At 38.6% G+C, this 144179-nt stretch overlaps 4 protein-coding genes across 9 annotated transcripts; 3 read left to right on the forward strand and 1 right to left on the reverse strand.

Moving 5' to 3' along the window:
* The first annotated feature begins 66649 nt into the window (after positions 1-66649).
* On the forward strand, positions 66650-98559 carry LOC107787716 (protein ENHANCED DISEASE RESISTANCE 2). Of its 6 annotated transcripts, none has more exons than XR_012699354.1 (22): positions 66650-67289; positions 68313-68387; positions 72677-72730; positions 73639-73704; positions 73822-73925; positions 74734-74801; positions 74884-75000; positions 75181-75221; positions 75327-75427; positions 82836-82931; positions 86341-86405; positions 86497-86568; positions 86712-86867; positions 88043-88272; positions 88344-88383; positions 88484-88638; positions 88732-88833; positions 95653-95697; positions 95784-95924; positions 96739-96909; positions 97062-97185; positions 98041-98423. XR_012699354.1 is itself a non-coding variant. In XM_075230995.1 (22 exons), exons 1-22 carry the CDS (start codon positions 67152-67154, stop codon positions 98149-98151), a joined length of 2175 nt encoding a protein of 724 aa, XP_075087096.1. In that variant the 5' UTR covers positions 66650-67151; the 3' UTR covers positions 98152-98559. The 6 variants fall into 6 exon arrangements, 2 of the variants coding, with proteins under 2 accessions (XP_075087096.1, XP_075087097.1); XR_012699355.1 differs by having other exon boundaries at positions 97062-97181; positions 98041-98241; XR_012699352.1 differs by having other exon boundaries at positions 96739-96834; positions 96960-97185; positions 98041-98241.
* A 1501-nt stretch (positions 98560-100060) lies between these two features.
* Positions 100061-105674, forward strand: LOC107787715 (PHD finger protein ALFIN-LIKE 4-like). The gene is made up of 5 exons (XM_075230997.1): positions 100061-100278; positions 100441-100473; positions 102069-102297; positions 104130-104262; positions 105095-105674. The coding sequence occupies exons 1-5, from the start codon at positions 100182-100184 to the stop codon at positions 105362-105364; spliced, it is 762 nt and encodes a 253-aa protein (XP_075087098.1). The 5' UTR covers positions 100061-100181; the 3' UTR covers positions 105365-105674.
* A 3403-nt stretch (positions 105675-109077) lies between these two features.
* Positions 109078-110849, reverse strand: LOC107787714 (uncharacterized). Its single transcript, XM_016609318.2, has one exon. It carries the CDS (start codon positions 110292-110294, stop codon positions 109254-109256), a length of 1041 nt encoding a protein of 346 aa, XP_016464804.1. The 5' UTR covers positions 110295-110849; the 3' UTR covers positions 109078-109253.
* A 16233-nt stretch (positions 110850-127082) lies between these two features.
* On the forward strand, positions 127083-128188 carry LOC107782222 (17.3 kDa class II heat shock protein). Its single transcript, XM_016603085.2, has 2 exons — positions 127083-127299; positions 127568-128188. The coding sequence occupies exons 1-2, from the start codon at positions 127231-127233 to the stop codon at positions 127964-127966; spliced, it is 468 nt and encodes a 155-aa protein (XP_016458571.1). The 5' UTR covers positions 127083-127230; the 3' UTR covers positions 127967-128188.
* Positions 128189-144179: the final 15991 nt, after the last annotated feature.

Genomic DNA, 144179 nt, shown 5'->3' on the forward strand with positions numbered 1-144179 from the left:
TATCGTATGGCTCCTGAGGAACTGAGAGAGTTAAAGGAGCAGCTTCAGGAGTTACTTGAGAAGGGGTTCATTTGACCTAGTGTGTTGCCTTGGGGCGCACCAGTGTTGTTTGTGAAGAAGAAGGATGGGAGTATGTGGATGTGCATTGATTACCGCCAGTTGAACAACGTCACCATCAAGAACAAGTACATGTTACCGTGTATTGATGATTTGCATGACCAGTTGAAGGGTGCCAAGGTGTTCTCTAAGATCGACTTGAGATCTGGGTATCATCAGCTGAAGATTCGTGCTTCGGATATTCTGAAGACGGCCTTCCACACTAGATATGGTCAATATGAATTTTTGGTGATGTCCTTCGGATTGACTAATGCCCCGGTGGCCTTTATGGATCTAATGAGCCGAGTGTTCAGGTCATATCTTGATTCATTTGTCATTGTCTTTATTGATGACATATTGATCTACTCGTGTAGTATGGAGGAACACGAGCAACATTTGAGATTAGTGCTTCAGACCTTGCGGGAACAAAAGTTTTATGCTAGGTTCTCCAAGTGTGAGTTCTGGTTGGATTCCGTGGCTTTCTTGGGGCATGTTGTATCATGTGATGGCATTTAAGTGGATCCCAGGAATATTGTGACAGTCTAGGGTTGGCCTCGTCCTACTACGGAGACCGAGATCAGGAGTTTCTTGGGGTTAGCTAGGTATTATCGTCGGCTCGTGGAGGATTTCTCATCTATTATAGCGCCCTTAACTAGATTGACCCAGAAGGGTGCTCTATTCAGATGGTTCAATGATTGCGAGGCGAGCTTTCAGAAGCTCAAGGCGGCTTTGACTACAACACCAATTTTAGTGTCGCCTTCCGGTTCAGGGATATATACTTTATGCAACACTTCACGCATTGGCCTGGGTTGTGTATTGATGCAGGAGGGGCGAGTTATTGCATATGCTTCACGTCAGCTGAATCCCCACGAGAAGAATTACCCCGTGCATGATTTGAAGTTGGTCGCGATAGTACATGCTCTCAAAATCTGGAGGCATTATCTTTATGGGGTGTCCTGTAAGGTTTACACCAATCATCGCAGCTTGCAGCATTTGTTCAAACAAAGGGATCTCAATTTTAGGCAGCGCAATTGGCTTGAGTTACTAAAGAACTATGATATTACCATCCTCTATCATCCGGGCAAGGCGAATATGGTTGCAGATGCCTTAAGCAGAAAGGCTGAGAGTATGGGTAGTTTGGCATTTATTTCAACAGATGAGAGGCCATTGGCTTTGAATATTCAATCTTTATCTAACAAACTTGTGAGATTGGATATTTGTGAGTCCAGTAGAGTTCTTGCGTGTGCAGTGTCTTAGTCTTCATTACTTGATCGGATCAAGGCACGTCAATACGATGATCCATACTTGTTGGTTCTCAAATAGACGGTACTACAAGGTGGTGCCAAGGAGGTTACTATCGGATATGATGGTGTTCTGCGGCTCCAGGTCGCCTATGTGTTCTTAATGGTTATGGCTTGAGGGAGAAGATTCTAGAGGAGGCGCACAGTTCTCGGTATTCTATTCATCTAGGGGCTACGAAGATGTATCATGACCTGAGGCAACATTACTGGTGGTGGCGGATGAAGAAGGACATAGTTGGGTATGTGGCAAGATGTCTAAACTGCCAGCAAGTCAAATATAAGCACCAGAGGCCAGATGGCCTCCTTCAGCAGATGGTTATACCAGAATGGAAGTGGGAGCGCATCACTATGGACTTCGTTGTTAGGTTGCCGTGGATGTTGAGGAAGTTTGATGTCGTTTGGGTCGTTGTTGACAGGTTGACCAAGTCGACATATTTTATTCCGGTGGTGACTACTTACTCTTCAGAGAGGTTGGCCCAGATTTACATTCAGGAGATTGTCTGGTTTCATGGTGTGCATGTTTCCATCATATCAGATAGAGGCCCTCAGTTTACTTCACATTTATGGAGGGCAGTGCAGAGTGAGTTGGGTACCCGAGTAGAGCTTAACACAACTTTTTATCCGCAGACCGACGGGTAGTCAGAGCGGACAGTTCATATTCTAGAGGATATGCTCAGAGCATGTGCCATTGACTTCGGAGGTCAGTGGGATAAATTCTTGCCCTTGGCCGAGTTTGCTTACAACAACAGCTATCAGTCCAACATCGAGATTGTAAAGACCCGACCGGTCATTTTGAGATATAGCATGTCGTTCAGCGGTGAGGCCTTGAGTATCTTCACTTCAGGTATTATGACCTGTACCTGTGGTCGGGATTGAATTTTTGGAAGTTCGGAGTTGACTTGAAAAGAAATTTTTTATTTCGGAAGCTTTAATTTGGAAGAATTGACTAAAGTTGTAATTTTGAGCAAACTACCTCGGAATCAGGGTTTGACGGTTCCAATAGGTTTGTATGATGATTTCGGACTTGGGAGTATGTTCGGGTTGAGTATTAGATCACTCGGGAGCAATTCAACGCTTATTATGAAACGTTGGCATTTTTTAAAAAATTTTAGAATTTTATAAGTTTGGTTTGAAGTGGACTTTTATGTTACCGATGTCCACTTGGAGTTTCGAGCCTTGGAATAGGTTCGTATTGTGATTTATGACTTGTGCGCAAAGTTTGGCGTCATTCCAGAATATTTTGATATGATTCAGACGCGTTCGTCGAAGTTTGGAAGTTTGAAAGTTTAAAGAAGCATTTTTATCGTCGATTCGTAGTTTAGATGTTGTTTGGTGTTCTTTGAGGCCTCGAGCAAGTTTGCATCATGTTTTGGGAATGGTTGGTATGATTGGACGGGGTCCCGGGGGGTCTCAGGTGAGTTTAGATTGATTTGAGCCTTGATGGAGTTACTGGAAATTTCTGATGTTCGTGCAACCACTTCTGCGGAAGTTTGGTTGCAGAAGTGACCTCGCAGAAGTGAGGTGAGGCTCACAGAAGCAGCTTGGGCAGCCTGGGCAGCCTGGGCGTGAAGTTGCAGAAGCGGAGGCGAGCAGCGCACCTGCATGTGTGCAGAAATGAGGCCAGTGCCACAGATGCAGGAAATTTGCACAGATGCGCGAGGCTGTGTCGCACCTGCAGTTGCGTAGGAGCGGGAGAATTTTCGCAGGTGCGATGTGCTGATGATAGTGGGCTTCCGCAGGAGCGAGATTTGTTCCTGCAGAAGCGGGCTCGCAGGTGCGTAAGGAGTTCCGCAGGTGCGGAAAATCGACTGGGCAGAATATATATGCTAGCCAATACGGGATTTGCTCATTTCATCTCATTTTTCTCTCTTGGAGCTGACTTTGGGGCGATTTTGGAGAGTTATTTCATCCACCTTTTGGGGTAAGTGTTTCAAACCCACTTTTGATTATATTTCATGATCATATATGGAATTGTAACATGAAAATTAGTAGAAATTGGGGGATTTTGAAAGAAACCTAGAATTTGGTTTTTTGGACTTTTGACCACGAAATTGGACATGGACTTGGGAATAAATTATATATTTGAGTTACGTGTTGCATTGGCTCTTCTGAAATGAGATGAGTGAAAGATTTCTAGCCAATGACGTGTTTATTTTACTGGTAGTTCAGGGGTTATGATGAATTCGTGTATTCTCGCATAATGGCATGATAAGTGCAGTGAGCGGCATGTGAATTTATGGTACTATCGTTAATGTGAGAGTTTATGCCTGAAAGACGCCCTAGTCCTTTGGTTTTGAATTGTGGGAGTTTGTTCCGTATTGAGACGACTTGATTATTCGCACATGTGTTGTTGTCCCGTGTAGTTTGTGGTATTAAATGAGCAGGATGGCTCTTGAGATGCATGTCATTTATTGCACCTTAGTCGTGCTTGGGTTTTGTAGCGTATGATGCTATCCGTCTCCTCAGGGTGGTATTTTTGCACTTGGCATGCTTGTGGTCGATATTCGTTATTTCATAGATATAAGCATTATGACTTGATGGGCATTTCCTTATTTATTGTTACGTATGGATCAGATTGCACGCCGTAACGGTATCATATTTGGATCGGGTTGCACGCCGCAGCGGTATCATGTTTGGATCGGGTTGCACGCCGCAACAGTATCATGTGTGGATCGGGTTGCACGCCGCAACAGTGAGATATTGAGTACGACTCCCTATATCTATTCTTGTGTATTTTGTTTCTCATTCTCTGAGAAGGCATCATAACGTCTGTTCTGTTCGACCGTCTTATTCGTTACGCGGGCCAAGTAGTTCTTTTCCAGAGTTCGTTTTTCCTTAGGTATCACATTCGAGTTTGTAGCTTGTTGGTGCATTGATGGCGTCATATGAGATTTTTGGCGGTGTTTAAGTTGGCTTATTTCCTTAGCATCTTGTACTGGGTGAGATGAGATTATTGGACCTGAAATCAGCGCAATCAGATTTATATAAGGTATATTTAAGAGCAGATATCGTTATTCAGTTTAGAATGCGATAATGGTCCTTGTCAGGAGGAGAGACTCCATGATTTGTTAATTCGGCGGGTGGTTATTAGTTTCTACGCATCTCTTCAGTCGTGATAGTATTGCGAGGGTTGGAACATGACCTGTATGCGTCATGAGGTGTGTTGTGGGAATCATATTCGTCGGAGCTGCAACTATTGTTGTCAGAGGTTGTTATTATGGTCAAGCGACTTATGTGGTGCATGGTGTGATTTCAGCGGAGGAGCATGATCATGTTGGGTGTAGTGTGTAAGGGTTTATACGGTGTCCGTATGTTAGAATCAGGTCTTGTAGAGCAATTCGGAGGTTGGAATTTGGTTATAAGGCTTATTTACTAATAAAGACGGAGAATCTTCAGTCTGATTCGAGCTAATGGGTTCAACTAGATTGTGGTGGTACAGGTAGGTGCACGAGGTGTTAAAAGGGGATTTTGGACAACTCCGCAGCAGTTCTTAGCACGTTTGAGGACGAACATATGTTTAAGTGGGGGAGAATGTAACGACCCGACCGGTCATTTTGAGCTATAACGCGTCGTTCAGCATTTTGAGGCCTTGAGTAGCTTCACTTAAGGTATTATGACTTATACGTGTGGTCGGGATTGAATTTCGGGAAGTTCGGAGTTGACTTGGAAAGAAAATTTCTTATTTCGGAAGCTTTAAGTTGGAAGAATTGACTAAAGTTGGACTTTTGAGTAAAATACCTCAGAATCGGGGTTTGAAGTTTCCAATAGGTTCATATGATGATTTCAGACTTGGGCGTATGTTCGAGTTGAGTATCGGATCACCCGGGAGCAATTCGACGCTTATTATGGAAAATTGGTATTTTTTTGAAAGTTTTAGAATTTCATAAGTTTGGTTTGAAGTGGATTTTTATGTTACCGATGTCTGTTTGGAGTTCCGAGCCTTGGAATAGGTTCGTATTTTGATTTATGACTTGTGCGTAGAGTTTTGCGTCATTCCAGAATATTTTGATATGATTCGGACGCGTTCGTAAGTTTGGAAGTTTAAAGAAAGATTTTTATCGTCGATTCGTAGTTTGGATGTTGTTTGGTGTGATTTGAAGACTTGAGAAAGTTTGCATCATGTTTTAGGAATGGTTGGTATGATTGGTCGGCGTCCCGGGGGGCCTCGGGTGAGTTTCGGATCGATTTGAGCCTTGATGGAGTTGCTGGAAATTTTTGATGCTGGCGCAACCGCTTTTGCAGAAGTTTGGTCGCATAAGCAACCTCGCAGATGCGGCTTGGGCAGCCTGGGCGTGAAGTTGCAGAAGCGGAGGCGAGCAGCGCACCTGCGTGTGCGCAGAAGTGAGGCCAGTGCCGCAGGTGCGTGAAATTTGCGTAGATGCGCGAGACTGTGTCGCACATGCGGTTGCGCAGGAGCGGAAGAATTTTCGTAGGTGCAATGGGATGCTAACAGTGGGCTTCCACAGGAGCGAGATTTGTTCCCGCAGAAGCGGGCTCGCAGGTGCGCAAGGAGTTCCGTAGGTGCGGAAAATTGACTAGGCAAAATATATATGCTAGGCAATACGGGATTTGCTCATTTCATCTCATTTTCTCTCTTGGAGCCGACTTTGGGGCGATTTTGGAGAGCTATTTCATCCACCTCTTGGGGGTAAGTGTTTCAAACCCACTTTTGATTATATTTCATGGTCATATATGGAATTGTAACATGGAAATTAGTAGAAATTGGGGGATTTTGAAAGAAACCTAGAATTTGGTATTTTGGACTTTTGATCACGAAACTGGACATGGACTTGGGAATAAATTATATATTTGAGTTTGTAATTTTATGGGTAATGATTATCTTCAAAGAATTTTGGATTCCGGGCACGTGTGCCCGAGGGTTGATTTTATTGACTTTTCGAACGAAGTTGGAAATTGCTATAAATTGATTAATTATGAGTAATGGAGTATATATTCATGGATTTACACATTATTTGACTAGTTTTGGATCGACATGCATCGGTTTGAGGTGCTATGGAGGTAACCGGTTATTAAATTTCGGGGCAGGATAAGTCTCATGTCTAACTCTGTGAGGGGGAAACTACCCCTAGGTGATGTATTTGTTATGTGCTACTTGTTGCGGGGGCTACGTATGCACGAGGAGACGAGAGTCCGTACGTAGCTAGATTCATGTTATGTCCGAGTAGACTTAAGTTCCCGCCATGCTATAACTGTACTATTTGAGTTGTCATTAAATTTCCTTTATTTTACGTTGCGACTTGAGATTAGAATTGTATAGAGTGACAAACTTGCTATTGTTGAGATTCGACGGGCTTCATGATTAGCCGCGAAATAATTGTACTCCTCTTACAAATTTTTCCCGCTTTATGCGTTCTCATCGAAAGGTTCACCTTAAAATTTATAACTCATACGTCTATTCGTGAGTGGGGTCAAGGACCCGTCAACGATTCTTATTTTAATGGGATCGGGCCGTTCGCCTTGACAGTATAATAGATACATCTATTGTTCGTGTCGTTCGACCCTCGGCAGTGCGCACATTATGATAGGATCGGGCCATTCGTGTCACGACCCAAAATCCAACTAGTTGTGATGGCACCTAACCTAACCCGCTAGGTAATCCAATTGACAACTATCCGATTCCAATGAAATTTAATAAGACAATTAAGTGAAAGAAAATATCTGAATCTTATACATTCCTCAAGGACTGGTAGTACAAATCATGAGCTTCTAAGATTAGAATTTACAAAGCTGGCATGAAATAAATATATCATCTATTCGAAATGTACATAAATAGTTTTTTATAAATCTAAGGCTACCTTGAACAAGAGGCAGCTATAACCGGAACGCAGTTACGTCTTCAAATCCTTCTCCCATCAATCACAACAACATCAACATCCAATACTCCACGCAAGGTGCAGAAGTGTAGTATGAGTACAACCGATCCCATGTACCCAATAAGTAACAAACCTAACCTTAGGTTGAAAGTAGTGACGAGCTGGAACAAGAATCGGGGTCCAACACCAATAGCCAACAACAGTTCATAACAACATAATGGAAGTAATAAAAGAAGTAGCTCAGAGATAAAATGCTCAGTTCGTTCATAATTGTATAAAAATAGGCTTGCTTTTCAAGTATATTAGTGAAAACCCAAATCCTTTACCGAAATCACCAAATTTGTGAGTAAGTTTGAAAATTTTGATTTTTCCCCGAAACCTTTTCAACGATAGGTAAGATGTTACATTATCAAATGGCAGGAGGAAATTACATCTCTATGCCTATATGTCAATATGTAGGTGGAATCATACATGGCACCAAAAATCGGAGTGGCAGAAAGAAATACATATCTATGCATGTATCACAAGTATGCATGCCAAATGCAATGTATCTCAGTGATGAGCTCATGTACTCACCCTCTCAGAGTACTCAATCTCACTGTCTCACACTTTTCACTAATCATGCTCAATCACTCGACACGCTCAGTCACTCAGTACTGTATATGGCCAATTCAGCCCAGGGAAGATCCATCCCAAATACATATATATCACCTGACAGCAGTCACTCAGTACTGTATAGGGACAATCTAGCCCGGAGAAGATCCATCCCCAAATATAAATGCTTCGGGCAAGATCCATGCCCAGGGAAGATCCATCCCTCAATATAATCAACTGCGCTCACTGGGGGTGTGTGTACAGACTCTTGAGGGGCTCCTTCAGCCCAAGTGCCGTAATAAGCTAGATACAGGCATAAATTAATATAACATGCTGCGACGTGCAACCCGATCCCATAATATCACTCACAATCAGGCCCTCGACCTCACTCAGTCATCAATCTCTCCAGTCTCTCGGGATCACAATGCCATGAAACTAGCCCAAAAATGATGATATGATGTGTCAATATATAGCAATAGAGACTGAGATATGATATAAAATGAATGAACATGACTGAGTATGAAATTGCAATGTAAGCAAATAACTCAACAGCAGGAATAACCTCAGTGGGTCTCAACAGAATAAACATGTAGCCTAAACATGGTTTCTAACATGGATCATAACTCAACAACTCTAGTACATAGAGATTTCATGGTTACAGATAAGATCAGGTAACTACACAGTACCACAGAAATAACGGAGTCACAATTCGCATGGTGCACGCCCACACACTCGTTACCTAGCATGTGCATCACCCCAACACCAAATACATAACACGTAATTTGAGTTTTCATACCCTCAGCACCAAGTTTAGAAGTGTTACTTACCTCGAACAAGCCAATTCCAATACCGAGCAAGCGAAGCGATGCTCCAAGAATTCCATCACGCGCGTACCGAACTCTGAACGACTCGAAACTAGCCAAAAGCAACTCAAATACATCAATTAATTCCAAAGTAGACAAACCCAAAGATTGTATCTTTCATCAAAAGCCCAAAATCAACCAAAACGTCCAACCCAGGCCCGCACCTCGGAACTCGACGAAACTTACAAAATCCGATAACCCATTCAATTACGAGCCCAACCATACTAGTTTCACTTAAAATCCAACTCCGAATCGATATTCTAAACTCAAAAACTCACTATATGAAGCTTTAGGCTAAAATCCCCAATTTTCTCTTTAAAATGCATAATCTAATTTCCAAAACTGAAGATAAAGTTGCGAAATATAATCAAAATCAAGTGTAGAACACTTATCCCAATCCTTGTGATGCAATTTGCCTCCAAAATCGCCTCAATCCGAGTCCCACATCTCGAAATATGAACAAAACGACCAAACTCTCGATTTAAAGGCTTCTGCCCAGCCATTTTTGCTTTTGCGTACACATGAGCCACTTCTGCGACACAAGCTCCGTTCATGCGGACTCCACTAGCTAGCTGACCCCTCGCACCTGTAGATTTGTCACAACCCAAAATCCTAACTTGTCGTGATGACGCCTATCGTGGTACTAGGCAAGCTGACATTTATGAAATAACTCCAACACTTAACAGAAAACAGATTTAAAATAGTTTAAATGATAACAACTTCTCATAAACAGGATAGAAAATCCAAAATACAACGCGAAAATTCCCAACATCGGGGTGTCACTGAGTACATGAGCATCTATACATCACAAGTATGGAAAACATTGTCTAATAAAGTCTGAAACTAAATACAATAAGCAGAAAGGTAGGGAAGGAGAGACAAGGTCTGCGAAACGCCTACAACTACCTCGAAATCTCCAGATGATCAACTGTGCATAGAAATCAACACCCGCTGTGTCCGGAAACACCTAAATCTGCACACGTAGTACAGGGTGTAGCGTGAGTACAACCAACTTATAAAGTAACAAGACTAAATAAAGAACTGAAAGTAGTGACGAGCTTTATAGTTATAATTCAATTTCATTGATTTTAACATAGGAAGGTAGGCATGCTTTCAAGTTCAAAAATTAAGGCCAAAACAGTAATTTCATGTCAAGTTCAACTGAAACGGAGTGTAATATCTCAAAGAAATTTTCAATACAGTAATACATGGCAGCTAAGTGCAACAAATATGAAATCAAATGCATCCTCTCAGGGCCATAGGCACTCTACCCTCCCATACACTCAACATTCAGCACTCAGCACTCGCACTCAGTAGGTACATGCGCTCACTAGGGGTGTGTGCAGACTCCGGAGGGGCTCCTTCAGTCCAAGCGCTATAATCCGCACGGACAACTCATGTGCTGCATGGACAACTCACATGCTATAATATAATATCTGGATCCGCACGGACAACTCACGTGCTATAGTATAATATCTGGATCTGCACGGACAACTCATATGTTGCAAGGACAACTCACGTGCTATAGTGTAATATCTCATAATTAGGCCCTCGGCCTCACTCAGTCATCAACCTCTCCAGTCTCTCAGGCTCTCAAAAATCATAATTAGCAGCCCAGACAACAATGATATGATGCATAAAAAATAAACAATAGAGACTGGGATGTACTATACAAATAAATTGTGACCGAGTACAAACAACAATTTAATAGATAATTCAACATGTACACGACCTCTGTGGGTCCCTACAATGCCAACACGTCGTCTAAACATGATTTATGGTTCAATTTCTCTAATACATAGAGAATATACAGATAACAGTTGATTATTCAACTACAAAGTTCCATGGAATTTGACCAAGTCACAATTGCTACGGTGCACACCCGTCACCTAGCATGCACGTCACCTCAAAACCAAATACATGACACAAAATACGGGTTTTCGTACCCGCATAACCAAATTTAGAACTGTTACTTACCTCAATCCGAGCAAATTTCTACTCCAACACACCCTTGCCTCACGAAACGGCCTTCGAATGCCTCAAATCTAGCCATAAACAATGCGATATAATGAATACGGGATAAAGGAATCAACTCCATAAGAAAATGCTAAGCTATTAATCAAAGTCGAAAATCAGCTCAAAAGCCGGCCCCCGAACCCACATCTCGAAATTCAATAAAACTCACAAAACCCTAAATCCCACTGTACCACGAGTCTAACCATACCAAATTTATCAAAATCTAACACCAACTCGTCACCCAAATCCCCAAATCGAACTCTCCAAATCCCTAGCCTCAAACTCCCAATTTACACCTTAAATACACACCAACTAGGTGGCAAAATCAATGGGGAAGCAAGATTAATGATAAAAAATGAGTACAAGGGACTTACCTCAAGAATCCTCTCGAAAACCCTCTCAAAAATTGCCTAAACCGTGCTTGAAATGTTTGAAATGAAGCCAAAATCGCGAACCCTTGTTTTAATAATCTGCCTAGGCTTTTCGCACCTGTGGCCAAATATCCGCACCTGCGGAACCGCTTCTATGGTGCATCCTCCGCTTCTGCAGAAATCACTTAAGTCCCCCAGGCCCGCATCTGCGCTCCAGGTTCCGCATCTGCGCTCCAGGTTCCGCACCTGCTGAGCCGCTTCTGCAGCCTTCTATCCGCTTCTACGGAAACAGGCCTCTCCCTCGCTTCCGCATCTGTAGAGCCTCGCTCGCACATGTAGGCTTGCAGATGAGGTTAACCCTTCACACCTGCGCCTTGCCCAAGCCAGCCCAGGTCCGCTTTTGCACCCTTTTACGCTGCATCTGCGACCACGCAGGTGCGGAAATAACTTCGCACCTATGAACTCTGCTCACTTCCTTCCTGGACGCTTTTGCGGCTCCCTTCCCACTTCTGCGAGAATGCACATGTGATCCCCACTCCGCATGTGCGATTACACCAGAAGCTGGTGAGCTTTAGCATTCCCCTCTAACTACGAATCGATTCGACTACCATCTGAAATCAACCTGAGGCCCCTGGGACCTCAACCAAACATACCATCAAGTCCTAAAACACGATTCAAACTTAGTCGCACCCTCAAATCACCTTGAACAACATCAAAAACACAAATTACACATAGATTCAAGCCTAATGAAATTTGAACTCCCAATTTCTACAAACGATACCGAAACCTATCAAAACACGTCCGATTGACCCCAAATTTTGTACACAAGTCACATTTGATATTACGGACCTACTCCAACTTCCGGAATCGGAATCCGACCCTGATATCAAAAAATTCCACTCCTGCTTAAACTTCCCAAAATTCAACTTTCGCCATTTCAAGCCTAATTCCACTACGAACCTCTAAATCACAATCCGGACACGCTCCTAAATCCAAAATCACCCAACGGAGCTAACGGAACTATCGAAACTCCATTCCGTAGTCGTTTACTCCAAGATCAACATCCGGTCAATCACTTCATCTTAAGCTTTCAACCTCGAGACTAAGTGTCTCATTTCATTCTGAAATCTCACCGGACCCAAATCGACTACCCCGACAAGTCACATAACAGCTATAGGGTATAAAATGAGCAGTAAATGGGGGAACAAGGCTACAACTCTCAAAATGACCGGCTCGGACGTTACATGATCTCCCTCTTAAACAAACGTTTGTCTTCGAACGGGTCTAGAATTATACTCGGAGTCTAAAAAAGGTATGGATATCTGCTTTGTATATCCCGCTCGGTCTCCTAAGTAGACTCCTCAATTGGCTGACCCCTCCACTGCACCTTCACTGAAGCTATGTCCTTTGACCTCAACTTTCGAACCTGCCGATCCAAAATAGCGACCGGCTCCACATCATAAGTCAGATCGCCATCCAACTGAACCGTGCTGAAATCCAAAACATGAGACAGATCACCGACATACTTTCGGAGCATAGAAACATGAAATACTGGATGCACACTCGACAAACTAGGTGGAAAGGCAAACTTGTAAGCCGTCTCCCCAATCCTCTGAAGTACCTTGAACGACCCAATATACCGAGGGCTCAACTTGCCCTTCTTCCCGAACCTCATAACACCCTTCATGGGTGAAACCTTGAGCAGTACCTTCTCCCAACTATGTAAGCAATATCACGGACCTTCCTGTCGGCATAACTCTTATGTCTAGACTGTGGCGTGCGAAGCCGCTCCTGAATCATCTTAACCTTGTCCAAAGCATCCTAGACCAAGTTAGTACCCAATAGCCTATCCTCCCCATGCTCAAACCAACCACCGAAGATCTTCACCGTATCCCATATAGATCCTCATACAAAGCCATTCGAATGCTTGACTGGTAGCTGTTGTTGTAGGCAAACTCCGCGAGTGGCAGAAACCGATCCCAAGAACCCCCAAAATCAATGACACAAGCGCGTAGCATATCCTCCAATATCTGAATAGTGTGCTTGGATTGTCCGTCCATCTGAGGGTGAAACGTTGTGCTCAACTCAACCCGTGTACCCAACTCTCACTGCACGACTCTCCAAAACTATGATGTGAACTACATGCCCCGATCTAAAATGATGGACACTGGCACGCCGTGGAGGCGAACAATCTCTCGAATTTAAATCTCAGCCAACCGCTCTGAAGAATACGTAGTCCCAACTGGAATGAAGTGCGCGGACTTAGTCAGTCGATCCACAACCACCCAAATAGCATCGAACTTCCTTGAAGTCTGTGGGAGCCAAACTACAAAATCCATGGCGATCCGCTCCCATTTCCACTCTGGAATCTCTAACCTCCGAAGTAATCCGCTCGGTCTTTGATGCTCATACTTTACCTGCTGAAAGTTGAGGCACCGAGCTACAAATTCCACTATATCATTCTTCATTCTTCTCCACCAATAATGCTGCCTCAAGTCCTGGTACATCTTCGCGGCACCTGGATGAATGGAATATAGCGAACTGTGGGCCTCCCCAAGAATCAAATCACGTAGCCCATCCACATTAGGCACACAAATCTGACCCTGCATCCTCAATACCCCATCATCCCCAATAGTAACATCTCTGGCATCACCATGCTGAACTGTGTCCTTAAGGACAAGAAAATGAGCGTCATCGTAATGGCACTCTCTGATGCGATCATATAAAGAGGATTGAGAAACCACATAAGCTAAAACTCTGCTCGTCTCGGAAACATCCAATCTAACAAACTGGTTGGCCAAGGCCTGAACATCCAAGGCTAAAGGCCTCTCTGCTACTAGTAGATATGCTAAACTCCCCAAACCCTCCGCCTTGCGACTTAAGGCATCAACCACTACATTGGCCTTTCCGGGATGATAGAGGATGTTGATATCATAATCCTTAAGTAGCTCCAACCATCTCTGTTGCTGCAAGTTAAGATCCTTCTATTTAAATAGATATTGTAGACTCCGGTGATCGGTGAAAACCTCACAAGGGACACCATACAAATAGTGCCGCTAGATCTTCAAGGCATGAACAATTACCTGCTAACTCGAGGTCGTAGACATGATAGTTCTTCTTATGCACCTTCAGTTGTAGAGACGCGTATGCAATCACCCTATCGTCCTGCATCAATACCGTGCTGAGACTAATGTGTGACGCATGACAATATACCGTATAGGACCTTTAACCAGTAGGTAACACCAACACTGGGGATGTAGTCAAAGCAGTCTTGAGCTTTTGAAGTCTCTCCTCACAATCCTCGGTCCACCTGAATAGAGCACCCTTCTGGGTCAATCTGGTCATAGGTGTTGCAACAGATAAGAAACCCTCTACAAATCGACGGTAATACCCTGCCAAGCCAAGAAAACTCTGGATCTCCATAGCTGAGGATGGTCTGGGTAAACTCTGCACTACTTCAATCTTCTTCGGATCTACCTTGATCCCCTCACTCGATACCACATGGCCCAAAAATGAAACTGAATCTAGCCAGAAATCACACTTCGAAAATTTTGCGTACAACTTCTATTCTCTCAAGGTCTAGAGCACAGTCCTCAGGTGCTGCTCATGATCCTCCTAGATCCGGGAGTACACCAGAATGTCGTCAATAAACACAATGATGAAGGAGTCAAGATAGGGCCGAAATACACTGTTCATCAAGTGCATGAATGCTGATGGGTTGTTGGTCAGCACAAAAGACATCAAAAGGAACTCGTAATGACCATACCGAGTCCTGAAAGTAGTCTTTGGGATATCTGGCTCCCGAATCTTCAACTGATGATAGCCTGAACGCAAGTCGATCTTAGAGAACACCCTGGCACCCTAAAGCTGATCAAATAGGTCATCAATACGTGGCAATAGATACCTGTTCTTCATTGTAACCTTGTTCAACTGGTGATAATCAATACACATTCGCATATAACCATCCTTCTTCTTTACAAACAAGTCAGGATCACCCCAAGGCGACACACTAGGCCTAATAAACCCCTTATCAAGGAGTTCCTGAAGCTTCTCCTTCAATTCCTTCAACTTAGTCGGTGTCATACAATACGGTGGAATAGAAATGGGCTGAGTTCCTGACTCTAAGTCAATACCAAAATCAATATCCCTGTTGGGCGGCATGCCCGGCAGGTCTGCAGGAAATACATCTGGAAAATCTCGCACCACCAGGACAGAATCAATAGCAGGAGTATCAGCTCCAATATCCCTCACAAAGGCCAAATAAGATAAGAAACCCTTCCCAACCATCTGTTGGGACTTCAAATATGAAGTCACTCTGCTGGGAACATAGTCTAGAGAACCTCTCCACTCGATCCTTGGCAACCCCAGCATCGTCGACGTCATAGTCTTAGCATGACAATCCAGAACAGCATGACATGGAGACAACTAAGCCATACCCAAGATCACATTGTAGTCCACCATACTAAGCAATACGAGATCAACTCTAGTCTTCAATCCCCCAATAGTCACTACACACCACCGATATACACAGTACACAATAATAGTATTGCCCACTGGCGTAGATACACGAACAGATGAAACTAAGGACTCACGGGGCATATCCAGATAATTAGCACATTACGATGATACATATGAATAAGTAAAACCAAGGTCAAATAATGCAGAGGCATCCTTGTGGCATACTGAGATAATACCTGTGATCACTGCATCGGAGGCAACAACATCTGGTCTGGAAGGGATCTCATAGAATCGGGCTTGACCGCCCCTGATCGGCCTCCTCCTCTAGGGCGACCTCTAGCTACCTGGGCCCCACCCCGAGCTAGCTGAGTTGGTGGCATAACTACTGGTGCTAGTGCCATCGGCCGAGAACTCTGCTATGGAGCCCCCACTCAACAACCTAGGTCAATCTCTCTTGATATGACCAAAGTCTCTGTACTCGAAACAACCCCTACGGTGATGGAACTGCTGCTCCGGATAACCCGAGGAACTACATGTAGAAGCCTGAGCAGACGAGGCATGGTGAGAACTCTGCGCTGGTAGTGCACTAATGAAGACTAGCCTGAATGAGCACTGTAAGAACCGTGGCTAGCTGATATGCCACGATGAGCTGGACGAGTCGTCTGAGCGGGCATATAAGGACGACCCCTGCTCTGATAGGACTGCCCCCTAGAAGGTACACCATTGAAACTGCATAAACCTCGAGGCCTCTTGTACTCCCTTTCACCACGCTCCTGGCTACAGACCATCTCTATCTGCCGAGAAACCTCAACCACCTCGTCAAAAGTAGCACCCGACACCATCTTCCTAGTCATAAGCAATGACAGCTGATACGTGAGGCCATCAATGAACCTCATTATCCTCTCCCTATCAGTGGGAACCAACCAAACTATGTGACGAGCTAACTCAGAAAACCTCATCTCGTAATGGGTCACAGACATGTCATCCTGTCAAAGCTGCACAAACTATTTGCGTAGCTCCTCCATACGAGACTGCAGCACGAACTTATCCAAGAAGAGAACAGAGAACTCCTACCATGAAAGTGGTGTTGCACCGACCGACCTGTGCCTTTTATAAGCCTCCTACCATCTGAAGGCAGCCCCAGAAAGTTGAAAAGTAGTGAACGAGACCCCACCGGTCTCTAGAATACCTGTTGTACGAAGCATTCGCTGGCACTTGTCCAAGAAACCCTGGGCATCCTACGACTCAACAACGCTAAATGATGGAGGCCAAAGCCTCTCAAATCTATAAAGCCTCCTCTACTCATCATTCGTCATAACAGGGACCACCAGGGCCTGAGCAACTACAATCGGCTGGGCTGGTAGCACCTCCGGTGTCTAAAGTCCCTGCATCGCCTGCTCTGGAGTACGGGCAGCGGGGGTATAAGTACCTCCCCCATCTTGAGAAGTAGCTGGTGTGTCCTGAACTGATACCACCTGAGCAAGGCCTGTAAAAATCGTCAATATCTGGGCCAAGGCCTCCTAAAGGCTTGGAATCACAATGGGTACAACTGGTGCGTGAGCTGGCCCCACTGGCTCAACTACATCTGGAACCTGCTTCGGAGCTGGAGCAACTGGTGGATCTGCAGGTGCTATTGTACGAGCTGCACCTCTACTCCTATCGCGGCCTTGGCCTCTCATGGCCCTAGCTAGTGGTACCGGTGATTGTCCATCTTGTCCGGTAGCACGTGTCCTCACTATCTGTGAGAGAATGGAATACAGAAGTTTAGTTACTGGAACCAACAAATCCGCACGATAAGAATACAGGAGTGTGAAATTTCCTAAGGGTTCGGGAACCTCCCGAAGATAAGTACAGACGTCTTTGTACCGATCCGAAAGACTCTACTAAACTTGCTCATGACTCTTGAGACATATGTAGCCTAGGCTCTGATACCAACTTGTCACGACCCAAAATCCTAACATGTCTTGATGGCGCCTATCGTGGTACTAGGCAAGCCGACATTTATGAAATAACTCGTACACTTAACAGAAAACGGATTTAAAATAGTTTAAATGATAACAACTTCTTATAAACAGGATAGAAAATCCATAATACAACGCGAAAATTTCCAACATCGGGGTGTCACTGAGTACATGAGCATCTATACATCACAAGTGTGGAAAACACTGTCTAATAAAGTCTGAAACTAAATACAATAAGCGGAAAGGTAGGGAAGGAGAGACAAGGTCTGCGAAATGCCGACAGCTACCTTGAAATCTCCAGAAGATCAACTGTGCATGAAAATCAACACCTACCGTGTCCGGAAACACTTGAATCTGCACACGAAGTGCAGGGTGTACCGTGAGTACAACCAACTCAGTAAGTAACAAGACTAAATAAAGAACTGAAAGTAGTGACGAGCTTTACAATTATAGTTCAATTTCAGTGATTTTAACATATGAAGGTAGGCATGCTTTTAAGTTAGAAAATTAAGGCCATAACAGTAATTTCATGTCAAGTTCAACTGAAACAGAGTGTAATATCTCTCAGAAATTTTCAAGACAATAATACATGGAAGCTAAGTGCAATAAATATGAAATCAAATGCATCCTCTCAGGGCCACAGTCACTCAACCCTACCATACACTCAGCACTCGACACTCGTATTCAATAGGTACCTGCGCTCACTAGGTGTGTGTGCAGACTCCGAAGGGGCTCTTTCAACCCAAGCACTATAATCCGCACGGACAACTCACGTCCTGCACAGACAACTCACATGCTATAATATAATATATGGATCCACACAGACAACTTACGTGTAGCACAGACAACTCACGTGCTATAAAATAATATCTGGATCCACACAGACAACTACGTGTAGCACGAACAACTCACGTGCTATAAAATAATATCTGAATCTGCAGGGACAACTCACGCGCTGCACGAACAACTCATGTGCTATAGTGTAATATCTCACAATCAGACTCTAGGCCTCACTCAGTCATCAACCTCTTTAGTCTCTCGGGCTCTCAGGAATAATAATAAGTAGCCCAGACAACAATGATATGATGCATCAAAAATTAACAATAGAGACTGGGATGTACTATACAAATAAACTGTGACTGAGTACAAACAACAATTTAACAGATAATTCAACATGTACACGACCTCTATGGGTCCCTACAATGCCAACACGTAGTCTAAACATGATTTGTGGTTCAATTTTTCTAATACATGGAGAATGTATAGATAACAACAGATTATTCAACTACACAGTTCCATGGAATTTGACCAAGTCACAATTGCTACGGTGCACACCCGTCACCTAGCATGCGCGTCACCTCAAAACCAAATACATGACACAAAAATACGGGGTTTCGTACCCTCATAACCAAATTTAGAACTGTTACTTACCTCAATCCGAGCAAATTTCTACTCCAACACACCCTTGCCTCGCGAAACGGCCTTTGAATGCCTCGAATCTAGCCATAAACAATGCGATATAATGAATACGTGATAAAGGATTCAACTCCATAAGAAAATGCTAAGCTATTAATAAAAATCAAAAATTGGCTCAAAGCTGGCCCCCGGGCCCACGTATCGAAATTAGATAAAACTCACAAAACCCTAAAGCCCACTCACTCACGAATCTAATCATACCAAATATATCAAAATCTAACACCAACTCGTCATCCATATCACCAAATCAAACTCTCCAAATCCCTAGCCTCAAACTCCCAATTTACACCTTAAATACACACCAAATAGGTGGGAAAATCAATGGGGAAGCAAGATTATTGATCAACAATGAGCACAAGGGACTTACCTCAAGAATCCCCTCGAAAAATCTCTCAAAAATCGCCTAAACCGTGCTTGAAATGTTTGAAATGAAGCCAAAATCGCGAACCCTTGTTTTAATAATCTACCGAGGCTTTTCGTACCTGCGGAACCGCTTCTGCGAAAATCACTTAAGTCCACCAGTCCTGCATCTGCGCTCCAGGTTCCGCACCTGCAGAGCCACTTCTGCGGCCTTCTATCCGCTTCTGCGGAAACAGGCCTCGGCCCTCACTTCCGCATCTGCGGAGCCTCGCTCTCACCTATGGGTTCGCAGATGCGGTTAACCCCTCGCACCTGCGCCTTGCCCAGGCTAGCCCAGCTCCACTTCTGCGCCCTTTAACGCCACATTTGTGACCATGCAGGTGCGGAAATAACCTCGCACCTACAACCTCAGCTCACTTCCTCCCTGGCCGCTTATGTGGCTCCCTTCTCGCTTCTACGTGAACACACCTGTGATCCCCACTCCACAGGTGCGAATACACCAGAAGCTGGTGAGCTTCAACGTACCCCTATAACTTCGAATTGATCCGACAACCATCCGAAATCAGCCTCGAGGCCCCCAGGACCTCAACCAAACATACCATCAAGTCCTAAAACACGATACGAACTTAGTCGTGCCCTCAAATCATCTCGAACAATATCAAAAACACGAATCGCACATATATTCAAGCCTAATGAACTTTGAACTCCCAATTTCTACAAACGACGCCGAAACCTATCAAAATACGTCTGATTGACCCCAAAATTTGCACACAAGTCTCGCTTCTACGTGAACACACCTGTGATCCCCACTCCACAGGTGCGAATACACCAGAAGCTGGTGAGCTTCAACGTACCCCTATAACTTCGAATTGATCCGACAACCATCCGAAATCAGCCTCGAGGCCCCCAGGACCTCAACCAAACATACCATCAAGTCCTAAAACACGATACGAACTTAGTCGTGCCCTCAAATCACCTCGAACAATATCAAAAACACGAATCGCACATATATTCAAGCCTAATGAACTTTGAACTCCCAATTTCTACAAACGACGCCGAAACCTATCAAAATACGTCTGATTGACCCCAAAATTTGCACACAAGTCATATTTAACATTACAGACATACTCCAACTTCCGAAATCTGAATCCGACCCCGATATCAAAATATTCCACTCCCGGTCAAACTTACCAAAATTCAACTTTCGCCATTTCAAGCCTAAATCCACTATGGACCTCTAAATCACAATCTGGACATGCTCCTAAGTCGAAAATCACCCAACAGAGCTAACGAAACCATCAAAACTCCATTCCGGAGTCGTTTACTCAAAGATAAACATCTAGTCTATCACTTTATCTTAAACTTTCAACCTCGAGACTAAGTGTCTCATTTCATTATGAAATCTCATCGGACCCAAACCGACTACCCTGGCAAGTCACATAACAACTATAAGGTATAAAATGAGCAGTAAATGGGGGAATGGGGATACAACTCTCAAAATGACCGGCCGGGTCATTACAGGATCTCCATCCGCTTCTGCGCAACCGCAGGTGCGATAAGAAACGCGCATCTGCGCAGACGTCTGCTCCTGCTCCCCATCATCGCTTTTGCGATAACGCAGATGCAACCCAAAACTTCGCATCTGCGATGATTTCAAACGTAGCCCTTTTCTGCTTCTGTGATGGGCTGCTCTCTTCTGCAACCAAGCTTCCACATAAGCGGTTGCACCAGCAACCCAAAATTTCCAGTAGCTTCAATAAGGCTTCAATCGATCCGAGCCCGATCCGAAACTCACCCGAGCCACTTGGGACCTCATCAGAATATACCAATAAGTCACACAACATAACATAGACCTACTCGAGTCCTCAAATCACACCTAACAACATCGAAATGATGAATCGCACCTCACTTCGAACTAGAATGAACTTTGAACTTCCAAAACTTGCGCCGAAACATATCAAATCAACCCGGAATGAACCCTAATTTTGCACACAATTCCCAAATGACATAACAAAGCTATTAAAATTCCAGGAGCCAAAATCCGAATCCGATATCCTCAAAGTCAACTTTCAGTCAAACTTATGAACTTTCCAAACCTTCAAATTTCTGACTTTTGCCATTTAGTGTTGAATCCTTCTAGAAATGTCGAAATGCAAATACGGGAATACGCCCGAGTCCAAAATTACCATCCGGACCTAACGGAACTATCATAACTCCGTTTCGGGGATAACTTCACAAAATTCAAACTTGGTCAACTCTTCCAATTTAAAGCTTAAATAATGAAATTCACTCTTCCAAACCTATTCCGAATAACCTGAAAACTTAAACCGATGATTCACATAAGTCATAATACATTATATGGAGTGACTCATGTCCTCAAACTACTGAGTGAAGTGCAAACGCTCAAAATGATCGGTCGGGTCATTACAGTTCGCTTCACCAGGATTATATATCACACTCTCATGGGAGCGGGCCGTTCGCCTTGGCAATAAAAATAGATTTATCTATGGTTCGGAAATATTATGATGGATCGGGTCGTACGCCTCGACATTTCTATAAAATACTCTTATGAAATCGTACATAATAATTGGCAAGAAGCCAGTATATCTGTATTTTCCTGATTTGAACGGTGACGACCTATATGGTGAGGTCCATTATATATATATATATATACTCAGAATGATGAGGTAACTATTAGCTGAGATCTTGAGTTATTGCTGAGAGGAAACTGTACCACGTATTTACACTTGTTATTTCGTTTATTTACTCTGACTCACATCTGTTTACTTCTACTGTATCTGTCTTATTGGACCACTAGTAAGTGTCGACGTCGACCCCTCGTCATTACTTTTCTGGGGTTAGGCTAGATACTTACTGGTTACGTGTTGATTTACGTACTCATGTTATACTTGTTGCACTTATTGTGTATGTACATATATGTCTGCGGGTCTTTTGGGCGTAGAGGCGCGACTATTACAGGGACTTTACCGTGAGTTGCATTTTATGTTACGATCCGCAACCTGCAGAGTCTCCATTAGAGTTATTTATATTCTATTGTCTAGTTTGTATTCCAAACAGATGTTGTATTTTATTTTATTTTTATTTCCTAGTTGATGCTCATGCACTTGTGACACCGAGTTTTGGGGGTTCCTATAGTTTTTTCATCATTGTAGTTCGAGTGCATATTATCATTCACCCTGTAAATTTTATTTCATATTATCTAATTAATGAAAATTATGATTTTTAAGTTACCAAATAAGTAACTAAGTTGATTATGAGCTCGCTTTGCCTCCCAGTTTATCAGGAGTTCATCCAGTCTTCCATGTGTTTATGCTACAAAGGTATCATGCCAATAGGTCGCACGTTCTAGATTACAACACGGTTCAGTTAGATGAGAGCTTGGGTTATGAAGATAAGCCAGTTGCCTTTGTTGACAGATAGGTTCGCCAGTTGAGGTCCAAGAAGATTTATGCGGTGAAGGTCCGATGGAGGGGTCAACCATTCGAGGAAGCGACTTGGGAGGCTAAGGAGGACATGAGGAGCAGATATCCGCACCTTTTAAACACTCCAGGTATGATTCTAGACCCGTTCGAGGACGAACATTTGTTTAAGAGGTAGAGAATGTAACAACCTGACCGGTCGTTTTGCTTTCAAGATCCATGATCCCCTAATTAAGACTCTTTGTATGTGCTTTTATTGTTTTATGACATGCGGGGATGGTTGGTTTAGCTTTGGAAGGGTTCGGGTTAAAATCGAAACACTTAGTTCCTTAATAGTAGCCTATAATAGTTAAGTTTGACTTGAGTCAACGTTTTGAGTAAACAACCTCGGAACCGGGATTTTACAGTCACAATAGGTTTGTATTATAATTTTGGACTTGGGCGTGTGTTCGGATCGGGTTTCGGATGAACCAGGAGCGTTTTGGCGCTTAATATTGAAAGTTGGCGCATTAAAGGTTTTCCAAGTTCTTTAAGTTTGGTTTGGAGTATACTTTGGTGTTATCGAGGTCCTTTAGGAATATGAGTCTGGAAATAATTTCGTATGGTGATTTATGACTTGCACCCAAAATTTGGCGTCATTCCGAGTTGATTTGAAAGGAATCGGACGCGCGGAAGTGTTTTTAGAAGTTTTTGAGTTTCATGTAGAATTCATGCATTTTGGCTTTCTCTTCGTAATTCTAGATGTTATTTTGATGTTTCGATCACGTGATCAGGTTTGTATTATGTTGTTGGATGTATGAGTGTAATTTCATGGGGTCCGGGGGACCCAGATGCAAAACGGATTGGAATCGAACTCGGATTTGGACATGGGGGAACTGCTGGTGATTCAGGTCTGGTGCGTTCGCACCTGCGTGGAATTAGCAGCAGGTGCGAGCTCACAGAAGCGGCCTGGAGTGGGCTGGCCAGTGGTCACATAAGCGGAGGGTTTACCTCACCTCCGAGCTCGCAGGTGCGAGGAAAGTAGTCGCAGGTGCGGGCTAGGCCAAGAAGGGTTGGGGTCGCAAGAGCGGGTGTTTCTCCACAGGCGCGAGTGCACAGACGCAGGCTATCTTTGTAGAAGCGGATGCGCAGGTGCGCATGTTTCTCCGCAGAAGTGGACTTGGCCAAGCTTGGTGAGGACCGCACCTGCGATTGATTTTCCACAGGTGCGACCCAAGGTCCGCAAAAGCGAAAATCGTTGGGAAGTGAGGCCTTTTAATCCGAGACTTAGGCCATTTTTCCTCACATTTCATTTGGTCTTGGGAGATGTAGAGAGCACATTTGAGGGGGATTCTCATCAATATTCTAAGGTAAGTAACTCCCACCCATTTTCAAGTTAATTATGCGGAATTTAGGTAGATTAAACATGGAAATATTGTGAAAACTTTTGGGATTTGTGGAGAACCTAGGGTTTTGGTAAATTTGGGATTTGACCACGAATTTGGTGATGGAAATGGAAACAAATTATATATTTGTGTTCGACAGTTCATGGGTAACAATTATATTCAAAAATTTCCAGAATCCGGGCACGTGGGCCCGGGGGTGAATTTCATTAATCTTCCAAATTTAGTTGGGTAACTACTATAAAAGCTAAAATATGGACCTTGAGCATATATTTACTATTTTATATGACTTTTGATTAGTTTCAGAGTATGCAGAGTCGTTCGAAGGGTTCTATTGAGGTTGGAGAACCATATTGACGACTTGGGACTGAGGTAAGTCTCTTGCCTAACCTTGTAATAGGGAACTCATCCTCTTAGGAATATTATTGTTGTGTGTTACTTGTGTGGGGAGATACGTATGCACGAGGTGACGAGAGTCCGTGCGTAGCTATATTCCATGATATGTCAGGGTAGACTTAGATTCACATCATGCTTATAATTGTATTATTGTAATTATTATGCATATTAATTTCCTTGATTAGGGATGAGACGGGGGTTTTAAATTTGTGAATATCGACTTAGCCTTCTTATTTCGTAAAATTGGGGAATTCTTAATAAACTGTGAAAATCCATGTCTTTTCGCCTCGCAAGTACATCCTCGAGCGAGATAAATTTTTCTACTCTAATAGGATCGGGTCGTTCGCCTCGGCAGTATGATAACACCGTTCTTGTGAGATCGGGTCGTTCGCTTTGGCAGTATGATAACACTATTCTTATGGGATCGGGTCGTTCGCCTCGGTAGTATGATGGTAACATTATTCTATGGAGACTTAGTGGTGAGCTTTTTGCCTTGCTACGATTCGCAGCATCAGAGTCTCCTTATATCTTATTTACTATTCATGTCTATCACTTTCGAACAGTAGTTTTAGTAGTCTTGTATATTCTCTAGATTGCTCATGTACTTGTGACGCCGGGTTTTGGAGATTCGTAGAATTTATGTACTATTGTACTCGTCATTTCTACCATCGCAGAGTAAGTACTTATTTTGTTTAAAAAGACTTGTCACAGTTGCATGAAAGCTAGTTTAAACAGTTCTCTAAAATGAAGGAATTTTCGTACTAAAATATGTTTAAAAGGGGTAAATAATTAGTAGTTTCACTTGTGGGCTTGCCTAACGGCGGTGTTAGGTGCAGTCTCGACCTCTTACGAATTTGGGTCGTGACACAATATTTGTTTTGATTATTACTTAAATTTTATCGTACAATATAATACATTATAAAGCGACATGTAATAACAATCCAAACATGATAAAATAAAAAATTTAAATTTAAATTATTTCTAATGATAGATAAATATTATTTTGGAACAAATTTAAAGTAAATGTATCATATAAAATAAGATTAAGTGAAGTATTAGTTAAGGCATTAAAATGGAAGTGCTATATATTGTGATGTGTCATAGAGTAATAGAAAATGCAAAAGCACAAGAAAATAATTACTATTACAAACTACTAATGGAGTGCAAAAGTTACATATACATGAAAAAAGGAATCCCACCAATGGTTGTGGTAGATAAATAGTAGGATTTTCCATCCGGTCCTAACAATAGGGATGAAGATTTGCAGTCGCACTCTATATTTGTGCCACCTTTTAACTTGTACCCTATTTTTAAATATCATTTATTTGGTAGCCAGCTGATAAATAAATTGTAATAATATGACAATTATATCCCTAACAAAAGATATAAAACCTACATCACACATTAATCGCATGATCTGCAACCTCATTCGTGAAAAATGATGTGATAACCCGATAGGTCATCTTATATTATAGAACCTAATTTTGCATTTCAAGGTCTCAAAACCTCATCTTAGCCTCCCTTGATTTGTGTGCACAGTCCGAGTGTTCTTCCGGAAGGCCTATATGTTAAAAACTGATAAAAAGAGAATTTTTGCCTTAAAAAATCAATTTTAGTTGACTTCGATCAACATATTTAGCAAACAAACCCGGATCTGTGTTTTGACAGTTCTGGTAGGTCCGTATCAAAATTTGGGACCTGGACGTATATCCGGAATCGAATTCCGAGGTCCCTAGCTCGAGATATGGAATTTTGATGAAAATTTAAAAGTTTGGAAGTTTAAGGATTTTTAGAATTGACTGATGTTTGGTCTTGTTCATATCGGGTCCATATTTTGGTTCAGGTGCCCGGAACAGGTCCACTATAATATTTAAGACTTGTCTGTGAAATTTGGTGAGAAACGAAGTTGATTTGACGTGATTCGGACGTCGGTTATGAAAATAGAAGTTTTAAAGTTTTCTTGAAAATTTCATTTGATTTGGTCTTCAATTCGTAGTTTTAGGTGTTATTTTGGCGATTTTCTTGTGTGAGTGAGTTCGTATGATGTTTTAGGACTTGCGTGCATGTTAGGTTTGGAGCCCCGAGGGCTCGGGTGAATTTCGGATAAGCTTCGGGGTGTTTTGCACTTAGAAAAATCTGGTTTTTCTACAGTTTCAGGTGCCTTCTAGTTTCCTTCTTCGCGTTCGCAAAGGCACTCTCACGAACTCGAAGTAGAAACTGGGATGGCTTGGTTTTTCTTCTTCGTGAACGCGAAGTCTGGGTCGCGAACGCGGAGCGATGGGTTTTTTTACCCTTCGCGAACGCGACCAGCTCAACGCGAACATGTAGTGTTTGGGACCTGGGGGAGGGAGTCAGTCACTCTTCATCACGAACGCGAGCAAGGACTCGCGAACGCGAAGGCCAGGGGGTGTAGCCTTCGCGAACGCGATAAGAGTTTCGCGATCACGTAAGCTTGGTAAGCGGCCTAGAGACGATTCTCTCAAGCTAAATTCTTACCCCAAAGTGTTGGTAAGTGATTCTAAACCATTTTCTTTCAATTACCCATTACATTTCATGAATTTCTAACCTAAAATCTAGGATTTCCATGGTAGAAATTGGGGGTTTGGGTAAAATTAGGGATTTTTGGGAAATTGGGATTTAGACCTCAAATTGAGGTCGGATTCCAAAACTAATTGCATATTCGGGCTCGGGGGTGAATGGGTAAATGGATTTTGGTCCGAACCTCGGGTTTTGACCAAGCAGGCACGAGGTCGATTTTTGACTTTTGGGGGGGAAGTTTGGGAAATCTAAATCTATGCAATGTAATTGATTCCTTTAGCAATATTTGATATTATTGAGTCGTTTTTGAATAGATACGAGTGGTTTGGAGGTGGATTCTAGAGAAAAAGTTGTGATTGAGTATTGAGTGGTCTTCGGAGCGAGGTAAATGTCGTGGTTAACCTTGGCTTGAGGGATTTGGCATTATTCGCTTATTTGCTACATGTTTATATGTTGAGTATAACGTATAGGTGAGGTGGCGAGTACCTATGTGTTGTTATCGAGGCATAACATGTGAGTGAGTCTTATTATTGTAATCGTGGTATTCCTTTATCATATTGTTCATGAATAGACTAGTTATTCGTTATGCTGAACAACTCTTATTATGTTTCACGGAAATTGGTATTGATTGGGTATTGACTCAAAGTTGAGGTTAGTAATGTGGAATTGAACGTTGAAGTAAGACTTGTTCTTGATATTTCTATCTCCTTGTTGTTATTGTTCATTGTCTTGGTGAGGGAGAGTGTTAAAGCACGAAGGGTGATGTCGTGCAACATTTTGTGAGTAAGTGATAATGCACGAAGGGTGATGTCGTGCCATGTTATGAGAGAGAGTTAATGCACGAAAGGTGATGCCGTGCCGTTTCTATTATTTCTTATGGTGAGGTTGAGAGTAAAAGCATGAAGGGTGATGCAGTGCACTTTCCTTTACTGTGTTTACTTGTTTCTTTCTATTAAAGATATATCGAATGATCATGTTCTCATTCTTGTTGTGATCCCTTGCCATGTAATCCCCTCAGCATGTCCCCTTCCCAATATTTATTGCCTTGCTTCTTTAGTTGTTGTTATTGTTGTATATATTGATATATATTGCACAAGTTTATTTGTAGGTGTCTTGTCCTAGCCTCGTCACTATTTCGCCGAGGTTAGACTCGACACTTACCAGTACATGGGGTCGGTTGTACTGATACTGCACTCTGTACTTTCTATGCAGATTTTGGTACTGGCTCGAGCTGATCGAGATTTTAGCTATTAGACCCGCTATCCAGAAACTCAAGGTAGATCTGTCGGCGTTCACATACCTTGAAGTCCCCGTCTATCTTTTCTGTTTTACTATTTCTTACATTCAAACAGTTGTATTTCTCTCAGACTATTCCTTGTAATGAATTCTATAATGCTCGTGAATTGTGAATCCAAATCCGGGTGAAAGTAATTAATGCATTTTTTATATTATTCCGCACTCGCTATATTTCATCTTAGCTTATTTGCTGTTATTTACTGAATGGAATAAGGAATGGTTTAATGATTCTCTAACTTTGGCTTGCCTAACAAGTAAAATATTAGGCGCCATCACGGTCCCGATGGTGGGAATTTTGGGTCGTGACAAGTTGGTATTAGAGCACTAGGTTGCCTAGGTCTCACGATTCACAAGCGAGCTTAGTAGAGTCTAGAGGATTGGTACAGAGACGTCTGTTCTTATCTTCCAGAGGCTATGAAGTTTAGGAACAAATTTCACTTATATTCTCCTATGTCGTGCGATTTTGTTTTCTCAATACTGATTGAACTCTTCTACTCTTATTCTCTCGCAGATGGCGAGAACACGTACCGCTTCGTCAGCTGAGCAGCAGCCAGAGCCCCCAGTGGCAGCTCCTACGAGGGGCAAAGGTCGAGGCCGAGGTCGTGCTAGAGGCCGAGGCAGGGGCAGGGCTCAGCCCAGAGCTCGTGCAACAGTACCAGTAGTGGAGCCTCAGGTAGAGTTGGGCGAGGAGGTTCCAACCCAGATTGTTCCTGCCGGACCAGCTCAGGTTCCGGAGGGGTTCATTGCCACCACAGTACTTTAGGACGCTTTGGTCCGTTTGGTGGGCCTTATGGAGAGTGTGGCCCATACTGGCGCATTTCCCATGGCACTAGCCGTCTATCAGGCTGGAGGAGGAGCCCAGACTCCCGCTCTGGAGCAGATAGCTCCCCAGTATCAGGCTCCAGCAGCTCAGCCAGTCAGAGTAGTTCAGTCGGTTGTTGCGGCACATGCCAAAGATGGGTTAGCTATGTCTTCTAAAGCTTTATGGAGATTGGACAAGTTCACCAAGCTCTTTCCAGTTCACTTTAGTGGTTCTCCTTCAGAGGATCCCCAAGAGTATCTAAACAACTGTCATGGGTATCTACGGAACATGGATATAGTGGAGACTAACGGGGTCGATTTTGCTACATTTCAGATGAATGGTTCCGCCAAGAAATGGTGGAGAGATTATTTGTTGACCAGACCAGCTGGTTCTCCTGCTCTTACTTGGGACCAATTTTCTTAGCTATTCCTATAGAAGTTTCTCTTTATCACATTGAGAGAGGAGCATCGCCGTCAGTTCGAGCATCTCCAGCAGGGCAGTATGACTATTACTTAGTATGAGATCCGTTTAGTGGATTTGGCCTGTCATGCTCTTATTATAATTCCTACCGACAGAGAGAGGGTGAGGAGGTTTATTGATGGACTTACTCAGCCTATCAGATTGCAGATGGCTAAGGAGACTGGGAGTGAGATTTCTTTTCAAGCGACTGACAATGTTACTAGGCGAGTCGAGATGGTTTTAGCTCAGGGGAGTGGTCAGGGATCTGACAAGAGGCCTCGTCACTCCGGTGGATTCAGTGGAGCCTCATCTAGAGGCCAGGGTACTTATGGCAGAGTCCATCCTCCCAGGCCGTTTCATTCAGCACTTCAGGCATCCCACAGTGCCTCAGGTGGTCGTGGCCTTCAGATGCTTTATTCCGACCCGCTAGCCTACAGTACACCACCAGCCCCTATTAGTGTACCTTCACTCCAGAGTTTTCAGGGTGGTCACTCAGGTCGGTATGGTCAGTTTTTTGGCCAGTAGTCACAACAGCTGAGGTCTTGCTATACTTATGGTGATCCTAGGCACATTGCTAGATTTTGCCCTTGGACATTGGGCAGCTCACAACATCAGGGTTCTCGTGCCATGGTTCTGGCCCTAGTTGTGGCACCACCTGCTCAGCTAGCCAGAGGCAGGGGTCAGGCAGCTAGAGGTAGGGGCCAGACTGTTAAAGGTGGAGGTCATGCCATTAGAGGTGGAGACCAGCCAGCTAGAGGCCGTCCCAGGGACGTAGTTGAGGGTGGTAGGGCCCAGTCCCGGTGTTATGCTTTTCCAGCCAGGCCGGAGGCTGAGTCATCTAACACCATTATTATAGGTATTGTTTCAGTTTGTAGTAGGTATGCTTAAGTTCTATTTGATCCGGAATCTACTTACTCATATGTGTCATCCTATTTTTCTTTCTATTTGGTCGTGCCTCGTGATTATTTGAGTGCTCCTGTGTATGTGTCCACACCAGTGGGAGATGCTATTGCTGTAGATCGTGTTTATCATTCGTGTGTGGTCACCATTGAGAGCCTTGAGACTCGTATAGATCTTCTACTTCTCGATATGGTTGATTTTGATGTCATTTTGGGTATGGATTGGTTGTCACCTTATCATGCTATATTAGATTGTCACACCAAGACGGTGACCTTTGCCTTGATGGGGTTTCCTCGATTAGAGTGGAGAGGGACTCCTGGCCATTCTACCAGCGGGGTTATCTCTTATGTGATGTCTCGTCATATGGTCGAGAAGGGGTGTCTAGCTTATTTGGCTTATGTCCGTGATTCTAGTGCGGAGGTTCCTTCCATGGATTCAGTGTCGGTTGTTCATGAGTTTCGAGAGGTGTTTCCTGGAGACCTATCGAGGATGCCACCCGACAGGGATATTGATTTCTGCATTGATTTGGCTCCGGGAATTCAGCCCATTTCCATTCTGCCATACCGCATGGACCCACCAGAGTTGAAAAAATTAAAGGAACAGTTGCAAGATCTTCTTGATAAGGGCTTCATTAGACCTAGTGTCTCGGTAGTTGAACAAGGTCACCATCAAGAACAAATATCCATTGCCGAGGATTGATGATTTAATTTATCAGCTTCAAGGTGCCAAGGTGTTTTCGAAGATTAATTTGTGATATGTCTATCATCAGTTGAGGATTAGGGCATCCGATATCCCTAAGATAAATTTTCAGACTCGGTATGGGCATTATGAGTTTCTAGTGATGTTATTTGGGCTGACAAATGCCCCAGCATCATTCATGGATTTGATGAACCGGGTGTTCAAGCCCTACTTAGATTCCTTCGTGATTGTGTTTATTGATGATATCTTGATCTACTCCCACATCTGAGAGGAGCATGAGCAGCTTCTTCGAATCGTTCTTCAGACTCTGAGAGACAGCCAGTTATATGCTAAGTTCTCAAAATGCGAGTTTTGGTTGAGTTCAGTTGATTTCTTGGGTCATGTTTTATCAGTAGAGGGAATTCAGGTGGATCCTAAGAAAATTGAGGCAGTTCAGAACTGGCCTAGACCCACATCACCTACAGAGATCTGTAGTTTCTTGCGATTGGCGGGTTATTACTGTCGGTTTGTGGAGGGGTTCTCATCTATAGCAGCCCCGTTGACCAGGTTAACCCAGAAGGGTGCCCCGTTCAGATGGTCAGACGAGTGTGAGGTGAGCTTTCAGAAGCTCAAGACTACTTTGACTACGGCACCGGTATTGGTGATACCCTCAGGTTCAGGATCCTATAAGGTATATTGTGACGCATCTCGTATTGGTCTTGGTGCGGTATTGATGCAGGGTGGCAAGGTTATTGCATATGCATCGCGGCAGTTGAAGGTTCACTAGAAGAATTACCATGTCCATGACTTAGAGTTGGCAGCCATTGTTCATGCGCTGAAGATTTGGAGGCACTATCTTTATGGTGTGTCATGTGAGGTTTTCATGGACCATCGGAGTTTACAGTACTTGTTCAAACAAAAGGATCTCAATTTGAGGCAGAGGAGGTGGCTAGAGCTATTGAAAGATTATGATATCACCATCTTGTATCATCCCGGGAAGGCCAACGTGGTGGTCGATGCCTTAAGTAGGAAGTCGGTGAGTATGGGCAGCCTTGCATATATTCCAGTCGATGAGAGACCGCTTGCATTAGATGTTTAGGATTTGGCCAATTAGTTCATGAGGTTGGATGTTTCTGAGCCCAGTCGTGTTTTAGCTTGTATCGTCGCTCGGTATTTGTTGTTTGAGCGCATCAGGAAGCGGTAGTATGATAACCCTCATTTGCTTGTATAGGGACATAGTGCAGCACAGTGATGCCAAGCAGGTTATTGTTGGAGATGATGGAGTTTTGAGGATGCATGGTCGTATTTGTGTGCCTAATGCGGATGAACTTCGTGAGTTGATTCTTGAGGAGGCCCAAAGTTCTCGGTATTCTATCCATCCGGGCACCGCCAAGATGTATCAGGTCTTGCGGCAACATTATTGGTGGAGGAGAATGAAGAAGGATCTAGTTGCTTATATAGCTCGGTGTCTAAATTGTCAGCAAGTAAAGTACGAGCATCAGAAACCTGGTGGTTTGCTTTAGAAGATAGAGATTCCTGAGTGGAAGTGGGAGCGTATCACTATGGATTTCATTATTGGACTCCCACAGACTCAGAGGAAGTTCGATGTTGTTTGGGTCATTATGGACAGGCTGACTAAGTCAGCGCACTTCATTCCTGTTGCAGTTTCATATTCTTCAGAGCAGTTGGCCGAGATTTCTATCCGCGAGATTGTCCGTCTTCATGGTGTACCCGTGTCTATCATATCTGACCGAGGTACGCAGTTCACCGCACACTTATGGAAGGAAGTATAGCATGAGTTGTGCATGCGGGTTGAGTTGATCACAACGTTTCATCCTCAGACAGACGGACAGTCCGAGCGGACTATTCAGATCTTGGAGGATATGCTCCGCGCATGTGTTATAGACTTTGGAGGATCGTGGGATCAGTTCTTGCCCCTTGCAGAGTTCGCCTACAACAACAGCTACCAGTCGAGCATTTAGATGGCTCCCTATGAGGCATTATATGGTAGGCGGTGTCGGTCGCTGGTCGGATGGTTTGAGCCGGGGGAGGCTCGATTATTGGGTACAAATTTGGTACAAGATGCCTTAGATAAGGTCAAGATTATTCAGGATCGACTTCGCACAGCTCAGTCCAGGCAGAAGAGTTATGTCGATCGTAGAGTTCGTGATGTTGCATTCATGGTATTGGAGATAGTGTTGCTTCGGGTATCACCCATGAAGGGTGTAATGAGGTTCGGAAAAAGAAGGGCAAGTTGAGCCCTAGGTATATCGGACCTTTTAAGATTCAGGAGAGTGTGGGAGAGGTGGCTTACAGGCTTGCGTTGCCCCTGAGGTTATCATCAGTTCATCCGGTGTTCCATGTGTCCATGCTTCGAAAGTATCACGGTGATCCGTACCATGTGTTAGATTTTAGCTCTGTCCAGTTGGACAAGGACTTGACTTACGAGGAGCAGCCGATGGCTATTCTATGTCGGCAGGTTCGCCAGTAGAGATAAAAGAGTTATCCTTTAGTTCGAGTGCAGTGGAGAGGTCAGCCCATCAAGGAAGCTACATGGGAGTCCGAGTCAGAAATGCAGAGTAGATATCCACATCTTTTCACAAGCCCATGTACTTTTCTATGTCCGTTCGAGGACGAACGGTTATTTTAGAGGTGGAGAATCTGATGATCTGATAGGTCATCTTATATTTAAGAACCTAATTCTGTGTTTCGGGGTCTCAAAAACCTCATATTGGCCTCCCTCGATTTGTGTGCGCAGTTCGAATGTTCTTCCGGAAGGCCTATATGTTAAAAACTGATAAAAAGAGATTTTTTGCCTTAAAAATCAATTTAAGTTGACTTCGGTCAACAATTTTAGCAAACGGACCCTGATCCGTGTTTTGACGGTCCTGGTAGGTCCGTATCATAATTTGGGACCTAGGCGTATGCCCGGAATCGAATTCCAAGGTCCATAGCTCGAGATATGGAATTTTGATGAAAATTTAAAAGTTTAGAAGTTTAAGGATTTTTAGAATTGACTAATGTTTGGTCTTGTTGATACCGGGTCCATATTTTGGTTTCGAAGCCCAGTAGAGGTCCACTATAATATTTAAGATTTGTCTGTAAAATTTGGTGAGAAACGGAGTTGATTTGACGTGATTCGGACGTCCGGTTGTGAAAATAGAAGTTTTAATGTTTTCTTGAAAATTTCATTAGATTTGGTGTTCAATTCGTAGTTCTAGGTGTTATTTTGGCGATTTGATTGCATGAGCGAGTTCGTATGATGTTTTAGGACGTGCGTGCATGTTTGGTTTGGAGCCCCGAGGGCTCGGGTGAGTTTCGGATAGGCTTCAGGGTGTTTTGCACTTAGAAAAATATGGTTTTTCTGCAGTTTCAGGTGCCTTCTAGTTTCCTTCTTCGCGTTCACGAAGGCACTCTCGTGAACACGAAGTAGAAACTGTGATGGCTGGGTTTTTCTTCTTCGCGAACACAAAGTCTGGGTCGCGAACGCGGAGCGATGGGGGATTTACCCTTCGCGAACGTGACCAGCTCAACGAGAACGCGTAGTGTTTGGGACCTGGGGGAGGGAGTCAGTCACTCTTCATCATGAACGCGAGCAAGGACTCACAAATGTGAAGGCCAGGGGGTGTATCCTTCGCGAGCGTGAAAAGAGTTTCACGATCACGCAAGCTTGGCAAGCTCTACTTTTCGCGAACGCAATGAACATTGTCGCCCAGCTATTAAACGATCCCATTACGGGACTTAAGCCATTCTTTTAACTTTTCAAAAGTCAAACGGCCTAGAGACGATTCTCCCAAGCTAAATTCTTCCCCAAAGTATTGGTAAGTGATTCTAAACCATTTTCTTTCAATTACCCATTACATTTCATGAATTTCCAACCCAAAATCTAGGATTTCCATGGTAGAAATTGGGGGTTTGGGAAGAATTAGGAATTTTTGTGAAATTGGGATTTAGACCTCACATTGAGGTCGGATTTCAAAACTAATTGCATATTCGGGCTCGGGGGTGAATGGGTAAATGGATTTTGGTTCGAACCTCGGGTTTTGACCAAGCGGGCCTGGGGTCGATTTTTGACTTTTGGGAGAAAAGTTTGGGAAATCTAAATTTATGCAATGTAATTGATTCCTTTAGCAATATTTGATATTATTGAGTCGTTTCTGAATAGATACGAGTGGTTTGGAGGTGGATTCTAGAGGAAAAGCTATGATTGAGTATTGAGTGGCTTTCAGAGCGAGGTAAGTGTCGTGGTTAACCTTGGCTTGAGGGATTAAGCATTGTTAGCTTATTTGCTACGTGTTTATATGTTGAGTACATCATATAGGTGAGGTGACGAGTACTTATGCGTTTTTGTCGAGTCATAACATGCGAGTGAGTCTTATTATTGTAATCGTGGTATTCCTTGATCATATTGTTCATGATTAGATGAGCTATTCGTTATGTTGAACGCAGGGTGATGCCGTGCCGTTTCTATTATTTCTTATGGTGAGGTTGAGAATAAAAGCACGAAGGGTGATGCCGTGCACTTTCCTTTACTGTGTTTACTTGTTTCTTTTTGTTAAAGATATATCGAATGATCATGTTCTCATTCCTGTTGTGATTCCTTGCCATGTAATCCCCTCAGCATGTCCCCTTCCCAATATTTCTTGCCTTGCTTCTTTAGTTGTTGTTATTGTTGTATATATTGATATATATTGCACAAGTTTATTTGTAGGTGTCTTGTCCTAGCCTCGTCACTATTTCGCCGAGGTTAGACTCGACACTTACCAGTACATGGGGTCGGTTGTACTGATACTGCACTCTGTACTTTCTATGCAGATTTTGGTACTGGCTCGAGCTGATCGAGATTTTAGCTATTAGACCCGCTATCCAGAGACTCAAGGTAGATCTGTCGATGTTCACAGACCTTGAAGTCCCCGTCTATCTTTACGGTTTTACTGTTTCTTTCATTCAAACAGTTGTATTTCTCTCAGACTATTACATGTAGTGAATTCTAGAATGCTCGTGAATTGTGACTCCAGATCCGGTTGGTAGTAATTAATGCAGTTTTTATATTATTCCGCACTCGTTATATTTCATCTTAGCTTATTTGCTTTTATTTACTGAATGAAATAAGGAATGGTTTAATAATTCTCTAACGTTGACTTGCCTAGCAAGTGAAATTTTAGGCGCCATCACGGTCCCAACGGTGGGAATTCCAGATTGTGACAAAAGATCTCCTCCATCACTCCGTCCTTCCTCAAAAGATCTCCTGCAACCCCAGTCGAAGATCTCCTCTCCTCTCAGCGGCTTTATAAAAAAAACCAGAAACTAGAACCAGATTTATCTTTAGAATTCAAAATTACAAAATACATTATAAGTATTGCAAATTCATCTTCACAATTCCATTAGTTTGTCAAACTGATTGAGCTTCATCATATATATTTCTGCAATTATTTTGGTAATTCATCATGTTTTTTAAGTTTTGAACTTAAAAAATAAAATCTGAATTCAATTAATGCCTATAGATATTTTCACTTATGCTCATTTACAAATCACACTTGCATGAAGCTGTTTGACGGATATAGCATGAAGTTTTCACTTATAGATCTTCAAAAACTTTTCAAAACTTCAAATTTAATGCGTGAAGGATATAGAAAAAAGTTGTTTCACATTGAAGTCTAAAGTTTTAATCAAACACAAGCTAAAACTTCATGTTAATATAGCATTAAGTTGTTTCACGTTGAAGCTAAAACTTTAATGCTAATATAGCATGAAGTTGTTTCACATTGAAGCTAAACCTTAATGCTAATGCAAGATGAAGTTATTTAATTTATTTGCTAAAACTCCATACCAAAACATGATGAAGTTTTATCATGCAGTCTACAATTTTGTCATGAGTTTTATCTGAAACTCTAGTCTAAACATGCTGAAGTTTTTTAGTTCATTTGCTAAAACTTTAGACTAAACATGCTTAAGTTTTTGTCCAGCAGTATATAATTTTCTAATGAGTTTTTGCTAATGCATGCTGAAGTTATTTAGTTCATTTGCTAAAACTTCATACCAAAACATGCTGCAGTTTTGTCCTACAGTCTACAGTTTTATCATGAGTTTTATCCGAAACTTCAGTATAAACAAGCTGAAGTTTTCTAGTTCATTAGTTAAAACTTTAGACTAAACATGCTTAAGTTAATGTCTTGCAGTATATAATTTTCTAATGAGTTTTTGCTAATACATGCTGAAATTACTTAGTTCATTTGCTAAAATTTCATACTAAAACATGTTGAAGTTTTGTCCTGCAGTCTACAGTTTTGTCATGAGTTTTATCCGAAATTTCAGTCTAAACATGCTGAATTTTTTTAGTTCATTTACTAAAACTTCAGATTAAACATGCTAAGTTATTGTCCTGCAGTATGTAATTTTCTAATGAGTTTTTGCTAAACTTCATACTTATACATGCTAAATTCTTTTTGTTCATTTCCTAACACTTCACACTAAACATGCTGAAGTTTCCATACTGCAGGATGAGTTCGATTTGCCTTGTTATTACTTTCAATGGGAGATGGACTTTTGATTAGAACTATTTGGATCATGATATAAAACTTGTTCTGGTTAATAAACAAGTATCATTCAACACTTTCCTGAAGAAAATTAGTGAAGTCATAGATTTTGATTCAACCAAATATGCACTAAAGATATGGTTTGATATCAAACTAAATACAAGCAAAGGGATGCTTGTAACTTCAAATGAAGAACTCAGAATCTGTATACATTTCCTAACCACTGATTCAGCCTTCAAGAATTGCCATTTTGACGTCTAAAAAGTACAACTACTTTATGACAATATAGTTGCTTTAGAATCTGCAACATTCCAACCATCTCTTGCACATACAATAGATTCACAACAACTTGTTGATTATCAATTATCCATAGAAATGGGGAGATCGACGAGGATGTCACACACCGTATTGGGGTGGGATGGATGAAATGGAGGTTAGCGTCTGGAGTCCTGTGTGACAATAATGTGCCAATGAAACTTAAAGGTAAGTTCTATAGAGTGGTGGTTAGACCGGCTATTTTGTATGGGGCTGAGTGTTGGCCAATTAAGAATGCACATGTCCAGAAGATGAAAGTATCCAAGATGAGGATGTTGACGTGGGTGTGCGGGCACACGAGACTGGATAGGATTAGGAATGAAGATATTTGGGAGAGGGTGGACATTGCTCCTATGGACGACAAGATGTGGGATGCGAGGCTTAGATGGTTCGGGCACGTGAGAAGGAGAAGCCTAGATGCCTCTGTTAGAAGGTGTGAGCGATTGGCTTTGGCAGGTACGAGAAGAGGTAGAGGACGGCCTAAGAAGTATTGGGGCGAGGTGATCAGGCAGGACATGGCGCGATTTAAGATTTCCGAGGACATGGCTCTTGATAGGAAGGTTTGGAGGTTGAGCATTAGGGTTGTAGGTTAGGGGGTAGTCGATAGAGTTTTGTTTGATAGAGTTCTTTGTACTAGTTAGTCTGATATAGTTTTGTTTGGGACTGCTAGCGGGTTATGTTGTGTGCACACTATTTTTCTCTTTTTGCATAGTATTGGGTTATTACCCTTCCACTTATTTGTTATCTTGTTCGATTGATGAGTATTATTTTTCTGGTTTCTTTGGTTATTATAGATTTATTCTTTTGTTCTTTTATGATATTATTGTCTCGTCTATTGAGCCAGGGGTTTACCGGAAATATCGTCCCTACCTCCCGGAGTAGGGGTAAGGTCTGAGTACACTCTACCCTCCCCAGACCCTATTAGTGAGATTCTACTGAGTTGTTGTTGTTGTTGTTGCCGATTATCAACATGAAATAGAACAACCAATAATGAAAGTAGACAACAAGCGACAACCCTCTAACATTACAGTTGATTCAGAATATGGAACGCTGCAAGAATTACCTGCCGCTACAATAAATTCAGACTAGTTTGGTGAGGCCCAACAAGAAGAAGGACAACTAATAATGCAAATAGACAACCAACACACAAGCCAACATAGTTTTTTGTTATCTCCTGCAAATAAGCAACAACCAAGATAAAAAAAAATACATAAATATACCAATAACATCAAATACAATTGAAGAAATTGCTGAAACTTCTATTGCATCTAAGAAATCGAGAAAAAGAATGAGGAGAAAGCTGAAAGAATCTCCACCATATAAAATACATAGGCACGATGCATTGCCTGAGGAAATAAAAGTAGGATCAATTTTTGAGAACAAGAAGAGCATGACTAAATTTTTCTGAAGCTTGGACATAAACCAAAAAGTTGAATTCACTGTTGTTAGATCATGTTCAAAGAGATGCGAGCTGAAATAAATCGTGGAGAAATGTGGTTGGAATGTACGTGCTACCAGAATAAAAAATTTCATACTTTTCATGGTGATAAAATTTCATAACAACCATGAATGTTCAGTTGATGCAAGAAAGTCAAATCAGAAGCATGCTACATCAAATTTTATAATTGAGCAAATTTTAGAACATGTTCGGGATTAAAAGATTGAGGTTACACCAGCCTTTGTAGAAAGTGAAATAAAAAAAAATTGGAATTGACATTGGATATCACAAGGCATGGCGCGCTATTCAAAAAGCTATTGGTTGTATAAGAGGAACACCAGAAGAGAACTACCAGGTTCTTCCTTCATACCTACACATGATGGTACATAGAAACTCAGGGACGTACACTAGCATAAAAAGAGATCACCAAAATCGATAAGCAAAAAATAATAACCATCAGTCTGAAGTTTCAATTGTTCCTGTTTGAAAACTTCACACCTTATGATTTTTTTTTTTTTTGTGTTTCACCTGTATAGGTTTGCTTACATGTTCTTTGCTCCTGCGACATCAATAGCCGGTTGGCGTTACTGTAGACATGTGATTGCAGTAGATGCAATATTTTTAAAGTCAAAATATCATGGTGTTCTATTTGTTCCTGTATCAAAGGATGCAAACAATCAACTCTTTCCTCTATTTTTTGGTGTAGCAGATTCAAAAAACAATGATGCATACATTTGGTTCTTCGTGGAAATAAGAAAAGCAATTGAAATCCGCCGTGAACTAGTTTTCTCATCAGCTAGAAATCAATCGATCGCAAATGGGATTAGTCAAATTTATCCTGAAGCTCACCATGGTATCTGCCTCTATCACTTTGAGAAGAATTTAAAGCAAATACATGCAAAAAGCACGGTAATAAATCTTTTCCAAACCGATGCAAGGTCATACATACGTGAAGATTTTAATCAGTTAATGTACCATATCAAAAGTGTTGACAAGAAAACATACAATTACATAATGGAAGAGCCACCAGAGAGATGGGCTCGATCGTGGTTCCCGCGACGATGTTATGATATGCTCACAACAAACATGGTAGAATCAATGAATTTCGTGTTACTAAAAGCGAGAGAGATGCATGTTTTAAGAATGTTAGATTTCATCCAAGAAAAGCTGGGACAGTGGTTTTATGAACAGAGAAAAACAACACATGAAACTTTTCACCAAGTATCAATATGGGCAAAAGAAGAGATGAATAAGAAGATAGACTTGGCTTGCAAACGTAAGTACATTTATTAACTTCATAATTTACTTCAGCATGTTTTATCTTAAGTAATTAACTAATGCATAATTACTTCAGCTTTTTATGTCTGAAGTGATTTACTGCTTAAAGATAAAAAAAATGTCATACTTTTTCTTTTTGAAGCAATAATATACTAATATAGTTTTTTTACTTTTTTATTCCTTCTTGGGTGTTCTACCTTGATTCAATGTTGTTTAGAATAAATAATGAAGGAATGGAATTTATTGTGGACTTAAAGAAGAGAACTTGTGACTGCTTGGAATTCCAACTTGATGAATTGCCATGTCCATACGCAATTGCTGCTATCAATAAGAGATATTTGTAGAAATCTGATTACTACTCAAAATGATTGTCACGACCCAAAATCCACCTAGTCGTGATGGCACCTAACTCAACCCGTCAGGAAAGCCAATTAATAATTATCCAATTTAAATGAGATTTATTAAAAAAAGAAATAATAATAAAACTGCTTTTATACAAGAATTCCCAAGGACTGGTAGTACAAATCATGAGCTTCAAAGATTAGAATTTATAAAGCTGGTATGAAATAAATACATCATCTATCTAAAATGTACATAAACAGATTTTTTTATAAATCTAAGGCTACCATGAACAAAAGGCAGCTACAACCAGAACGCAGGTACGTCTTCAAATCCCGCTCCCGTCGATCACATCAACATCATCATCCAATATCTGCACGCAAGGTGCAGAAGTGTAGTATGAGTACATCCGACCTCATGTACCCAATAAGTAACAAACCTAACCTTAGGTTGAAAGTAGTGATGAGCTGGAACACCGGTCGGGGTCCAACACCAATAGCCAACAGTTCATAACAACAAAATGGAAGTAATAAAAGAAGTATCTTGGATGTAAAATGCTCAGTTCGTTCACAGTTCCAGAAAAATAGGCTTGATTTTCAAGTATATTAGTGAAAACCCAAATCCTTTACCAAAATCACCAAATTTATGAGTAAGTTTGAAAACTGTGATTTTTTCCCGAAAACTTGTCAACAACGGGTAAGATGTTTCATTATCAAATGGCATGAGAAAATTACATCTCTACGCATGCATGTCAATATGCATGTGGAATCATGCATGACACCAAAAACTGGAGTGGCGGAAAGAAATGCATCTCTATGCATGTATCTCAAGTATGCATGTCAAAAGAAATGTATATCAGTGATGAGCTCATGTACTCACACTCTCAGAGTACTCAATCTCACTGTCTCACACTTTCCACTCATCATGCTCAATCACTCGACACGCTTAGTCACTAAGTATTGTATATGGACAATTCAGCTGAGGGAAGATCCATCCCAAATACATATATATCAACTGACAATCAGTCACTCAGCACTGTATAGGGCCAATACATCCCAGGGAAGATCCATCCCCAAATATAAATGCTTCGGGCAAGATCTATGCCCAAGGAAGATCCATCCCTCAATATAATCAATTGTGCTCATTTGGGGTGTGAACAAACTCCAAAGGGGCTCATTCATCCCAAGCCCCATAATAAGCCAGATCCATGCATAAATCAATATAACATGTTGCATTCTGTAGCCCGATCCCATAATATCACTCACAATCAGGCCCTCGGCCTCACTCGGTCATCAATCTTTCCAGTCTCTCGGGCTCACAATGAAATGAAACTAGCCCAAAAATGATGATATGATGTGTCAATATATAGCAACAGAGACTGAGATATGATATGCAATGAATGAACATGACTAAGTATGAAATTGCAATATGAGCAAATAACTCAACAACAGGAATGACCTCAGCGGGTCCCAACAAAATAAGCATGTAGCGTGGACATGGTTTCTAACAAGGATTACAACTCAACAACTCTAGTACGTAGAGATTTCATGGTTACAGATAAGATCAGGTAACTACACAGTACCACAAAAATAACGGAGTCATAATTCACACGGTGTACGTCCACACGCTCGTCACCTAGCATGTGTGTCACCTCAACACCAAACACATAACATGTATAATCAGGGTTCATACCCGCAGCTCCAAGTTTAGAAGTGATACTTACCTCGAACAAGCCAAATCTAATACTGAGCAGGCCAAGCGATGCTCCAAAAATGCCATACCGCGCGTACCTACCCCCAAACGGATCGAAACTTGCCAAAATCAACTCAATTACATCAATTAATGCCTAAGGAAACAATTCAAAATGATAAGGGGCGAATCATTAATAAAAAGCCCAAAATCGACCCAGAAGTCCAAACTCGGACCCACGCCTCGGAACATGATGAACTTACAAAATCTGATAACCTATTCAATTGCGAGACCAACCATACTAGTTTTACCCAAATCTGACTCCGAATCGGCATTCAAAACTCAAAAACTCACTCTATGAAGCTTTAGGTTAAAATCCCCAATTTTCTCTTTAAAAACTCATAAACCAATTACAAAACATGAATATAAAATTGCGGAATATAATCAAAACCGAGTGTAGAACACTTACCTCAATCCTTGTGATGAAATTTGCCTCCAATATCGCCTCAATCCGAGACCCACATCTCAAAATATGAACAAAATGACCAAACTCTCGATTTAAAGCTTATGCCCAGTCATTTCCGCTTCTACGGACACAAGAACTGCTTTTGCGTCGTTGCTTCTGCAACACGAGCTCTGCTTTTGCGGACTCCACTAGCCAGCCGACCCCTCACACCTGGGGATCTTCATCCGCTTCTGCGCAACCGCTGGTGCGAAGCCAAACGCGCTTCTGCACTCAAACTCGCTTCTGCGCCCAAGACCATCGCTTCTGCGGGGCCGCAGATGTGCCCCAATTTCTGCTTCTGTGATCTTCCTCACCAAGCTCTCCCTCGCATCTGCGGACTCGCATCTGCGTCCATTCTTCCACATATGCGGAAGCACCAGAACCAGCATACCTTCAGTAATGCAACATGAAACGAAAATGATCTCAACCTCGTCTGAAACTCACTCGGGCCACTCGGGACCCCGTCCAAATATGCCAACACGTCCCATGACGCAACACGGACCTACTCGAGGCCTCAAATCACACATAACAACATCGAAACGATGAATCGTACCTCCAATCGACTTAAATGAACTTTCAACTTCCGAAACTTGCGCCGAAACATATCAAATCAACGAGGAATGAATCCAAATTTTGCACACAAGTCCCAAATGACATAATGAAGCTATTCAAATTCCCGGAACCAAAATCTGAATCTGATATCCTCAAAGTTAATTTCCGGCCAAACTTATGAACTTTCGAATCTTCAAATTTTTGACTTTCGCCATTTAGTGTCGAATCCTTCTAGAAATATCCAAATGCAAATTCGGGTATACGCCCAAGTCCAAAATCGCCATCCGGACCTAACGGAACCATCAAAACTCCATTCTGGGTTAAATTCACAAAAGTCAAACTTGGTCAACTCTTCCAACTTAAAGCTTAAACCATGAAATTCATTCTTCCAAATCGATTCCGAATAACCTGAAAACCAAAACCGATGATTCGCATGTCATAATACATCATACAGAGCTACTCATGCTCTCAAACTACCGAGCAAAGTGCAAATTCTCGAAACGACCAGTCGGGTCGTTACAGTGGTATTCGAAGGAAACATGGTTTAAAACATATGAAGAGCATGTCAATATTGCGGGAGATCAAATTTCATGGGATATACCACAAAATGTAGAATATCAAATCACAAAATCTCCCGATATAGAGACTCTACAAGGAAGAATACAAAAGAAGAGGTATATCCCTGCGACTGAATTAGTACTACTGAAGTCTACCAAATACAGTTGCTCTAAACGAATTGCGCATAAAAGAACAACTTGCTTGTCTTCTCCACCACCTCATCCATATTCCAAGAAACACGCTGAAAAATACTCCAATGTTCAATAATCCTTGGGAAAAAAATTATTCAAAAAGAAAATAGATATTCTGAATTTAGACTTTCATTATTGATTGATATATGTGAAATATGATTATTTTCATAAAAATAAAAATAAAACTCTTGGATTGAAAAATACTCGTTTATATATTGCTTGAAGTACAAACCACTCATTTTTGTTGGCGGCTTACAAGTTTGGTTGCATTCTAAAAAAGAACGTAATCACTTCAGCGAGAAAAAACTATAAGTGAAATACATATCTTTAACACACACATACACACAAAACACACACATATATATATATATAATAATAAAAACTACTGATCTTTCTGCATGAAGTATTCATATATATAAAGTAATACTTCAAGCCTAAAAGGATAAGTCTGAAGTTTCGCAAAAACTCATTAGAAAAATACATATTATAGGATAAAACTTCATCGTTTTTAGTTTGAAGTTTTAGCAAATGAACTAAAAACTTCAGCATGTTTTCTCTGAAGTTTCGGAAAAACTCATTACAAAATTTGCAGACTGCTGGACAAAACTTCAGCATGTTTAGTATGAAATTTTAAGAAATGAACAAAAAAACTTCAGCATGAATAAGTCTGACTCTTAAAAGATATAGTTACATCCTTATATATGCCTATTAACATGTAATGTTTGCAAAAAAAATTCAGCCTATAAAGTGTGACTATCAAAAGCTATAGATGATAGGATAGCTTCCAAATCAATTTCTCGATATATCACATCATCATCCGAATCATAGATAATTATAGGATACTAGGGCAAAAGACCACAAAGTCTTATGAGATCGCACTTCAACTTGTTGATTTGATCACACAACTGATTTTGTTCAATTATTACTCTGTCCATAAGATAAGGAAGACTCTTCAAGTTATTTTCCATCTTGGCATAGTCGTCCCTAATGGAAAATTCAAGAGAATCAAATTGCTGCATAACCTTGTCGAACGAGGTTGAATAACCTTCACAGCTGTGTTCGAGGTTCAGCCTATTCTGGAATGATTCATCGGCAAATAACTGTGGTCTGATTCTTTCCCAATCAACCTTTATTTGCTCCCACTTCTGCATAAGATTAGCCATTGCTACGTTACTATTCCAATCAGACTTTAAACTCTCCTATTTCTGCATAAGTTCATCCATTGTAAGCTTCTTGCTTCCCCTAGCATAAGACAATATTTCTTTAAAAAAGCTAAAAGGCTATGGATGAATATAAATTTAAAGAAATATGATAGAAGTCTATGGATGACTATGAAATTTTCAAGTGAAGAGATTATTAATATAGCCAAAGTGTGCACCTAATCAATTTAATATCTATAAATGCAAAGGTAACTTTTCAGGTCTATTTACTATTTTACGTTCAGAGAAATTAAATGTAACGAGATAAGTAGGTGGTAAAAGACAACAAGTAGGTGGTAAATACAAAAAAAAATGTAACTTCAGCCTAATAAGTCCGCAGTTTTTCTATAGTACAAAAATAACTTCAGGCTAAAAAGCCAAAGTTTGCACATAATGAAATTGAAAGACTTTATTCACTATTTCTTAATGCAAAAGTAACTTTTCAGGTCATTTACTATATGGTCAGACAAATTAAATGTAAGATGAAGTAGGTGATAAAAGACAAAAAGTAGCTGGTAAATACAAAAAAGATAAGTTTGAAGTTTTAAAATACCAACACATGCTGAAGTTTTGTCCTGCAGTCTGCAGTTTAGCAATGAGTTTTTCCCTAAAAACTTCAGACTAAACATGTTGAAGTTGTTTAGTTCATTTGCTAAAACTTCAGACTAAACATGCTGAAATTTTCTCCTACATTATGTAATTTTCTAATGAGTTTTTGCTTAACTTCAAACTTATCCATGCTAATAAAATTTTGTTCATTTTCTAACACTTCACACTAAACATATTGAAGCTAAAACTTCATGCTAATATAGCATGAAGTTGTTTCACGTTGAAGCTAAAATTTCATGCTAATGTAGCATGAAGTTATTTCACATTGAAGCTAAAACTTCATGCTAATATATGCTGAAGTTATTTAGTTTATTTGTTAAAACTTTATACCAAAATATGCTGAAGTTTTATCGTGCAGTCTACAGTTTTGTCATAATTTTCTAATGCATTTTTGCTAATGCATGCTGAAGTTATTTAGTTCATTTACTAAAATTTCACACTAAACATGCTAAAGTTTCACAAAACATGCTTAAGTTCATGATAAAAGAGACAAAGTTATTTGATACAATCCAAGACAACTTCAGACTAATAAATGCGAAGAGAACAAAAATTTAAAAGATAGATATCACATAATTCACAAAAAATAATATGTATTCTCAAATCCAATTTTGTTTTCACTTAAATCATTGAAAAAATAACAAAAAACAAATTGTTTTTCATTTACAATTTATTCTCTATAAAACAAATTCACATAGAGTGTCTTCATATTCTCAAATGTCATGTCCTAGTTGCTCTTCTAGAGTTTCATAACCGCTTTCTTCTTTCCATGAGCCCAAAGATTCACAATCAATTCTCAATTGAATGTCAATGCATCACTTTGTTTGGATCTAAAGACATCTTGTTGCTTCAACCGCATCTCAAGAAACTTAAGAGCAAATATACCACAATCAACAATACAAAAAAAATATGAAAATAATTGAAGATTAATTAACATAATAACACAACTCTAAAAATAAAGAAAAAACTATAAAAATAAGATGCATGGTAAATATATGCCTAACACGTACTTGTCCTACTGTAGGGGTGTGTTCATCCACTTAATCGTAAAACCTTTCGGAGCATTTTCCCCATAAGTTTTATTTTGTGTGCCAAACTTCAAGCATTCGAGAAAGTGTGGATCAACCAGGCATAATTTTGGACATGTTCCAACCCACTCTAATATGGTGAATCGCTCACAGAATCGTACACATATATAGTTTTATTTTAAAAATACAGAATTTCATGAAAGTAGTGCGTAGATGACTGGCCAGCTCTTGGCATAAGTCAAAATGGAAAGAATACCTTTTTGACAGATGCCCATGAGATACCACAAGAAAGGTCAATGCCTCTTACGTAGTTGGCCACCTTTTCACTGGTTGATTCTTCAATAAACTAGGTAAACTCGGTAAATTCCTCAATCTCCACTTCTTCTTCAGAATCCACAACTTCCTCAATCACCTGTTTTTTGACAGCCTATTTTCTCTTCAATTTGCTCTTTTTCTCTTCCATTTTTCTTTTCTCCTCCATTCTCTTTTCCTACTTAATCTAATTTTCTCCTTCTGTTCATCTGAAGGATGAACACTAGCCAACGTAGTCATATACTGATCAAAAAGTAAATTTGTTACTGCACATTTTGATTCTAGATAACTTGGAAGGTGATAGCAATATTTTTTGTGCAAGAAATATACGCCCACTTCAATATGCTGCAAATGAACAACAACAAAAGATAATATGTGAACTTAATCACAATATAATTCAGAGTAAAAAATAAGTTTAGGGAATGAACTAAAAACTTCAGCATGCATAAGTATGAAGTTTAGAAAAAACTCATTACAAAACTACAAAATGCATGACAAAAACTTAAGCATGTTCAGTATGAAGTGTTAGGAAATGAACTAAAAATCTTCAGCATGTTTAATTCAAAGTTTAGAAAAAAACTCATTACAAAACTAGAGACAGCAGGACAAAAACTTCAGCATGTTTAGTATGAAGTTTTAGGGAATGAACTAAAAAATTTAGCATGTATAAGTCTAAAGTTTAGAAAAAAACTTATAACAAAACTACAGATTGCAGGACAAAACTTCAGCATCTTTTAGGAGTTCTTGGGATCATTTCTTGCCACTTGCAGAGTTTGCCTACAACAACAGTTATCAGTCGAGCATCCAGATGGCACCGTATGAGGCTCTGTATGGTAGGCGGTGTCGGTCTCTAGTGGGTTGGTTCGAGCTGGGCGAGGCTAGATTATTGGGTACAGACTTGGTTCAGGATGCCCTGGATAAGGTGAAGGTGATTCAGGATCGACTTCGCACAGCCCAGTCTAGACAAAAGAGATATACTGATCGGAAGGTTCGCGATGTTGTATTCATGGTTGGAGAGCGGGTCTTGCTCCGGGTTTCGCCTATGAAGGGCGTTATGAGGTTCGGGAAGAAGGAAAAGCTGAGCCCAAGGTTCATTGGTCCATTTGAGGTGTTGCGGCGAGTTGGAGAGGTTGCTTATGATCTTGCCTTACCTCCAAGTCTAGAAGGAGTTCATCCGTTATTCCACGTTTCTATGCTACGGAAGTATCACGGTGATCCATCTCACGTGTTGGATTTCAGCTCAGTCCAGTTGGACAAGGATCTATTTCATGTTAAGGAGTCGGTGGCTATTTTGGACAGGCATGTTCAAAAGATGAGGTCAAAGAACATTTCTTCAGTGAAGGTTCAGTGGAGGGGTCAGCCGGTCGAGGAGGCAACTTGGGAGACCAAGCAGGATACGCACAGTCGTTATCCTCAGCTTTTCACCACTTCAGGTATGTCTATATGCTCGTTCGAGGATGAATGATTATTTTAAAAGGGGGAGGATGTGATGACTCGGGTGGACGTTTTGAGAGTAATAGCCCTGATCCCCTATTAACTGCTTCCCCCGTATCTTTTTCTGTTTATGTGACTTGCCGGGAGGTTTTTTTTGGGTTTCGGAGTATTTTGGAACACAGTTCCTAAATGGAAGCTTAAGCCTTAGAATTTTGACCGTAGTCAGAATTGTGTGAAGACGACTCCGGAATGGAGTTCCGTCGGTTCCGTTAGCTCCGTTGGGTGATTTTGGACTTAGAGGCGTGTCCGAATTGTGTTTTGGAGGTCTGTAGCTCATTTAGGCTTGAAATGGCGAAAGTCAAATTTTTGGAGATTTTGACCGGAAGTGGACTTTTTGATATCGGGGTCGGATTCCTATTTCGGAAGTTGGAGTAGGTCCGTAATGTTGAATATGACTTGTGTGCAAAATTTGAGGTCAATCGGACTTGGTTTGATAGGTTTCTGTATCGGTTGTAGAAATTTGAAGTTTCAAGTTCATTAAGTTTGGATTGAAGGGTGATTCGTGTTTTTAGCATTGTTTGATGTGATTTGAGGGCTCGACTAAGTTCGTATGGTGTTTTAGGACTGATTGGTATGTTTGGTTGAGGTCCTGGGGGGCCTCGAGTGAGTTTCGGATACTTAACGGATCATTTTGGACTTGTGAAAGATAGCAGATTTTCTGGTTTTCCCAGTTGCTGGTTTCCTTCTACGCGTTCGCGAGGGATGTTCCGCGTTCGTGAAGAGGAGCTGGAGGCAGGAGGAAGATTTTTCTTCGCGCTCGCGAAGTGGGGGTCACGTTCGCGAGGGGGTTGTTAGGCAGTGCAATGCGAACGCGAGAAGGCATCGTGTTCGCGTAGAGGAAGTTGAGCGGTTGGGCCCCCCGGGCCTTTTTGCCTACGCATTCGCGATGTTGGTCCCGCATTCATGTAGGGTTGAGCTGAGTGGTCTTCACATTTGCGACAAAGGTATCGCGTTCGCGATGAAGGGATTCTGGGAGAAAGTAAGTTTGTGCTTCGCGAACACGAGGGTCCTTTCGCGTTCGCGAAGAAGGATTTGTCTCGACAGAATATAAGATTTCAAAATTGAGGGTTTGGACATTTTTATCAAAATTTGAGTTTGAGAGCTCGGATTTGGGCGAGATCTTGAGGGATTTTCAGAGACATCAATTGGGTAACGAATCTTCACTTATTTTTGGTTATATCCCATTAACACTAATTTCATCTTTTAATTTCGGATTTGGGTGAAACATTTGGGGAAAATGGGAAGAAGTTCTTCAACTAAGATTTTGGGTTTTGATTGAGATTTTGACATCGGATTTGAGTAATTTTGATACGAATAAACTCGTGGGTGAATGAGTGTTAATATTTTGTGACTTGTACCACATTCTGAGACGTGGGCCCCGAGAGGCTTTAGGGTAATTTTTGAAATTCTTGTTAAAGTCTTTATTTCATTAATTAAATTAGTCTATTATAGTTGTATTTATGGTATGAAATTGTTTTTGGCTAGATTTGGGCCATTCGGAATCGGATAATCGAGGAAAGGGCATTCTTACTAATTGATTGAGCTTGGTTCGAGGTAAGTGGCTTGCCTAACCTTGTGTGGGAGAAATCCCCTTAGGATTTGGTACTGTTGTGATATGTGAGCGCCGTGTACGTGAGGAGACGAGTACGTACACAGGCTATTTGTTGTAAAACCCGATTTATTTTACTGAGTAGTAACCTGTTTTTCCTTTAATTTGAGTTATACCATTTAAATGAGTATTAGTCTGTTTTCGTTCTTAATTGAGCTACTCCAATATGTGTAGTTATCCTGTTTAGTCTAATATCGCATGTCTACTTTCTTTAACTACTTATTTGAACTCTGTGAAGCGTGCCTAGTTGATTTTCTGCTTTTTTTTGTTCTTTATCAGTATAACTGTAAAAATCTTGCTTTTAACTGTCCTATTTAACGGTTTGTGTTGTGTGCTTACTTTTTAGACTATGAGGCGGTTCCTCGGGAGTTCTCCCTGCATATTTACTTTTGAGACTACAAGGCGGTTCCTCTGGAGTTCTCCCTGCATATTTACTTTTGAGACTACGAGGCAGTACCTCGGGAGTTCTCCCTGCACATTTACTTTTGAGACTACGAGGCGGTACCTCGGGAGATCTCTTTGCTTATTTATTCGGGACTACGAGACGGTATCTCGAGAGATCCCCTGTTGTGTACCTCATATGTTGTACTAATATTTTTGCTGTGTTTTCCTTTTGTTAAATTCCAATCTCTTAATATACCATTATATTCCCCTGCTTTATTTATTATATACCAGTGGGCCTGACCTAACCTCGTCACTACTCGATCGAGGTTAGGTTTGGCATTTACTGGGTACCGTTATGGTGTACTCATGCTACTCTTCTGCACATATTTTTGTGTGCAGATCCAGGCACTTCTTATCAGCCCCGCTATTAGCTGAAAGTGCTTGCTACTGTACGGAGACTTCAAGGTGCATCTGTCGCGTCCGCAGACCTAGGAGTCCCCCTCTATTCTCCCATATGTCAAACATTTCCTGTATTCCTTTTATTAGACTCTGATGTATAGAGATGTTATTTTTCCTTATGTAGCTTGTGACTTACGATGTTTCGGGTTTTGGGAAGACTGTGTATTTATAGAGTATTTGTTATTGTACATATCGAGCTTCATTGTTACTAGTTATTCAATTATCCATTGTTGTTAGTTGCCAAGTTTTATTTTCGTTTTGTTATTTTTCGCAATTTGTTAGGCTTACCTAGTCGTAGAGACTAGGTGCCGTCATGACGTTATACGGTGGGAGTTTGGGTTGTGACATCCAATCTTGTCCCCTTGCCTTTTGTTTAGGAATGATTTAAGGAGATTTCTACCAAATACTCTCCTTACGAATCATTTTCCCTACTTTAGTTGGGGGGTTTTCTCCTTGATGTTCCTGCTGCTCAGTCACAACTAACTGTTGCAGTTCAGTGACAGGGGAAAATCCACAGCCATAGGGACAAATACTTCTCCAACTCCCTGTTGTTCATGATCTTTTTGTCTCTTTTCACCAACAACAACAACATCAAAATTAGCTTCTGAGCCAGTCTCTTATGTACTACCCAGCGAAAATGAACATAAATTGAAGTTAGGGATATCACTGGTGTCACGCAAAACATTAGTAGAATTGGACACCTTTCTTCTCTTAGGATTTGGAATAAGTTGTGATGCATAAGATGAGATCTGCAAAAAACAAGGAAAATATATACATAAATACAACTTATACAAACACACATTAGGCAAAAAACAATGCCCTGTAAATGAATTGCAGCAAATAACTACCTGGTCTAAGTGTTACGACACAAATGGTGTTTGCATACCAACAGATCCGCTTGCATTACCCTCATATATGCCTATATCTTCATAAAAAAAGGCACTTCACACCTATTAAATAATACTAACTAAATTTTAAAAATACTACAAAGACACTTCACACCTATCTGTGAGCCAACTAATAGAAAATATTTATACTTGTAGTGACAACTTCCTGTGTCTCTGCACCTAAAATTTCTTGGCAAATAGCTAATGCTTCCGCAAATGCATTTCCTTTCCCAATAGGAGTACCCACATCACTCGATGCATGTTCTTCAGTACCAACAGGTTCATCATCTGCATCTACAAACACATTGCTGTTTGCAATAGGAGTACCCAAATCACAACTTGGTACATGTTCTTCGGTACCGACAACTTCATCATCTGCACCTTTCTTGCTTCCTACATTCTCGGATGATAATTGTTCATCATATCCAGCAACTTTGCTCAGTCAATCTGTAATGACCTGACAGATCATTTTGAGCTCTAACGTGTCGTTCATCGGTTTGAGGCATTGAGTAGCTTCACTTCGGGTATTATGACTTGTACGTGTGAAAGGAATTGAACTTAGGGAAGTTCGGAGTTGGTTTGGAAAGAAAATTCTAATTTCGGAAGCTTTAAGTTGGAAAAATTGACTAAGGTTTGACTATTGAGCAAAAGACCTCGGAATTGGGATTTGAAGTTTCTGATAGGTTCGTATGATGATTTCGGACTTGGGCGTATGTTCGGGTTGAGTATTGGATCACCCGGGAGCAATTCGGCGCTTATTGTGGAAAGTTGGCATTCGGAAGGCTTTAGAATTTCCTAAGTTTGGTTTGAGGTGGAATTTGGTGTTGTCGATATCCGTTTGAGATTTCAAGCCTTGGAATAGGTTCGTATTGTGATTTATGACGTGTGTGCAAAGTTTGGCATCATTCCAAAATGTTTTGATATGAATCGGACGCGTTCGTCGAAGTTTGAAAGCTTGAAAGTTTAAAAAAAGGTATCGATCGTCGATTCACAACTTTGATGTTGTTTGAATTGATTTGAGACCCCGAGTAGGTTCGTGCCGTGTTTTGAGATGTGTTGGTATGTTTGGAAGGGGTCCCCGGGGCCTCGGGTTTGAAATGGATTAAAATCGGATTGAAATTTGGGTTTAAGTAATGCTGGAAACTGATGAAATATGGTGTCACCATACATGCGATGGTTTGGTCGCAGGTGCAGACACACAGGTGCGATGGGGGTCGTCGCAGAAGTGTAGAAAGCAGGCCAGGAGAAGGGCCGCAGATGCGGAGCTTTAGCCGTTTATGTCAAAAATTCATACCCAAAAATAAACATTTGGAAGATTATATAATTTACAGATTTACCCCACTATTGTTGTGCACTTCATATCTGTTATGAATTATTATATTATTTTATTGGACCTTTAGTAAATGTTGATGTCGACCCCTCGTCACTCCTTTTCCAAGGCTAGGCTAGATACTTACTGGGTACGCGTTGATTTATGTACTCATGCTGCACTTCTCCACAAAATGTGCAGGATCTGACAGGTTCATCTAACGATCATCTTGGCGCGTAGGCGCACCTGTTGAGGGGACCTTACGTGAGTTGCATTCCAGGCTATGCATCGCAGTCTACCGAGTCTCCATCGTACTATGTATTTTATCATATCTATTTACATTTTGGACAGATTTTGCATTATAATTATTGAACTCCTTAGAAAATGTTCATGCACTTGTGACACCGCGTTTTGGGGTTACACTAGTTGATGCTTATGGTATGTATATTATTAACGCCTTTAAATTCTTTATTAAACTACAAATGTTGTACGTTTCTCGTGGATTTAGAAGTGTAAAACTCCTTACTTATTAAAAATCTATGATTTCGGAAGTAATAAAATGAGTAATTAAATTGGTGAATCACTGTTGGCTTGCCTGACGGTGGCGTTAGGTGCCATTACGACCTATAGTGGATTTTGGGTCGTGGCAACTTGGTATCAGAGTGTTAGGTTCACTTAGGTCTCACAAGTCATGAGCAAGTCTAGTAGAGTCTTGTGGATCGGTACGGAGACGTCTGTACTTATATTCGAGAGGCTACAGGGTTGTTATGAGCACTTCCCCTTCTTGATTTCCTCATCGTGCGGTTTGATTCCATTGAGGTTTGTACCTTTATTTCCTTCCTACTCCATCTTACATGACGTGGGGTGCTCGTTGTCAATTGGGTGCCGAGAAGTTGTATTGGTACTACATACGTGGTGCAGGATATTTTTCCCTACATGTTTGAGAAGGCTATTATCGCCGCCTTGCTGAAGGATGCTCTTTGTTCCAGCTCAGTATCTGTATTCCCTATGGTTTTTAAACTATGCACAGATGGCTATGATGTCTATGTGTTGTTATCATACAATGTTGGTGTGATGGTAGGGTGCTTGTTTATGTGTCGAGGTAATGAATGACTTGAAAGTTAGATTCCTCAGTGCATGATTTAGAGGTTCAACATTCAATTCCAGCAAAGGAAAGGCACTTAGACTATGGATGTCCAGGCCTTGGTTGATGAAGAGACGAGACTTGGTATTTTCGAGCGTGGTTGACTTCTCATTTGTGATGTGATGTCGTCGTCCTTATTTGAATGCATTAAGGTTCACCGGTATTATGGTCTTCTTCAATTTGCCTTCGGGGCAGGGTGTTGTGAAATGGTGCCTGAGAAGCGGTTGTCAGAGATAGCGGAGTGTAGTGGTCTCATAAACAAATTGGTATTTCTAATATTGATGGATCGAAAAAGAAGATCTTCTAGGAGGCTTAGAGTTGGTAGCAATTCTTTAGTTTAGGTGCTAGAGGTATAGATTTTATTTGAGGCAACATTTTGGCTAGGACGTATGAGGAAGGACATGGCGGGAGGTGTCTTGCGGTGGTTGGATTACTAGTAGGCCAAGTATGAAAAGTAGAGGTCGAGAAGTTTCTTAAATGAGATAGTTTGACCGAAGTGGGAGTGGTAGAGTAACATATAGATTCGGTGGTAGGATAGCCACGTACCTTGAGAAAGATTAGAGCGATTTGGGAGGCATGGTGGAAAGTGACTAGGTGCACGGATTATAATTGGAATGGTGGTTATTGTACGGAGAAATATTGAATATGGCAGAAAAGGGTTTGCTTGAAATAAAGAGGGGTGTGAAGCTTTGATTATCGTTTCGGATGCAACATGACTTTGAGTTTGGAAGGTATTGTTGAACTTTCAGTTGACGTCAATAGGGAAGGAACAAACTTGTACAGCTGGTGGACGAGAATGGGTTCAAGAGGGTTTACTGATTTCATGGTAGTTGCACCCAGTGCAGCATCGTTGGGAAATATCGGTAAGGAATTCCACAAGGGTGCTATCTCATATGGACATGTCGACGGTTGTGCAATTTTGATGAAATTTCTGCGAAGAATTATACTTACTATGAAGCGGAAGATCCAGTATACGATTATGATTGATAATTCGTAATGTTCATGAAAAGTTTAAAAAGAGGCTACAAGAAATTTGGCAGTTAAAAGTGCGAGATCATGGTAATTGAGAAGGAGGAATCGTCGTGGGCTCTACATTATCTGATGATAGCTTAAAGCTAAGTGGGGGAGCCCACCGTCTACGATTGGATCGCGTGGTCGTCTGCTTGTGCGGTTTCTGGTTATCGATGCATTAGTGGATTATTTATGACTAAGAACAAAAAAAACATCAGGGGTAATTCGAGCAAGGAACTTGATGAATGTGTGCTATACTTCACCTTATCGATTCAAGTGCAGGTTTTGGGAAGACTCAGAGTTTATGCTTCTGTGGGTGTAATGTACAAGAAAAAGAATTCGTCCGGTTGCTTCTTTGAAAGGGTGTTCATGTGCTAGCAGAGCATTGAGGTTTGGTTATAATCGGGACCAGGTCAGAGTGGGTGACTCTTAACAATGGTCCTAGTGGGTTCAAGAATATAAGTGCAATGCCTAAGGATTTTGGAGTCCATTGTGTGGTTAAGGATCGAGTTTTCGCAGTGGATTACGAACGGGACTTGGAATGTCCTATGTTATCATCAGTTGTGCGGTGCAGTATTGGAGGAAAGGAAGAAATAGCTTCAGATTCGTGGAAGGTCTTGCAGAATGGGTGTACTAGTCGGAGGTGCTATTGTGCGTATGATGAGAGTATGAGATGGTTCAAGAGTATTGAGACGATGTGGTCCTGTGATGCGGGTCACTCGGGATGAGTGCGTATTTGGTTCGTTACATTTGGGAATGGAGCTACTATTATTTCTAAGGCAAGTCAATAGTAAATTGGAAGAAGTTGGGTCGATTAGTAATGATGGAATCAACAGGATTGTGGCAATGATCAGTTCCTTCACCGTGTGAAGTTATACATGTGGTTTGTGGTTGTACGCACGCGCTTGACAACCACCACAACTTGATTGATTTGGGAGGTATTTGATTCAAATGGCCTTGCGGTGTAAATGAATTCTGGAGGAGTCATGGCGGTTTAGATCACGACTCGAGGTTTGTATTTTCTGCGGTTTGGGAATTCAGTTGCGTGTTACATTGGCTCTTCTGAAATGAGCTGAGTGAAAGGTTTCTAGCCAATGAAGTGTTTATTCTACTGGTAGTTCAGGGGTTATGATGAATTCGTGTATTCTCAGGTAGCGACATGATAGGTGCAGTGAGCGGTATGAGAACTTGAAAGTTAAGGATCAAGGTTGCGGTTCGGTGTTGTCAAAAATGTCACGAGCTCGGATGAGAAAGGGAAAATTCAAATGTTCAGCGTAGGCTGGCATTTTCTTTATTGTCACCTCAGAACGGCGTTCTATGTAAGAGGCTTTGTGTATTGATTTGCAGATTCTTGATCTACTTTACAGAATTAGTGCGGTTGGTGGTATAGATGTGCAGACTTTGCTACCTAGACAGAAGGTCATGGGAGCGTACGCCACAGGGAAATTATATGAGTGTGACATGTTAGTCACCTGATTGTTAAAGATTGAAAGCAAGTACGGAGATTTCTGGTACTATCGTGAATGTGAGAGTTTATGCCTGGAAGGCGCTTTATTTCCTTGGTTGTGAACTGTGGGAGTTGTCCCGGAGTGGATGGCTGCTCGTGCGTGTCATGAATGGAGCCATTGTGGACCCTTAGAAGGTTATTGGCCAGTATGGTATGATCAAAATCGGTTTGAGGTCCGTTGGTGGGTCTAATGTGAATGTGTGCTCTACGTCAGGTCGAATGTGTTCATTCGTCATAGCATTGCTACGGAGGAGTCGTCGGGCATTGGATGTTATTCACGTCATCAGCTATTCTGTGTAATCTCTATTGTGCCATGTGGGTTGTGAGACGACTTGATTACTCGCACAGGTGTTGAGGTCCGTGTAGCTTGTGGTGTTATATGAGCAGGATGGCTCCCGAGATGCAGATCATATATCGCACCTTAGTTGTTCTTGGGTTTCGTAACGTATGGCGCTATCCGTCTCCCTAGTATTTGTACTATGCACTTCTGCTTATGGTCGGTATTCGGGCATTTCGTAAGTATAAGAGTTACGGCTTGTTATGTATGTTTCCTTCTTGATTGTTATGTGCGGATCGAGTGGCACGCCGCCACGGGCAAATTGTTTGGATTGGGTGGCATGCCGCCATGGGCATGTTATGTGGATCGGGTTGCACGCCGCAATATTGTCATGATTGGATCGGGTTGCACACCGCAACAGTGTCATGTTAGATCGAGTTGCACGCCGCAACAGCGAGATGTTGAGCATAGTTCCTTACACCTTTTTTTGTGACTTGATTTTCATCCCTACGGTAGGTTCATAGCATTTATTCGGCCATTTTATCTGTTACGCAGGCTGGGTAATTCCCTGTCAGAGTTCGTTCTTCCTTATGAGTTATATTCGAGTCGTAGCTTGTTAGATCTTTGATGGTGCTGCATAAGATCTTGGTCAGTGTTTGAGGTGACTCATTTCATGAGCAGTTTGACCTTGGTGAGACGAGATTATTGGACCTGGAATTAGTGCAATCAGATTTATAAAAGGTACATTAAAGAGAAAATATCGTTATTTAGTTCAGAATAATGTAATGGTTCTTGTCAGGAGGAGAGACTCCATGATTTGTGATTCGGCAAGTGGTTATGAGTTTTATTTTTACACATATCTTTCGTCATGGCGGTATTGTGAGAATTGGAACAGGGCTCATATGTGTTATGAGGTGTATTGCGGGCATCAGATTCGTGAAATTTCAATTGTTATTGTCGGAGGATGTATTATGGGTAGGGGTGTTCAAACCCGAACCGAAACCGAAGCTTAATGGCTTATTGGTATCGGGTTAGCGGTTTAACGGACGGGGAATTGATTGAAATTTTTATTAACGGCTTATCGATTTGGGGGCAGATTATTTAATTTTCTTAACGGATAATCCGTTAACCCATTAAGAATATATATATATAAAATTTAGCAGATGCAGAAAGAAGGGGTGAAACTAGATACTTTTCTTCTTAACAACATGCTCAACTTGTATGGTCGTCTTGGTCAGTTTTAAAAAATGGAAGAACTCTTAACTGTCATCGAAGTTGGACCTTATGTAGCCGATATTACCACCTACAATATCCTGATCAATGCATATGGACGATCATGATTTATCAAAAAAATGGAAGAGATTTTCCAATCACTTCCTGCAAAGAACTTGAAGCCAGACGTGGTTACTTGGACTTCCAGACTTGGAGCATACTCTAAAAAGAAACAGTACCAAAGATGCTTAGAAATATTCGAGGAAATGATCGATGAAGTTTGGTATCCAGATGGTGGAACAACAAAAGTGCTCCTTTCGTCTTGTTGGAGTGAAAATCATATTGAACAAATTACAAATGTAATTAGATCAATGCACAAGAATGTGAAGACAGTACAATTGGTTTGAAATAGCTCATTTAATTTCCAGCAATATGTACTGCCCAACACTGTGTCGAATTATGTTAAGTTTCAATCAACTGAAACTAAAGCGATAACCGCCCGATAATAGCTAAACTGATACCAATCCGCCCGATATCTTATCGGGTGGCTAGCGGATTAATACATTTAAAAATCGATAACCGATAAGCCAAACTATTAAGAGTAAATAATCGCTTGATCCGTCCGTTGAGCAACCCTAATTATGGGCATGTGAATTATGCGGTGCATAGTGTGAAAGCAACAAAGGTGTACGATCATGTTTTTGTACAGTGTGTAGTGATTGATACGGTGTTCTTATGTTAGACTCGGGTTTTGTAGAGAAATTCGAAAGTTGGAATTTGGTTCTAAAGATTGTTAGCTAAGGTTATTGAGAGGATCTTCAGTCTGAATCGAGCTAATGGCTCAACTGGGTAGTGGTGGCATGGGTAGGTGCACTAGGTATTAAACAGTGATTTTGGAAAACTCTGGAGCAGTCCTTAGCACGTTCGAGGACGAACGTATGTTTAAGTGGGGGAGAATGTAACGACCCGATCGGTCATTTTGAGCTCTAGCGTGTCGTTCAGCGGTTTGAGGCCATTAGTAGCTTCACTTCGAGTATTATGACTTGTACGTGTGGTCGGAATTGAATTTCGAGAAGTTCAGAGTTGGTTTGGAAAGAAAACTCTAATTTCAGAAGCTTTAAGTTGGAAAAATTGACTAAGGTTTCACATTTGAGCAAAAGACCTCGGAAGCGGGATTTGAAGGTTCCGATAGGTTCATATGATGATTTCGAACTTGGGCGTATGTTCGGGTTGAGTGTCGGATCACTCGGAAGCAATTCAACGCTTATTGTGGAAAATTGGCATTTGGAAGGCTTTAGAATTTCCTAAGTTTGGTTTGAGGTGGGCTTTGGTGTTGTCGATGTCCGTTTGGGATTCTAAGTCTTGGAATAGGTTCGTATTGTGATTTATGACTTGTGCTCAAAGTTTGGCCTCATTCCGGAATGTTTTGATATGAATCGGACACGTTCGCCGAGGTTTGAAAGCTTGAAAGTTTAAAGAAAGGTTTCGATCGTCGATTCACAACTTTGATATTGTTTGATGTGATTTGAAACCCCGAGTAGGTTCGTGTCGTGTTTTGGGATGTCTTGGTATGTTTGGATGGGGTCCCAGGGGCCTCGGGTTTGAAACTGATTGAAATTGGATTGAAATTTGGGTTTGAGGTAATCCTGGAAACTGCTGAAATGTGGTGTCACTGTGCCTGCAGTGGTTTGGTCGTAGGTGCGAACACACAGGTGCGATGGGGGTCGTCGCAGAAGCGGAAAAAGCCGGCCAGGAGAAGGGCCGCAGGTGCGGAGCTTTGGCCGCATCTGCGCAAGCGCAGAAGAGAAACCCTGGGCGCAGAAGCGGGTGGAGGTGCAGGAGCAGGAGCGGAAGAATCTCCCACTTTCGATGCTGCAGAAGCGGGTAATGTTTCTGCAGGTGTGAGGTTTGTGTTGGGGGATTTTCCGCAGAAGCGGGGGACTGGTCGCAAAAGCGACGCCGCATGTGCGGCGTTTTGTCCGCAGAAGCGAACTTGGCTGAGCTTAGTGGGAACCACACCTGCGATGAGAATTTTTGCAGGTGCGGAGCCGCTGAAGCGACTAATCGACCGCAGGTGCGAAGGTCGGGCTGGGTAGTGTGTTCTTTTAAAATGGGGGTTTGGCTCAATTCCACTTCATTTCGTCCATGGGAGCCGATTTTGGAGTGCCATCTTCATCATCTATTATGAGGTAAGTGATTTCATCACATTGTGAGTTGAATACATGGTTTATATATGGATTTAAGCATAGGAATTTGTAGAAAATTTGGTAGAAAATCTAGAAATTATTTTTAGATTTTGACCACGAAATTGGACATGGAATTTGGAATAAATCATATATTTGGGTTCGTAGTGTTATGGGTAAAGTTTATCTTCGAGAAATTTTGGAATCCGGGCACGTGGGCCCGAGGGTCGACTTTATTGACTTTTCGAGCGGAGTTGGGAATTGTTATAAATTGATTAATTATGGGTAATAAAGTATATATTTATGGATTTGCACATTTGTTTGACTAGTTTTGGAGAGACTGGCATAGGGTTGAGGTGTTTAAGTGGCGTTGGAGCCTGTTATGGAACTTCGGAGCGAGGTAAGTCTCATGTTTAACCTTGTGAGGGGAAACTACCCCTTAGGTTATAATTATTGTTATGTGCAACTAGTTGTGGGAGCTACGTACGCACGAGGTGACGAGAGTCCGTACGTAGCTAAAGCATGCTTATGTCCGGGTAGACTTAGGACTTTATCATGTAATAATTGAATTATTTGAACTCGTTCTGCTGGTTTAATTAATTAAAGTTATAACTAAATTTGATTTAGAAATAAATATATGTATAATAGGCCAAGCTTTAACACTTTGAGTTGTGGGCGAGTTATTTGAGAAATGGTAAAGATCATATTCGTTCTGTGCTCATGTACTGTATTGTAAACAAGTGTCTCGTAATTCGGTAACTTTCTTCCTTTCTTGTGGAGCGGGCCAAACGCCTCAGAAGTATAATAGATGCATCTATGGTTTGTGTCGCTCGACCCTCGGGAGTGTACACATTATTTTGGATCGGGCCGAATGACCTCAACAGAATCATGCATTATATCGCTAGTACTCCGAATATTCACGAGATAATCTTTCCACTGATGCCCGACATTTTATATGGTATTCCTTATTTATTTGATACTAGCACTTGACATTTTCTGAGTTGTTAAGGTAGAATATAAGATCGAGAAATTCATATTTTTAAAAAACTATTTGGAAGATTATGTAATTTACAGATTTACCCCACTATCGTTGTGCACTTCATATCTGTTATGAATTATTATATTATTTTATTGGACCTCTTGTAAGTGTCAATGTCCACCACTCATCACTACTTCTCCGAGATTAGGCTAGATACTTACTGGGTACGCGTTGATTTACGTACTCATTCTGCACTTCTGCACTAAATGTGCAGGATCTGACAGGTTCATCTGGCGATCATCTTGGCGCGTAGGCGCACCTGTTGAGGGGACCTTATGTGAGCTGCATTCCAAGCTACGCATCACATTTCACCGAGTCTCCATCGTACTATGTATTTTATCATATCAATTTATATTCTGGACAGATGTTGTATTATTATTATTGAATTCCTTAGAAAATACTCATGCACTTGTGACATCGGGGTTTTGGGTTATACTAGTTGATGCTTATGGTATGTATATTATTAACGCCTTTAAATTCTTTATTAAACTACAAATGTTGTACGCTTCCCGTGGATTTAGAAGTGTAAAACTCCTTACTTATTAAAAATCTATGATTTCAGAAGTAATAAAATGAGTAATTAAATTGGTAAATCACCATTGGCTTGGCTGACGGCGGCGTTAGGCGCCATCACGACCTATAGTGGATTTTGGGTCGTGACACTATCAACACTAGAACATTCCGCTTCAACTTGCCGTTCAACACATTGAAATTGCTCGAATACTTGAACTTGGCCTTCAACAACTGCTTGCTCACCTCTTACATTTTCATCTGCGACTTTATGCAGTCCGTCATGACCATCATTAATATTAGATTGAGGTACGGAGGAGTCGTTCATCCTATCATATTGTCGGTATTTCATGAATTCAAAATCTGCATCGTCATCATCTCTTCCTTTTGACTTGTCGACAATCTCAAACAACTTTTCAAACTTCTTATCAAAATATTCCTATAAATAATTACTAACAATGATTATTATGAATAAAAGAATAACATTAGCAGGAAAAAAATCTTCTCTGTAAATAAGCCTACCTTGACTTTTTTCACAACCTCATCCATAATAACAAATCGCTCATCCCGTCGAAACTCTTGAACAACTTCTTTCGCGATCATGCACCTTTCTTCTGTTGCATGGTTTCTAACCTCCCTCGTTACCCTCTAGTATAGAAATAGAAACATAACAATTTAAGAAAATACAAACACATAACAAAACTTCAGCTCTAAGAATGCTGAAGTTTAGCAAATATAGAACAAAACTTCAGCTCTAAGAATACTGAAGTTCAACAAATACTGAACACAAACTTTAGCCAAACATGCTGTAGTTTTACAAATACAGAACACGACTTCAACTCCAAGAATGTTGAAGTTCATCAAAATCAAAACAAAAACTACAAACAAAACATGCTTTACTTTTACAAAACACAAAACAAAACTTCAGCTCCTAGAATGCTGAAGTTTATCACAAACAGAACAAAAACTACAGACAAAATATGCTGTAGTTTTACAAACACAGAACAAAAACTTCAGCTAAAAAAACAATGCAGAAGTTCAACAAAATATAGAACAAAAACATCACATAAAATATCCTATAATTAAGCAAAAAATAGTATGAAAAACTTCTGATTAGACACAAAAAAAACTTACACAACATATTGTGTTAACTAATTCATCATCAAACGCCATTGTAGAACATTTAGAACGACTCTGGGTACGAGGTGATTCTCCAATTACAGGAGTTCAATTGGTTTCTTTTGATAAACTCCGACTACGTGGTGATTCACCAGTTGAAGGAACCTGATTCAGTACCTTCGAACAACTGCGGTTGTATGGTAATTGTCTAATTAAAGGCATTGAATTCAATTCCTCTTCGGTAGGAATTATCTCCAATACCCTAAATGTCCGATATTTCTGTTTAATATAAAAACGTATATTAGAAAAAATAAAATAAAACTGATACGTCAATATATTAACAAAACTACAGAAAAAAGGAAAAATAAAGAATATTAAATTACACCATGATTACTGAAGTAATCTGTATGAAGTTCTTTAAATTTAGGCTCTCCCAAATATGGATAACGTAACATCCTAAGAACTTGAGGGACATTAAGGTAGTCCTCATCTTTTAAATACTTGTCTCGAATATCTGGAAAGCGCTCATAGAACCAAACACATAATGGATATGAAAATCAGCCTACATTATACTCAGTTGCATTGGTTTTGTCCTTGTTGTCCAAAGCATGTTTCATTGAGGTAATAAGCTTCTCATAAGATGCATTACCCCAAGAATAATTAAGACAAGCCTCATCGTCTTCAACAATAGATACATACTCCTCCAACACAGTTGATTCATGCTTTCTTCTGAACAAAATATACTCCACAATAAGAATTTTTATAAGCTTCACAACATCTTCATCACTCTCGCATACGTGTTTGAAATTCACATCATCCTTTTTAATTTGATTCTGTATCATATACTCCCGAATGTCCTTCAATGTCACACCCTTAAACTTCCCAAAATAGCGCTTCAGAATCTTACTCTCTCGTTTAATTAGTTTTTCAACATTATGTACTGTGATCCTCAAACCGTACATAACGTGAAGGTCTTCAAGGCTGAACAACACATCACGGCCAAAAATCTTGAAACTAATGGAATCTCGATCATTGGTGAATACGCGAGAAAGAATCAAACAATGAACCAACTTCATGCTCCAATGGAAATTCTCCATATCCATGATATACCGAAATGTACCATTATTCAGATTCTCCTATTGTGCAAGAGTCAAGAAAATGCAATTAAATCCTTCAAATCGTGGTTCCCCTTCCAGTAAGCAGGACAATTAAACCAATCTCGAAACTCATAATATCTCTCCTCTAGTTTCGTAGGTACACCAACATGGACTAAAAGAGCTTTACGTATTCTAGGTGCTTTAGGTGCCTTAGGATCTTTAGGTGCTTTGGATTTCCCGTATGCCATCTGTTCAAAAAAATTACAGGTGGGAAAAATAACTTCAGAACATTATCAAAATAATCATTAAAAACTTTAGCATAATTTGGCTTAAATTATATTTTAAAGCCCTTTAACTTCAGAAAAATACAGAACAAAACTTCAGCTCTAAGAATACTGAAGTTCAGCAATTACAGAACAAAAACTTCAGCCAAAATAAGTTATAGTTTTACAAATACAGAACACAACTTCAACTCCAATAATGCTAAAGTTCATCAAAAACAAAATAAAAACTACACATAAAACATACTTTACTTTTACAAAACACAAAACAAAACTTCAGCTCCTAGAATAAGTTATCCTTGAAGTATTATAAACTTCAAGCTTTAATAGCATCATCTATTTGAGTTTCAAAATTTATAAAAAATTTAACGTCTCTAACAATCACTAAAGAATATATAGAATTTTCATCAAAAACACAAACACATTTTCAAAAAGCCTAAAAACACAAATCGTAAAAGTAAAACCTACAAAACTATGCACTGATCAAAGTAAAACCTAGGAAACTATTTTAGGACAAATAAAAAAAGAAAAACGATTCAACTAAGATTACTATCAACAAAAAATCCAAAAATAAAATCATAAAACTAATTCTAAATTAAAATCCCATACACAGCTAATGCAATGTATAAAAGCAACCATTAAAATCGTACCTGTGATTATACTTAATTTTGTTGGAGAAGAAACAATTGCCAATCAAGCAGAATGCAATGACGAAAATCGTTTGATTTAAGAGAATAATCAAAATCCGCGAAGAAGGAGAGAGACAGTGACAAAAGACAATATGCCATATACTTGGAGAGAAAGTAGTCTCTGCAAAATTAACTTTTTAAAACGCGTACGAATGCAAACGGAAAAACAAAACGGATACAACTTAAAAAGGGGCGACCAAATAGGGCACCCCATGCAATTTTTACTGAAGTAAGTTACACTTTATCTCTTAAACTTTAAGTGTTGGAAAATAATACCTTCTAATAAGGGGAGAAATTAAAAAATAACCAGATTTATAAGTAGTCATTCAAAAATAGCCACACTTTCAAAAGTAATCGAATTTTAGCTACTTTTTATGTAAAGATAAATCTGAACGAAAACACTGTTCAAAATCCGAAAAATACTCCAGTATATTATACCGAAGATCCAGCATAAGTATACTGGAACATTATACTGGAGTTCCAGCATAAAAACTAGTTAGCCCAAACTATTTTTACTCTAATAAGTTATTTTCCCTTCCTTCAAAATTAAGGGTAAAAAATGAAAATTTACCCTTTCAATTAATCGGACCAAAGAGTATCACACTTTTTTTGGTCCAAAAATAGGGAATCACATTAGAAGTATTAAACAATAGATAACAAAAAGTAAAGATACTTCAGTTGGGTTAGATATTTCCTTATACGACTATTATGACTACATAAACATTAAATAACTCCACCAAATCTCTCTCTCAGTTTCGTTCATTAGCTCCTTTTTCTATACTGTCTTTCAGAAGATTCGAATTCCTTCGTTTTGGACTCTTTTTGCTGCGATCATCTTCTCGGAATCTAATATTACCTTTTGCTAAACTTTTCAATCTCGTTTTTGTCAAGCAATTGTTTAATCCAGAATTCTGGATATAGCAGTCGTTTTTTCGCTTCAAATAAGATTATTTAAACTGGCAAATTGAATTTGAGTTTTACTTTTGGTTGAAAGATCTGATTTATTTCAGTGAAAAATGGATACAGTCGCATAGTGTTCATCGAACTGGCGGAAGTGAGGATTCAACTCTAAGCTTCCGGATTATCTGACAATTTTATTTAGGTCTTTTATTGTTAATTTTAAGGGATCAGAGTATCAAAAGTTTGAACCTTGTGGATCAAAGCGAAAAAAATATGTCGAAGGTCGTGTATGACGGGTGGATGGTGAGGTATGGGCGAAGGAAGATAGGCAGATCCTATATTCATATGCGCTATTTTGTTCTCGAGACTCGATTGTTGGCCTACTATAAGAGGAAGCCTCAGGACAATGTGGTTAGTTTCCTCAATTTTGAATCATTTGTTTTGAATTTTAAATATATTTGTTAGTTTGTTTTGAGATTTTGTATGTTAGCGGAAAATTTAAAGAACATCTAGTGTTAGAGAACTCGGAATTATTGATTTATTGGATGAAACAAGTAGAAAATGGAGCTAACATGTACAGTGAGAATGATTTCATATATCAGGCCCGTGGTGGAACCAGGAATTTATACTGGGGGGATTCAAATGGAGATTTGTATCTCAGTAGAAAGTTTAGAGAACCTGCAGAAATCCAATGTATTGATTATTGGATAAAACAACTCCAAATGGAGCAAAATGTACAATGAGAATTCATATATCATTCTAGTGGCGGGGCAGGAATTTATACTAGAGGATTCAAAATAGAGATTTGTTTACAGTATAAAATTTAGAGAACCTCTAGTGTTAGAGAACTCCAAATTCTTGATTATTGGATGGAATGAGTTGAAAATGGAGCTTTGTTGAGTGAAAATTCATATATCAAGCCAGTGGAGCCAGGAATTTATACTAGGGGGTTAAAAAATGTTACACCTGGAGTTTGAACCTTTGACCTAAAGAAATTTTTGAACCCTCTTTGCAACTTTTCCTTTGTCAAGGGGGTTCAACAACTTATAAATAACCGAAAGCACTAGTTTTTATCCTATGTGCACAACATAATTTTTCAACGAAGGGGATTTCAGACCTTGTATCGGATCCGAACAAGCTTGGATTCCTTGGAATTGATCCATAGCTGGTATTATTAGTTTGGTCATCTTTTTGTTGATGTGTGACTTTGAACTCAATTTACTTGACCTTTTGATTTGGGAGAGATAGATTTCTGAATTGAATTATTACATAAATGATGTTCTTTCAGGATATCAGCTTTGCTTAGTGTAGGATGTTGAAATGTGAGTTGAGGAACTTTGATTGGATTGTTGTTTCTAATAGTGCTGTATCAGTGGAGAGACCGATATTCTTTTAACCCTTAAGAATAGATTTATAATGTTTCTATATTATTAGGTACCAATCAAGACCCTTCCCATAGATGGCAATTGTCGGGTGGAAGACCGAGGCCTGAAGACTCATCATGGACACGTGAGTTCTTTACTGTTGTTATTTACTTTCTGATCCGTATACATGCAGTAATAGCTTTCTTTGAGAGAAACTGATCAATTTAATGGAATTTTCTAGGTGTAAGTGTTAAATTGTCATTGTTCATAAGCATTTGTTCGTCTGGACTTCTAATATGCATGAAAAATTAGGTAATAAGAAAATCTGAGCATTGACGGTAATAGTTTGGTTTGTTTATTCACGCTATTTGTCTTTGCGTTATATGTGAGAGTGTAGTCCAGTTAAGAATGTATGATAAATGCTTTTGGCAAAAAAATTCCTTTTTTACTGTTTGATTTTTGCTTTAATTAACACGAGCTGTCCCACCACCATGGGTGGTGAAAGCCAGGGTGGATGACTAATAAAAAAAAGTAAACACGAGTTGTGTTTGTTATTTAATCACCAACTGTAGTTACTAAGAGCCCGTTTGGCCAAGCTACCAAAAAACTGCTTATTTTGAAAAGTGCTTTTGTTCAAAAGTGCTTTTTGAAAAAGTACTTTTGCAAAATAGCAGTTTGTGTTTAGCCAATTTGTTTGAGTAGTACTTTTTGCAAGCTTGTTTGACCAATCTTTTAAAAAAGCACTTTTACGAATCAAATTACGAAAAAGGACAGTAAAGGTTCAATTTGCGATTAGTATCATTTAGAAAAGAAAAATAAATTTAAATATTTAGTATAAAAGAATTCAATTAAAATATAAAATGTAAAGTAAAAATATAAATTAAAAATTCCAATCAATATAAAATATAATTATTTCAAAGCAATAACATTGAGTGTTTGGTATTACTTATTGTTTACATGATAATTTAAATATATCAAAATATATCATTCAATATAAATTCAAAATCTACTCGTAAGAATAGGAGAAAGAGAATAAAAGTATGACTAAAATAAAAAGTGAAGAAATGTATAGTAGAAATAAAAAGAAAAAGGAAAAGGAAAATTAAAGTATTTAATTAATGAGGGATAATTTGGAAAATATAAATTTATTGTAAGTTATTTTTGTCTTGAACAAATTAATTTTCTGCTTCTGCTTCTTGGAAGAAGCTAGAATTGTAGCTTCTCCCCAAAAGCAGAAAAGCTGCTTCTGCTGCTGCTCAAAAATACTTTTTCATTTTGGCCAAACACCTTAAATTTTTCAAAAAGTACACTTTTGGTCTCCCAGAAGCTTGGCCAAACAAGCTCGAAATATAACAATGCAAAGCGGCACAATATGTTTAAGATGTATAATGCTAGTATTGTTTAACCCATCAATAGTTGAACTGAATTGTTGTATGACCTGGATGTGTCAAGTATTAAGTTGCACTGTGACTTGTGACAGATTTCTAGAGTTCTATTTATTGCATATAAAATTCTTGGAAATTGTTGGGTTAAAAAGGATTTTATGATGGATAAGAGCCTAGGGATGCTTGAACCGTTGTGGGGCCAAAAAAGAACATGCTGTATTAAAGCTGGGAGATTGATGATAGTTTTTGAGAGGGAAGGGGAAATGACGGTGGAGATGTTCTAGGAGTCCATCTTACATCCCTTAGTCGAAACAGCCTAAGGTAAGAAGTGCATCATACAATTAAAAAGCAAAAGAAATCTTCTGATTAAAAAGTAGCCTAAATTTGCCTAACTTAAAACATTTGAAATGTTACTCAGTTATAGACTCCATGAATTCATCCTACTCCATAAAGAATTCCACAAACTGCACCCTCTTACATATCGTTCAATTGATTCAGATTACCAAAATAATAGGCAGACCGAAAAGAGAGATGGGGTATGCACCATGCAAACAAATTCTTCATATTTTGAAGTTACTTCTCAAATTAAGAAAGGTTAAATATCATATTCCAGCTCCTATCTTTATGATATAAAATTGATCTTCACCGTCAACTTTAAGTTGTAAACATTCCCTCTTCCTATTTCAGTATACAGTAATTGAGTTGGTTTTGTGTGGACAAAGTCTAGTTTATTCTTTAGATTATTAAACTCCCATATATGTAATTCTTTTAGTATTTCGTAGCTAAAGGGTCTAAGTCCAAAGTCTATTTTGCACTTTAGATTATTGACTTACCCCGGTATATAACGTTTTAGTATCAAGTTCCACTTTCACACTGGAGTAAAATAATTTATCCAAATAATCAGGAAATACATTCATTAAATATGACACTGCATAATAAAAAGAAAAAGCTTTTTGGGAAAAGAAGAAAATAAGTAAAAAGGACATGCACATCTATAACCTATTTTACAAAAATTGTGAGCTTGACCAAAGTTAGAGAAAAAAATTGATGGAATAAAAAAAAATATAAATTATGAACATTCAACCAAAATCTCAACTAGGTTCCCGAGTTATTAGGAGGGCTGTAGGTGGTGGTTGTCGCTCTGGGATGTTCTTTGTATCTTTGTGTACCATCTTGGTACCTTAATAATAAAGTTTTACCTAATCAAAAAAAGAAGAAGAAGAAGGTTCCAGAGTTAAAAGAAGCACAATTGCAGCTTTTCTCTTTTCAAAATTAATAATTGCACTTTATATATTTATTTATGCATTATTATCTTTATTATAAATGTGAATGCATATTCTTCCTCATCATGGGTTTTACGGGGTTTGGCATCATGTTCCTATCATGATATTTCGTGTACTTCATTTGTCACAGCTTACAATCTTTTAATTTTGGGACGTTTCTTGTTTGACACAATTTCATGTATAATCTCATTTTATACAACTTTTAAAACATTTGAGAATTCAAATTGATTTAGCTTTCTACTTAGATTAAAGAAGGTTATAGATGCGATGATATCAACATCGAAAATGCCACTTTTGGAGGAGAGATTAGTACTTGATGCTGCTTTGGTGTCCTTCAAAGTGTGGAACTCCAAGATAAAAGGGAGGGACCCAGGAATCTTATGTATGCTTGTCCTAGAAAAGTCGTATAATCATGTAAATTGGGGTTTCTAGGATTATGATATGGAGGATGGTTTTCATAGAAGGACGAATCGAGAAGGTGGACTGATTAATGTATATGTACGGTGAGATTCTCCATTCTAATCAATGGGAGTCCTTCAAGCTTCTGAAATAGTTTCGGGGGATTAAGGCAGTGAGACCCACCATTACCTATATATCTTTCTGGTGATGTAAGCTCAAGGCAAGGTGATGGATAAAGTGGTCACATGAGGATTTTTGAAGACATTTGATTTAAGTTTTGTGTGAGACTGCTAAATTTTGCTACGGCTAGAATTTTGGATGGCATTTCGGAGGTATTAACAGGGACAAGGTGGGTGTGGCTCCTATGGAATATAAGTTGCGGGAATCGAGGCTAAGATGGTTCGGACATGTGAAGAGGAGAGACTCAGATGCCCCTGTTAGGAGGTGCGAGAGGTTGCCCATGGCGAGTTAGAGGAGGGGTAGAGGGAGGCCTAAGGGGTGAGATGATTAGGCAGGACATGGCTTTGTTCCAGTTTATCGAGGACATGACCCTCGATAGAAATGTGTGGAGGCTGAGAATTAGGGTGGTGGATTGACAGACAGTCTAGAGTTTCGCCTAGTCTTACCAGTAGTAGTAGTACTAGTCGTGTATTTTTCTATTCCCAGCCCCTTGTTTTTATACGGTGTGTCATTATTATCAGTAGGATTGACACTATTCTTGTAGTTTCGTATCCATGGATCTCTGTTATTACTCGTTGTATTATTTGCTTCCATTGTCTTATTACCTTGTTGTTGCTATTGTTTCTCTATTGCTTCATTTTTACTGTTTTTGAGCCGAGAGTCTTTCGGAAACAGCCTCTCTACCTTCATAAGGTAGGGGTAAAGTCTGCGTACACACTACCCTCCCCAGACCCCACTTGTGAGATTTCAGTGGGCTTGTTGTTGTTGTTGTTGTTGTAGTATTTCGGAGGTATTAACAAGAAATGACTTTTATGACGTATGCATGAGACCTTTTTTTTGCCGGTGCAATTATTGTGTACTTCCCTTTCCATTTGTGAGGCAGCCTTGAGCTAAATCAATCGAGCTGTTTAGGGTAAAGAATACCATTCCATCACCTTCCTCTTCTGTTCCTCCTCTCTAAATGAATGAATTTGGTGGTAGTTCATTGTTACATGAATCAAATAACCAACCATCTTTTGAGTGTTGGGATAAGAAATACTTGTGCAGGCAATGATATATCTCAGTTGAATTTTGAAATTTTGTATGATGTCCTACAATAATGTTTTTGATCCGTGTTATGATATATGCTTGATGAAGAGGCATGCTTAATTTTTCTCTTTGATATTAATCTCATGTATATCTTGCAGATGGTTTATGTCTTATCAGTTTACAACAAGAAAGACAAGTATAATCGTGTCACGGTGCGTGATCTTTCGCTATCCTCTCTGTTCTTGTCCCAAACAAAAGGTTTTATGTCATATACATCCTGGAGATTTAGCCAGATCATTCCCTATATATTCTTGTAGAGATGCCAAAAAATCCAATCCAAGAATCTATATCAGATGCATCCTGGAGATTGCACTGCATAGCTAATTGATTCACGCCCCTATACTTGTAACTTATATGCAAAGTCATCCTTTCATTCAAAGCATCTGTTGTCCATTCTTTCCAGAGTGCCAACAAAGCACTGAGCGGAGTGGTGCTTCAGATCATTTTTCTCTGAGCAATTTCCTTGTATTCCAACATAATAGAAGATCTTTAAACGACTTCGGTATTGTCCAATGTGGTCAAAAAATGTTTAAGAATTGGCTTCACAGTTGTAATGCTACTAGACAGCAAACTAGGTGATCAGTATTTTCAGTAGCTTCTCCACACAGGTTGCATCTGTTGCAAAGTGATAAACCCTTCTTTGCGAATTGGACTGAATTATACATTAAGTGTGAGCAGCTATCCAAGTAAAGCATGCTACTTTAGTTTCCATATCTTTTTCCGTTTCCAATAATTTCTGATGTGGGAAATCAAAGTGTCGCAACAAACCTAGACTGTGAAATTTCCACCTCTGGTTCCGATTAAAAAAAAAATTCCACCTCTCTGGTCAGTTCATTTGAGGGAGTCAGGTTGCTTGAAGGTTGAGTTGCACAGTCTCTAGTTTGTTTAGAAGGTCAGCCAAACTGACCAATTTTCCAGTCAAGACACTGCCTTCTGAGATTGAGAGCCCAACAATCAGTGGGTGTATATTTTGCTACTGTAACTTCAGAATTTGTTGCAATGGAATAGAGGTCTAGATGTTGGAAAAAATTCATTTATATTAATCATTATCTTGTTCCAGATGGCAGCTTTCAACATTCAGGAGGCACTTATTTGGAAAGAAAAGATTGAGTCAATCATTGATCAGGTTGTTTCCTCTTGTGCATTAGAGATTCCCCTAGATATTCTCTCTTCAGACATACAGTTCTTCTGTTTCTTCTTGTCTTGATATACTTGGAGGTAGTAATGTGTCTTCAGTTTTCAGCATCAGGAGTCGCAAGGAACTAATGGTAATAAGTACGTTTCATTCGAGTACAAATCTGTGATGGACAACGGGAGGAATGCTTCCTCATCAGATCATGAAAGTCAGTAAGTATCTGCTTTTGCCTTCTGCGACTTATGGGGATGTCGGTGTGTTCGAATCAGAATGTAGAAAAATAGTGCATTCCGCTATTTCTTTGTGCTCTATTTCTGTTACATTCATCTTTTGAAGTTAGTTTTACTCGTGACTAGTCACTGCAACAGTAAGTTTGGTTTTTAATCTAACTGTGAAAAAGAAAACTGTGCAGAGAAAAAAGTGAGTTTGCTAAATACTTTCTAATGTTTGCTGATATTTGTTCATTAAAGAGATCAAGTCCACTACTAAATAGGATGGTCAAAATCAAAAAGTAAAGGTAAATTTACTAAGATCTGTCTTTTCCTTTCCCATCCAGCCTTTGGGGTCCTTAAAACGGACTGGGTCTGGCTGCTCTCAATTTCAAACTTAATGGCTTTAATTGGCATTGTTAAGCTTTAGAGAGTCAAATTTGATCTACTCTAATAAAAAATAAATGTTTAAAGACTTTTAAAGTGCAAAAACGTATATCCTGTAGTGTATTCATGTTTCAAGTATCTTATTTTCGAAAGACAAAACACCTTCTGGTTTCGCTTCTGAAAGTGGTCTGAATTGATTTGATGAGTGAAAGAAGACATTTGGTTTGAGAGGACCAAACAACTAATCATGCTTGCTAAGATTGTTTGGAAGATTATGGTTCGGTCCCCGATTGTCCCTTTTACACATACAGACACATGAACATCTTATAAGATTTGGGCGGCAATGTAGCACATATATTTTAATCCAAGCACCTATCTTTCAACTGCTCCAACTACAAAATGTAATGCTTGTCCAATTTTATAGGTTCAGCGCTGCTGAGGATGACGATGATTCTCATCCGAACTTGCTGCGAAGAACAACCATAGGAAGAGGTTGTTAGATTGTGTCTTGTCTTGTCTTGTTTTGCTGTCTAAATGTTTGCTCAACTATCCATTTTGCCTCTTGAATGGACAGGTCCTCCTGAGTCTGTATTTGACTGGACCAAAGAATTAGATTCTGATTTGGCAAACCAGAATGGGAGTAACCAAGCATTCTCCAGAAAGTACTGGCGCTTACTTCAATGCCAAAATGGTCAGTTTAATGTTTTCATCTGTTTTATCTTCCAGTAAGCATGTGTTGTCTGGCAATGATTTGAATCTGTGTTCTTCTATATTCATTTTCGTGTTTTTCAGTATAGTTAAGCTATAGAACATATCAAGTGGTATCTTCGTTGACCATTGACCATTTTTCTCCACTAACGTGTGGCTGCAGGGCTTCGCATTTTTGAGGAGCTTCTGGATGGCGATTTACTAGTATGAGCTCATCTTTGTGTTCTATGCTGGCTCAAACATTGCCTAATTTATAGAAGTACGGTGTTACAGGGTATTTTCATGATGTAGTCCTCTTTCTCTGTGTAGCCAAAAAGCTGTAGTAGAGCAATGAAGGCTGTTGGGGTTGTGGAGGCTAGTTGTGAAGATATATTTGAGCTTGTTATGAGCATGGATGCAACACGTTTTGAGTAAGTAATCTGTACTGTCTAGTTAGTCATCTTAGTTTTCGTATTTACTTTTCCTTCCAAATTTGTTCATTGATAGGTTTATTTCAGGAAATTATTTTTTGACTGTTTTGCCGAAAACTCTCACTTGGCAGTAATTCCTGATGGCTAAATTTTCTCTTGTTTTTATCCCGAATTCGCTTAACTTATGCTTTTTGGTATCCAAAAAATTCTGGTTCTAGGTGTGTAGCAAGTCTAAACAACACCTTTGGGCTTATATTGGTTACTCTATGGCTTTACTAGTAATCTAGGGACTAACTCTCTTCATTCCATTAGGTGATTGTAGAAAAGGTATGAGGTAATAGGATTCTGTGAATGTATGATTACTCTCTCAAGTTATTGAGAATTAAGTAGTGTTTAGAAGAACTCTGGAAAAAATAGCTACAACCCTATAATCCTCCTATTTACATATTTTCTTAATGAGGATTTTCCTAATTACATAATTTTGGGGATAAAAGATCCTTTCAACATTTAAGTGGAGAAGGGTAGAGGGATGGGCCCATTATCCGCCGCGTTTCGAACCTTTCAGTTATCAGAAGAAAAAAAAAGATCCTTTTTATATTTACAATAATAAAATTATGGGTTTTATCATATTTCCTGATTCTTAACATTCTTAATACTCCCCTCAATTTGGGACATGCTTGTTCTATGCTTGCAGTTTGTTGCAAATATGATCAATTTTGGTTTCTCAAAGTGATTTTGTAAGGTTATCTGCTAACTTATTGTTGATTGACAAAATCGGTAACAAATACATTCTGATGTAATAGTTTGTTGGATGAAGTGGAAAATTTATCTCTAAGTGATTGTTTTGTCATGAAACATCAGGTTTGAAACAATTTTTGGTGCGGCCTGGTCGTCACTAGTCGGTTTCACCGATTCATCTCTTTCACATTTTAATACCTGAATAAGTTGCTTAACAGTTTAAACTTGCAGGTAGCTAAAGCTATGAGTAGATACTCGGCTTTCAGACCTAATCTAGCCGCTACATTGTGCTTTTTGTCTCTTCATTAGTTTATTTCCAATTAAAATACAATAACAAATATTAGTCTACTTTCAATTAAAATAAAATATCCTAGAATTGAACTGTTTATGTGAAGCAGATTATGTCTAACTTGCATCAGAACGCCCAACAATAAGTGCATGTCCCTTGTCTTCATAAATAAATCTTGTCCTGGCGAGTCGCTGATATACCTTAGAATTTAAACGCATTCTAGTGACCATCAAAACAAGTTTGGAGAAACTAGGTAATGTAGACTTAGAGCGTGAGATGGCTTGGCAAAGATTAGCTCTAATACTATATTGACTTGTGTGACCATCTCATCGAAATTTGAAGTTATTAGAAAGGGCCATTTTGCTTATTAATTTAGGGAAAATATCCAAATTTGCAACTGTACTATTCAAAATTGCTCAATTTTACCCTCTATTAAACTTTGGGTCCATTCATACCCTTCTCATTAAGATATCAACTCGTATTTACCCTATTACATTGTTGTTGCTTTATTTTCACTATTTCTTGAGCCGAGGGTCTATCGGAAACAACCTCTCTACTTTGATAAGGTAGGGGTAAGGTCTGCGTATACACTACCTCCCCAGACCCCACTTATAGGATTACACTGGGTTTTTTGCTGTTATTGTTGTTTCCCTTGCCATTAGCGGAGCTCTAGCGTAAAATTGGTGGACTCTACAGGTCAAATACTTCGAGAAAAGAGGTCCAAAGTTACTCTTCTATTTTTACTATGGTTTAAATTATCCTTAGGTCTGAGCTCCATTAGGGGTCAAGGGTAGAAATGAGACTTTTCCCTAATAGCCAGGGATAAGATTATACCCAAGGTATAACAGAGGATAAAATTGCTCAATTTCGGATAGTACATAGAACCCTCCCTAGATAGTCCCAGCAAGCAGGCAACCTCCTGTTTGCTTCGATGTTCTGTTTGATTCTGCTTTGTAGGTGGCACACGTTTGACCCCTTTTCCTTAATTTTAAGTCCTCAACATGACCCCTTACATGGTGCTTTGATTATTTTCCTGGGGACAAATATGTCGAATTTATGAGAATGCACGGGAGAAAAATCTATCTTTTAACAATGATACAATGAGCCCTATATATAATACATATTCTACTCCTACTACATATGCGACTAGGACATATTCTACTCCTACTACATATGGGACTAGGATTATTAACACATAACTATCTAACAGTCCCCTTCAAGCCGGTGCATACAAATCATATGTACCGAGCTTGTTACTTATGTAACTAATACGAGGACCAGTGAGGGACTTGGTGAAAATATCTGCATGCTGATCATTCAACTTCACTACGAGTCATATCAAACTCCTAAATAACTATGCTGAACTTACCAAACAAGACTTGAGAAGACTGCTCTAGACCGTAAAGTGATCGGCGCAAGCGACATACAAGGCCACTAGACCCCCTGAGCAACAAAACCAGGTGGTTGCTGATGAACAGAAGTTGGCCGAAAAGTCGTCGGAGAAATATGAAAATAGTGAGACTAAGCTAAATTCCACACTACAAAATAGGTTCTAAAACCCCACCAGAAAATAGAAACTTTTTGGAAATTAATGTTCAATCCGGAAAATCACTGTTCACGCCTGAAAAGTGCACTGTTCACGCCGGAAAAAATAAAAGTTGTCAGAATTTGATGTAATTTATATGAGTAGGCTCGGAATCATTGGACGAGTAATTTGTCTTGAGGAAGTTTGTCAAAAAGTGCCGGAACGACTCACACGCACCGGAAAAGTTACTGTAGCTCGCTGGAAAATTCCAAAGTTCTCAGAATTTGTAGGAAATTGTACTGGCGGACTCGGAATCACCCCACGAAACATCTTTCCTAAAGACTTTTTTGAAAATTATGGATGGAAAGTGCTCCACGCGCCGGCGTGTGTGTCAGACGCTCTCGCCGGAACCCTAATTCTGGCAGCGGCGGCGCGTGAGGGACTTTCTACGGGAGCGATTGACTGGGTTTTTGTCACCTAAATATTCCGAACAAGATGGTAGTGTTGGTTTTCACAGAACACTTATTGATGAGGAGATTACGCAAATCAATCTTGAGTCGTCAATCGGAAAGACGCACGGTGACTGACTTTTCTGTTCCGATGGGACTGGGATTTCTGGGGTTTGGTCGCACAAGGGTTTCGGATCTGATGGTGGTACTGGTATATGCACAGTACCACAGTAGCAGTGATGAACCCTGGGAACAGGACGAAGTTGCCGGAAAATTTCATGGCGACGAGATCTTTCTTCTCGGATGTCGCTGGAATGACGCACAACGATAATTTTTTCCCTGAAACTCTGATACCATGTGAGAATGCTCGGGAGAAAAATCTATCTTTTAACAATGATACAATGAGCCCTATATATAATACATATTCTACTCTTACTACATATGAGACTAGGACATATTCTACTCCTACTACATATGAGACTAGGATTATTTACACATAACTATCTAATAGAATTGATGGGTGTGGTGAGAGTCAAATCAAGGCTCTTCCCTACTTTTATATCACGTGAGAGAATTAGATTATGCAATCCAAAACTAATTTAGCATGAGATGAAAATAGTACACATCAAGGTTAAAATTGATATAAGGTTGCTTGAGATGGTTTGGTATGTCCTGCTTTAACCTTCAGATGCACCGGTCTACATGGTGAGTGAAGATGTTAAAGAGACAAGGTAAACCTAAAATCACATGGAAGGAAGTTCTCTCGAAAGGCCTATAATCTCTTGGAAACCATGTAGACTTAGGAAAAGTTGACCTCAAACCGAAGAAAAAAATCTACATAGGCGATACCAATTAGTTAAGAATATGTTTCAATCATACTAGTACGTTTGCTTTTGGTCCTATGCTTTTTATGAGTCTTTTAGTCCTGTTGTAGAGATTATATAAAAGTAGAAAATATAATGTATTTCTAGTTTTTTAATTATAATATTAGCCTGAGATGAGCTTTGTAATGGAGTGACATAGTCAGTGAGGATTCGTATAGCCTATCCCAATTTGTTTGGGCTTGGGGCGTAGTAACATTTAGTTTTCTGTGAAGAAAACAAGGAGTCCATAAATCATTTGTTTCTTCATTGCCGACAGACTAGACAGATTGGGGTCTATTCCTTAATATCTATGGTGTGAAAAGGGTAATGCCAAACAGTGTTAGAAGTCTACTGGAAAGTCAATCAGTAAGCAAAAGGAAGAAAAAGATATGGATGACCATTCCCTTATGCATTATGTAGACCATCTGGCTGGAAAGGAACAAAAGATGCTTTGAAGATCAGAGGGCCCAGATTCCTACGCTAAAAAATAGTTGTTTGCAGAATCTATATTTTTGGTGTAAGGAAAGGGTAGTAGAAGACTTGGTGCAGTTATTAGATTTTATGGAACTGTAGAAGCTTTATTTGTAATTGTTAACCTATGACGTTTTGCTTGTACTTTGAAAGTACCCCATTGGTACTTTTTTGAAGTTTCTTAATAAGAGTTACCTTACCTGATAAAAAAAAACATTTAGCTTTCCATTTACCTATGTAGTATTTGGCTACGATGTAGTTCATCTCTAGTGGCTAAGGAAGAATCATAGGTTCAAGGACTAATTGAAAAATTATGTCCTCTTTTCAAACTATTTTAAGCTTCCATTAACCACAACCTATAGAAACCAGACTGTCTACTGCTTTCATATCTACTTGCATAGGCTTGTGTGGAGATTTGCTTGGTTAGTTTTTTTCTAAAGGTCTATTTTCCTTTTTCAAGTACTGGACCAAAAAATAGTTGGAGTTCTAAACAACTGACTTTCTGGTTAAAGTTGTACGCCCTTTTTGAGGAAATGATGACCGAATGTGTCAAGCAGATTATATTGCTGATATATGATCTTTGTGTTGTGTTGGTTCCTAAGTATTTCTTTGAGTAATTCCTGATATTTTTCTGAATCGATGCGTAAGATGAGTTGGGCGGAGCGACGAGGCCAGATGAAATCCCGGTGAAATTTTCAAAAGAACGCGGGCCGAGCAGGCTTGGAGTGCCTTGCTGGGTTGTTTAATGTTATTTTTAAGACAAAGAAGATGTCCGAAGAATGAAGGTGGAGTATGATGGTTCTTGATATCCAAAATTGCAACGACTATAGGGGTATAAAGCACATTATTGAAGATTTGGGAGAGGGTGGTGGAAGTCAGGGTGAGCGTGTCTATTTCCGAGAATCAATTCGGATTCATGCCAGTGCGTTCGACTACGAGAGCTATTCATCTGGTGAGGAGATTAGTGGAGCAGTAAGGGAAAGGAAGAAAGACTTGCATATGGTGTTTATTGACCTTGAAAAAAGCGTACGATAAAGTTTCTAGGGAGGTTCTATGGAGGTGTGTGGAGGTTAGTGGCATTCCGGTAGCGTTCACTAGGGTGATTAAGGATATGTATGATGGTGCTAAGACTCGGGTGAGGACTGTGAGAGGTGACTCGGAACACTTCCTAGTTGTGATGGGGCCGCACCAGGGATCGGCTCTTAGCCCGTTTTTATTTGCCTTGGCGATGGGCGTGCACATCCACGGGGAAATGCCATGGTGCATGTTATTTGCCGATGATATAGTGTTGATCGACGAGACGCGAGGCGGGGTTAACACAAAATTGGAGGTTTGGAGACATACCTTGGAGTCTAAAGGTTTCAAGTTGAGCAGGACTAAAATAGGAGTCTAAAGGTTTCAAGTTGAGCAGGACCAAAATAGAATACTTGGAGTGCAAATTCAGTGACGGGACTCATGAAACAAACGTGGATGTGAATCTTGATACTCAAGTTATCCCCAAGAGAAGTAATTTCAACTTTCAAGTATCTCGGGTCTATTATCCAAGGTAACAGGGAGAGTGACGAGGATGTCACACATCGTATTGGAGCGGGATGGATGAAATGGAGGCTCGCATCCGGTGTTCTATGTGAAAAGAATGTGCTGCCAAGACTTAAGGGTAAATTTTACAGAGTGGTGGTTCGACCAACTATGCTGTATGGGGCTGAGTGTTGGCCAATCAAGAACTCCCATGTGCAGAAGATGAAAGTAGTAAAAATGAGGATGTTAAGATGGATGAGTGGATATACCAGGAGAGATAAGATTAGGAATGAAGTTATTCCGGACAAACTGGGAGTGGCCTCCGTGGAGGACATGTGGGAGTCGAGGCTGAGATGGTCCGGACACATTAAAAGGAGAAGCATTGATGCTCCTGTTAGGAGGTGTGAGAGGTTGACCATGGCGGGTTTGAGAAGAGGTCGAGGTAGGCCAAAGAAGTACTGAAGATAGGTGATTAGATAGGACATGGCGCTGCTTTAGCTTAATAAGGACATGACCCTTGATAGGGGGTGTGGAGGTCGAGGATTAGGGTAGAAGGTTAGTAGGTAGTTGAAAGTTTCTCCTTTTCTTACCGGTAGTATTAGTAGCATTCATGTACCTTCATCTTCTTAGATCTATATTATGTCATGTTCTGTAGTTCGCTTCGGTGATCGTATTTCCATGTTGTTACTATTTGGTATTGCTTATTCCTTTCTCCCTCTTTTTCTTCTCTTTTCCTTTTCTTTCTTTTTCTTCTTCTTCTCACCTTCTCCGAGCCGAGGGTCTATTGGAAATAGCCTCTCTACCTTCACTAGGTAGGGGTAAGGTCTGCGTACACACTACCCTCCCTAGAACCCTCCTGTGGGAATATAGTGGTTTTTTTGTTGTTGTTGCTGCTTTGTGGAATAGGTCCAAGCTTCTTTTATCCTTAAATGCATTTGTGTCAAAGGATGCTGGATTCATGCATCTAATTAGGAGACTATTTCAGGCTGCATGATGTTGAACTGTGGGCTACATCATGTGATTGTGTTATTTTGTGCTACTTAAAATAGAGCTTGATGCAATACAAAAAGTGAAGTTGGGTGGACAGTAAAAAAAGAAAGCAAATTTTGGGTTTTGTAATAATTCAAAATGAGATAAAATAAATGGATTTTTGGCTTTAATAAACGGCACGGTATGTGCAATATTAATGGTAAATGTGATTTTATTGTGTTTTTTGAGTTTTTCTCTGTTAACTTTTTATAAGTGACAAGATGTTTTTGTGGAGGGAGGGTATACAGAAGATGATAATATGTTCTTAACACTAATAATAAGCTACATCAAACAAATAAGGCTCTGCGATCTCTTGAAGATCGGTTATGTCAAACACTTTTTCAGATGCTTATCACGAAATATGAAGCATTCCTTTTAATTAGTCTCTCACTTTGTTGAACGAAGTCTCTAGACAAGGTGATCATATTCAGCAATTAAAAAAGGGTAACATCTATGTTTACTTAATGGTAAAAGACATTATCATTATATTCTTTGGTTGTTCAGGATCTAACTACTGGCTAAACAGGTGGGACTGCAGCTTCCAGTATGGTAGTTTAGTTGAGGAGGTAGATGGACACACAGCAATACTCTATCACAGGCTTCAACTCGACTGGTTCCCTGCGTAAGATTACATACTTCTTTGTTGTAATGGTTGCTTATCTATTTTGTATTTCTCATTTGACTTCTGTTTTAGTTTGGTTAAATTAGCTCCAGCAGCAACACATGTTGAACGAATGCCGAAAATGTGAATGTGCTTGTTAGGTGCTCCTAACCTGGCTGCTTTTGATAAGCGTGCATATGCATGTATTGTGAATGCTTGAGAAGATATAAACCAGACGTTATGAACATGGGCCTTGCAAAGGGTGTGCTCCAAGGAGAAATTCCTTTTCCTCTGCTGGAAATTGTTGAAGTCACAAATGTCCGCTTATGCTTGCATCTTCTGTTTACGACTTATTTATTTAGTTATGATTATGTTGCTTGTGTTTGAATTGCATTGTCCTTATTTGGGTTCCCCCCTGACGTTATCCACTTCCTTATTCTAAAAATATTATTCTTAACTTCCTGTATTTCTGGATGATAGATCTTGTAAGAATATTGAGTGTTATAACTTAGTATAACAACAATGTGTCCTAACGGTATGTATACATGGTTTAAATTTAGGCTTAATACCCAATTTGATACCTATACTTGCACAATTCTCAAATAGACATCTCAACTTGGTTAGAACACATGTTTTAAACACCTCCGACCCTGTGTGTTCCTCACTTGCCTTGATGTGGAGAACATATCAGATCCACGTCAGGTGAATTCATGCCACTTTATCATTATCTTGCAGGACAAAGAAAAACTATTTGTCTTCTTTTCTCCATTTTTCTTCCTCCAATATTGAAGTTTATGCTTTTAATTTGTCTTCACCATTATTGATTTCTAAATCTCTCTTTCCTCTCTAAAATGTTTAGTAAATCCTGAATTTTACCCCATAGGCAAGTTTACGCAAGATTACATAGAAGCTGCAATTTCCTTTCCCTTACTCGGTTTTCTTTTTTCCTACAGATCTCTCCCGAGGTCTTTCAATCAGTGGGAGATATCCCCAGACTTAAGTAACCTCCTGTTAATGCATAACATTTAGTTTCAAAATATCTGATACAGAATCTTATCTCCAACCTAAAATTAATTACTACTGGTGTACTTTATTAGACACTTTGAGGCTGTACCAATCATTTTCTTCTTCTTAAATAGTCTTCACACCCAGATCAGTATCACTACTGGGCTGAGATCTAAGTTGCTCGGACACGGGTGCGGATCTAGAAGTCGGATCCTACGAGATGTAAATTCTAAGATTCGGGGATACGGATCCTAGTACGGATACGGTTGCGGGGATCCGGCTAAAAGTAATTTACAAAAATAAAAATAGAAAAATATCTCTAAATTATGAGAAATTTTGTGGAATACTTAAGTATAGCCTATAAAATGTGAATTTCTTTTTTATTCTCAAGTTGTGTAGATAAGTAAATGATTGATTTCCTAGATAAGGCATGCTATTTTCTTCAAATTTTCCCTAGTTTTGGTTCTGATTTCGGGAATCAAATTGTATCTCGTCTCGAATTTTTCCATCCGTCGTGGTTAAAGTACCCAAAATTGTTTGACCAGATCCGGTACGGATCCCATACCCACACCCATACTAGTGTCGTGTCGACACGGGTGCGGCAGCTAAACTGCCATGTCGGAGCAACTTAGGCTGAGATCGAGAAGCCTTTAGGCTTTGAAGAAGAGAAAACCAACAACGGGGACCCAAAAAAGAAGTTTTGCATGCGAGCTGAAGCTTCTTGAAAAAGGGAAAAAGGGAGAGAGATACAAAACAGGGAAATTGAGGTTGAAGATGAAGGACTTGCTTCTATATCCAATGTATATGTTCGCGTTTGTTCCTCTGTCTCTAATGTATAGCCCACGCTGTTTTGGACCACTACAAAATGGACTCTATCAGTTGGAAGGGTCACTCCAAGGGCATTTTTTCAGTTAAAGGATGTTACAATATATTGGGTTGTAGCAACAGTGAGTTATGGCCTTGGAAAAAAATATGGTACAACATGGCACCTTTAAAGGTTTCTTGCTTCTCTTGGATTGTGGCTAAGGAGGCATGCCTCACAGAAAACAATCTCCAGAAGAGGGGTTTCAAGCTGTGCAGCAGATGCCCTTTATGTGAAGAACAATCTGAAGATGTTACCCATCTTTTGTTGCATTGCAAGGTTACAAACCAGTTATGGAACATGTTCTTTTCAATATTTGGTATGTCTTGGACCATGCCTAACTCCATTTCAGAAATGCTGAAGTGCTGGACCAGGGAGGGTCTATCAAAAGACCTGGAGCACTGTTCCTCAAGTTATCTGGTGGTCTGTCTGGCTTGAAAGAAACAGGAGAATTTTTGAAAGGAAAAGAAGAAATTTACAGTGCCTTAAGCTTAATTGCATTTTGTTGATCGCTTTTTGGTGCAAACTGGCTTTTGCACCTGATGTAGATGATATTTTAGACGCAATTGCTGATTTGCACAACCTGTAATTATGCCTGTTGCACTGGCTTAGTGCAAATAATTATATAATATATTATTTACCCATAAAAAAAAAGAAGAAATCCAGCAAGGTTAGAGCTTAAAAATGGAGTTTCACCCACAGGTTTGACTCGGATGTTCAAAAATGGAGGAATGGTGGAGGAAGAGATATAAAAGGAGCTTTCTTGCTGTTGGTAGCTATATTTATCAGCTTGCTCCCTAAAGTTGCGTATACCATGCACTTTGTCCAATTCATCCATATCAATGCCACATAAGCTCGGTCAATGGTTAGAGGCATTTAAAACAATAGGTTTGTACGGGTTTATGTGTCTGGTTGAGAACCCGTGGAGATGAAGGGCTGAGAATAGAAATCTTTACAAGTACGAATGTCAATTTGGGTATTAAGCCTTAATTTTGTTAAGCCACTGTAACTCCATTTCATGGGCTCTTATCTTTAAAATAATTTATCTCTATTAAGTTGTGAACTCTCTTCTTGAACTCTTCGTCTAGTCAAGTACAACAAAGCAAATTGTTATGGAGCTACTTTCAGGATGCTTTATGAACTGGTATACAATTTACTGGGAAAGGGTATTCTCATTGATCATTTAATTCAACTCCAAATGAGAATATCTCATTACTCATTATTCATAATTTACTGGTTTTAAATCACTGTCAGAGTTCATGCATCTCCTAGTTTGTTTCCTTTTTTTTCTCTGACAAAATGTAATTTACTAAAAATTATGATTTTCTGTTGTGCTCCCTGACTCCCCCCCCCCCCCAACAACACCCAACCACACACACAAGAAAAAAGAAAGAAGATAAAAAAGAAAATTTCATTGCGAAATTCCAGTCCAATCAATCAAGGAGGCTTCCATGAACTACTTGTACTTGCCTATATGAATCCCTGTAACCTTCTGCTTTATGCTGGCCCAAAAATTTTCGAACTATTGTTAGTATTTTAGATTGAATTTAACTGTCTATGCAGGTTAGTATGGCCTCGTGATCTTTGTTATGTACGTTATTGGCGTCGAAATGATGATGGAAGTTATGGTAAGTATTACCCAAAACCTCTTATTCTTGCTGGTTTATCTTTTCTTCCAGTTTATTTATGACTCTACTTGATTTGTCATCATTATTGCAGTTGTGCTATTTCGTTCCAGGGAGCATGAGAATTGTGGTCCACTGCCTGGATATGTTCGAGCTCATATTGAGAGTAACCTCTATTTCCTTCCACTCATTTAGTTCGCTGCACTGGAGGCATATTAAAACCTTATTATTGACGATTCTATATATATCTTTCGCAGAAGTATTCTGAAGGTTGTGTCTTATATGCTAACCAATTATCACCACTCGCAGGTGGTGGATTCAATATTTCCCCACTGAAACCTCTTAATGGGAGGCCCAGAACACAAGTGCAGCATCTTATGCAGATCGATTTAAAAGGGTGGGGTGTTGGCTATATCTCGTCATTTCAGCAACATTGTCTGCTGCAAATGTTAAACAGTGTGGCGGGTTAGCTTTTCTTATGCTCTACTGAAGTTAACATTCTTGAGAAACTTCAAGTTTGTTATGGCATACATTTTCATTTGCATTAAATTTGCTAGTGCGTCATCTGTTTATGATTTATAGTGTTTAGCGGTGGAGAGTCGCTACTGCTTGTAAGTGATTTCAGGAAGCTTCAGCCTTCCTCTTCCTGCTCTTTGCTTCTTGTTGCAGGTGAGGTAGTGGTTGTATTAATAGCTGTTTGGTCAACAGAAAAGCAAGAAGGAAAAAAGTGACTAAGTTAACAATTCTTTTCCCCTTCTTTGTTCTTTTTCTTTTCTGTTGGTCAAATAAATATTAGTACAACGACTTTGGCTGAAGTGAATATGGATGGTCCACTCGAAGTAACAAACTATATGGGTTGTGTGCGTGGAAAGGGATAATGAAGGGGTTTGGGAGACTTGGCTAAATTAATAGATTTCCTAGTTGGGAATGGAAACCAGATACATTTTTGTCTCGATATTTGGTGTGGGGATTAACATTAAAGGTTTCCCACAGTTGTACTCCATAGCAAGTCAAGAAGAAGCGAGATTGGCATATTTGATAAGAAGGAATACAGGTGGAATATTTAGGGATTTTGCCTTGAGGATTGGGAATAGATGATATGGAAAAGCTCTGCACCGTAATATAGAGATGCAATCTTGGGGAGGGGAAGGATCCAGGGCCAAAGGGGAAAGGATACATTTGATTGCAAACTCCCTACGGGCTTGTGGAGTTTCATTTGTTTGTTGTTCAACATTGAGTGGGTATATTTAAGACAGTGAGAGAGGCCTTTGGAAGAGAAGCAGTATTCAAAAGAGAAAGAAAGGCACGTGGAAGATTGCACTTTATTGTTTTGGATGATTAGGAGGGAGATGAACAAAGGATTAAAAGAATTAAATAGTATTTATGGAGGATCAGGAGTCCTTTGATGTTTTGTTTATACTGTGTAAAGAGATGTTCCTTTTGTGTAGATAGTTCGATAAACTTAGAAGTGTAATGTTGTAGACGAAGTTGTAAATTTTGGCACCATATTGGTGCAATTTAATGAAGTGATTTGACTTTTTAAAAAAAATGAAAAAGAAACTAAGTTAACTGTGTACTTTCTTGACTGATCTTTTGATGATAGCTTAATGTGAACTTATGTTTAAACTTTCCTCCTCCAGGACTTCGTGAATACTTTTCTCAAGCTGATGAAAGGACTGCTGCTCCAAGAATCCCAGTTATGGTTAATATGACATCAGCTTCAGTTTCTTCCAAGAGGAGTCAAAAGTTCCAGGAGACTCTTCATCATCGTACTCGTTCTTTGGACCAAATACGTGCTGCAAATAGAAATGCTTCAATGATGGATGAGTATTCTGATGAGGAAGAAGATTTTCAAGGGGCTGATCAAGAGGTTTGAACTTTATACATATGCATAGTACTTTAGGCATCTCCTTCTAAGCATGTGGCTTGAACTTTTTGCAGGTAATGCCACCCAGTCCTGAACATGAAATGAAGAAAACTGGTAGGTGCTGCCCCATATGTATCGTGTTTGTAGTATTCACTAAATATTTATATTGTCCCCACAAATATTCTTTAGTGACAATAATTTTGTACTTTTGAAGCCCTCGAAGAAGAACCTTTGGATCAAATTGATTTTTCCGTCTATTCGGGTAACCTTCGACGTGATGACAGTGATAATGGTCGTAACTGCTGGAGAATATCTGATGGAAATAACTTCAGAGTTCGTAGCAAGAACTTTTGTTATGACAAATCAAAGGTCCTTTAACTGTTTCTCATTTCCTTGATTAGCGCCTGGTTTTTAGATTATTTATGTCACCATACTCTAAAATCACTTTGAAAATGCATGCAGATTGCTGCTGGTAAACCTCTGATGGATCTTGTTGCTGTTGACTGGTTTAAAGATACTAAACGGATGGACCATGTTGCTAAACGTCTTGGTTGTGCAGCACAAGTAAGAAATACATTAGTTTAGTTTCAAGGGGAGGTCTACCCGTTTAGGGTATTATGGGTTGCTAACTGAATGAGTAACCAGCAATAGAAAACATCAAATTGCAGTCAAGATGTTTTCCTCATTTTCTTTTGGTTGCAATAGAAAATGTTGGAGGAAGGAGTGGGCATCATGACGCGCGCGCGCACACACACACACACATTCCATTCATCGAAATTTTCAAGAACATGGCTCAGTCTATGAAGGCTATTATGAGAAATAGGCTATTATGAGAAATAAGAGACACGTTAAAAAAATTGAGAGAAGGAGAAGAATAATGCCTTTGCTTGATTCGTTTTAGGAGCACACTTCACAGTGTGCATAACTGTGTTTTCTTGATGGAGAAGACTTAGACCAAGTATAGCTATTTATACTTTGCTACTTAACTATCTAAAATTCTCCCTCAAGCTGGTACATACAAGTCGTCATACCGTGCTTGTTACATGTAACTAATGTGGGGACAAGTGACGGGTTTGGTGAACATATCTGCAAACTGATCAATTTAACTTCATTGTTACAATGTCTCCTAAAAGTTATTTTCTGTGATGAGTAACAATCGATCTGAATGTATTTAGTTCTCTCATGAAACACCAAACTTGATGCAATATGAAGAGCAATTGATTATCACACTGTTTCCATCTAGCTGATTTCTCCAAATTTCAATTGTTTGAACTGTTATTTGATCCATGTGAGTGCATTTGATCTAGCAAACACATTTTTTCTTACTCGTCCTAGGCACCAATTACCTCCATCTGGAATGCAATATAGAGAAATAGAGCGACTATAAATATATAGGGAGCAACCACCAGGTTTAGGGGAGTTTTGTTCCTGAACACATTTTTTCTCTTCCTAATAAAATCATTCTTATTTTATTCTTCAAAGACAGAGAAGGTTATCTTATGACCTTGGGTTCTCCCAACAAGTGCTTGGTCAAATTAAAGTATTCAAATTGGACGAAGGCTGTGTGTCGTAAAACTTCACTACTCGGAAAGGTGGATATTAGATTGAGTTAGAGGGAAGAAAAAGGAAGATGGACTGTTCAAATACTAATTTTTTGAGACATGGATATGAAGTTAGATGCAATACTATTTTGAGATGCCATTGTCTATTTTATAGAAAAGCAGGATACATACCTTTGTACTTTACTCTTTGATAAATATCGACGAAATTCAATAAGCCCTTTTTTTATCCTTCTAAGTCACTTTAATAAATGAGAACTACATCGTTTTCCTCAATTTTGTTTCACTCTTACGTCAAATCACCACACCAAACATTGCATGTAAGCAGTAGCTTCTGTATAGCTTTATTTCACTGTTCATTATAGTCGTAACAGTGAACTTTAGAAGATCAAATGGCCATTTCTCCATAAGCAAGAGTTTCAAGACCTGGTGATGGCTGTTAATTTTCCCTGGTAATTGGCTTATGTTGGGGTAGGGCACTCTAGAAGACCTGTATGGTTTGCTAGGTTATAGTTTCTTTACCAAAGGCAGAAAAATCATATTCCTAAGAACAGACGCGATCCTGCTTAAGTCTCCAATTCATGTGCTTTAACTTTGTGCATGCTTATCAATTTTAGCTATAGCACTTAACCTTAGCCTATTATCAGGAAATATATAAATACACCAACGACAACAACAATACCTCAGTCCCAAACAAGTTGGGCCAGCTGTATGAATCATCACTTCTTCATTTAAGCTCAACTCATGTCATCATCATACCAAACAAACATAAAAGTGAAAAATAAGTGAAACATATATAATGCTCCCTCCGTGCCAATTTATGTGACACTCTTTTCTTTTTAGTCAGTCCTAAAAAGAATGTCATCTTTCCTATTTAGAAACAATTTATCTTTAGAATTCATACTTTACCCTTAATGAATTGACTTACGGCCACACAAAATATCTATGGTTTGTTTTAGATCACAAGTTTCAAAAGTCTTCCTTTTTTTTTTTCTTAAACTCCGTGCGAAACACCGCCACATAAAATAGGGCGAAGGGAGTAGTAATAATACTAATAATATTAGAAGTTTCTAACAAGTCTAAAACCTATTCCCAACTAATAGATATCACCTATAAGAATCTTTTTTTTTTTGAGAAGGTAACATTTGTTGCATATGTATATTAACTGTATCAAAACAGGTATAGTTAACCATAATTACAGAGGGTGATACAGGAAGATTATCTAGTCCTTACAAGGATCCTAACACATCAACAAAAGATTTTGGATCTTCCATGTACTCTTGCTTACACCAAAAATAAAAAAGAGCTAAACAATGCATTTTCATTCTCTGGATAGTACTATGTCTATCTTCAAAACATTTTTGGTTTCTCTCTTTCCAAACAGTCCACCAAACGCAAGCTAGGACAATCTTCCATCTCTCTTTCTGATTATGGGAGCTACTAAGTCTGTTCCAGCATTCTAGAAGTTCAATAATACTCCTTGGCATTACCCACATGATTCCTTTCAAGTTAATGAAAATCCTCCAAATTTGTTGTTATCCTGCAGTGCAAAAAAAGATGGTTGATTGTCTCTGCCTCTTCTCCACATAAGTAGCATCTGGAGGCATAGGTGGAAGCCCCTCTTGATAAGATTATCCTGAGTTAAGACTGCTTTTCTGGCTAGCAGCCACGTGAAGCAAGCAACTTTGTATGGAATTTTGACTTTCCAAATTAGTTTCCAAGGCCAACTTCCAATCTGATTATTAGAGGTGTTGTATTCCTTGTAGGCAGACTTGACTGAGAATTTACCTTGCTTATCCCTTTGCTAGAACATACAATCTTCGGGAGTGGATATCCCTTTGAATTGGTAGAATTCTGTTAGCATGGCGATCTCCCAGTCATTGAATAATCTTCTATAGCTAAGGTTCCATCCTTGGTTTGACCATACATCTCCCACAGTTGCTCCTTGCTGCTGGTTCAGGCATTAATGCCTGGGAAAGTCTGTTTCAAAGGACATTGGCCTAGCCAGGTGTCCTCCCAGAAAGAAGTTTTCATTCCATTGCCCACCTTGAATCTAGATTTGTTTTTGAACTTTGGCCACAAGTTCCTGATTGATCTCCATAGACTCATACCATAAGGACTGGTTGTAGAGTTGATAGTCCAATTACTTTCCATTCCATACTTCACTCTAATGACATCTTTCCATAGTGAGTGTTCACTCGAAGCAAATATCCAGAGCCATTTCATCATTAGGCTGTGGTTCTGAATTCTTAGGTTCCTAATGTCCAGCCCCCCTTCCTTCTTGCTGGTTACAAGTGAATCCCAATTGACCAGATGAATTTTGCCTTTGTCACTGTTGCCTTGCCAAAGAAAGTTCCTTCTCAATGCATCTATTCTTTTGACTACATTTGCCGGGATAGGAAATAGAGACATCATGTAAGTGGGCAAGGCATCCAGTACACTATTGATTAGAACTAGTCTGCCCCCTAGGGAATGATATTGGCTTTTTCAGTCAACTAGTTTCTTTTCACACTTCTCTAGTACACCATTCCAAATTTCTTTTGACTTGCTCTTTGCTCCCAGAGGCATTCCAAGATACACTGAAGGAAGTTCTCCAATTCTCCCTCCCAGAATGTTAGCTAGGTATTGGATATCAGGGACCTCATTGACCGGATATAGATGACTCTTGCTCCAATTAATATGCAACCCAGATATGGCTTCAAATAGAATAAATATCACCCTCAGAATTTTCAGTTGATCTCTATCAGCTTCACAAAAAATTAGTGTGTCATCGGCATACTGAAGGTGTGTGATTTCTAGGTTGTTGACAGCCCTAGCAGATACATTGAATCCCTTGATCCAGGTTTTGCCCTGAGCAGTTTTCAACATGTCATTAAGACCTTCCATTGCAATGATAAACAAGAAGGGGGATAAGGAATCACCCTGTCTCAGTCCTCTCTGGAATGAGAAGAAGCCAGCTAGGGAGCCATTGATAAGGATGGAGAATTTGACAGTGCTTATGCAGAATTTGATCCAGGAGATCCATCTGCCTCCAAACCCCATCTTCTCCAAAATTCCAAGCAGATAACTCCAGTTCAAATGATCAAAAGCCTTCTGAATGTCCAGCTTACATAGGATGCATGGGACTTTGCTTTTGATCCTTGTGTCTACACATTCATTTGCTATAAGTATGGCATCCATTATCTGTCTCCCTTTGATAAAGGCCATCTGGTGAGCATCCACCAATTTATGTACCACTTTCTTGAGTCTCTCAGTCAATAACTTAGAGATGATTTTGTAGATGCTACCTATTAGGTTGATGGGGCTAAAGTCTTTCAATTCCTTGGCACCCACCTTCTTAGGAATCAAAGCCACATAGGTGGCATTGAGGCGTTTTTCAAAAACACCTCTATCATAAAAAATTTGAATAGCAGCAGTGACATCAGCATTGACTACCTCCCAACAGTGAGTGAAGAAGGCCATGGTATAGCCATCAAGGCCAGGAGCTTTATCCTCAGCACATGCTTGAACACTGCTCCATATCTCTTGGGCTTCAAACGGACTCTGTAGTATCTGGTTTTCTTCTAGAGTGATCATAGGACAAACTCTGAGGTTTCCATAGGGCCTCCATTCTTCCGACTCAGCGTAGAGGTTTTGATAGAATTAGATGATTTCCATTCTGATGTCTGCAGGATTTCTGATAGGCTCACCTTCAACTTCTAACATGTCAATGTTGTTGTTCCTCTTATGAGCATTGGCGATTCTATGGAAGAACTTGGTATTGTTATCTCCTTGTTTCAACCAAAGTGCTCATGATCTCTGTCTCCATGCGACTTCTTCTTTTCTTGCGATCTCCTCAAATTCCACTGTTAATGTTGCTTTTGTGAGTATTTCATCTTCATTTAGATTCCTGAGGTCCTGAATCTCATCTAATTCACTTAATTGAGAGAGAATGTTAAGCTTCTGCATTTCTAGATTTCCCTGAATAGTTTTGCTCCACTCTCTGAGTTTGCTTTCAGAGCCTTCAGCTTGAAAGCTAGAGTATAGTCAGGTCTTCCTTCACAGTTGAAAGAGTCCCACCATTCTTTGACTCTCTTTGAAACCCTCTGTCTGCAGCCACCAATTTCTGAATTTGAAATAGGATTTGATAGGCTCCCAATTTCTACATTGAAGTAACAGAGGCGTGTGATCAGAAGTCACTATATGCAAGGTTGATTGTTTGATACTCCTGAAGCACTCATCCCAATCTTCAGAAATAAGAAATCTGTCTAGTCTCGCTGCAATGTCATGTCTGTCTCCTTTCCTCCAAGTGAACTTACTTCCTAGTAGTTGTAGATCTACCAACTCTATATCCTCGATGAATTCAGAGAAATCAGTCATCGATCTGGAGATTATGTTACAGTTTTTCTTCTCTAAAGGAAATCTAACTGTATTAAAGTCCCCACATACCACCCAAGGACCCGAGAACAAGCCTCTTGTTGCACCAATTTCCCACCAAACTTCTTCTCTCTCTGCCCTGTCGTTAGGAGTTCTGCATAGAGTTGATCTCTTATTGCTTAGCATGGTTGATTTTGACGTGATCTTGGGTATGGATTGGTTGTCTCCATGTCATGCTGTTCTAGATTGTCACGCTAAGACTGTGATGTTGGCTATGCCGGGATTGTCGAGGATTGAGCGGAGAGGTTCTCTAAACTATGTTCCTAGTAGGGTGATTTCGTATTTGAAGGCCCAACGGATGGTTGGGAAGGGTTGTTTTTCTTATTAAGGCTTTGTGAGGGATGTTAGTACTGATGCTCCTACTATTGATTCGGTTTCGGTGGTGCAGGAATTTTCGGATTTGTTTCCTGCAGACTTGCCGAGCATGCCGCCCGACAGGGATGTTGACTTTGATATTGACTTGGTACCGGGCACTCAGCCCATTTCTATTCCACCATATCGCATGGCACCAGCTAAGTTAAAGTAATTGAAGGAGAAGTTTCAGGAACTCCTTGATAAGGGGTTTATTAGGCCTAGTGTGTCACCTTGGGGTGCACCAGTATTGTTTGCGAAGAAGAAGTATGGTACTATGAGAATGTGCATTGATTATAGGCAGTTGAACAAAGTTACAATCAAGAACAAGTATCCTTTACCGCATATTGATGATCTGTTTTATGTAGCGACCATATTTGTTGAAGTTTCTCGAGCAGAAGAACTCAGAGAAGTGGTCTTGGGACTTCCATCTTCTCATTGAATTACCCTTCCCTTTCGAAGCTTCTGTTAGTGCATAGCATAACCATTCCATCGTCTTCTGGCTGAAGAAAGTCCTCCTGAGCATGTTATGACCTCGTTCTGTCCCGTTATACCATGTCTCTGCTCCAGTTTCCTCCCTGATTATGTCGTATGATCTGGAACCTATAGTAAAGTAAATTGCATTGTCATCCATTTCCACTGATATGTTAATTCCGATCAAAAGGCTACCGGAAAATCCATTCTGAATTGGGTACAACTGACTAGAAAGGTTGGGAGGTGTTAACCTCGGGAAATGTGCCTGGGAGCACTTTTAGTGGCCATCATTTCCAGCTAAGTCACCATTTGTTCCAAGGATTTGTTGGTCTTTTGAGACAACTTCCTTCTATGTGATTTTAGGTCTACCCGCCCACTTTTAACACTTTACTCACCATAGTTTCACACCTACGGACTGATGCATCTGAAGGACGATGCAGGACATGGCCAAGTTATCTCAAGGGACCTTTTCTCATTTTATCCTAAATGCATGCTACTTGCACCTTGGCGAATGTGGCCTTTTTTAATCTACTTACTAGATTGAGTACCATAATATAATTTGACTTTGTGAATTTGTTTCCAGGTTGCTGCAGAAAAAGGACTGTTTTCTTTGGTTATAAATGTGCAAGTAAGTTATTCCATTGCTATTTTATATTTTGTGTTACACTTCCAAGTGCTTCAGGAAGAAATAAGTAAACATTTGTCTTCTGAAAGGTTCCTGGATCAACACACTACAGCATGGTTTTCTATTTTGTCATGAAAGAGTTAACACCTGGTTCTCTTTTCCAACGGTTTGTTGATGGGGATGATGAGTTTCGCAACAGTAGAATGAAACTCATCCCATCAGTTCCGAAGGTATCTTTTATTTCTTTGAACTCCCTGAATGATTTCCGGTAGTAGAATGTTGATTGATGATGTTTGTGATATTGTGACGAACCCAAACCATACCGATATTTTTAACTAGTTATGGTTTTATACAATTCTAGGACAATTTTGATGGTTTGATTTTAAACGCATCTCTTCAGAATTTTTTTTTATCAGTAAGAGAAGCGAGTAATGTCTCTTCAGAGTACTATGAATAAGAAACACATAACTTGGCTGAAGAGCTGGGTGGGATGAGATAGAAAGTGTTCTCAGGTCCATACAATGATTTGTGGGTAGAGGATGACAACGAAGCAGCATAAGTGAAATAACTCAAATATTAATTTGAAACTTTAACCAATAGCTGAAGAGTAACAATGGAACCACCAATAGCTGAAGAGTAACAATGGAACCAATACAGAATTTACTTGAATGATCAGGGACACACTGTCTTGGAATGAAACGTAGATGACCGCTCTTTCAAGAAGATGTTCTCTCTTGAGATTCTTGTGCATTTCTTTTGTCAGATAATTTATTGGTTGTCTGCAGTGAAACTTCTGTTTCTACTCCCCTATTTAAAGTTGCCAGTGTTTGACCAATCTCTGCAAATAAAAGTAGTTTGATGTCATTTTACAAGTTTCCTTTTACATCATGCATGTGATTATCAAATGCATGTTAAACAGATATGCATGCTGAAACTTGTGGGAGATCTTTGAGAGATATTTTGCCGTGTTCTCCACTTTCTTCATTCTATATCTTTGTTACAATGTATATGTGCTTAGAATTGACCACTCTCATGTACATGAAGGGCTCATGGATTGTGCGTCAGAGTGTCGGAAGTACCCCTTGCATACTGGGGAAGGCAGTTGACTGCAACTACATCCGTGGTCCCAAGTATTTGGAAGTAAAGACTTATGCCCCTTCTCTTTTCAGTTATTTAACATATAGCGACACAATGTGCTGTACATGTATCATACAGGTAAGGAGTTGTAGTCTCGGATTTAATCATGTGCTGTTTATGTTCTGTAGATTGATGTTGATATTGGTTCTTCCACTGTGGCAAATGGAGTTTTGGGGCTTGTGATTGGTGTAATAACGAGCCTAGTAGTTGACATGGCTTTTCTTGTACAGGTATGTGAGTAGACCTTCACCTGCTAGATTTTGTCGCTTTGAATCTGGACAGTTTGTTGAACTCTGTCAAAGAACGTGCGGGTCCAACTATCTTGGAATGTGTGAATAAGTTTGAGTTATGTAGGTACAAGTATATAATACTTCCTCCATCCCATTTTATATGACACCATTATTATTTGGAGAAGTCAAAAACAGATTTTTTATTACTAGGATTTTTGAATACTTCTTAAATACAGTTATAAAACATTGCGACTTGTGGTGCTTTTCAGTAGTTGAATATGTATAAAATTCATTTAGAATATTAAGGTTTGATGACCTAATAGAACCAGATTCAGATGACTTATATTATTCCTCATACTTCTAGATCTATCATTCTGATGGACAAGAGTGGGTTGCTCTAGTGGTAAGCACCCTCCACTTCCAACCAAGAGGTTGTGAGTTCGAGTCACCCCAAGAGCAAGGTGGGGAGTTCTTGGAGGGAGGAAGCCGAGGGTCTATCGGAAACAACCTCTCTATCCTAGGGTAGAGGTAAGGTCTGCGTACACACTACCCTCCCCAGACCCCCACTAGTGGGATTATACTGGGTTGTTGTTGTTGTTCTAGATCTATCATTCGTTTGGGGAGGAGAGAGTGACAAAATGAATTAATGAAGTTAGTCTAATACATATAACTTGATACATTCAGCTGTTTTATGTATAGACTTGTAAGTTTGCACTACTAGACGGGAAAAAAGGAAGATGGATTGTAGGAGATATCCCAGAGTACTCCTTTAGTTTTTCCTTACTATAAAATTCATCCCCACCAACCAACATGCAACCCAGCTGCCTAACTACAAAAAGAAGGTGAAAATTATGGATTGATGTATTTGGCGTCATGCAAATGTGTAATTCATTTTCCGTTTAAAACTTCCTTGCACTGTAATCCTTTTTGTGAGGTTATGTATGCCCAATCTGATGATATATTTGGCTATTTGTGTTAGGGCAACACCCCTGATGAGTTGCCGGAGCAACTTATAGGTGCCGTACGTGCGTCTCATATAGAACTCTCATCTGCTATTGTACCAAAGTTGGAGTCTGATACTTCAGAGTAGGTCAAATCATACCCATAGTTAACTTGTTGAAGAAATTGATTTTTGAAAGATATGTATACATAGATGTAGTTCTTTTCTATTTGTCATTCATTATGCTCTTCAAATTCGTTTCAGCTCAGAATGGAGCGAAGTCTTTTTATAGATTTCAACCTTATTAGGTTCAATTTTCTTAGCTCACTAATCAGAAAGAGCAGTGAATATATTGTCTTATTTCCAGGTGCTGATCCGGAATAAATAACAAGAAGTTTATTTGATAGTTTCTTCAAACTGAATTCTGTCTGTACATATATGTGAATTATACTTAGATTTTGTTGTCTGGAATTTTCCAGTTTAAATCACGTCATAGAGGTTGTTTTTCTCATGTAGTTTGCCGAACAAATTGGAAATAAATGATTTGCTTTTTTCTTTTCCCCCCTTTGGTAAAAGGAAATAGGGAAGTTCACAAGAGTGGTTCTGATAGAATGTTCTTGTGCCTTGTCCTCTTTTAGTTTTGTTTTCCCAAATTCGCCATCTTGAAATTTTATGAAGTTATCTATCTACCGTGCTGGCAACCTTGTTCACATTTGGAGCTAATGCCCGTTTTAATTCGGTTTTGGAATTGGCTTAAAAGATATAACTTTAGATTTCGTCTTGGGAAACAATTGAGCAAGCTCGGATTTTTGTTTGAAAGACGGTTTCGGAAAAACTTTTGGTATGAATTTGGGTTATAAATTGCAGAAGATATATCGTTGAAGCTCTAAATCATTGTATATATCTTCCTATGTTTGAAAACTACGACGAACATTAATACTACAAATTTTATTTATGCATAGTTTGAAAGCGAAAGAAGAGGGGTTGCGTACAATTTTATGACTATTCCTGTGACGAAATAAATTCCTCGTGCTTTGTGTTCTTCCAAGATACAACATTAGTTTACGTTCAATTAAAGTACAGATATTAGTTTACTTCCAATTAAAATACAATACCCTAGAAGTTAAATGTGAGGCTTGTCTAAATTGCGTCAAAATGCACAACAATAAATGCACGCCCTAGTTTTCATAAAATAATTATTGAGAATCCTCATACCTATAATTTGAGTTTCTGCATTGTATTGACTATCACCAGGAGCTTGGAGAAAACTTAGAATTGTGTGACATTATGAAACGTTTAAGCTAGTAGAGATGGTATTTTTCTTTATTAATTTCGCTCTTCAACAAAACCAATCACGTGCGAGTTTGATCTTTCCTTGCATTTAAGAGAAATTGTTAATTTATCTTCCCTTTATGTTATTATGTTGAAGAATATGAGCCTTCAACTCAAAACCTTAAAACACCTTTATATGCCCTCTTCTAACCATTAAGTGACAACTATGTAACTCGAACATATATTTCCTTAACTATGTTACAATTTCAGCCTACCTTGAAACTGTAATGTGTTCGGCCAAGCTCCTCAAAACACATTTTCAACACAAAGTACTTATAGTTTTCAATTTATGTGACTTATCTTACGTTTATAATATACTTAAATTTGAGATGCTTTTTTTCTTTTGTCTGGTATGCTCGTTGAGAACCCTTACTTATTTTTTTTCTTCTTCGGTTAAATAACATGATCCAAGGTTTCTCTTTGTTCCATGTAAACCAAATTAATGCATTATACAGTCCTTTTCAAATTATTTTGCCTCATAGTTTTTTTTAAAGAAATTAGAGAAATCCTAGTGTCAAAAACAAAGTTAGAAATAAGAAAGTAACTTTAATATTTTCATTAGATTTAACTTATTTTGATTTTCCATCCCCGGATTTTCAGACCCGTTTTGAGACTAGACTAATTTAGATTTGTGTCAATTGGGACTTTTCCCCTTACATGAAACCCAATTGATCTGTTGACTGAATTTGTTGACTTTCAGTCAACTCTTATTTCACACAAAAACCCTTCTCCTCCCTTGTATTAAAACCTCAAGCAAATTTCGATACACCTCTAAATTTCATTCTTTTTTCCTTCCCTCCAAGCGCGCGCGCGGGGATAATCCATTTTTGTGTGTCGCAAAATTAGTTATGGAGGGAGGTCAACAATACAATCCTCGAACAGTGGAAGAAGTATTTAGAGATTTTAAGGGTCGAAGAGCTGCACTTATTAAAGCTCTTACCGCCGGTAACCACTCTCTCCAATTTCACAACTTTTAACCCATTTATATTTTAGCCCTTTTATTTCGTTTTATTTTGTGATTTCTTTTGTGTGGTACTGCACCAATTTTTGTTGTCTCATGCAAATATATGGCTTTAAATTAATGTTTTCTTCTGTGGGTTGTTGCAGATGTTGAAGAATTTTATCAACAATGTGACCCAGGTACAGTATTGTCTTTTTATTTTCAGAATGTGTGTCATTTATTACTATATATTTTTCAAACATAATTGTACAGAAGTCTTGCTTCCAGTACCTGTATGGATGCTGGCTGTGCTCCTGGTGCAATTTTTCCAATGATTTGGCTATTAGTTTGTATATTCATGTTCCCATTTCATTTTGTAATTATTACATGTTTTTTATTTTATTTTATGAAACCTTTTAAGAGCTTTCAATTTCCTTTTTTTTTAAAAAGGAGAAAAAAAAAACTTTTTTAGTACAAATTTGCTATGTAATTTTCTGTCCCTTTACAATAAATTATGCGCAGTGGCTTCACATATTAAAAAAAATGTTTCTTTATATTGAAATCTGAGAGTATTGAGATAAATAATTGCAAATGGGAATCCAAGCTATGTTAAAAGTTTGCGAAACTTTTCATCTCATTCTTGACAAGATCGCCTTTCTTCGTGTTCAATTCCTTCTTATTTTGAGTTATAGAAAGTGGAGCTGGAGTTATGTTGAGAGAAATATATACTTGCAGACAGAGGTGGACCCAGGATTTGAGCACTACGGGGCACCACCGTATGCTAATCACTAGCGATAAAATTCGGCGTGCAACTCTTTGAAAATTTAACGATTATGATAACTTATCATCCAAGTATTATTAAAAAAAAAGTTCTGAAGAAAAAAAAGGAACCGAACAAATATATATATATAGAGAGAGAGAGAGGGAGAGAGGGAGAGAGAAAGAGAGATTTCTTCGCAAAATGGGTGTTATGGGAAGAAAAGGAATAAAATTAATTAAGTTGACTATTGTGTATTAGTACTAAACTATAAATAAATTCAAAAAAAAAGATAAAAGTAAAAAATAAAGCAATTTGCTATTAAATATAAATTACATTGTATTCAAAGAACTAAAATATTAATTAAGTTGACTATTATATATTAGTACTAAATTATAATTGAATTCAAAAAAAAGAGATAAAAGTAAAAGATAAATCAATTTGCTATTAAATATAAATTACATTATACTCAAAGAATAAAAATAGAAAGGAGGAGGAAAAAGTTGAACGTGGGTTTCGAACTTGCGTCACCAGCAAAGTTGGGAATTTAAGTGCTCAAAGCAACCAGTTCGCCCATCTACTTCTTTGTTTCTGGGGGCACACTTAAAACATTTAAGGGGTCCCATATAAATGTACATATATATATTATACTATATACAGGCTTTTTGCCGAGGCTAACGGGGTCACGTGACCCCTCAACCCTTAACGTAGGTCCGCCTCTGCTTGCAGACTAAATGCACCAAAAGTCAGCTAGAGTCAAGTTGTTTTTAAGTTTGATCCTTGTTGTTTACGTTTTCACTCACAACACATGTTTAGAAAATTTGCATAGCATGAATAATTCTTGCTAAACTTGAGTTAAATTTTTTAATGGACTTCGCAAATTTTGACAAAGCACTCCTCCAATGAGAAAAGAAGCTGATCAAGATTTCCTTCTTCAGTTTCTTCCAATATCTTCATATGCCTTGAGTTACACTCTTGTGGTTTCTACATAACCCAGTCAGAAGCTGAAACTATTTCTTTATTCTCATTTACTTGCAGAGAAGGAAAACCTTTGCCTTTATGGATTTCCAAGTGAACAGTGGGAAGTCAATTTACCAGCTGAAGAAGTGCCACCGGAGCTTCCCGAGCCTGCTCTGGGAATAAACTTTGCCCGAGATGGCATGCAAGAGAAGGACTGGCTCTCCTTGGTTGCTGTGCATAGTGATGCATGGTTACTTTCCGTTGCATTTTATTTTGGTGCTAGATTTGGGTTTGATAGAGCTGATAGGTATGTTTTCTGTTTTCATTCTTTCAAAATCTCTTTAGCCCAAATGAAATCTTTGTCTTTCCTAAATGCTGTTGCAACTTGGATCCTGAGCAAAGTTTATAAAGTTATGAATTAAAAGGTGACTTTTCTACATTAATTGCTAATGTACTTTCTTGCCTTGTGATATATCTCTACTGATTCATCTGTTATGATGTATGGCAGTGTAGCATCGATAAAGGAATAATTAGAATGTGGCATGTAACATGTGTTATTTACCTTTATCTTGTAGCTAGTTCCTTTCCTATGTCTTTTCTCTACTGTTTCATCATATGATGTAGTTAAACATATGCAGTTTATTACGTTTTCATAATTGTGTGTCTAAGTCTTAGGCAGATGTGAAAAATCACCTAGTGTCTTTTGTCTCCGTTGGGATTTGAACCCCAGTCTCAAAGTTTTTCGCCTACTTCATTGACCACCAGGCCACACCTTTGGGTGCGATACAACTTATTGTTTTTATTGAGCAAAATTCAGATTAGGATCCTGCTCTGTTTTTCAGCTTTATGGTGTAGGATGTTGGCACGCTCCAGTCATTTCTTGTTATTACTTATTATTATAAATATTATTGACCTCTCGTCCTCCTACTCCTGGTAGTTCTTTCTGCTTTGTTTTATGATGACTGTACTGCCATTATTTTTCTGCTTCTCCGGATTCACTTCATTCTTCTTCATCTCCTCCTCTCCTCCTCTTTGTCGTCGTTGTGGTGGTTGGTACCTTTGCTTCTCTCTTTTGCTCTCTCTTGCTGTCAACATTTCTTTTTTCCCCTTTTTCTTTTGCTTTATTCCATTTTCTACTGTTAAATTTTTTATTTAACTGATTGTTTCAAAAGTAAAAAAATGATTTGCAAATAGGAAATTGAACAGAACAAGTCAATTCTTTTTTCTTGCTATGGTGAAAATCAGTTTGTGGCTACAACTACCTTTTGAAATAGTATCTAATGATGTTTAATTTGAGTTGTTTGGATAAGTTTTACATTATATATTGGATGCTGAACTTACTTTTGCTAATTGCATTTTGATGTAATAAATACTAAATTCGTATATGTTAGGAAATTTTTGTTTCACTAAGTTTTGCGCTTTACTTCATGCTTAAAGAATCGGGATCCTTGTTGCTTTACCCCACTCCCCCACCTGGGCTTTTCTCTTTTCAATGCGCTGATCGAGTACTAGAAGTAATTGCCCCACAGTTGGAGTTGACCAAATAAATGCTCCCCAAGTAACTTCTTCTGATGACCGGCCACTAACAGTACCAACTGTGCTAAGCTAAAAAGTAATATATGTTGGGAGTGTGAATATGTCCAAATCGGCAATTCTTACATCTTTTGTTTTGACAATAACAGTGAAATTATAATCTAGCAATGCAGTATAGGTTGAGTCCAAAGCTTGAAAACTATAACATTTTCAATATCTCGGGGGTGGCCCCACAAGTCCAATGAAGGGATAATAGTTGATTTAAGTGGAGTTAGAGTGTTGATCTTGTTTCCTTAGTTGATACACTAGATAAAGTTTGTCATTTGCTTGGCATTTGTTCTGATAAGAAAGTGCCAGCCTTTTTCCTCTCTTTTGCATAACGTTTGGGTATTTACTCTGAGCTAGTTGTTGTTTTATTTTGAAACACTAAAGTATTTTCTGGGAATCTAAAAGAATTGGGGACAAAGAAGAAAGTTCTGGAATGGAAGGGCAACCTGAGCTAGAGTAACACTCTTGTTGATACATGCTTTACTCAATAGCAGACTGTCGTACCTTTTTTCAGCTTTGACATGTTCTCTAATTAGCTCTTTTTATCTTGAGTTTCAGGAGAAGATTGTTCAATATGATGAATGATCTCCCTACAATTTTTGAGATTGTATCTGGGACAGCCAAGAAACAATCAAAAGAAAAGTCATCTGTGTCAAATCACAGCAGCACCAAGTCTAAGTCAAACTCAAAGGTAGTGATCAATGGTACCTTTGTTCCATGTTCCCTTCATCTTGACAGATGGAAGTTTTGCCTTTCTAATTTGTTTTTGGATTGAATGCCTTAGCTGAAAATATTCTTTATAAGTTCGTTGTTATGAGGTGATTACAAAACTCTGTATTTTCTAGCATTAATATTTTGATATTTTGGCCTTTTAGGTTCTTCGGTAACAGGGTGTTAAGTTAGTTCTATTACATCCGGCTGATTTAGGCAGCACTTCTTCTGTTTCAAATGGTTATATTTAGATTCTAGGCTTCTTAGATTTTTGAATCATGCGGTGTGAATCTCTTCGGCATGTGTACCTCTCAGTTAAGCATTGTACCCTTTGCTATCTGATACCTTAGTTTTTCTTTTATGAAATAGCAAATGCTTCAAGTTTTAGTCCAATACCTGATATTAATAACTACAAATTTCCTTTTCGGTCTTTGAGATGTTGGTGGACGTTATTCTGAATTAACTGCACTTCCTCCAAATATGTATAGGTTTGTTCTAACTCGGATCTCATTGGTAGATAGGCTGCTTATGTGTTTATTTGTTTTTCAACCGAAACTGAAGGAAGGTTACATAGACTAACCTGCACACCATTCTCCTTCAGACTAAATAGATAAGCCATCTGTCTAGGAAACCTGAACAGCCTGTTTGAAATATACAGAAAATTTGACAGCTCACTGACTCCTTAAGTTGAGGTATTTTGCACTTGTTAGCTTTTTATGTCTATAGAGATGTTATTCTGTAAAAACAAAAAAAGCTGTAAGTGGAATTACTGTTTCATGTGCCAATTTTAACCTTATTCAATCTGATCATAGGTGACACAACGTGGATCTGAATCCCAAGCCAAGTATTCAAGACCACAACCAAAAGATGAGGATGAAGATGGTTTGGAAGATGACGAGCAAGGAGAAACACTATGTGGGGCTTGCGGTGAAAACTATGCATCTGACGAATTCTGGATCTGCTGTGACATATGTGAGATATGGTTCCATGGGAAGTGTGTTAAAATCACTCCTGCTAGGGCAGAGCATATCAAGCAGTACAAGTGCCCATCTTGCAGCAGCAACAAGAGAGCACGCCCTTGATTGCACTTTCTTTATTGGGTCACACTTCGTGGACTTGGGAATTGTTAGCTAGATCTTTGTCCAGTATGAGAAATGGAGTTTTTTCGAGAGGCTCTTGAATGTCAGATTTGTTTCTAGGTTGTCAGTCGAGTTTCAAGTATGTAGTTGTCTAGTTTGAGTTATGTAGTCCGGCGTGCTGTTTATTATTAGGTTGCACATCTGAATTGTTCTGTAGGTTTAAAGTTATGGTATCAAAACTGTTCAGTGTGTATGCTATTAACGGAAGCTGTTTTTTCTCAGCGATATGGCAAGGATACATTGCTCTTCAAAATCTTGTTTCATGACCTTTTCTTTTCCTGCTGATTAAGCTTTCCCTGCATGAAATGGATGAGAATGGCCTATGTTTCATGTTTTATGTGTTCTGGTGACTGAGGTTACCAACACCATTCTTGAGCATTGGCTGCCTATCCCTTTATTCAGAGACGTGTTTTAAAATGTAGTATGAGGCTATTTTATTTCTATACAAATTTTATAATTTTCAACAATAATAATTCATTGAATTGTTCCACTTATCTCCTTTCAATTGCTCCTACTATATTAGTAGTATTTTCCTTGCATATCGCTAATTGAATTGTTAGTACTATATAATATGTTGTAGTATTCGATCAAATAGCATCACATAAAATAAAACATTGGAAGTAAACTGAATAGAAGCAGCCTGTAACGATGAAAAATATCTTTGAAATTATGCACCCATACAGGAAAGCAACTTAAGTATTTCCCTATTAAATTAATCTCAGTAATAAGTCTAGATCTCCTTATTTGATTAAACTGTTGCCTATATTTTATGGATATTTCACAGATAAAGTTATCTTCCGAAGATTGAATTAATTAATTTAACCAGTCCTTTGTCTAATCTTTGGATATTCAGAAAAGTTGATTATTGAACTAAGGCAACTAACTTGTCACATTCACTAGTAACTACGCTGTATTTCAAAGAGCAAAAAAATCAAAATAGCTTTTAATACATGAGCTTAAGATTATTTTAGTTCCTGATATATACTCTTGAACACAAGTAATTCTTAATGTTTGCAAAATGTAGACATAATTAATTCACAACCCTAAACCTAACGGGAGACAAAAATTTAGAAGTCAAAAAGACATTAAGGCTTTTTTTTTTTCTTTTCCAAATTAGGTACTCTTCTGTCCCAATTTACATGACAAACTTTGACTTAACACGAAGTTAAAAAAAATTAAAACTTATAATTTTAAATATGTAATAGTATTGTGACTATAAAAGTATGTCAAAGGTATACTCTTTTTTAAATGGATCCAAAAAAAAAAGTGTCACATGAAATGAAACACAAAATTATTTAATATAATCTCACTCTGATCATTTAGACTTTTCTTCTTTTTTTCTTCTTCCACATTTCATAGGTGCAACGGAAAGAGTCCGGAACCAAAGTATTGTGTTTTTGGACTCTAGAGACCAAAATAGGTGCAAAAAAGAGTTGAGAACCATTTTATATATAGTGCATGTTTTACATGCGCTATACGTTAACGATCAGTTATCCCGTTAACGTATAGCGCATGTAATACATGCGTTATACTTCATATTATGACTGCCATGATGATTAACAATGTAACGCATGTAATAAATACTCTTTGTGTACATCACATATATTACATGTGCTATATGGGTATTTCACGTGCCTAAGGAATTTATAGTTGCTTACTTAAGGCCGAATATTCATTCTTGAAAAAATTATTCTTGAGTGAATTTGAACTAACTTGCCTTTGTTCTTCAGCATCCTTTATACATCCCTTCATCTTCATCAATATATATACAATGTTCTCTTTAAATCTTGCTACGATGTTTGATGCGAAAAATTAGAGTTGCATTATATTGGGGCGGTGAGACTGTGGTGGAGAATAACTCGGTGCGCTATAATTGTTCTATATAGTGTATTGTTAAGGTGCCACTCACATTGGAGTACCGCAAATTGCTATCTCTGATTTGTAAAAAAATGAGTGTGAGTAACCGTTCGGTTAATTTTAAGGTAACCGGAAGATATCCGTATCGCTTACTCCACAAGGTGTGACTTGTTATGCCGAGCTTAACGTCGATGACGAGGATACTCTGCAAAATATTTTGAGGACTTCGGATGAACACAGGGATGTTCTTGTGTTAAGTATGCTGGAAATGTACGTAAAGTCCGAAGACATCAGCAATACTGATGTTCCGCAAACTACAACTAACACTCAACCATCTGGTGGTATTTTCGGATGGTTTATTAGGTTCCGTATGAAAGAGTCCGGCCAGATCTAAACTTATCTGCACGAGTTAACAAGGAGCGAGGACACAATTTCTCGCCAATGCAGCATCATGGAGGGTCGCCAAGTTTACAGAATTCACAGGCAACCCTGACCACGCGAGCCACCCTAATTTTCTAGCCAATGATTTTTTCAAGAATGAGCGTATGACCTTAAGTAAACAACAATAAATTCTTTAGGCATGTGAAATGCCCATATAACACGCATGTAATATATGCGTTGTACACATAGCGTATTTACTATATGCGTTATACAGTTAATCATCATATCAGTCGTAATAAGCAGTATAGATGTATTAGATGCGTTATACCTTAATGAGGTAACTGACCGTGTGAACGTAGAGCACATATAAAACATGTGCTATATAAAAAATAATTCTCTAACTCCTTTTTACACCTATTTTAGTCTATTGAGTCCAAAAACACAATACTTTGGTTTCGAACTCAGAAGGAAAGGGTAGATATAAAGAGCCAGCCACCTACTAGTGGCCAAACTTCTGACCAACAGTTGCTGTCTGTTCAGGAAAGACAAGGACAATCACACTTTACTGCATTCTGCTGATGCATTTTAAAACGACTCTCTGAATTCTCAATGATATTACTCCACTATATATGTAATTGCACTCCTCAGCAACAATGTGACAATATTAAGAATCTTTAAAGATATGTAATCTGCAGTTTTTACAACTTACAACACTTATTAGTATCATTTCTTAATTTTTTACTAATAAATAATTCAAGCACTTTATGAGATGATAAAAAGACGGGGCTTATTTAACGATTACCCCACCAGGCCACCACAACACTTTTTCAAGCTTTCAACCCTAGAGATTATGATTTTGTATGTACCGCAATTGGGAATCTAGGAGATTTTATTTCTATAAGTCAGAAGGATGTCTACTTTACTTACCTCCTTTTGCTTGCTTAACTAAGAAAAGAAAATAAATACAAAAGGATGTATGCCAAATCCACTTTGACATAAAATGGGATAGAAAATGGTCATGGTATTGGGTCCCAAAACAAGGACAGTTACACCAAGTCACCAACGACCACTTCTTATTATCCGAATTTGCATCAAATTAATCCAAAAAAAAATCATTTCCAAGACTCAAATCCTGAGCAATTTTTTTTGTTATATTGGTAAAAAGGGGGGGACAATGGCAAAAAGTGCAAGCTTTTTATACAGTCAAAAGAAAAGGAAAATAGCAAGACAAGAAATGTCCTGCAAATTTCAAAGTACAGTTTCTGAAGAGTAGAGTTTAGCATCAAGCAGCGTGAGGCCAATCCTCAATTTCCTGATATTCAAGAAATTTACAATCACAAAAAGCTTACACTAAAGAAGCTTCAATCTTTCTAGATTGAAACATCTTTTAATATATAGGATAGGAGTAGGACAAGAGACAACATGAAATGCAAAATAATATTAACTAAATATTGCTACATTTTTTCTACAAAATCTACAGAGTGTTAATATACAATTTAGTCAAAAGATAAGAAAAAAGAAAGCTGCAAAAGGATTGAACATATATGTCCCCTTTCCCTCTTTAGTATCTTTACTGTTTGTATGCAAGATTTCATCAAACAAAGCTCTCTTGATTCTTGGTGGATAACCTTTTGAGGAACTCATAAGTAGTGATCATAGTTATTGCAGACATAGACATTGATGTCCATCTTGGACCTAATCCTCTATAAGAAGCACCTAATCCACCTTCCTTCACTAAATTCCTCACTGTCTGTAAAATTGTTGGTCTTCTCCTACTGTTACTACTACTACAACACCATTCTTGATCATCTAATACTTGCAATCTTGTCTTCACAGTGTCAAGTGGCATTGTCACTAATGCAGATATTCCACTAGCCAATGCTGCACTCAACCCTTGAACTGCCACCATTGCCTTCCCATTTGGCGTATAACCACACTCATCGTCTTTTTTGCAAAAATAGCCGCCAATTGAACTCCATATCACTCTATGAGCAATAGAGTATGAACCCCACCAAACTGCATTTGAAGGTGCATAAGTCAGTATTGAAATACCAAATCCTCTATACAATCCCCTTAAACCATCACTACAAATTATCTTTCTACACGCGTCGATCCCACCATTATAATACTTCAATCCAACAACACCACAGCTAGAATTTCCACTTCCTTGGACCATTAATCTCTGACTCACAACATCAACTGGGGTCCACACCAATTGGGCAGCCAATGCAGCGCTAAGACCAGCAGCCGCATTGGCAATGGCCGAGGAAGATGCCTCGGCCAATCCCAACTTATTAGTAACAGTTCCAACATTGCTTTTGGTCATTTCGAGCGCGCCCATATATAGGGCGCGCGCAGGAATAGTCCCCGTGAGGGAAGTACCAAATCCTCTGTAAAATCCTCTGTACCCTTCACTCCTCAACATGGATACTGCCATTTTTAGACATGGAATTTGCTTACTCATAACTTGCTGCCGCGTTTTCAACACTACAATCGGATACAGTGTGACCGAGACACCAGAAAATAGCGCAGCCCCTAAGAAAAAAAACTTAGATTTATCAAGCATTTCCCAATTTATATCTGCAGGAAGTTGGATTTTTGAAGTGGATTCATTCTCTGCCATACTCACGCTCATTTTCACCACTTTTCAAATTCGCTATATTAAAACGCCTCAAACTACAATTCAATCCCAAACAAGTTGAGGCCTGAATCCTCAAGCCAATAGTATCCAAAATAAAAATAATAAGGAAAAGTACTAAAACTTCATTATACTTTCTACTAACATATAAATCTCTGACTACAATGCATCAAACCAAATTAGTTAAATTCTATACTCTATATATTTTCCTAAAAATTAGCAACTCCCTTCAAATTAAATATTCTAAACTCACTTAGTATCTAAATAATATCTACTAGAAAGAATGGAATATAAAGAAAAGATAAAAGAGGAAAAAGGAGGAGAAAAACAGAAAGTAAAACCAACCCTAGTAGTACTAACTGCTGGAGTTCTCAATCAGATCAATAAACGCTGCACATAAAAAGTTACAACGTATACCTATATCTAATACTAGTAATTATATATGTGTAAATTGCTTTTGTGGAGGCTGATTTGAGAGCTAAAATGAATCAGCATAGAAGGATGTAGCATCTCCTATTATTTCTGAGGGAGAGAGAGAGAGTTTTGAGAAGGGGGAAATAAAGCTCATTTTATAGTGAGTGTAACAGTCAAGAGGTGGCTGAACACTGTAGAAATGAAGGGAGGGCTGTGGATTTGAAGCCGAGGGTTTGTGCATGTGGACACGTGTCAGTCAACATATGAGATCATGACCATTTAACATACAGTAAGTTAAAAAGTGTTATCGTTTATACGTCATACTAAATATTTATGTCCCTCAGAAATCAGAATATAATGAAAAACTAACGAAATATAGAAAGTGAATTCTTTTCGACCATAACTATATATTATGTATATAAATTAAAACGATGGGAATAATATATACTATAACTCTATTGATGGTATATTGTGTACTAACAATAGTCTGTTGTTTAGGAAGTTATTTATTCATATTTGTTTTACATACTGAGATTAGATTCTTAAATAATTTAATAATATAACAACAACAACAACAACAACGACAACCCAGTAAAATTCTACTAATGGGGTATGGGGAGGGTAGTGTGTACGCAGACCTTACCCCTACCCCGAAAGAGTAGAGAGGTTGTTTCTGAAAGACCCCCGGCTCAAAAAAACAAAAAGACAAAAAGACAAAAAGGGAGACAATATTAGTATCACAACAACAATCATAGGATAAATAGGAACACCATGAAATCCAGAAAAAAGATGCAAAGCAAAGGGAGACAATATTAGTAAATATTAGTATCACCACAACAGTCATAAGAAAAATAAGAATACCATGAAATCTAGAAGAAAGATAAAAAGCCAAATAATATAACACTTCTTTATAATTATTTATTCATAATTGTTTTACAGAATACTATTTGGTATTAGATTCTTAAATAGTTTATAATTATAAAAGTTGATTTGTGCATGAACTGACAAGGATATATATGATTTCAACCAGTTAGAAGAAGGGGTGCAGATTTGATGGCATGCTGATTACATAAACTGTGGGTAAACAGGTGGCTAGCAACAGTGGGCTCATCACTTTTGGCGTTGGCAGCCATTTATTTTTTCATACCTCCTTGTGAATTTAAGGTATTATATTTCTTTTTTGAAAGAATTTCTTTAACTTGTCGAGAGTGTCAAATGGACGGATTAAGTATATTTTTCGCAAATAGTTAATCAAATTAATAAACAAACTGGATCATAATTCGCAAAATATTTGTTTGGTTCATGGATGGATCAATTGAAACTAAACAATATGCATATAACTCAATCCTCCCAACTAATAGTCATTTTTCATTCTTTGTTTGTTCTTTTATAATTTATTTAATCACCAAGTTAAACTAATAAAACTTTTTTTTTAAAATTTGTTATGACATTATCAGACGGATCAAACAAAAGAAAAGCTTATTATTCTATGTTTTGATCTGCTTTTTATATGCTAATTTTGGGTTATATGTCGGGGTGGACCAAACTTTTAGATGAGTTAACTTAGTTTAGGATTCTAGTTCTTTTAAGTTAATGAGTTTTAAATAAATAATTTATGTATATTTAATGAATTTCTTAAAACAAATATAGAGTTTGGATCAAAGGTAAAATAATCCGGCAATGGATATGTGTTTTGCCCAAATCGTCCATGTCTAAACGGACATAATGACTAATATTTTCATGAGCTAAATGTGACCACTCGTGATCGCATCCTTCTTAATTCGCTTGATGAACATCAAAGAGCTTCTTGGACTAATTTAGAATCGGGAAAAACAAGAAGAAGACAAACCAAATTCAGTTGAGCAAAATCAGAAATAAAAATCAGCTTAAACTTGTCATGACCCGAAATTCTTACATTTGGAACCGTGACGGCGTCTAACATTTCAGTTGCTAGGCAAGCCAACGTTAGAATAATATTAGTCATTTTAAAATAATTTTAAATTAATTAATAACAAAGAAACCAATGCGAAAATAAAGTCTGAAATAAAGTGAATAATCTGTAATAATAGCGATGTCTAAATACCATCCCAAAACTGGTGTCACAAGTGCACAAGGTACTAGAATAATACAAATAAAGGTCTGAATAAAAATGAAGCTGTCTAAAAAGAAGTACATACCTACGATAAAGTAGAAGGGGACTTCAGAACTACGAACGCCATGCAACTATACCTCAAGTCTCCTGCAAATAGCTGAATCCGAGCAGATCTATTGTACGCCGCTAGGACCAACTTCGGTATCTGCACAAGAAGTGCAGAGTGTAGTATGAGTATAACCGACCCCATGCATGTACCCAGTAAGTGCCGAGCCTAACCTCGACGAAGTGGTGACGAGACTAAGACAAGTCACTTACATTAACTTGTACGCAATAATAATAATAACAACAATAGTAGAAATAACACATGTAACTCAATTCAACAGTTGAAGCTAACTCGGTAGTCATAACCAATTATTATTTCAATCAGTTTCCGTTGCGGCGTGCAACCCGATCCCACAATATATTAATTTTTATTTAATCTTGTTGCGGTGTGCAACTCGATCCTCAATATATCTTTCCAATCAATTCTTTTGCGGCGTGCAACCCGCTCCTCCAATATATTCATTTCAATCAATTCTGTTGCGGCGTGCAACCCGCTCCTCCAATATATTAACTTTCATTTTCTGTTGCGGTGTGCAACTCGCTCCTCCAATAATATAATTTAACAATTCTTATAAAAGAAATTACTCCAATAAATACAAAAATTAATATTAAATTATAAGACAACAAGCATACAATAATTATGATTTATTTAGAAATAAGTGATGACAAGTAGCAATTAATTATTAAAATTAAGGAGGAAATAAGCATATTAATAATTAGTATGCTAAATGTCAAGTAGCAATTAAGTCACATAAATCAAATAAGCATGTAGCAATTATAGCATGGATTCAAGGCATAATATTGAGCAAGGAATATGAGAGAAATAATTAATTTAATAATTAATTCATGATTTAAAACAATTATTAATTTCAAATAATTATGCAAACAATTATTTTGACGACGTATAGATACTCGTCACCTCGCCTATACATCGTTCACATGAATTTCACATAATAAATAATTCAAGGGTTCTATTCCCTCAAGTCAAGGTTAACCACGACACTTACCTCGCTTCGCAACCAATTTCAAGATTCTAATAAACCTTTGCCTCACGAATTCGTGTCCGAAAGCTTCAAATCTAGTCACAAACAATTCGATATACTCAACACGAATATTAGGAATTAATTCCATATGAATTTATTAATTTTTCGGATTAAAAACCGAAATTCATTTTAAAAATCGACAGTGGGACCTACATTTCGAATGTCGAAAAACTAACAAAATCCAAACACCCGTTCAGATATGATTTCAACCATACAAAAATTATCGAATTCCGACATCGGATTGACCTTCAAATCTTCATTTTACATTTTTGGAAGATTTTATAAAAATCTGATTTTTCTTCTATAAATTCACGGATTCATGATGTAAATGAGTATGGAATCATGAAAAATAATCAATATAGGATAAGAAACACTTATTCTAAAATTTTTCCGTGAAAATCGCCCAAAAATCGACTTACCCGAGCTCAAAACCGTGAATAATGAAAAATGGGACGAAATCCCATTTCGAGAACTTAAGTCCTGCTATCCAGGGATTTCCTCTTCGCGAACGCGACAGGTATCTCGCGTTGCGAAGCACATTTTGTGCTGCCCCAGATTTCTGCTTCACAAACGCTAGCCTGGTCTTGCGAACGCGAAGACCAATTTCACCCCAGGCCGGCTTTTCCATTCGCGAACGCGAAGCTTTGCCTTCGACCCTTCGCGAATGCAAGGCCTCGATCGCGAACGCGAAACTTTGTCCTTAACTCTTCGCGAACGCGTGCCCCCGGTCGCGAACGCGGATCACAAAACTAGCAAGTCCAATTTTTCTCTTCGCAAACGCGAGACACCCCTCGCGAACGCGATGAAGGAAACCAGATACAGGTATCAAAAAATTCCAGCAGTTGTTTAAGTCCAAAATTCAACCCGTTAACCATCCGAAACTCACCCGAGGTCCCCGGAACCTCAACTAAATGCACCAACAAATCCTAAAGTATCATACAAACTTAGTCGAAACCTCAAATCACATCAAACGACGCTAAAATCACGAATCATACCACAATTCAAGCTTAAGGAACTTAAGAATTTTCAACTTCTATATTCGATGCCGGAACCTATCAAATCAAGTCCGATTGACCTCAAAATTTGCACACAAGTCATAAATAACATAACAGACCTATTCAAATTTTTAGAATCGTATTCCGACCCCGATATCAAAAAGTCAACTCCCCGATCAAACTTCTAAACTTAAATTTCTATTTGTTTCCATTTCAAGCCTAATTTTAACTACGGACCTCCAAATAATTTTTCGGACACACTCCTAAGTCCAAAATCACCGAATGGAGCTATTGGAATCATCAGAATACTGATCCGGGTCTGTTTTCTCAAAATATTGAACGAAGTCAACTCAAATAAGTTTTGAAGCTCCATTTTATATTTTAATCCATTTTTCACATAAAACTTTTCGGAAAATTTACAGACAGCGTACACAAGTCGAGAAAAGCTGAATGGTTCTATATGAGGTTTTAGAATACCGAAATAATTATTAAATTTAAAGATGATCTTTCGGGTCATCACATTCTCCACCCCTAAAACAAACATTCGTCCTCGAACGGAATTAGAAAAATACCTGAGCTGGTAAAATGGTGTGGATATCTACTCCACATGTCCGACTCGGACTCCCAGGTAAATGCTTCTACCGGATGACCTCTCTATTGCACTCGAACTAATGGATAACTCTTAGACCTCAACTGTCGGACCTGCCGGGTTAGAATAGCTACCAGCTCCTCTTCATAAGTCAAATATTTGTCCAATTGGACTGAGCTAAAATCTAATACATGGGACGGATCACCATGATATTTTCGGAGCATAGACACATGGAACACCGGATAAACTGCTAATAAACTAGGTGGTAGTGCAAGCGAGTAAGCTACTTCACCCACCCTTTCAAGAATTTTAAAGGCTCCAATATACCTAGGGCTCAACTTGCCATTTTTTTCGAATCTCATTACACCTTTCATAGGTGAAACCCGGAGCAATACTTTTTCTCCAACCATGAATGCAATATCACGAACTTTACGGTCGGCATAACTCTTTTGCCTAGACTGAGCTGTGCGAAGTCGATCCTGAATAACCTTGACCTTATCCAAGGCATCCTGTACCAAATCAGTACCCAACAACCGAGCCTCTCCCGGTTCAAACTAGCCAACTGGCGAACGACATTGCCTCCCGTATAATGCTTCATATACATCCATCTGAATGCTCGACTCATAGCTGTTATTATAGGCAAACTCTATAAGTGGCAAGAATTGATCCCAAGAACCTCCAAAGTCTATAACACAAGCGCGGAGCATATCTTCCAATATCTTAATAGTGCGCTCTGATTGTCCGTCTGTCTGTGGTTGAAATGTTGTACTCAACTCAACCCGCATGCCTAACTCATACTGTACATCCCTCAAGAAGTGCGAGGTGAACTGCGTACCTCGATCAAAAATGATAGACACGGGCACACCATGAAGGCGGACAATCTCGCGGATGTAGATCTCCGCTAACAGCTCTGAAGAATAGGTAACTGCTACTGGATTGAAATGTGCTGACTTGGTCAACCTGTCCACAATGACCCATAATGCGTCAAACTTTTTCTGAGTCTGTTGGAGCCCAACAACAAAATCCATAGTGATACGCTCCCACTTCCACTCAGGGATTTCTAATTTCTGAAGCAAACCACTAGGTCTCTGATGCTCGTACTTGACTTGCTGATAATTTAAACACCGAGCTACATATGCAACTATATCATTTTTCATTCTCCTCCGCCAATAATATTGCCGTAAATCTTGATACATTTTGGCGGTACCCGGATGAATTGAATACCGTGAACTGTGGGCCTCTTCAAAAATTAATTCACGAAGCCCATCTACATTAGGATCACAAATATGACCCTGCATCCGCAGAATTCCATCATCTCCCACAAAAACCTGGTTGGCACCACTGTACCACACCATGTCCTTGAGGAAAAGCAAATGAAGATATCATATTGTCGCTCTCTGATGCGCTCATATAAAGAAGATCGAGCGCTGTGCATGCTAGAACCCGACTGGGCTCTGAAATATCCAACCTCACGAAATGATTAGCCAAAGTCTAAACATCTGCAGCTAGCGGCCTCTCACTAACTGGAATATATGCAAGGCTTCCCATACTCACAACCTTTCTACTCAAAGAATCGGCCATCATATTGGCCTTTCCAGGGTGATACAGAATGATGATATCATAGTCTTTCAACAACTCCAACCATCTTTTCTGCCTCATATTGAGGTCTTTTTGTTTAAATAGATAGTGTAGACTACAATGATCTGTGAATACCTAACACGAGACATCATAAAGGTAATGTCTCCAAATCTTCAGCGCATGAACAATGGCTGCCAATTCTAAGTCATGAACATGGTAATTTTTCTCATAAACTTTCAATTGCCACGACGCATATGCAATCACTCTGCCATATTGCATTAATATTGTACCAAGCCCAATGCGAGATGTATCATAATACACCGTATAAGATCCTGAACCTGTGGGTAATACCAACACTGGCGTCATGGTCAAAGCAGTCTTGAGCTTATGAAAGCTCAACACACATTCGTCTGACCATCTGAATGGGGAACCCTTCTGGGTCAATTTGGTCAATGGAGATGCTATAGATGAAAATCCCTCCACAAACCGGCGATAATAGCCTGCCATACCCAGGAAACTACGGATCTTTATAGCTGACGTAGGTCTAGGCCAATTCTGAACTACCTCAATCTTCTTAGGATCCGCTTTTATGCCTTCTACCGATACAACATTCCCCAAAAAGGCAACTGGGTCTAACCAAAATTCACATTTTGAAAATTTGGTATATAACTGATTATTCTTCATAGTTTGAAGCACAATTCGAAGATGTTGCTCATGCTCCTCCCGACTGCTAGAGTAAATCAAGATATCATCAATGAATAAAACCACAAAAGAATCCAGATAGGGTTTGAATACCCGGTTCATCAAATCCATAAATATTGCTGGGGCATTTGTCTGCCCAAATGACATCTCTAGAAATTCATAATGCCCATACCAAGTCCGAAAAGCTATCTTAGGTACATCAGATGCCCTAATCTTCAACTGATGATAGCCAGACCTCAAGTCAATCTTCGAAAATATCTTGGCATCTTGAAGCTGATTGAATAAGTCATCAATTCTTGGCAATTGATACTTGTTCTTGATAGTAACCTGTTCAACTGCCGATAATCTATACATATTCGCATTGAACCATTTTTCTTCTTTACAAATAACACGGGTGCACCCCAGGTTGAGACACTAGGTCTAATGAATTCTTGATCAAGCAAGTCTTGTAATTGATCCTTCAATTCTTTCAACTCCGGCGGGGCCATACGGTATGGTGGAATAGAAATTGGATGGGTTCCCGGAGCCAAATCAATATCGAAATCAATATTCCTATCGGGTGGCATCCCCGAAAAATCTGCAGGAAATACATCTAAAAACTCACGGACAATTGAGACTGAATCCATAGAAGTAACATATGCACTGGGATCATGAATATAAGCCAAATAAGCTAGACACACCTTCTCGACCATACACCGAGCTTTCATGTAAGAGATAATCTTGCTGGTGGAATGGCCAAGAGTCCTTTTTCACTCTATTCGAGGTAACCCTGGCATGGCTAAGGTCATCGTCTTGGTGTGACAGTCCAATACAACATGATAAGGTGACAACTAATCCATTCCCAAGATAACATCAAAATCTACCATATCAAGAAGTAAAAGATCCACGCTAGTCTCAAGATTCCCAATAGTAACAACACACGAACGATAGACATGATCTACATCGATAGAATCTCCCACCGGTGTGGACACAGACACACAGAAGCACTCAAGAAATCACGAGGCACAACCGCATATGAAGCAAAGTAGGAGGACACATAGGAGTAAGTAGATACTGGATCAAATAAAACTGAAACATCTCTATGGCAAACTGGAACAATACCTGTGATCACGACATCGGATGACTCGGCCTCAAGTCTAGCTGGAAAAGCATAAAATCGGGACTGGGCCCCACCACTCGAAGCTACATCTCTGGGAAGGCCTCTAACTAGCTGGCCTCCACCTCTAACAACCTCAACTCCACCTCTAACAGTCTGACCCCTGCCCCTAGCTGGTCGGGCGGGCGATGGAGCAACCGGTGCCGGTATGATGGCACGAGAATTCTGCTGAGATCTGTTGCTCAACAACCTAGGGCAATGCCTCCTGATGTGACCAATGTTCCCACACTCATAACACCCATCCTACTGTCGTGGTTGCTGAAGCTGAAGCTGACCCGAATGGGTCAGAGAGCCGCCATAGTGACTCTGGTGTGGTGGTGCACTAATAGGAGCTGGATGTGCACTAAATGTCGGCTGCTCAGAGTAAGGCATAATAGGACCATGGCTCCCTGAAGCACCGTGAGATGTCTGAAGTGCTGAATAAAATGGCTTGGGAGGATGACCCCTACCATAAGTACTCCTGCCTTCAGATAAGGCGCCTCTGAAATTACCGGAATGACGGGGCCTCTTATCTGACACTGGCCCTCTCTCCTGTGAAAGAACCATCTCGATCCGCTTGGCGACATTAGCCGCCGTCCGAAAAGAAATCTCACTCCCGGTCTCCTTGGCCATATGCAACTTGATAGGTTGAACGAGTCCATCAATGAACCTCTTCACTCTCTCTCTCTCTCTCTCTCTCTCTCTCTCTCTCTCTCTCTCTCTCTCACCCTCTCTCTCTCTCGGTAGGAAGCAGAAGAAGAGCATGACGAGCTAGATCCACAAAATGGGTCTCATACTGAGTGACTGACATACTGCCCTGCTGGAGATGCTCAAACTGCTTGCGGTAATTCTCCCTCAGTGTGATAGGAAGGAACTTCTCTAGAAATAGCTACGAGAACTGCTCCCAGGTAAATGCAGTCGAACCACCACTTCTTGGCGGAACCAGTCATCTGAAACACATCAAAATCAACCCCATTGCTTTCGACTATCCCCATGTTCTGCAATACTTCATAGCAGTGGTCAAGAATATCCTGTGGGTCCTCAGAGGGTGTACCACTGAAATGGATTGGAAATAGCTTGGTAAACCTGTCCAACCTCAACAAAGCCTTAGAAGATAAAGCAGGCCTATCACCGGCCTGTGCTGCAATAATTGGTTGAACTACCCCAACTGCATGGGCTACTAGAGCCTGATACTGGGGAGTTGTTTGTCCCGGAGCGGGAGTAGTGGGAGTCTGTGCTCCTCTTCCAGCCTGTAAGACAACTGGTGCCACTGAAAATGTACCATTCTGGGCCACGCCCTCCATAAGGCTAACCAAACAGCCTAGAGCGTCTTGAAGTACTGAAGTAGCTATGAATCCTTCCAGGACCTGAATTGGTCCAACAGGTACAGTCTGAGCTGGAACCTCCGCTCCCAAATTCACCTGAGATTCTACAACAGGTGTTGCTGCTCGAGCTCTAGACTAAGCTCTACCTATGCCTCTGTCTCGGCCTCTAGCGCAACCTCGGCCTCGACCTCTACCCCTGGTCATAGTTTCCACTGGGGGCTCTGGTCCCTGCCCGTCGGTAGATGTATTACGTGTTCTCACCATCTGCGAGAGCATAAGAGTAGAATGATTCAATTATCGATGCTAGAATAAAATCGCACGATAGAGTAGAATAGATGTAAAATTGTTCCTAAACTCAATAGCCTCTGGAAGATAAGTACAGATGTCTCCGTACCGATCCTTCAGACTAAACTATGCTGGCTCGTGACTCGTGAGACCTATGTAACCTAGTGCTCTGATACCAACTGTCACGATCCAAAATTCCCACCTTCGGGACCGTGATGGCGCCTAACATTTCACTTGCTAGGCAAGATAACGTTAAAATAATATTTGCCATTTTAAAACAATTTTAAATTAATTAATAACAAAGAAACAAATGCGAAAATAAAGTCTGAAATAAAGTGAATAATTCATAATAATATCGATGTCTAAATACCATCCCAGAACTGGTGTCACAAGTACACGAGCTACTAGAATACTACCAATAAAGGTCTGAATAAAAATGAAGCTGTCTGAAAAGAAATACACAACTACGATAAAATGGAAGGGGACTTCAGAACTGCGAACGCCATGCAGCTATACCTCAAGTCTCCTCATAGCTGAATCCGAGAAAATCTACTGCACCCCACTAGGACCAACTCCGGTATCTGCATAAGAAGTGCAGAGTGTAGTATGAGTACGACCGACCACATGTACCCAGTAAGTGCCGAGCCTAACCTCGACGAAGTAGTGACGAGGCTAAGGCAGGTCACTTACATTAACCTGTACGCAATAATGATAATAACAACAATAATAGAAATAAAACAAGTAACTCAATTCAACAGTTGAAGCCAACTCGACAGTCATAACCAATTATTATTCAATCAGTTTCCGTTGCGGCGTGCAACCCGATCCCACAATATATTCATTTTTATTTAATCATGCTGCGGCGTGCAACTCGATCCTCAATATATCTTTCCAATCAATTCTGTTGTGGCGTGCAACCCGCTCCTCCAATATATTCATTTCAATCAATTCTGTTGCGGCGTGCAACCCGCTCCTCCAATATATTCACTTTCATTTTTGTTGCGGCGTGCAATCCGCTCCTCCAATAATATAATTTACCAATTCTTATAAAAGAAATTACTCCAATAAATGCAACAATTAATATGAAAATATAAGACAATAAGCATATAATAATTATGATTTATTTAAAAATAAGTGATGACAAGTAGCAATTAATTGTGGAAATTAAGGAGGAAATAGGCATTTTATTAATTAGTATGCTAAATGTCAAGTAGCAATTACGGCACATAAATTAAATAAGGAATTTTTACATTCCTATACATTATTTGAAATCTTATTACCCTCCCTGCTCAAGTATCAATTTAATTACATGGTCATATACAATTTACCAATTATATACAAATAAGTTTTAAATTAATATCCCTTTATATTAGGAATTGAATAAGAAATATCAGTTATTTTCTTATTCCTTTATACTTGTCCACTCTCTCTCTTCGTGTCTCTCTCTGCTTTTTTCAGTATACCCATCGTCTAGTTTTCTTTCCAGTAGTGTGATCTTAATAAGAGAATATGATATCTGGCTGTGGAACTTTCACACTTAATTGATTATTATAAAATTTAGAGTTCACAGAACAAAGATTGCAACTCAAAAGTGCGGATTACAAACATTGAAAAGAATTACTAAATTCAATACGAATATATTGTAATAATTCATCAATGGATTTCTTGTTATATAGAGTTTCCACCATTGACAACCATTAAAAAACTTTGAAGCTTTGAAATTGAATTTAGGTTTTCAAAAACGATAATTTGTTTAGATTGGGTGTTGTTGCAAACATTTGAGAATATTATTTGGAGTTTATATCTCAATTTTGAGGGTGTTTTGGTTAAGATTAGACTTGATTTTGGCTTAATTTCAGATTGAAACTCGAAGAAGAAGAAGAAGAAGAAGAAGACATGACATATAATATACTTACGAAATTGTAGTAAAGTTGTAGTAAAATTGTAGGTAAATTGTATTCTGTTGTAGTTATATATATATATATATTTGAATATTGTATGAAAGTTAAAAAAATAGTTGTATTATGTATGAATTGTTGTATAAAATTTATATTTAAGTTATCGATACTATCCTTTTACATAAAGTTGTTGATATGCATCAAAATTGTATTAAGAGAGTAATTTTTGATTAGAATTTTAGAAAGAAAGAAGCGCACACCACACACAAAATATATACAAATCAGATACAAAATATATAAAAGACATATTGTATAAAATTTGTATAATAATTTTATTTAAGTTGCATGATATTGTAGTGGTATTTAACTGGGTAGAAATAATATATGAAAGTTGTAGATAAATTATAGATTAGTTGTAAATAAGTATATACTGTATAGTTAGTGGTAATTCAATATTACAAAATCAAATGCAATGTGACTAATTCAATATTACATTCCAAATCGCAATTGACTATAATTTCATTGAGGGTAAAATTTGATTATGTAATTTGACCAAATAACTCGTGACTATAATTGTCAAAAATATCGATAAATTTAAAATGTCTCTGTGCCAATTCTGAGTACTTGTACTGAGTATTGCCATTTGTCTAAGTAATAAGGAGCCCTATTTTCAAGTTGGTTACGTGATAGACCTGCAGGCTTTCGGTGCTTATGATATAATTTTGATTTCCTCCGCGTTACGAAAAGTAATGCATGTTTAAGGATATCAATTGTGTTAAGCTGATAGCATAATCAGATAAATATTATTTGTTGAAAGACATTTGCTAAAGAAGAATTTCGTGATGCTTAATTGCGTGAATATTAGAGTTAATTGCCAAGAGGTGTGGTTATGTCAAATATCACTAGTTTCTCAAATTATACATGGGAGGCAACTAGATTTTGTCATAATACAACTATTTTTCAACTTTCATACAACTTTCAAATAAATATATATATATATATATATATATATATATAACTACAACAGAATACAATTTACCTACAACTTTACTACAATTTCGTAAGTATATTGTATATCATATCTTCTTCTTCTTTTTCTTCTTCTTCTTCTTCTTCTTCTTCTTCTTCTTCTTCTTCTTCTTCTTCTTCTTCTTCTTCTTCTTCTTCTTCTTCGAGTTTCAATCTGAAATTCAGCCAGAACCAAGTTTAATCTTCACCAAGCATCCTCAAAATTGAGATATAAACTCCAAACAATATTGATTTTTGAAAACCCAAATTCGAATTCAAAGCTTTATGATAGATTAATGTTCGAATATTCAATTCCTACAACCTGAAGGTTACATCAATAGGTTGATTGGCAGAAGATAATTTTAGGCTTACCTTATTGAGAGAGAAAAATGGTGAGAGAGAAAGATGAAGAAAGAAAGAAAAATTGATGAGAGTTGCGGCAGTGAGGAAAGAGGAAAGGAGAGAAAAAAAAGGAAAAAGGATGTAACTAAATCCCCTAATTCAAGACAATAATAATGGATTGTATATAATTTGTAAGTAATCTTTGTTTAGGGTGGGTAATATACAAAACTAGGATAATTTTGGTAAACAAGTTTCAAATATTGTATAGGAAGAAAAAAATCCCATGAAATAAGCATGTAGCAATTATAGTATTATTTCAAGGCATAATATTGAGCAAGGAATATGAGAGAAACAATTAATATAATAATTAATTCATAATTTAAAATAATTTATGAGTTTCAAATAATTACGTAAACAATTAATTTGATGACATATAAACACTCGTCACCTCGCCTATATGCCGTTCACATGAATTTCACATAACAAATAATTCAAGAGTTCTATTCCCTCAAGTCAAAGGTTAACCACGATAATTACTTCGCTTCGCAACCAATTTCAAGATTCCAATAAACCTTTGCCTCGCTAATTCGTGTCCGAAAGCTTCAAATCTAGTCACAAACAATTCAATATACTCGACACTAATCGTTGGAATTAATTCCATATGAATTTACTAATTTTCCGGATTAAAATCCGAAATTCATTTTAAAAATTGACAGTGGGACCCAAGTTTTGAATACCGAAAAAACTCACTAAATCCGAACACCCGTTCCGATACGAGTTCAACCATGCAAAAATTATCGAATTCCGACATCGGATTGACCTTCAAATCTTCATTTTATATTTTTGGAAGATTTTATAAAAATCTGATTTTTCTTCCATAAATTCACGGATTCATGATGTAAATGAGTATGAAATCATGATATATAATAAATATAGGATAAGGAATACTTACCCCAATATTTTTCCGTAAAAATCGTCCAAAAATTGCCTTACCCGAGCTCAAAACCGTGAATAATGAAAAATGGGACGAAATCCCATTTCAAGAACTTAAGTCGTGGTGTGCAGGCCGACTTTTCCCTTCGCGAACGCGAGGCCTCGATCGCGAACACGAAGCTTTGCCCTCGACCCTTCGCGAACGCGAAGCTTTGTCCTCGACCCTTCGCGAACGCTTGCCCCCGGCCGCGAACACGAAGCACAAAACGAACAAGTCCAAATTTCCTCTTCGCGAACGCGATGAAGGAAATGAGATACAGGCATCAGAAGCACTATAGGAGACTTGGCCTAAAGTGGACAATATTACACATGTTAAGATTATCTTTGGACGGATTTAGCCAACATGGACCAATATAGATATAACCAAATAAACAAAATACGGAAAGAAATTAAAGTAGAAGCTACACCACATAATGAGAGATTCAAATATACAATACTGGAATAAACCAAAAATACCTTCTACTTGGATTCCAAAGAAGAACCTAAGCAACTGGTAATTCTCAAGTCTATACGCAAGCTTATGGGGAAGCTGGATTACATTGCCCAAATTCACTTTTACCGAATCGAAAGCCGAAAAATCGAATCAAAATTTGCCATAACAACCGATCGAATGTCCAATAGTCGAGGAGAAGAATCCTCTCGCCAATTTAAACAATATTTCATTTTTCTTTGATAGAATTATGACATTTAAATATATGAAGAACGAGCAACTGAATTTGGAAATTCTGCAGTAGTCACTATTTCCTAGAGTTTGTGTGGCAGGAATTTGCATATTAGTTTATACAGTAACAAATTCGGTATTTAAATTTTATGAGTTTAACTTTAAAGTTTTATTATTGAACCCATTATATTTTTAAAATTACAGGTTAATATTTACTCTTTTTGCAATTTTAATGATTTTTTACATATAAATTTTTACTCTGCGTCGAAAGTTATGAGTTCAATTGAACCTATTATTAACATACTATATATGCCCCTAATTTTATATTTGATTCATCTCATGTCTAATAGACCTATACAGTTGATATAAATCTACTCTAATTTGAGATAAAGATACTACTCCCTATGTTTCAGTTTATGTGAACCTATTTTCTTTTTGGTCCGTTCCAAAAAGAATGACCCCTTTCTAAATTTGAAAACAATTTAACTTAAACTCTACCCTTAGTGAGAAGCTTTTATAACCACACAAATACTCTAGGCCCCATTTTAATTTGTTTAGGACCACAAATTTCAAAACTCTTCATTTTTTTCTTAAACTACGTGCCCAGTCAAACATGTTCACATAAATTGAAACGGAGGGAATAGTAATTATTACATTATGATCTCGCCCAATTATGCATTATAAAAGATTAAGCACTCCTTATAAATATAATCTGGTCTAAAAGTCCGGAATCAATCCTACTGATAATTAAGGTTTAGCTACAATTGTTCATTATTACTGAGAAGACAAATTTGAATATTTTTCTAAATTATAAAGATTAAGATTTTTTTATTATTTCTAACTAATTAATACAAGTATAAAGTTGCTAGCAAAGGTTAGGAGGATGGGATATGTAGATGGAAAAGGGTCGGAGAATGAGTCAAATTTGTTCTTTTACTTTTCGAAATTGAGCATGCAATTTAATCCTTCGTCTCCTTCTAACTTCTAACAGAGCTTCAATTTAAGGGTAATCTTAAACAAGGTCCAAAAGTTGCTGGCTAAATTAAGTTGGACTCTTTTTCTCAAAAAATCTGGACATTAAAAACTAGTACTCAATCCGTTTCATTTTACGTGAACCTATTTTCTTTTTGGTCGATTCCAAAAAGAATGATCCATTTCTAAATTTGGAAACAATTTTTGCTTAAACTTACAATTCTACCCTTAATGAGAAAGCTTTTATAACCAGCAAATACTCTGAGCCCATTTTTGACTTGTTTATAACCACAAATTCTAAAAGTCTTTATTTTTTCTTAAACTTCGTGGCCAGTCAAACATGTTTATATAAATTGAAACGGGGAATACTAATTTTGCTATAAACAAGGTACGAATAGACTAATAAGTATAGCCGGACGCAAGATTGAGCTTTTCCGCACAGTACGGGAACAAATTTGGATCTTTCCACGAAAGTTATCATAATTTGGCTGGGTTAAATCATAATTTGTACTTGGAAGCAACTAAAATTAGGTGAATCAAAATTGAAGTAATAACCAACGTAAGTTCTAGAATATTGACAGAACAAGGGAAATTTAAAAGAAGAGAAGCTCCTAGAAACTTGCCACTCCTTCCTCCATGTCCCTCCAGAAGCTTCTCTTCTTCCCCCTTTTCTCACATATAAGAACCATCTTCTGTCTACATTACCCACAATTCAGTTCATTCTCAGAACCATTCCAAAATTAGAAGTTTAAATCCAAAATATCATCAAAATCTAATCTAGAAGAGAAAAGTGGATATGAGACTGATGGGATTAGAAAATCCACTCTTCCACACTCTCCACCAAATGATGGATCTCCATGCGGATGTAAGTACATTCTATCTGATAAGAATCTTGTATTATAGATTATAGCATTTTCATTTGTTATTTGTATTTACCACTTCGTGTTTGATTAATAAGTACCTTACTGTTAGAATTGGTATATTTTACGATTCAAAATTTCGAATCTTTAGTATTGTATCATATGCAAGAGTTTAAGGTTCTATCCAAAAGTATCTTGTTTAGAAGAAAGAAATTTATGGTTTTCTTGAATCTCCGATATTCTCTTGTTTGTTATTTGTCTCTTATGATCTAGGATTCGGACAAGTCGAATAACGTCCCGTCGAGGAATTACGTGCGCGACGCTAAGGCAATGGCAGCGACACCAGCGGACATTAAGGAACACAAAAACTCGTACGTTTTCATAGTGGACATGCCGGGTTTGAAGTCAAGCGACATTAAAGTGCAATTAGAGGATGACAATGTGCTTATAATCAGTGGCGAGAGGAAAAGAGAAGAAGAAAAAGAAGGGGCGAAATATGTTATAATGGAAAGGAGAGTAGGGAAATTCATGAGGAAATTTGTGTTGCCTGAAAATGCAAATACAAATGCCATTTCTGCAGTTTGTCAAGATGGTGTATTGACTGTGACAGTGGAAAAATTGCCTCCACCTGAGCCAAAGAAGCCCAAAACTGTTGAAGTTAAAGTTGCTTGAAGTGATGAAAGGGAAAATTATAGGAGTGTTCTGTTTTGGATTTGGAAGTATAATTACGCGATATTTCATTGTTTGTTTTTCTCATGGAAATTGTTGACAAGTATGGCGTAATCACTTTTCATCTTGGATAATTTACATATTGCTGTTTGTTTCCAGAACTCTAAATCTGGTCTGATTTTGTCAGTTTTGATGTAACAATGCTGTTTTATCTTTCTTTTTTCATGTTAAAGTGTCTTTTTTTATTTATTTGTTTTGGATTTAAAGCGTGTAAACGGATCACTTAGAATTATCGTAAGGTGAATTTCCGCCAATATCAACATCATCATCGATTTGAATTATTCTACCGCCAGATGTCACATGACTACTAAGCAGCAGTAGGACACATATGAAGGAGGAGCAACTTGGTGCTCTTTCTCATTGATTGATATTTTCTAGTTATTCTGTATTTTAAGTGTTTGTTTAAATTTTATAGTCATAGAAGTAATTGTACAAATTAAACTTTTATTAGAGATTATTTTAAGCTCATTATATTGAATTCACGCACTCTTGGACATTTTAACATACATCACACTACTTGTGAAATCGATCTCGACCCTTTGTTGAGTTTATTATTGTTGGAACCGTAAATTCTATAGTTGTTAGTACTCAGTTCTATGTGCAAAATAAGCCTCAAAGTTATCCTATGAAAAATTACGATCATAGTGAAAAAAAGAAGTCCACTTTCATAACTTGTACTCATCTCTGATATTATCTGAAAAACAGATTAATGTATAAACAATTACTACGAGTATATAGTATAGCAATGGTGATTGCTTGAAAGGTTTATGCTCAATGGTGTTGAAGAAAAGCTACGGTAAAATTAACATCAATGAAAACTGTTGCGATTTTATTAAGGGGTGTGAATAGGAAATGGAAAAAGCACCTCTTGGGTGTGAATGGGAAATGGAAGAGGCATCTCTTGGATTGCACCTCTTCATCTCATCCTTTCATTGGGGTGTGAATGGGAAATGGAAGAGGCATCTCTTGGATTGCACCTCTTCATCTCATCCTTTCATTGGGGTGTGAATGAGAAATGAAAGAGGCATCTCTTGGATTGCACCTCTTCATCTCATCCTTTCATTGGGGTGTGAATGGGAAATGGAAGAGGCATCTCTTGGATTGCACCTCTTCATCTCATCCTTTCATTGGGGTGTGAATGGGAAATGGAAGAGGCACCTCTTGGATTGCACCTCTTTATCTCATCCTTTCATTGTCTATAAATAGAGAGGCTTAACCTCATTTTCCACCACTGAAAAATCTGAAATCCCTCCCTTCAGTTTTCTGCATACTGCATTGGTTATTCAAAAGCAAAACGTAAGCATTTTGTGTGATTTGCTCCGCCATTTGAGTTTGTCAAAATTCTGTGATTTGAAGTGCCGCTATCACAGAATAGTTATTCCGTTCTATCCTGGGAGGAATTAATCCGCAACCTTGGGCATTGTGAGGGGATTAAATTCCTTAAGGAAATACAAGAAACTTGTGGGTTCAAAATTTTCTCTGCTTTGTTTTTTCCTTAAACTAACATTTATTGATTTACTGGTTTTGAATACAGAGTGATAACAAGCTTAAAGAATTTAATATTTATTTCTGTATTCATCTTATATTCTGTTTTGGGAGACTAAAATCTTATTGATTTTCTACTCCCGTTTTGGAGATTAAAATCTTCGGATTTTCTACTCTAGTTTGAGATTAAAGTCTTTGTGACTTTCTACTCAATCCGAGATATAAAAACTCGGTTGCTTGTATTCGGTTTTAAGATATAAAAACTTCACCGAGATACTAATTCTGTTTGTCAATTTCTTTTACAGAAAAATGAGAAGTGCGGAATAACATAATGGTTCTGTTGGGACTACTGCTGCAATGGCAACTGCATCTTCAAGTCGCACAACTCCTGTACCGGCGATGGCACCGGCAGAAAAACCCGAAAAGTTTTCCGGTATAGACTTTAAGCGTTGGCAGTAGAAATTATTTTTCTACCTGACCACACTCAGTTTACAGCGCTTTATCAGCGAAGACGTTCCAGTTCTGGGAGAAGAAACTCGTGAAAATGAGCGATTTGTGGTCACTGAGGCATGGAAGCATTCTGACTTCTTATGCAAAAACTATATTTTAAGTTGCTTGGAAAACGGCTTGTACAATGTTTATAGCGTCATGAAAACATCAAGAGAATTGTGGAATTCTCTTGAAAAGAAGTACAAGATTGAAGATGCTGGACTAAAAAAGTTTGTGGCCGCCAAATTTCTGAATTTCAAAATAGTTGACGGTAAATCTGTCATAACGCAAGTCCAAGAATTGCAAGTTATTGATCATGACCACCTTGCTGAAGGTATAAGCTGAGTAAATATTTTTATTCAAGATATTGATTATTTTACTAATTATAAATTTATGATTGAAGGTATGGTCATAAATGAAGCGTTTCAAGTTTAGGCATTTATTGAAAAGTTGCCTCCGCTGTGGAAGGATTTTAAGAATTACTTGAAACATAAGTGCAAGGAGATGACGCTTGAAGACCTTATTGTTCGTCTACGGATTGAAGAGAAGAACAAGGCTGCTGAGAAAAAGTCTCGTGAAAATTCAACAATTATGGGTGCAAATATTGTTGAGGAAGCTTCAACGAGCATAAAGAGAAAGAAGTCGTCTGGTCCAAAGAATTACCCAAGAAAAAAGAAGTTCAAAGGTAATTGCTATAACTGTGGAAAGGTTGGACACAAGGTTGCTGAATGTCGTGCACCAAAGAAGAACAAGAAGAAAAGTCAAGCAAACATGATTGAGAAGAATGATGAAATAGACGATTTATTTGCCATGCTTTCAGAGTGCAACCTAGTCGGAAATTCTAGAGAATGGTGGATTGGTTCGGGGGCAACTCATCATGTTTGTGCTAACAAGGAGTTGTTTACTTCTTATGCTCCCGCTAGACCCAACGAGACAGTTTTTATGGCAAATTTCGCTACTGCAAAAATTGAAGGAATGGGCAAGATAGCTTTGAAGATGACTTCTAGCAAGATTGTGACTCTAAATGATGTCCTTCATGTTCCTGAAATGCGGAAGAATTTAGTCTCGATATCACTTCTAGTCAAGAATGGCTTTAATCGTGTTTTTGTTTCCGACAAGGTTGTAGTTAGTAAGAATGAAATGTATGTAGGAAAAGGCTACCTTACAGAGGGCTTTTTCAAACTCAATATAATTGCCATTGATATGAATAAAATTTCAGCTTCTTCTTACTTACTTGAGTCAAATAATTTATGGCATGAACGTTTAGGCCACGTCAACTTCAAAACTTTGCGAAAAAATGATTAATTTAAAAGTACTGCTTAAGTTTGAATGCAATAACTCGAAATGTCAAATATGTGTGGAATCAAAGTATGTTAAACATCGATCCTTATAAGTCAGTTGAAAGGAATTCAAATCCTTTAAACTTAATTCACACAGATATTTGTGACATGAAGTCAATACCATCTCATGGTGGGAAAAAGTATTTCATAATTTTTATTAACGATAGTACTAGATATTGTTATATTTACTTACTTAATAGTAAAGATGAAGCAATTGAGTCATTCAAGCAATACAAAAATGAAGTTGAAACGCAACTAAACAAAAAGATCAAAATGATAAGAAGTGATAGGGGTGGTGAGTATGAATCTCCTTTTGAAGAAATATGTTTGGAATATGGCATTATTCACCAAACAACTGCCCCTTACTCACCGCAATCTAAGAATAGAATGTTAAAGGAGATGATGAATGTCTTATTGATAAGTTCGGGTTTACCCCAGAACTTGTGGGGGGAAGCTATTCTTACAGCGAATCAAATACTCAGCCGAGTTCACCATAACAAAACGCAATCTATTCCATATGAAAAATGAAAAGGTAGGAAACCCAACTTAAAATATTTTAAAGTGTGGGTGTGTTTGGCTAAAGTGAAAATTCCTAAACCCAAAAGGGTGAAGATTGGACCGAAAATGGTTGATTGCGTTTTCATAGGATATGCAAGAAATAGTAAAGCATATCGTTTTCTGGTTCATAAATCAGAAAATCCAGACATTCATATTAATACGGTAATCGAATCCGATAATGCTGAATTCTTTGAGAATATTTATCCGTATAAAAATACATGTGAGTCGTCTAGTGAAAAATCTAAGCGACCTCGAGAAGAAAAAAAAGAAAGTACGTTTAATGAGGAAAATCCAAGACATAGTAAACGTCAAAGGACAACAACTTTTTTTGGATCAGACTTTCTTACATTTTTGTTGGAAAATGAGCCTCAAACGTTCGAAGAAGCAATGTCTTCCTCGGAAGCACAATATTGGAAAGAGGCAGTCAGTAGTGAGATAGAATCCCTATTAAGTAATCATACTTGGGAATTGATTGATCTTCCTCCGGAAAATAAACATTTGGGTTCTAAATAAATTTTCAAAAGGAAAATGAAAGTTGATGGTACTATTGACAAATATAAGGCAAGATTAGTTGTTAAAAGGGTTTAGACAATGAGAAGGTCTTGATTACTTTGACACATACTCGCCGGTAACAAGGATTACATCTATCCGGGTGTTAATAGCGTTAGCCGCCATGTATGGCCTTCAAATCCATTAGATGGATGTAAAGACAACCTTCTTAAATGGAGATTTAGAGGAAGAAATCTATATGGAACAACCTGAAGGGTTTGTAGTTTTCGGAAAAGAAAAGAAGGTGTGTCGACTTATTAAGTCACTTTACGGACTAAAACAAGCACCAAAACAATGGCATGCGAAATTTGACCAAATAATGTTGTCAAATGGTTTCAAGATCAATTAGTGTGACAAATGTGTTTACATTAAGAATACTCCAAATCAAATAGTCATTGTTTGTTTATATGTTGATGATATGTTGATAATGAGAAACGACATTGCTAACATAAATGCTACTAAGCACATGCTTACTAATAAGTTTGATATGAAAGACTTAGGAGTTGCCGATTTAATTTTGGGAATTAAGATCCTTCAAACTCCTCAAGGTCTAGCTTTGTCTCAATCTCATTATATTAAAATGGTACTTGAAAAGTTCAAATATTTGGACTTTAAAGAAGCAAAAACGCCAATTGATTTAAACCATACTCTTGTAAAGAATAAAGGTCAAAGCAAGTCTCAATTGGAATATGCTCGAGTGTTGGGAAGTTTGATGTACATTATGAATTGTACACGACATGATATAGCTTGTGCGATAAGTAAGCTTAGTCGATACACAAGTAATCATAACCAAGCTTATTGGATAGCAATGAAACGAGTTTTGGGATATTTGAAATATACCCAAGACTATGCATTGCATTACAATAATTATCCCGCAGTTGTTGAGGGATATAGTGATGCAAATTGGATCACCGGATCAACGGAATCAAAATCCACAAGTGGATACGTATTTACTATTGGTGGAGGAGTAGTGTCTTAGAAGTCGTCCAAATAGACATGCATCGCCCGCTCTATAATGAAGTCTGAGTTTATAGCTTTAGACAAGGCCAGTGAAGAAGCTGAATGGCTTCGGAATTTCTTAGAAGACATTCCATTTTGTCCCAAACCTGTGGCACCTGTATGCATACATTGCGACAGTCAAGCAGCAATAGGAAGGGCTGGGAGTGTTATTTATAACGAAAAAGCTCGTCACATTCGACGAAAGCATAATACCGTTAGACAACTATTCTCTAGCGGAATTATCACAATTGACTATGTAAAGTCAAAAGATAATGTATCAGATCCGCTTACAAAAGGCCTACCTAGAGAGGCGATTGAGAAGTCATCAAAGGGAATGGGACTATGGCCGAGGACAAGTCACTGTGGCGGTAACTCTACCTAGAAGACTGGAGATCTCAAGATCTAGGTTCAAGGAGATCAAACAAAGTCATTAATGACGGTTTAACAATGTCAATTAAAATTTCTTTTTGGTCCATTCTCGTGATGAGACAATGTTCAGTACCAAAGATAAAACATTAAGACTTTTTAATGGTTTCTAAATTTGATACGGGGTATATCAAATAGTGTATCTATGGGATAACATGCTTAGAAATTACCTATGTAAGTGTGAAGTGTAAGCCGCTTCAAGGAGAATTCTGTAAGGCAGTTCTCTACGCACTTATGAAACAGGTAGTATTCATGGCTGAAACGAACACAACAATGAGAACCAAAGACGGTTAAGGGTTGATTGTGTGACTTATGGTTATCTAGGTATACATCAAAGTTCGACGGTTCAAAGATATCAAATCTACCGATTGACCGAGTATATCCGACATAAACTCACTACGGAAAGTTCAAAGGAAAACCTACTTATCCAGATGCGATTAATCCTTAATTGCGAATCATACAGTATTTTTATGCATGTTTTTCCACATATGTCCATTCCCCATTCATATGGGGGATTGTTGCATTTTTATTAAGGGGTGTGAATGGAAAATGGAAGAGGCACCTCTTGGATTGCACCTCTTCATCTCACCCTTTCATTGTCTATAAATAGAGAGGCTTAGCCTTATTTTCCACCACTGAAAAATCTGAAATCTCTCCCTTCAATTTTTTGCATACTGCATTGGTTATTCAAAAGCAAAGCGTAAGCATTTTGTGTGATTTGCTCCGTCATTTAAGTTCGCCAAAATTCTGTGATTTGAAGTGTCGCTATCACAAAATAGTTATTCCGTTCTATCATGGGAGGAATTAATCCGCAACTTTGGGCATTGTGAGGGGATTAAATTCCTTAAGGAAACACAAGAAACATGTGGGCTCGGAATTTTCTCTGCTTTGTTTTTTCCTTAAACTAACGTTTATTGATTTATTGGTTTTTAGTATAGAGTGATAACAAAAACAAGTAACAAGACGATGGAATCCTTCCTATCGTTGGTAAACAAGGTCATAATCCTAACCTAATAGATCAGAGTTCGGTAAAATAAATATATATATAGAATCCAAGTTCAAGTTACCTTCTACAACTATTTTCCTTATTTATACTTTGAATATAATATTGAAAAAAGTAAAAATAATTGAAACTTAATTACCTGTAATGCCTTTAGAATTGCCTCCCTGTGTAAAAAAATGATTCCTATTGTGGGGTGAATATTGATTAAACTTTCTCTGCTCTCTTCTCCACCATAGGTAACCGTAGTGCTGCTTCGTCCCGAATTTCATCAGTACCATATACCTTTCACTGCTATTTTACGGAGGGGACATGCAGTTATGATGTGTCAGTTGTCAAAGTCATTCAAGCCGAAATCTTAAGTGCCAAGGCGTACGATGAACAACACGAGGTTGTTGTGGAGGCTCCTGAGGGTTTTCCTTTCAAGATTGAAGACAATCCGGGACAACAAACTATAACATTGACAAGAGAAAATAATATCAAAGGTGAATATATCTATTGACGTCGAGGTACATATGCCTGATCTTGTTGAGAATGACAATGATCATTCGTATATTCCTCTTGTAGTTAGGGTGTCTAAGAGGAAACATGGACCATGTTTGGAGTTTGGTTGCACAGCTTTTGCGGAAGAGATTGCAATTGACACTTTATCAATCAAATCAAAGATCCTAATGCTTTTGAGGATGATCAGATTGGTTATGAAGCATCTAAATTCTCGGATTGGGATGAGAACCTCCAAAAGGTTTTCCACAAGTACCTGGAGATTAGGGGGATATTCAAAACCCAGCACGACTATATTCTTGATCAACAAGGATAATAGAAGATACTTGATATGGCTTAGGAATCTGAAGAAATTCCTTGAGATATGTAATAGATTCTACTTTCTTTCAAACTATTTATCTGACTAAGCTTAATCAGTTGACTGAACCAATGGAATAGTTTAGGTGTTGCACAAGTTGATCGAACACCATCATCATACTATATGTGTTGGCTACATCTTACTATGTGTGTGTTCGATATATATACATCTTACTATGTGTCGTTGATCAAAATACTGTAATTGCATGCGATGTCTTTTGGTTATTTTGCTAAATCTCACTGCTTTTTTTAAAAATGTGTTTAGTAGGTTCGATTTTGATTTATAAAATTTTGTGGCTCTATTGAATCTCTAATATTTTGTTATTTATTTTTTGTATCTACTATTTAGGATTCGAACAAGTCCAATGAGCATGAGGACTCTAAGGCACAGGCATGGCGTAGGCGAACATCTTTCCCTGAAATTACCCTTCAAACGGGTTGGACTTTTTTTTATTAAAATGCTGAGTTTTAATACTATTTATAAGTAATAAACGTGGGAACCGTTGAGGGTGACATGTGGCTATTATTAAGATTCAAATTTTCAGGGATATTTCCATTAGTTTGAGGATAGTTTTACTAAGAGTATTTGTAGAATAAAAGGTTAACGGAAAGTATTTATGAGCGTTGGCGCTTTTCGTAATTAAAGATACTGTAAGAATTGCTTAATTTAAGAGTTCTTTTGTTTTGTCAATTTATCTTAATGAGTTATTCTTATACGTGGACTGCATAGCTTCGGATAATAGCAAATTAGACAAATTAATGCAAATGTTGTATTAAGTTAGACAGTGATTATTAAACACACATACATCCAATTGAATATTGTACTACTCATTTCGTTATAAAGTTACCTAGGATAATAATATCAGGATTAGCTATTCTTGTATAATATCTAAGATTAAAATTGAAAATAAAAACTTATCCAAGTTATTGAGAGTGGTTAATTATTTTTCATTAATTAATAGTTGTTGACAAGTGACAACTGTCATTAGTTAGCAGTTAGCAGTTAGGTTAGTTAGAAGACACTCTCCTTTTCTCTTTTCATTACACGTGTATATAAGAAAGACAGATGAAGAAATGAGTTCAGTTTTTCATTTTCAAAATTTTGTTCTCAATTGTTTCTCTTCTCGAAGCTTCTGTTCTCTCATGGTTTTAGCTCGATTCTCCACTTCAATGGAGAATCAACTATAATCTGCTGATAATTCGAGTTTCATCATTGTATCAGAGCAAGGCTATTAGCTTTTCACTCAATTTCTTCGTCTAATTTCTCAACTGAAATTTCATCTTCGTCTAGGGTGTTACACCCCATGTTTTCGTACGTGAAAGTACGCCATAAGTAAATTAATGGAAGTTCGGAAATGAGATGTTACATCCCGCATTTTCGTACATTAAAGTTTCATCTTAAGTTAATCGACGTAAGTTCGGGAATGAGATTATTTTGAGATTATAAGCATTATGCTATTTCAAACAAGTGATGAGTAAATTCGTGAAGGTGAGAGGGTAAGCAAACCGAAGAAAATGAATTTCGTTGAAGGTTGTCAATTTGGGATAAAATATGGCCCGGGCTAAAATAACCGGTATTTATGGACTAGTGCCATACAAGGTACCACATGACCATGATAGTAGGGTACATAAAGTGTGTTAAAAGTGAGTAGTATTTTAAATTGAGATAATTCCTAATTATGTTGATAATTGGGTAATTAATAATTTTTAGTGAGAGATTAACTAATTAATTAAGCTTTTTGATAAGCTTAATCCCCCCCCCCCCCCAAACGTGGCAAGCACACTAGCCCAAATAAGTGACTCATATACTATGTAGCAAGGCGTCATATTGTTAGAGCATACTACAAGATTCACGTTCTCTTTAGCTTTCTGATCCAGATTTGCATAATGATATTCACTTCCCTCAACACATCCAAGCTAATATTTGCTTATCCCCTTAAGATTAGAAGATACAAGCATCACGTTTCAGAAAAATTGCATACGTGATTTGACAATAGTCAGAGCTGGTATATTGTCAAAATCGTATATAATTTCATACAAATTACATACGTGATTTGCTACAATCTTTCTCAAGAAAATCAGACGGATTTTTCCCTACTTCGATCTGCCGTTATGTGTTTTGTCGCAATTGACGTGTATTAGAGGGATTGTCAAGAGAATTGGCTCAGGTATGTTAAGGCTATCCCTTCTTTCTTTTTGGCATGATCAATACGATACAAACGAAATAAGCAAATGTACAACATCCATAAATAACTCTATTCATAGAAATACTAGAGGTTCTTATGTTATTGATTCCTCATATGTCTGATTATTCTATCATATGTTCATGGGTCTCAGAAAATACGTAAGTTGATAAAGTTTACTTCATGATATTAATTAAAGGCATAATGGTCTTATGACATTCTGAGAGATTTTATTGATGTATTTCTTATACATTGCATTTATTTATAGATGACGTTATATACGTGTATATTATATGTATATGGGATATGGAAAAAGGTTACGACGTTATATACGCACCACCACCTGATCAGCTGGTATACGTTGATGGTTTTGCCCACAGTGGCCGAGACGATATGATGGGATACCCTCAGAGGCCTGATGATGTTATGTATACATATACCTATTCATGGTATGCCATTTATACGCATATGCATGGCATTGTAAATATTAATGATCCACAGAGTTATTCAGACTTACATGTTAAGTCTTTTACTCTGTGTTTCTCTATGTCTTTTATTTTCGGATTTTCATTCCTTACATACTCGGTATATTATTTGTACTGACGTCCTTTTTGCCTGGGGATGCTGCGTTTCATGCCCGCAGGTCACGATAGACAGCTTGAAAGTCTTCCAAGTAGGCTATCAGCTCAGCAGAAGGTGTTGGTGTGCTCCATTTGCTCCGGAGTTACTTATTTGGTCAGTATGATTAAGACATGTATTGATTGGTATGGCGGGGCCCTCTCCTGACCTTTATGATATTTATCTACTCTTAGAGACTTGTAGACATATGTCTTGTACGTGAAATATTGTACGGCCTTGTCGGCCTATGTTCAGTGTAAGAGTGCTCATTTTGGTCTTATAGGTCGTATGTCTTATGTATAAGATGGTATTACATGTTTTATTCTAGTTATCTCACGGAAGCTTTTCCGTCTCATTTTCCTATGATAGTATGACACAAAAAGATATGTTACATTGGTACTCGGTTGAGTAAGGTACCGGGTGCCTGTCGCAGCCCATCTGTTTGGGTCGTGGCAAAAGTGGTATCAGAGCAGTTCTGTCATAGGGAGTCTACAAACTGTGTCTAGTAGAGTCTTGTTTATGGGTGTGTTGTGCACCACACTTATAAGCAGGAGGCTACAGGGCATTTAGGACTGTTACTTTTTCTTCTTACTCTAGATCGTGTGGTGGAGATCACTTATAAGAATTCAAACTCCTAGCTTCTATTTTATTCGTAATAAGACGATACTTACAATTGGTAAGAGATTGAATGTAGCTATGGAAGAGTTGAGTTAGAGGAACTCGATTTTTCATGATACTTATGATGAGTAAATGTAAGGTTTTCAGTAGATCATGTGTGTACTAAGACGTGTAAGCCTCTTGATAAGGAGCCTTAAGGCAAGAATATCTATCCACCCCTATGGTTAAAGGCAATGAGAGATTCAGAAGATAGATATAAGTTTGAACAAGTAAAAGAAACAAGATGAAGAAGGGCACAAGGCGCCCAGTTAATGAAGATTATCAGTATTTACAATTCAGGCAGAAGAATATAAGCTTTTTGAGTTACCTTCAACAATAACAGAGGTATGTACAATTGGCCACACCCATCTCATTTATGCCCTATGGGGGCTAACAGAAGTAGTATAAGAGAAGGCAGGATATCAGGATCTAGCTGGGGTTAGGGAAACCCAAAATGGTGGATGGATTGTTAGCGTTAGCTAACATTTCTGAAGGATATTTCAAATGTGCTAATAGATCTCCTTATGAGATACCTAGATGGTGCACTCTAAAATAGTACAGCTAGATATGAGTACTACAAAGATAGGCACTGGAAGCCTTGAAGGGATAAATATTATCTTAGTGTGGCTTCCATCCTTAGTAGAGAGAGATTGTTAGGCAACCCGAAGAGCCAGTGGATGGAGCAAGGGGAGCTAAAAGAAAAGGAATGTCTTGTTGAAGTTTTCAGAATAAAGTAATAGACAAAAATGTTAACAGGGAAATAAGAAGAAAGTTAATGAAACATTATGAGTAAGATGTGATACATAAATAACAACGGTAGATAAAAAAAATAATATAACAGTATTACAGAGTCTATAGTCAAGTGAAGGAAAAGACGAAAGGTGACAGGCCTTGAGGCAACAAAAGAGTATATGCCATAAAGTCATATCCTCATTTCGAGAAATAAGTTCGTGACTCTAACGTGATTACCAGAAGGAAAAATTAGACCCCAGAGTAATACAAATCAGTATGGACTGGTGAACAAGATAAACTAAACATGAATTAGGGATTGAGTGATTTGATAATAGTCAGTATCATGAGAATTTCAGATTGCGTTCCAGCGATAATAGAATGGATAACAGAAGAATAACCTTTAAAGGTCATTGAGGAAGATGCTTCCCTAAAACAAGCAATGTGAGCAAGGTTAAGCTTAAGGGACTGTATGTGCTAGTTATACTAAGTGTCACCCTCGCGAGTAAGGAAATTTGTTATCCTTGGTACAGAAGGATTACTGCGAGGCGATTAAGGGTCATCGATAATATGAAAATATGCCAAAGATGAAGAGGTAATACATCTATACATAGATCATCGTAGCACCAAATCTTAGTACTCCCCTAAATGGGCGAATATGGAGTGATATGGCATTAAATTAGAATTAAGTGGCTCTAGTAACTATGGGATGGTAAAGGACGAATGCGATAAAAGTGAGAAAGGGATGAGATTGCACTCATTCAAATCTAACAAATATGCTACGATTCTAGAACATTATGTAAACACGACATTAAAGAGAGGAAGTAAAGGTTCCTGCCCGAGATGTTATTGATAGATAAGGAGCCAATGCGAAACGTATGTTAAGACAAAGTAAATAACCTAAGAAAGATTACGCGGAATATTGATATGAGAATAGGCCAATGAGTAGTTAGTAATTAATTCAGGAAGAACCTAGTTATGGCTAGATAAGAGGATACAGAAAAATCAATAGATCGTTCAGGATAAACAGAGTGAAACCCAACATGGGGAATTCAGTCTCGCAGATATGACATTGTAATCCTTGAGATATATTCAGATAGGAGTTGGGGTAGTTAAAGGTAACGTATATGTGTTACGGAAATAAAAGAGAATGCCACTGGGAAGACAGTCAAAATATTAGTTCAGAAGTAACCCTACAAGCACAAGGCCGTGGAAATAAGTAACTACGGATAATTATAGACGAGGAAGTACTTAAAAAATTCCGTCGAGTATACGATGTAATAAATCTCACAGCTTTACAAAAGTCAGAAGGTCCTCCCTAAGTATTATAATGAAAGACTAGTTGAGGAAATAAGGAAGATGGCTTCAACGTAAGCATAGTAACTTGAAGAAGAAATGGCCATGTAAAAACAGTCTCACTACAACATTGTATGCACTCCATAAGAAAGTGGCACCTACCGTGGCTAGTGAACGGGATGTAAAATCAAAAGTAATATTCAAAATCATATGAGTTGTACGAAAATTTCGGCATGAGTGAGAACTAAGATAAGCTAAGTATGCACGCAACAAGGGGGCATAAAGCTGAGAAGGAACGAAAGGAATTATTCGATCAATGATACAAAGTTAGTTACGTTATGAATGCACTTAAGATTTTGGAGTGTTATCCATGCAGCATATATATTGACATTCATACAGTCGTAGAAGACTCTAGTATAAGTTAAAAGAAAGAATTGAGCCCAGGGCATAGACAAAGGATTGAATTGTTAGAAGATTGTATCATGGATATTCCATAGCGCCCATGAAAGGCTAAAGTAATAACTAATACCAGGAGCTGCAGATCGGAAGATAGCTTAAGCCTACATAAAGTTTGATTAGAAGGAAGAGGAAACTAAAGAGTTACATCAACTAAGTAAATCAGGAGTTTGATTATTGGACCCAGGAAATTATAGAAATCGTGATTGAGAACATTGCAGAATCACTCTTAATATTAGAAGTACAAGAGAGATAGTACAACAACCATATTCTATAACGGCTCTATGATAAAGCCAGTTAGAAGAGTACCAGCCTCATAAGAAGTCAGTATGAAGCTCCCACCGGATTGTGTATACACCAGAGGTGCAACTATTATAATATAGCTTCAAGTTGTGAATGTGAATTATATATGCGTGAAAGCGAGGTCATAAAAGAGATAGAAGATGTGATGCGAAATTTTAAGGTAAGTAAGGTAAAGGTGAACAATGTACGAGATACTCAAATGCAGAAGGTTGCGAATAATCCATACTTCAGATAGAGGACTAGAAGCATTGAGATTTAGTATCCAGGAATGATAGCGGTGTCATTGGTTGCATATCTTCCAGCCTATGGTTTCTAGGTACCGAGAGGCCTAGTTAAGAGAGTAAAGAAGAGTTTGAGACGATATGATGTCTCACTTGATATTTCAAAATAACATAAGAAAATCTATAGAGCAAGCAAATTGAAGGAAGGTTGCGAGTAATATTAATAGATATGTGTACGTCGCAAGCTAAAGTATGGTAGAGCGACAAGGTTTTAGGAAGGCAGGAGTAAGGATAAGAAGAGGCGAGTGAGAAGGTGACCAGAATGGATAAATCCTCAAGATTAAGCTCATGAAAATAAGAGAGCTAGTGATTTCTCTAAGTTATAGAAAGCTCAGTATAGCCTGAATGAACTCAAAGGAGTCTAAGACTAGTAGCATTTAGAAGACATGGAATGCTGCCCTGGTAGTACAATGAGGGTGTAATTGTGATAGATAAAGGATGACGTTTGGGCCTTTGATTGAGTAATGACTTGAAGAGGATTTCATGAATTGTACGGGATTAAAATATGATTATTGAAGTACAGTATCGCCCCTAAGTGGATCAGGAAAATCACTTCAAACATTCCTCGATGCAACGTAAGCCCTAGTGGCAAAGTATTACGTAAGAAGTTTTAAGTTATCAGTGGTAGATTGTAGATCAACATTGAGGTGAATCAACAATGGATGGATAAAAGTTACAAAAGTATGAGATGGGATCAAGCTGCCATTCTTAAGATGAACAGTAACGAAGAAGCATTAAAAGACTTAGATTTATACATATAGGATAAGCAACGAAAGTAAGTTAGAGTTTGGTAGCAGACCTCAGTAACGATAAATCGAAGTAAGAGTTATGATATAGTATGACCCACCTAGATTCAGTAAAGTCATGCAGATAGATAACCGGGACTACGAAATAAGATATAGCAATATTCGTAAGTTCGACAAAGTACCGAGTGAAGAACTTCAGTATACCCATAGATGCCCAGAGGGGCATCTTGTCAAGCTATGTATATGTTTACAAAGTGAGGCCTAGAGATTGGCTAAAAAACTGGAGGAAAAAGGAAAGAAGAGTAGCATAGGCACACTTACAAAGTCAGAGTCGTACACGCTGCATGATGGAAGGTAGCAATAGTTACGAGATTGAAAGAATTCCGACCACAAATCGTGGTGTGAGAAAGAGGCCTAAAGGGGGGAATACCCTGGCCTTTGGATTTATTCAAAGAATAGTTGCCTAAATGGCAAGGAGAGTACTAAAGTATTCATAAGATATAAGTTATGAAAATGATAAGTGCATCAGTCAACATTCGAGGACGAATGTTCCAAAGGGGGCTATGATGTTACATCCCATGTTTTCGTACGTGAAAGTACGCCATAAGTAAATTAATGGAAGCTCAGAAATAAGATGTTACATCCCGCATTTTTGTATGTTAAAGTTTCGTCGTAAGTTAATCGACGTAAGTTCGGGAATGATATTATTTTATGATTATAAGCATTATGCTATTTCAAACAAGTGATGAGTAAATTCGTGAAGGTGAAAGGGTAAGAAAATCGAAGAAAATGAATTTCGTTGAATGTTGTCAATTTGGTATAAAATACGGCTCGAGCTAAAATACCCGGTATTTATGAACTAGTGCCATACAAGATACCACATGACCATGATAGTAGGGTACATAAAGTGTGTTAAAAGTGAGTAGTATTTTAAATTGAGATAATTCCTAATTATGTGGATAATTGGGTAATTAATAATTTTTGGTGGGAGATAAACTAATTAATTAAGATTTTTGATAAGCTTAATCCCTCCCCCCCCCCCCCCGCACAATGTGGTAAGCACACTAGCCCAAATAAGTGACTCATATACTATGTAGCAAGGTGCCACATTGTTGGAGCATACTACAAGATTCACGTTCTCTTTAGCTTTCTGATCAAGATTTGCATAATGATATTCACTTCC

This window comes from Nicotiana tabacum, chromosome 15 (genome assembly GCF_000715075.1).
Source record: "Nicotiana tabacum cultivar K326 chromosome 15, ASM71507v2, whole genome shotgun sequence".
NCBI classification, from domain to species: Eukaryota; Viridiplantae; Streptophyta; class Magnoliopsida; order Solanales; family Solanaceae; genus Nicotiana; species Nicotiana tabacum.

What these genes read in the sequence shown, in the direction of transcription:
- LOC107787714 (XM_016609318.2), bottom strand. Translation starts at nt 110,294, where the DNA reads ATGAGCGTGAGTATGGCAGAGAATGAATCCACTTCAAAAATCCAACTT.
- LOC107787716 (XM_075230995.1), top strand. Translation starts at nt 67,152, where the DNA reads ATGTCGAAGGTCGTGTATGACGGGTGGATGGTGAGGTATGGGCGAAGG. An exon ending in TCATCAGATCATGAAAGTCA is followed by an intron (nt 73,926 to 74,733) that starts GTAAGTATCTGC and finishes CCAATTTTATAG; the next exon opens with GTTCAGCGCTGCTGAGGATG. An exon ending in AAGAACAACCATAGGAAGAG is followed by an intron (nt 74,802 to 74,883) that starts GTTGTTAGATTG and finishes TTGAATGGACAG; the next exon opens with GTCCTCCTGAGTCTGTATTT.
- LOC107787715 (XM_075230997.1), top strand. Translation starts at nt 100,182, where the DNA reads ATGGAGGGAGGTCAACAATACAATCCTCGAACAGTGGAAGAAGTATTT. An exon ending in TATTAAAGCTCTTACCGCCG is followed by an intron (nt 100,279 to 100,440) that starts GTAACCACTCTC and finishes GGGTTGTTGCAG; the next exon opens with ATGTTGAAGAATTTTATCAA. An exon ending in TTATCAACAATGTGACCCAG is followed by an intron (nt 100,474 to 102,068) that starts GTACAGTATTGT and finishes ATTTACTTGCAG; the next exon opens with AGAAGGAAAACCTTTGCCTT.
- LOC107782222 (XM_016603085.2), top strand. Translation starts at nt 127,231, where the DNA reads ATGAGACTGATGGGATTAGAAAATCCACTCTTCCACACTCTCCACCAA. An exon ending in TGATGGATCTCCATGCGGAT is followed by an intron (nt 127,300 to 127,567) that starts GTAAGTACATTC and finishes CTTATGATCTAG; the next exon opens with GATTCGGACAAGTCGAATAA.